General features: G+C 33.1%; 11 protein-coding genes, 1 long non-coding RNA gene and 2 pseudogenes across 39 annotated transcripts in view; 6 read left to right on the top strand and 8 right to left on the bottom strand.

The window, feature by feature from the left end:
• LOC108847686 (uncharacterized) overlaps positions 1–13960 on the top strand; it is a 14051-nt gene extending 91 nt beyond the window's left edge. The window contains exons 1-32 of one of the 28 annotated variants that reach the window (XR_008943580.1): positions 1–238; positions 321–382; positions 458–536; positions 621–687; positions 860–2193; positions 2370–2560; positions 2624–2670; positions 2745–2806; positions 2896–2992; positions 3087–3161; positions 3430–3878; positions 4062–4193; positions 4647–4751; positions 4847–4893; positions 5008–5217; positions 5319–5382; positions 5845–5968; positions 6130–6389; positions 6511–6717; positions 7066–7175; positions 7267–7309; positions 7397–7693; positions 7803–7865; positions 8571–8676; positions 8755–9157; positions 9307–9602; positions 9930–9977; positions 10271–10388; positions 10487–10582; positions 10712–11927; positions 12457–12500; positions 12862–13960. The exon at positions 1–238 is cut by the window's left edge and continues 91 nt beyond it. Coding sequence is in view for 1 of the 28 variants with exons in the window: in XM_057005697.1 (XP_056861677.1) it covers positions 9586–9602; positions 9930–9977; positions 10271–10388; positions 10487–10582; positions 10712–10771 (339 nt within the window). In the remaining 27 variants the exon portion in view is untranslated. The other 27 variants (XR_008943581.1, XR_008943579.1, XR_008943577.1 and 24 more) reach the window with 27 other exon arrangements.
• Positions 13961–19123: 5163 nt separating this feature from the next.
• LOC130508982 (uncharacterized) lies at positions 19124–22311 on the bottom strand. The gene is made up of 7 exons (XM_057004488.1): positions 21941–22311; positions 21045–21107; positions 20144–20971; positions 19966–20049; positions 19786–19845; positions 19611–19697; positions 19124–19529 (listed from the first exon to the last, which is right to left on the bottom strand). Exons 1-7 carry the CDS (start codon positions 22244–22246, stop codon positions 19305–19307), a joined length of 1653 nt encoding a protein of 550 aa, XP_056860468.1. The 5' UTR covers positions 22247–22311; the 3' UTR covers positions 19124–19304.
• Positions 22312–32321: 10010 nt separating this feature from the next.
• LOC108844305 (UDP-glycosyltransferase 72B3-like) lies at positions 32322–34040 on the top strand. Its single transcript, XM_018617535.2, is given in 2 exon segments — positions 32322–33125; positions 33128–34040. Coding segments are annotated over 2 exon segments (1425 nt in total). The 5' UTR covers positions 32322–32488; the 3' UTR covers positions 33916–34040.
• Positions 34041–36270: 2230 nt separating this feature from the next.
• LOC108844967 (putative pumilio homolog 22) lies at positions 36271–37231 on the bottom strand (the record flags this gene model as incomplete). Its single annotated transcript, XM_057006195.1, is given in 2 exon segments — positions 36271–36649; positions 36651–37231. Coding segments are annotated over 2 exon segments (960 nt in total), but the record flags the coding sequence as incomplete, so codon positions are not given.
• A 12156-nt stretch (positions 37232–49387) lies between these two features.
• On the bottom strand, positions 49388–50060 carry LOC108846852 (uncharacterized). The gene is made up of 2 exons (XR_001948830.2): positions 49748–50060; positions 49388–49671 (listed from the first exon to the last, which is right to left on the bottom strand). It is a non-coding gene; the product is annotated as an uncharacterized LOC108846852 (long non-coding RNA).
• A 14412-nt stretch (positions 50061–64472) lies between these two features.
• LOC108844405 (osmotin-like protein OSM34) lies at positions 64473–65615 on the top strand. The gene is made up of 2 exons (XM_018617662.2): positions 64473–64894; positions 65170–65615. Exons 1-2 carry the CDS (start codon positions 64500–64502, stop codon positions 65438–65440), a joined length of 666 nt encoding a protein of 221 aa, XP_018473164.1. The 5' UTR covers positions 64473–64499; the 3' UTR covers positions 65441–65615.
• A 2595-nt stretch (positions 65616–68210) lies between these two features.
• LOC108848092 (heat stress transcription factor B-2b-like) lies at positions 68211–70144 on the top strand. Its single transcript, XM_018621507.2, has 2 exons — positions 68211–68951; positions 69033–70144. Exons 1-2 carry the CDS (start codon positions 68658–68660, stop codon positions 69741–69743), a joined length of 1005 nt encoding a protein of 334 aa, XP_018477009.1. The 5' UTR covers positions 68211–68657; the 3' UTR covers positions 69744–70144.
• An 808-nt stretch (positions 70145–70952) lies between these two features.
• LOC108846818 (F-box protein At4g00893-like) lies at positions 70953–72297 on the bottom strand (annotated as a pseudogene).
• A 577-nt stretch (positions 72298–72874) lies between these two features.
• On the bottom strand, positions 72875–74588 carry LOC108846817 (F-box protein At4g00893-like). Its single transcript, XM_018620019.2, has 3 exons — positions 74422–74588; positions 73130–74176; positions 72875–73006 (listed from the first exon to the last, which is right to left on the bottom strand). The coding sequence occupies exons 1-3, from the start codon at positions 74508–74510 to the stop codon at positions 72931–72933; spliced, it is 1212 nt and encodes a 403-aa protein (XP_018475521.2). The 5' UTR covers positions 74511–74588; the 3' UTR covers positions 72875–72930.
• Positions 74589–89949: 15361 nt separating this feature from the next.
• LOC108846196 (phospholipase D gamma 1-like) lies at positions 89950–99429 on the bottom strand. The gene is made up of 10 exons (XM_018619420.2): positions 98632–99429; positions 98348–98467; positions 98070–98264; positions 97736–97987; positions 91538–91606; positions 91298–91445; positions 91070–91218; positions 90820–90984; positions 90545–90742; positions 89950–90395 (listed from the first exon to the last, which is right to left on the bottom strand). Exons 1-10 carry the CDS (start codon positions 99427–99429, stop codon positions 90102–90104), a joined length of 2388 nt encoding a protein of 795 aa, XP_018474922.1. The 3' UTR covers positions 89950–90101.
• Positions 99430–104221: 4792 nt separating this feature from the next.
• LOC108837002 (phospholipase D gamma 1-like) lies at positions 104222–109342 on the bottom strand (annotated as a pseudogene).
• Positions 109343–110550: 1208 nt separating this feature from the next.
• LOC130509449 (uncharacterized) lies at positions 110551–114347 on the top strand. The gene is made up of 2 exons (XM_057005430.1): positions 110551–113430; positions 113506–114347. The coding sequence occupies exon 1, from the start codon at positions 110706–110708 to the stop codon at positions 112833–112835; it is 2130 nt and encodes a 709-aa protein (XP_056861410.1). The 5' UTR covers positions 110551–110705; the 3' UTR covers positions 112836–113430; positions 113506–114347.
• Positions 114348–115688: 1341 nt separating this feature from the next.
• LOC130509888 (uncharacterized) lies at positions 115689–116174 on the top strand. Its single transcript, XM_057006194.1, has one exon. The coding sequence runs from the start codon at positions 115689–115691 to the stop codon at positions 116172–116174; it is 486 nt and encodes a 161-aa protein (XP_056862174.1).
• A 9306-nt stretch (positions 116175–125480) lies between these two features.
• LOC108844964 (phospholipase D gamma 1-like) lies at positions 125481–129491 on the bottom strand. Its single transcript, XM_057006121.1, is given in 11 exon segments — positions 125481–126057; positions 126325–126522; positions 126605–126796; positions 126889–127037; positions 127119–127266; positions 127359–127427; positions 127511–127759; positions 127868–128062; positions 128156–128275; positions 128695–128900; positions 128903–129491. Coding segments are annotated over 11 exon segments (2409 nt in total). The 3' UTR covers positions 125481–125763.
• Positions 129492–144179: the final 14688 nt, after the last annotated feature.

Here is a 144179-nt window from a genome sequence, read left to right as displayed (position 1 = left end):
TTTCAGAGAGGCTGCGATCGATCGATCATCGTTTCGAGCACGTACGTCGTTTCTGATTTTTGTTCCTAAATTGGAAATCGTGGCTTTCTTACGTGTGTGTTTGTGAAAAAGGAGATTGGAGTTTCGGAGTCTAATTGTAGATCGATCGTTGAGTCATCGCTCATGTGGAATGAAGTGACTATCCTCCATCCGTCGTCGTTTTTAATTCTCTGTTTTTAAAACGTATTTGAGAAATAAGGTTTGGATAGAAAGAGTATGTTGTTCTTAACATGTTCGATGGAATGCTCACTTTCACTGTGTGTTTTTGCGCCTCTTTGCAGGTTCTTGTTGCAAAGGGGATGAAATATATTAATCATGGCTACTCCTCCTCACTGTTGATGCTGTATTGGATCGATTTAATTTTTGATCCATCAAGTTATAGAATAATTGATTCTAAGGAAAGTTTATAATTGTGCAGATTGATTGGGATTCTAAGTCAGCATATGCTGCTTTTACGGAAAGATCAAAGCTATGCTCTCTCCACATTTGATGATTAGGTATTTGCAAATTTTGATTCATCCATGAATGTGTTCTTTACTGTTTATGGGAATCGTTTGAAGACACATCTTGTGATTTTGCAGGAGTGCTAAAGTTATAGAGTTTGTAGCTAAGGGAATCTGCAAAGGTCTTGATTTCTATGTTCTGCAGGTGAATTAGATACATGTTCTTCTGTTTTCTTCTTACTCAAGTTACCACTCGGATTGATTTCCATTAGATTTCAGTCAAAGGTCAATGATATGTTTTTAGGCTCCTATTGGTGATGTATAAGTACAAGGTTCTTTTAAGGTTTCACTCTACTTTTGTAATTGGGTTTGTGTAGGATAGCTGAAGTTTTGGATATCTGATTGGTTGATTCGAGCGAGCATTTTGAATTTATGTATAGACGGTTGTGTAACAGAGAAGGGTACTAATTTAGACAGCCATTCTGTAAAAAGGGAATCCTTTGGGTGAGAGGTAATAATGTCTTCAGAAGATGATTTTAGGATTGCTTTGTTTTATGACAGTAACTGCTAAATGCATGTCATCAGTCTGAGCTTGTGCTAAGTATATATGAGTTTATTATGATTTTTTTTTTTGTTGGGCTTGCTATAGTCTCAACTTGAGACTCTCAAGGTTTCCGTTTTGCCTTTTACTTCTGCTTTTGCTGATAGTCACAGTGCTCTTATGGTTTTAGTTGTTCACTGTAGATACGGAATTTGCTTCATCATTTTGCTTTGGGAATTTTTTTAATGGTTTTAGTTTGCTAAGTTAAATTTACTAAACTAGCAGGAGATGTTGCAAGTCATTTGTTGTTTCTCCGTTTCGGTAACTATTTATAGACATTTCACCTTACAGTATAAAAGCCATTTGTTGTTTATCTGTATTGAATGTGAGAGAACCTTCTTGGAAAGTTCAAGCTACGTGGAGGGCCTCAGCTGTCACCCATATCTGATTCGCGGTTTAAGTTTTTTATTTTTAACTTGATGTTACTCTCCTTGATTTTGATCCTTGCGAGTCTAAGAGGGAGGTTTCATGTGGAAGCTTTTGTGATATCTGATTCTTTTCTCCTATGCAACTTCATTCTGTTCTACAAGGTACGGTTTTTCTCGTCTCTTATTGTGCTTTAAGATTTTCTTCATCAACAGCATTACGCATTATACTCACCGTCAGATTAACAAATTTAATAAATTTCTCAAAATTGGGATCTATCTTCCTTCCCCGATAAACCTGTAGTGTGCTATTTTTCACTATTTTCTTTTACTGAGGCAGGTTTTATTTTATCTACCTTCCCTTATAAATCATCACGCAGAGCCATTGCTTGACCTAATTAAAGATGTACAACACACATTTATATATTTCTTTAACTGATGCAGTTTCTAGGATGAAGCTTTGAGACATTCCACAATAGAGCTCTAGTATAGTTTATGCAGTTTTTGAAGAGGTGTAAGGTCTATATGGTCATCGATTTACTTGTCAGTTTCAGAACTTGGTTTCTTGAAAATCTCACTGGATTTCTTGGTTTAAGACATGTCTTTCTTATAGGTTGTCATTTGTGACTAATCGAGTTACCACTCTCTCTTAGAGGTGAAGTTACATCACAAGTCTGTATGGTTGTCTGTAATTGTTTCATGTTCGTGCATGGAGACAATAAGATGTTTAAGAATATGCAAAAAGGTACAAGTTCTACATCCCGTGCTCTGTTATGTACTTAAAGGTTTGCTTGGCACTGATTTTAGTCATCTATTCTTCCTTTGTTAATGAGCCTCAATTAGATGTCCTTTTTGTCTAACTCAACTTTGCACTCGGATTGATTATAATATCATGTGTTTCTTTTCTTCTTTTATTACAAGGGTACAAAATTTGGTTTTGACGCCTTATGGTTTTACAGCGGTATAAGGTAATATGTATGGTTCTCTTGAGGTTGGCGTTTGCTTTCAGCTGTGGAGAAGCCACTGTTCAGAACAGTTGGAGATCCCAACTTCCAAGACAGGAAAGTTTGGGACTGTATGTCTGTATATATAGCTTGGCTTTCTTCATCGAGGTATGTTAAAGATACAAAGGTTTTGGAAATCTATTTTTTCACTATTTTCTTTTACTGAGACAGGTTTTGGAAATCATCATGCAGAGCCATTGCTTGATCTAATTCAAGAAGTAAATAACACATTTATTTCTTATTTCATCATGCCATTATCTTTACTTGATCTGTGTTCTATAATTTTTTCCAGATCAACGACATGTCTTGACGATCTCATTGGAATGCGACAGGTTCTGGAGAGCAACATTCATTGTCTGATCTCTAAGTTACTTTGACCTTTTTCTTGTTCAAATTGCATCTGTTGGTTTTCTATTTATGTTGATTACTTGTGTTATTCACAGTGAATGATGCAGGAGACGGAAGTTTCTGGTCTCTGATGGTTGCCTCTTCAGTGGATAGTTCTCAGCCTTTCTCCTTTTGGCGATTTCACTCTTACAGGTGTTTCCTATCTCCATCGTTCTTATTTTTATTTTAAATTAGTAGATGTTGGATATCCTGATAAATAAGAGAAACTTTATTGGTTGCATTGCAGGCGAGTCAAGAGGGTTTGTAACTTTCTAGTTTCATTTGCCAACGACTTTGCAGAAATTCTTTCACCAGACATTAGGTTTGTTAGGATCTCTTGATTCATTAATTTTCTTACATGATCATGCAACTACGATCTAGTTCTTACATAAGTATAACTGATTAGAAACATTAGTCGATCCAAGAAAAGATCAAAGCTATGCTCTGCACGTCTGATGATCCTTTTACTCGGATCATTTACACTATGGTGGTTTGCAAATTTTGATTCCTCCATGAATGTGTTCTTTACTGTTTATGTGAAATGCTTTATGTTCTTTTTTTTGCCTTAAGACACATCTTGTGACTTGCAGGAGCACCAAAGTTTCAGATTTGTAGCCACGGGAACGTTGCAAGGTTTTGCTTCCTATGTTCTGCAGGTCAATTAGATGTCCTTCTCTTTTCTTCTAACTCAAGTTACCCCTGACTGATTGTGTTTGTTTACTTTAGATTTCAAGGGTACTAGATGTCTTTAGGCTCCTATGGTTTCCCTCCCAGCCTTGATATATAAGGTTCTTTTTGAGTTTTGTCTTTGCTTGTTTTCAATATACTTTGTTGTCTACAGTTGGCCGTAGTTGTGTTTGTGTAGAATAACTGATGTTTTTGGTTTCGAACTGGTTGCTTTGAGCGAGTTCTGAATGCAAAGACAGCCATGGTGTAAACATGGACAGTACCATTGGAAGCCAGCTTGGTATAGCCGCCGCTTCAGTATGTGCTAATTCTCCCGTACTCGTTGAGTCTCTGACTATCACTTTCTCGTTAGGTAGTTAAATTTTTTTCTTTCCCCAAACTGTTGAGCTATCTTCTCGTTTGTAAACGTCTCTCAGAAATTAGGTTTCCATTTCTATGCCTTGTTGTCAAAGTGACTACAGTTCTGATAAAGCTTGGGGTTTGATTAGGGAAACATTCTTAGAGTCAAATTTTAATTATCAGGGAAAATGTTCAGATTTTGCAGAAAGACTCTGTGGGATGTGTAGCTTGCATCAAACAGTAGTGGTGATGTTTCTGCTAAGATCAGGAGATGCTGCTACGGAAAGATCAAAGCTATGATAGGATCTCCACACTTGGTGATCCCAAGGTATTCGCAACTTTTTATTTCTGCGTTATCAGTGTGTTCTTTGCTGTTTATGGAAGAGATTTCTAGTTGGCAGCTTGTGATTTGTAGGACTGCCAGAGTTTTAGAATTGATTCTGAAGGGAACCTGCAAGGTTTTATTTCCTAGTTAATTCAAATGATTTCAATTATCCAGGTTGTTGTTTTTAGATACTTCTTTTTATTTTAGGCACTGAGAAGTCACTACGGACATGAGTGTTTTCCGTTGGATGTTGTTTTTGTTTACGGAAGTGGTTGTAGTTCAGATACAGTAGAACTTAGTCCTTCTTCTTCTTCAGATGATGGTTTTATGATTTTTGGTATTATCTTATCTGGTTATCAAACTGATTGCTGTGTTTTATGACTGTAACACAGCAATCATTTGAGTTAGTACATATGTGTCTTATTACGAGCTTGATGTTACTTCTCCTTGATTTAGATTGTAGTGTGTCTCTAAGAGGGCACCGAGACAAGGAGGTTTCATGTGGAAGGTTTTGTGATATCTGATTCTTTTCTCCTCTGCAACTACATTTTGTTCCACAAGGTACGGTTGTTCTCGTCTCTTATTGTACTTTCAGATTTTCTTCCCCCCGTTAACTTGTGAATGCTATTTTTCACTATTTTATTTTACCTACACAGGTTTTGGAAATCATCATGCAGAGCCATTGCTTGATCTAATTCAAGAAGTAAATAACACATTTATTTCTTATTTCATCATGCCATTATCTTTACTTGATCTGTGTTCTATAATTTTTTCGGGATCAACGACGTGTCTTGACGATCTCATTGGAATGCGACAGGTTCTGAAGAGCAACATTCATTGTCTGATCTCTAAGTTACTTTTGACCTTTTTCTTGTTCAAATTGCATCTGTTGGTTTTCTGTTTATGTTGATTACTTGTGTTATTCACAGTGAATGATGCAGGAGACGGAAGTTTCTGGTCTCTGATGGTTGCCTCTTCAGTGGATAGCTCTCAGCCTTTCTCCTTTTGGCGATGTCACTGTTCAGGGGTTTCCTATCTCCATTGTTTTTATTTTTATTTCAAATTAGTTGATGTTGGATACCCTGATAAGCAAGAGAAACAAGAGAAAATTTATTGGTTGCATTGCAGGCGAGTCAAGAGGGTTTGTAACTTTCTGGTTACCTCGCATACATACACCTTTTTCTTCCGCTTGGTATGAGTTGACTTATTGTACTATTTATCAATCACATTACTTGTTTCTTTTGCGGTATATTCACTTCTAGCGAAAGATGAGAACTGAAAAGCTCTGTAATAGGTAACTTTTTGGGGGCTAGTTTCATTTGGTTTGATAAACTTATGTACATTTTTTTTATCTCTAAGTTGTTTTGGTTAATTTATGTATAATCTTTGTTATATGTTGTCAATGCATCAAGTACTGATACCTATAAGGCTATAATACTGTTTGAACTAGGAGTTTCTTTTGTTTATATATGCCCATCGTCTCTTTGTAGATTGTCAGCACATCAGGTATGGTACGTAGAAGCCTTTCTGACAGCAAAGAGTTTTTTTATCAGATATGTTTATTCACGCCAGGGATGTCTTTATATGTTGAAGTGTTTTTTATTTCATGCTTTATATGGCTTATCTTTACATGGTTTACATCCCTTCATTCTAGGTATGCTGAATATGCGTCTGGGATACAAGCTGCCTTGCGACTTTCTTGGAGTCGAAAGATAGCTTTCTGTTAAGTGTGTCACAATACAAACAAGGATATGTTTATAATTTCAGCCATCTAGAATGTAAGCTTTGTCCTGCTCTGGTTTTAGTGACATATGTTTTTATGTTGCTTTATTTTCGTCCCAGTCAATTGTTATTATGATTATTGAGGTAGTTTTCATGAAAATTATTCGTATTCAAGTTTTTCTTTAACCAGATATGTTTTTACTTATTGTGTATTCAGGTACTGTTTGTTATTTGGCAATGAGTCCCTTGTGATTTCTTTGAGTCGAAAGATAGCTTTCTGTTAAACGTGTCACAACAATACTTTAATCCAAACCTCTGCTTATTGCAGCCACCGAGTGTGTAAGCCTTTGCTCTTGTCTTAGTGATCTGTTTCCTTGTCGCTTTATTTTTTTTTCCAGACTGGTGTTCTGCAGGTCAATAGATGCTTGTTGAGGATGTTTCTAGAAACCATTCGCAGTCAAGTTTTTCTTCTACAAGGTATGTTTTTACTTGTTGTGCATCCAGGTACTGTTTTTTATTTGTCATATGAATTTGACTCATAGTTCATACTTACCGGATTTAACTTTTCTGTCCATGGATTGTTGCTGATTTGTTTCAGGACTAGGCCTGGTTTCTAATTTCCGGTTGTCCTTTCCGCATCTGGTTCTGACACGTCCCTAATGAGACCTACATAGTTTGAGAGTAAAGCAAAAGGTAATAGTTAACTCTATGGAATCAGTTGCATTTGGTGGTGGTTTATGCAGGAAAAAAACAAAACTCTATGGAATCAGTTTACCTTTGGTGGTGGTGGTTTATGCAGGATCAGGTACATCCACTATTTGATCCATTCATGCATACCTCTTTTGTTTTAGTGTTGATGAAATTACTTCGGATAGATTTTGATCATTGTGTTCTTCAGCGAGATAAAATCTTGATGAAGGCTCTTCGGATCTTGATTTTGTGGTTCAATTCTCTGTATGGGGTTTTCGTCTATATTTGATCTTGTACTTTTGGTCGCTTTGGGTCTAAATTTTGGTTACATATGCTTGTTGAAGAACTCAAGTCTCACTTATTATAGGTATTTGGAAAAGACAAACGGGAGAACTATATCAGTAGCTCCTACATTTCTGCAGAATTTATTGTATCTGATCCTAACATTGTCGCAACTGTCTAGGTTGGGATTCTAGGTTGCAGCAAACGGTGGTGGAGATGTTTCTGCTAAGATCAGGAGATGCTGCTTACAAAAGATCAAAGCTATGATCTCCACTCTTGGTGATCCCAAAGGTATCTGAAATTTTCGATTCATGTGTTCTTTACTGTTTAGGGGAGTTATTTTAAGTTGGTTTATCTGAAGACACATCTTGTAATTTTGCAGGAGAGCCAAAGTTTTGAAATTGGTAGCGAAGGGAACCTGCAAGGTTTTGATTCCTACGTTACTACTAGATATATGCGTTCTACCAGGTTTCTGAAGGTTAATTTAAATGATTTCATTTCATTGCATAAAGACAATAGGATGGGTACGAATATGAGAGAATTGTGTAGAAAATTCTACTAAGTAAGTTTCAGATGATGCAGCAATCTCCTTTGGGACTTGTTGGCTCTGTTAATATCTTGCATGCGTGGTATTATGATCTTAGTCTTGCATGTATTGTCTGTGGATCAGGTTAAGTCATTTGGAAATCTTTCATGCGTGTTTTCCTGCTCTTAATTTGCAGCTTTCCGATGATGATCGCTTTATCGTTTTCCTTGTGGTATTTGTGTCCCAGTGAGAACTCCTTATTTGTTTTGCTCACTTATTACAGGTTTTTTTGGTTACTCTTTTTCTGTCTAACTCTTATTCAGATTTGATTTGTAGTTCCTAAGCAGGTACCTGGTTTAACTTTTCTGTCCATTGATTGTGGCTGATTTCAGGATTGGATCTGGTTTCTGATTTTCATTCTTCCTCCTTTGCGTCCTTTCTGCCTTTTAATCCAGGTTGTTGTTTTTAGATTCTTCTTTTTCTTAATTCCTTGTGTAAAGCAATATCTTCAGATGATAATTTTATGATTTTTGGCATTATCTTATCTGGTTATCAATATTGCAATGTTTACGACAGTAACTGCTAAATGCAGGTTATCATTTGAGTTTTAAGTACATGTGTGTCTTACGAGCTTTGCTTCGGCCACATTGTTTTTTTTCTGTTGGGCTTGCTAATAGTCTTAAGGTTTCCGGTTTTTCTTTTGACTTGTGTTTTTTACAATAGTCACAATGCTTTCTTATGGTTCTACATGTTCACTGTTAGAAGATACGAAACAGGAGATGGCAAGTAATTTGTTGTTTATCAGTAATTGAGTGTGAGAGAACCTTCTTGGAAATATCAAGCTATTTGAGGTTTGTTGCACTAGGTGGCGCAATCGTAGATAACATTTCTGACATTTAACTTGTGGTTCTTGCTACTGTACGATGTTGGAGAGTGTTAGTAGTGTATGTATGCCAAAGTATGCATATTAACATTGATCTCCGTCTGTTCATATTTGTTACTTTACTTTGTCATTTTTATTTGTCGAGCATAGCATTAAAGTTACGAGCTACCATTAGCTCTGAGTAGAGGGCCTCATTAATAGTTGTCACCCATATCTGATTGGCGGTTTTAGTTTTTTCTTTTTACTTGATGTTACTTCTCCTTTATTTGGATTGTAGTGTGTCTAAGAGGGAGAACCATTCTGGGAGACGAGGGAGGTTTCATGTGGAATCTTTTGTAATATCTTATTCTTTTCTCCTCTGCAACTTCATTTTGTTCTGTAAGGTACGGTTGTTCTTGTATCTCTTATTGTGCTTTCAGATTTTCTTCATCAATATCATTATGCATTATACTCACATTCAGATTAAGTTGACAAATTTCTGAAGAATAGGCTCTATCTTCCTTCCACCGTTAACTATTTTCACAATTTTCTTTACTGAGGCATGTTTCTTTTATCTACCTTTCCTTATAAATCATCATGTAGAGCCATTTGCTGACCTAATTAAAGAAGTATATAACACATTTATTTCATTCTTTACTGAGGCAGTGTCTAGGATGAAGCTTTGAGATATTCAAGTATCAGGACTTGGTTTCTTGTTATAAGACATGTATTTGTTACAGGTTGTCAATTATTCAATTTATGTAAATAACCGAAAGAGTATTCAGTTACCACTCTCTTTTAGAGGTGATCTTCTTACACTTTTGTCTGTAGTGATTTTATGTCTGTGCATGGAGGCAATAAGATAGACTAAGAATATGCAGAAAGGTACAAATTCTAGATCCCGTGCTCTGTTTTGTACAAAAAGGTTTGCTTTGCGCTGATTTTAGTCATCTATTCTTTCTTTGTTAATGAGCCTCGGTTAGCACTCGGATTGATTATAATATCATATGTTTCTTTTTCTTTTTTATTACAAGGGTACAAGATTTTGTTTTGAGGCTCCTATAGTTTTACAGCGGTATGAGCTTATGAGGTAATATGTATGGTTCTCTTGAGTTTCGCGTTTGCTTTAAGCCGTTGTTCAGAACATGATGGTTTTCTTATATAATACTTTAGTCTTTCGCAGTGCTTGGATCTGAATAATTGGCCGTAGTTGGTATCCTGTTTGTTGCATTTGTGAATAGAGATTCCAATAGGGGAAAATCACTGGAATCGTTTGGGACCGGTTATATAGTTTGATTTTCTTCAGTGTCGGTATGTTAAAGATACAAAGGTATGTTCCACTGAGACTTATTTGAACCTTCCTGTTTTCTACAGGTCGAGAGATGTCTCGTCAAACTATGTGTATCATTTTTTTTTTTTAAATTCAAAGCTAGTTGGATTGATAGATCATTTAAGTTTCATAATGCTAGACACTTTTTTGTATCATAACTTTTATTTTTGCTTTGTTTTTCTGTCGTTCATAGAAGCTTTGTTGACCTGTGAAAGATGACAATCTTCTTTTGCCTGAATACGGAGAGAAATTTTTTTGTTCCTTTGAGAGTAAGTTATTACCAATTCAAATGGCTCACCGTTTCTTATGTGTTTCGTCTCTTTGCAGGTTATTGTTGTATAGTGTTGAAGATATCATCATGGCTGCTCTTCACGGGTAATGTATTGGAAGGGAGAGAGATAAACATTTCTAACTTTCTATCTGTTTTGTTTTCTGCAATTTTCTATTGGTTTCGAGTTCCAGACTTTTGGATCAATTGTATGATTGTTTCTATATTATTTGTTTGCAACAACAATCTTTTGTGATTTATTAATTTTCTTACATGATCATCATGCAAATACCATCTAGTTCTTACATAAATATAACCGATTAGTGCAACATTAGTCTATCCAAATTCAGTCATCAATTTATAGAATGATTCTTTCTAAGGCAAGTGTATAATTTTGTAGATTGGGATTCCAGGTTGCAGCAACGGGTGGTGGAAATGTTTCCGCTAAGATCAGCATATGCTGCTTACGGAAAGATACATTATTTGATGAGCATTTTACTCGGATCATTAACCCAAAGGTATTTGAAAATTTTGGTTCCTCCTTGAACGTGTTTTTACTGTTTATGGGAACTATTTTATGCTGGTTTTGCCTTAAGACACATCTTGTGACTTGCAGGAGCACCAAAGTTTCAGAATTTGTAGCCACGGGAATGTCGCAAGGTTTTGCTACCTATGTCTGCAGGTCATGTCCTTTTGTTTTCTTCGAACTCAGGTTTCCACTGGCTGATTGTTTTCCTTTAGATTTTAAGGGTCCAAATGTTTCTAGGCTTCTATGATTTTTCGGCCCTGATATATAATAATGCCTTTGCTTGTTTTCACTATACACTTTTTGTATCTACAGTTGTTGGCCGAAGTTGGGTTTGGTTGCTTCGAGAGAGGGTCGTCTGTTTCAGCTTTTTGAGATCCAGGTTCCAAATGCAAAGACGGTTGTGTAACAGAGAACGGTACTAATTCAGACAGTAACGTTGGCAGAAGGTTTCTTGGCTTAGCCGCCGCGGCAGTCTGTGCTATGTACTCGTTGAGTCTCTGACTATCACTTTCTCGTTAGGTGGTCAAAATCTTTCTTTCCCCGAAATTGTTGAGCTATGTTCTCTTTTTTTTTATGTCTTGTCAAAGTGACTACAGTACAGTGAACTCTTGTGAAAGCTTGGGGTTTGATTAGGGAAATGTTGCTGCTAAGATCAAAGCTATGATCTCCACGTTTGGTAATCCCACCAAGGTATTCGTAAATTCTTTTTTCTGTGTTATGAATGTGTTCTTTGCTGTTTCTGGGAATGATTTCAATTTCAAGTTGTTTTTTCCTTAAGACACACCTTATGATTTGCAGAAGTGCCAAAGTTTAAGATGTATCCGGTCTACCAGGTTTGTGAGAGTTAATTCAAATGATTATAGTGATCCAGGCTGTTGTTTATTTATTCTTCTTTACGGACATGAGGGTTTTCTGTTGGGTGCTATGTTTGTTAACATTAGGTCTTAATTGTCTGTGTAATGTCTCCAGATGTTGATTTTTGGCATATCTTATCTAGTTGTGACAGTAACTGCTAAATGCATGTCATCAGTTGAGTTTACATACGTGTCTTATTATGAGTTTGCTTCGGCCACAATGTTTTTTTTTTTGTTGGGCTTGCTAATAGTCTAAAAGATACGAAATTTGCTTCATAATTATACTTTCGAATATTTTCCACAATGATTACCTAAACTAGTGGGAGAGGTTGCAAGCCATATTTGTTCTCTCCCTTTCTGTAACTTTTCAGTTACTGACATTTGACTTGTGGTGCTTTCTACTTTATGATGTTGGAGAGCGTTAGTGGTGAATTTATGCCAAGGTATGTGTATTAACGTTGATATGATTCTGTTTCTATAAGTTACTTTTCATGCAGAGTGGAGGGTCTCATTCATAGTTGTCACCCATATCTGATTGGCGGTTTTTAGCGTTTTTTACTTGAGGTTACTTCTCCTTGACTTCTCTAAGAGGGGGAAGCATTCTGGGAGACAAGGGAGGTTTTGTGATATCTGATTCTTTTCTCCTCTGCAACTTCATTCTGTTTCTCTCCAAGGTACAGTTGTTCTTGTCTCTTGTTGTATTCTTCATCAATATCATTATGCATTATACTCACATTCAGATTAAGTAAGTTAACAAATTTATAAAAAGTGAGTTGTATCTTTCTGAGTTCATTTAGCTGACTCTCTTGGGGCTCCACTGAATGTTAACAATTTCTCTTGATACAGATTTTAATGATTTGTCGTTGTTTTTTTTTTGGATTATTCTGGTTTTTCCAATTAGATAAGGTGGCACTGAGGTTCTCTTGAGTTTTCCTTTACCTTACATTTGCTTCAGGACATGGAGTTTTTTTTTTGTGTGATGATATTTATGTTTTTGGATATTGTTCAGCTCTTGATTCTGTAGATTTCCAGGTATTGGTTTTCAAGAGGTTTGAGGTATAACTGGTCATATATTTCTTGAGAATATCGTTTTGACATATATTTGTAATAGGTTGCCACCCTCTTTCCAGGGTCCAAATTGTATCTGACCTGTCCAGGTTGATTACTCATTTGTGTCATAATTCTGGTTTCGTCCTTTTCCAGGGAACCAAGGAAACGTGGCACTGATTTAGAGATGAAGTTACATTGTAAGTCTGTGTGGTTCCCAAGTTCATGCATGAAGACAGTAGGATGCTTTAGAATATATATATATATATATATATATATATATATATATATGAGAGGTACATTTTACATCCTGTGCTCTGTTCTGCTTTTAGTCATATCTTCTTCCTTGTCGTTTTATTCTCTTTCCAAACTGATGTTCTTTAGGTGAATTATCTGTCCTGCTTTCCATTAACTCAAATTTAAGCTCTTTTATGTTCTGCAACAGGAGAATTTTCTTAAATTCTCTACTAAATTTTGAGGGGTCTTGACATTTTTTTAGCCATATCTATTTATTAAGTAATCGCTATCCCATTTTCTCTTTCATTTTTCTTGTGTTAATAGGCTCTGTCTGTAATGCCCCGACCCGCCCACGGCTAATGGGCCACCCACGCCCGCTCTCTCGGCCCGTGGGCCCCATCCCATCCGACGGTCGGTCGTTAATTTTCCAAGGCTCGAAATCATCGTTTACTGACCCTGCAATCACCACATGACCTTTCTCCGTGCTTTGGCCTCACTCACACGGTATCGCAAATCACTTCCCGATAGGTCACCCATCCTTTCACTACTCCAGCCCAAGCACGCTTAACTCTGGAGTTCTAAACGGATGTGTGACGGAAAAGGTAAGTCAACTTTGGTGACATAGGTAGCCAAATTAATTCTCTTAAGCCTTTTCATATATCACAACTCGGGATGTTACAATTCACCCCCTCTCAAAGAACGCAACGTCCTCGTTGCGCCCTACGACAGGTCTCAAGACGCCTCTCAGGTCAGAACTGAGACGGCTAACCAGCTCTGATACCACTTGTAGCGCCCCGACCGTCCACGGCTAATGGGCCACCCACGCCCGCTCTCTCGGCCCGTGGGCCCCATCCCATCCGACGGTCGGTCGTTAATTTTCCAAGGCTCGAAATCATCGTTTACTGACCCTGCAATCACCACATGACCTTTCTCCGTGCTTTGGCCTCACTCACACGGTATCGCAAATCACTTCCCGATAGGTCACCCATCCTTTCACTACTCCAGCCCAAGCACGCTTAACTCTGGAGTTCTAAACGGAAGTGTGACGGAAAAGGTAAGTCAACTTTGATGACATAGGTAGCCAAATCAATTCTCTTAAGCCTTTTCATATATCACAACTCGGGATGTTACACTGTCTCTCTGGCTTTCTGTTAAGTTTTTTGCCCTCCACAGTTATTTGTTTTTTGCTTAGGTTCATATGGTTCTCCTGAGTTTTGCTTTTGCATTTTGCTGTGGAGAAACTCTGTAGTTCACGACTGAACATTGAGTTTTATGACCGTACTACTAACTGAATGCATCAATCTGAGTTTGCGTGTCTATCTTTCCTGTTGTAACGTGTTTCAAGTCAAGTTATGTTATGTTCTGCAGCAGTAAGAGAAAATATATTGTAAAAAAAATTGATAGTAATTGTCCTTTCCTAAAATCTTAAACATAAAAAAAAAGAAAATTGTGAGAGAGTTTTTAATAGTAATTTTTGTTTTTTCAAATCCTAATCAAAAATATTTGTAGAATAATTATTTTAGATATCTTTATGAATAAGTAATATTCATATTTAAAAATCAGAAACCAAAAGGAACTATAATAACTCACATCTATATATGTGATTAAAATTTCTAATTTTCTTTTTAAAAATCATAAACCAAAATGAATTATAATTATTCACATCTATATATGTGATTAAGCTCTCTCATATATTGTCAATAGACACAAGAAAAATATAAAGTGAGTTTTTTTTTCATGTTTTTCACGTATTCGTGTGTTATCTCTTTCTTTGCGTGTCACATGTTGAGAAAATAAAACCGATGTTCAATTTTTAAAAAAATATTATTGTCATGCTGCCGTACATTAGTTATTGTTACAATTATACTTAGGCGTTTGTACATATATATGCAGGGATAAAAATGAATCAGATATCTGGATTTTTCGAGATATTTTGATCCGAACATTTTTGTGAGAATAATCAATTATTTGATCTTATTCGAGAGCCACCTGAATATTCGGTGTTCTGAATGTCTAGAAAATTTTAGAATGTTTACATGATATCCGATTTCGATCCCAAAAAATAAATTAAAAATTAAAAAATAAATCAAAAATTCCAAAAAGATAAATTAATAATAATATTTTATTGCAAAAATAAAATTTTATTTCTTTTAAAAAAATTCTAATAAATAACTTAATAAATTTAATAAATAAAAATGCTATAAAACTTATACACAATATAATATTTATATAACTTATAGATGATTATAATTATATATATATATATAATTTACAAATATTTTATCCATCCCTATATAGATGTTGTGTTGTTGTGACTAAGTTAATGTGACTATTATGCTTATGTGTGATTATGCTTATGTGTGTTTAATCTTATCGACATATATAATTGGCTTTTTTTTTGTAGATGCTACCATGGAATTTAAATCAAAGAGAACGATTTGCAATTGAATGTTGTAGGTCATGTTATTAAGAAATTTAAATCAAAGAGAAAGTCTTTGCAATAGAACAATATTATTAATAACTCGACTAGGCAACATGATTATTGAAGCTGGAATCCTAACCAGAAGTTATGTGAAAAAACAAATTTTATTCTTAGAATAAGTTTCATACCAAGAGATGCAAGATGACTTTTCAAACTGAAAAGACTTGAATTTCCTATAAAAGTTTGCTATGCAATGACTATACACAAGAGTTAAGTTAAAGTTTAAAATGTTGGTCTATTTGCCAAATTCAGTCTTCCAATTATATATTGCACTATCAAGAATCGCTACAACTGGAGAGCTTCAGATTTCTAAAGCATGGCGACTATAGTGTTTTATAAAATATTATATATAGAAAAGAGATTAAAATCATAACATAAATGCTAAAGTAAACAAATTTGATGTTTTATCTAGAAATATATTTGATATTTAGTTGATTATCAATAAAACATATTGATTGGTATTAAAAACATTAATATTTTGAATTGAGTTGTTTTTAATTTGTCTTACACAATATAAATAATATAGAGAGTTTACTGTTTCAATTAACTATAATTAATATTATTTTGAAAAATATTTAAAAGTGAATTATTTATTAAAATAAAAATATCGATGTGCTATTTAAAACACCATAATTATTGAAATAGAAATACCAATCAAAATTTATGTAAGAAAACATGTTATTGTTATTAAAATGGCACCAATATATATGGAAAATTCAAGAACTACTGTGAAAAAATATTTTCATCCTTTTATGTGTTCGTGAAATTAAAACATTAAATAAAATCCGTGTAACGCACAGATCCATATTTAGTATTTAATATATCTGTTTTCTTTTCTATAATCATTTTGTGTGTGGGATGGTCTTGCCAATTCTGTGCAATGTGAACGTTGTTTTACTAAGTGAAAGAACTAATGTGATATAACAATGACACTTATATACACACATGCGATGGTATATATATATATATATATATATATATATATTAACAGTTTGGTATTGGTTGCAATAAAAAGAGAAATCATCATGTTGAAAAGAGTATAAGTCAAAAGAGTATAAGTCTACCTTTAATTCCATAAAACTATACAGACTGAATTTCTTTTGCTAAAAAAATACACAAACTTTTTTGGTTTCCCAAAAAATACACAAACTAATTTTGATTGTCCATAAAATACACGAACTTTTAAATTTTTGAAGGTTTTACACCTCGATTTTAACGGTGTAAACAGCGACTAACAGAATAGTAAGACGCCGTTAGACGCCGTTAACTCTGATTAAAAAGTTCATGTATTTTATGGACAACCAAAATTAGTTCGTGTATTTTTCAGGAAGCCTAAAAAGTTCGTGTATTTTTCAGCAAAGTTAATTTAGTATGTGTATTTTTAAGGAATTTTCAAATGGAGTTTGGATATTTCATATACTATTCAGAGGCTAAATATCTGGACCCAATACATATCCAAAATTTTATATTTGTAAACTTTCGGTTTGGTTTTGGACCAAATATTTTCGATCTTTAAGAAACATATCCAGAAAAAACGGCCCAAACCCGACCCAAAGACCTGAAAAAAACACATTCTCTATCACATGATACATATCCGAAATTTTATATTTGTAAAATGTCTAGACATTTTAGCCGGATTCAAAAACTTGAATCGGAACTCACCCAAAAATATTCTGTCCAAAACCAAACCAAAAGTTTACAAATATTTGTTGAGTCCAATTTAGTCGAAATCTATCATATATATCTAAAAATTCACAAACAACTCTAAATTTTACATTGAAAGTTTCATATTAATTAAAATGTTTCTGTTACAAAAACAAAACTAAAAATATTGCAAAAAGAATAACAAAATTCTCAGCAGAAAGATCTTGTCGGATTGAATCTATTCGTGTCGATTTTATTAGGCTCAGGCCTATTCGGATCAGTTCTTTTTGGTTTCAGTTCTTTCAAGTAGAAGAGTTTTGGACCCAACAAATACTTGTAAACTTTCGGTTTGGTTTTGGACCGAATATTTTCGGGTCAGTTCCAATCCAAGTTTTTGAATCCGACTAAAATGTCAAGATTAGGTCTAGATATTTTAGCCGGATTCAAAAACTTGGATCGAAACTGATCCGAAAATATTCGGTCCAAAACCAAACCGAAAGTTTACAAATATAAAATTTTGGATATGTATTGGGTCCAGATATTTAGCCTATGAATAGTATATGAAATATCCAAACTCCATTTGAAAATTCTTTAAAAATACACATACTAAATTAACTTTGCTGAAAAAATACACGAACTTTTTAGACTTCCCAAAAAATACACGAACTAATTTTGGTTGTCCATAAAATACATGAACTTTTTAATCAGAGTTAACGGCGTCTTACTATTCTGTTAGTCACTGTTTATACCGTTAAGATCGAGGTGTGAAACCTTCAAAATTCAAAAATTCGTGTATTTTATGAACAATCAAAATTAGTTTGTGTATTTTTTGGCTTCCCAAAAAATACACAAACTAATTTTGATTGTCCATAAAATACACGAACTTTTGAATTTTGAAGGTTTCACACTTCGATTTTAACGGTGTAAACAGTGACTAACAAAATAGTAAGACGCCGTTAGACGCTGTTAACTCTGAATAAAAAGTTCATGTATTTTATGGACAACCAAAATTAGTTCGTGTATTTTTTGGGAAGCCTAAAAAGTTCGTGTATTTTTTCAGCAAAGAAAATTTAGTATGTGTATTTTTAAGGAATTTTCAAATGGAGTTTGGATATTTCATATCCTATTCAGATGCTAAATATCTGGACCCAATACAGATCCAAAATTTTATATTTGTAAACTTTCGGTTTAGTTTTGGACCGAATATTTTCGGATCAGTTTCGATCCAAGTTTTGAATCCGGCTAAAATATCTAGACCTAATCTTGACATTTTAGCCGAATTCAAAAACTTGGATTGGAACTGACCCGAAAATATTCGGTCCAAAACCAAACCGAAAGTTTACAAATATTTGTTGGATCCAAAACTCTTCTACTTGATAGAATTGAAACCAAAAAGAACTGATCCGAATAGACTTGGGCCTAATAAAATCGACACGAATATATTCAATCCGACAAGATCTTTCTGCTAACAATTTTGTTATTATTTTTGCAATATTTTTTAGTTTTGTTTTTTGTAACAGAAATATTTTTAATTAATATGAAACTTTCAATGTAAAATTTAGAGTTGTTTGTGAATTTTTAGATATATATGATAGATTTCGACTAAATTGGACTCAACAAATATTTGTGAACTTTTGGTTTGGTTTTGGACATAATATTTTTGGGTCAGTTCCGATTTAAGTTTTTGAATCCGGCTAGACATTAATTCGGTCCAAAATCAAACCGAAAGTTTACAAATATAAAATTTCGGACCTGTATCATGTGATAGAGAATGTGTTTTTTTCAGGTCTTTGGGTCGGGTTTGGGCCGTTTTTTTCGGATCTTGATTTTTCAGATCGAAAATATCTGGTCCAAAACCAAACCGAAAGTTTACAAATATAAAATTTTGGATATGTATTGGGTTCAGATATTTAGCCTCTAAATAGTATATGAAATATCCAAACTCCATTTGAAAATTCCTTAAAAATACACATACTAAATTTCCTTTGCTGAAAAAATACATGAACTTTTTAGGCTTCCCGAAAAATACACGAACTAATTTTGGTTGTCCATGAAATACATGAACTTTTTAATCAGAGTTAATGGCGTCTAACGGCGTCTTACTATTCTGTTAGTCACTGTTTACACCGTTAAAATCGAGGTGTGAAACCTTCAAAATTCAAAAGTTCGTGTATTTTATGAACAATCAAAATTAGTTTGTGTATTTTTTGGGAAGTCAAAAAAGTTCGTGTATTTTTTCAGCAAAAGAAATTCAGTCTGTATATTTTTAAGGAATTTTCCCTTGCTAAAATCGAGAGCCAAGAGGAGTAAAGGGTTTTGCGACATTGGGACAGTGACTGCATAGTTATAAGGCTGGCGTTGAAAACAAGACGTGAGTGAAGCTTATGAGGAAAAGCAAAGACTATAGTGCATCATGGGCCTTGTGTCTAAAAGTCATCTTGTGACATTAACCTGTGTCTCGACACTTCCCTCCACAGGATTGTGTATGGTTGATAAACATAGAGACGATTGTAAACCCAAAGTTTTAGATTTATTATAATACATAAGCTTTTCCCAACTTAACTACAGTATACGGTTAATCATATTCATAGTTATAACGAAACCAATTTCAATTTATACCCCAAACCATAAACATATTATTTTACTCTGGTTTCTTGGTGGCTTCAGGGTTGTTGTCAACACAGGAGCCATTGGTTGTCTTCAAGGACTCTTCTGTCGCTCTCTTCTCACCTTCACGAGGACTGGTCAAATTCTTCTCTACCTCCTCACTCACTGTGCCTCGTGCAGGTTTTGCAGTTTCAATAGTCAGAGTTGATACCTCATCCCTCGAGGCGTACCATGAGTGCCCACATGCAATACACTCCAGCTAAATGCATCACACAAAAACCAGAATGTGATTATTAGTACCCACACATTAAGAGAAGAAGACTGTGGAAAAGCTACGAACCTCGTAGCGATCTCCATGCCCGGCTTGGATGATATCCCTCAGACCAACTTTGATTTCACTGCATCTCGAGCATCTTGCATCAGTCATCTGCTTCCAAAAACCCAAGACATTACATGGTCAAAGACATTACAACGAACTAGAAAAAAACTTGGGTTGTCAGAAATGGATAAATAACCTGCATTCGTTCAGCATCATCAGGCTCCTTCTTCTCTGTTTCCTCAGCAGTTAGACCCTCCTGAATCCCATAAAAAACCAAAACTTTATTCGTCATCACATGGAAACGTACTCACTAATATTTACGTATAATGAGACAGGACAAGATTCAGATTAATATATAACATGACAAGTTCCTAACCTTTAACTCAGCGGGTGACATGTTCAAAATCTTTGCAGGTTCTAACTCGCCATTGAGCAATCGTCTAGCCAGCAATGCAGTGTTCTGCAGACGAAGCAAAATGTAAAAATTACTGTTAAAAATACTTGGAGGAGGAAACGCTAAAAGTAATGTTTATGTCATGGATGCAGACTCTAACCTTGAGATTGAAAACCAATGTTCTCATCTTTTGATTATATTTAACATAATCCGATGCAAGAGAAGCATGTAACGCCAGCTCAAGAGCACACACCGGAGGAACAGCAACATCTGGCCAGAGAAAACTCTCATCCTTTGACAGATTTGTATTAGATCCATTATCAGCCTGTTCAAGCTGGGAACCATCTGAAGCCACCTTTGGTTCAGCGGTATAGCATATGTTCTGAACAGCTTCGAGAAGTTTGGCTAACCACTTGTCACGATGAGCATCACCAGTTAGTGAATCAAACTTGTGTAAGATAGAATGATACTCTGATGAAATAGCAGTGCTTCCAGGGGTCTCAGGCTTTAAACAGGCATCTTCCTCCTTTCTGACATCAACAGGAGCTAAGTTCGCTTTCCGGAAAGATCTTTTAGCCTTCAAGAGATTCTCTAGATCAGCATGGACTTCCTCAGGTTCAAGGTCAGGAAGATCACCCAGCCGCGCCATCGATTTTTCGACAAGGAGGTCGATCTCATGTTGTTTCGTGTCTTCGTAGTCTTTATCAGTCAGCTTCCAGAGCTTCTTCTCAACGGTATCGTACACCTTCCGTACGATGAAACCAGGGTTCACTTTGCGTTTGGGAAGTTGCTTGTGGGCTGGGACAAAGTAGACCACGCATCTGTGCATTACGGATTCTGCTGGCACCTCGTCACGATGGAAACTGTAGAAGAGTTCTCTTGTGTCGCTTGATTGCCAGTTTCCGCCGCCTTTTTTCTCTGCTTCTTCTGGACGGTAAAACCACTGTCCCAGAATCATCATGCTCCCATCTTTTGTTTGAGTAATATCCTGCCAAAATAAAAACAAGTCTTAAGCGGATGATACAACAAGAACTGGTGAGCATATACACAAGAACTAGTACCTTGATAATGGCAACATATGGCTTTTGACTTTTGTCTTCTGGAACCAACAGCACCGGATCCTCCTGTGCAAGAAAGGAATGTCAGAACAAATTGTCTCTAAGGGTCTCAAGCATTGAGTCAACCAGAGACTAAATATTAAAGACCATAATATGTATTGCTAACGACAAAGTAAACCCAAGACAGCAATTGATTCTAATCATGTCACGTAGGCATCAATGTTCCTAACAAAACTCTAGATTTTAATGTACACAACAATGTAATAACAGCAAGCAATGGAAAAATGTAATGATTGCAGACCCAATTACGAAAAATAAAAAATAAATAGACACTGAGAGCGTTCTAGTATATACGTGATAGATTCCACATCCCTAAAGTTCACAACTTTCAATTCCAAACCTATTGATTGGATTCACAGAAGAAAAATCCATCATAATGCATCAAGATCCATCAATCGAGGTAGAAGTAGAACCCTAGAAGCAGCAGTCCCCAGAGAGAACAGAACACAACTGACCAGTTCGTTATAATAACAATGTAACAACAGCAAGGTGCATTGCAGACCCAATCAAGAGAAAAACCCTAAACCAACACTGAGTACGTTCTAGTATATATCATGAATCCAATTCCCTAAATTTCTCAACTTTCAATTTCAAACCTAAAGACCCGAACAGAAACATGAATAAAACCACAATTTCAGACAAAACACAACTGGCCACTTCGTTGTAATAACAATGTACATTGCAGAACCAATCAGGAAAAAGAAAACTAACCCTAAACCAACACTGAGTGCATATTCTAGAGTCATGAATCCCAAATCCCTAAATTTCAAAACTTTTCAATTCCAAACCTATAAAGTAAGATGAGAAACCGCAAGCTCTCAGACAGAACACAAACTCACCAGTTTGTATCTGTTGCCGTCATACTCGAATTGCTCGAAATGGGTTCTTCGCCCTTTGCCTTTACCCGTAACCTTAAGCGATTCACCAACCGGATTCGCGTCTTCGGGCCTCTCCTCTTCTTCTTCTTCTTCCTCCTGAGCCACGTCGTCTTCGAAATCTTCGTACAGCTTCACCGTCTTACGCTTCCTCCGCTTCCCCTCTGTTGCTTCCTCGGGGCTCCTCGAGTTCCGCACCTTGGCCCTCGTCGCAGGGACATCGTCTTCTTCGTCGCTCGAGACTTGAGCAAATCGCCTAGACACCACCATTATTTTGCCTGTGCCGAGAAAAAATAGTTGATTTGTAGGAATATTTATATTCTCTCATAGCGTTAGTGTGGCATAATGATGGATGGATCCTCTTATTTAGCAAAAATCTCGGTTATAAAAATTGATTTCTTTTAAGACTTTAATTAAAATTCAATGAAATACCTTTATATATATAATGATATTTTCAATTTATTAAAGTCAATCAATTTTGTCTACTAGAATAAATAGATTATGGAATTATTTATGGATCCACTTTTGATAAAAACAAATATTTCAACAATTTATTTTCATATGAACTATTTTAATGTATTTTCTATTATTAATTATTGTTTAAAAAATATAAGTGGATCTTTATAAAAATTAATTTCTTTTAAACTTTAATGAAAAATTCAATGAAATACCTTTATATATAATGATATTTTCAATTTATTAAATTCAATCAATTTTGTCAACTAGAATAAACAAATTATGGATTATATATTTAGTTATGGATCCACTTTTGATAAAAACAAATATTTCAACAAATCATATGAACTATTTTAATGTATTTTCTATTTTAATTGTTATTTTTTAGAATATAAGTAGTTCTTTATTTAACGAAGAACGATGATTTTTTCTAGGGACAATGTGTCTAATATATCCAAAGAATGTCTAAATTGGTAAATTGCCTATGGTTTTGGATAACCCAAAAAAAAAGTAACCTTTTGACACTGTGCGGACGAAAATGCTCTCATACTTTATTGAAAATATGTAATTCTAGATTTAGCGGATATACATTATGTTAACTTAACAAAGATATTTATTAATTTTTTCACACAATCTCTGAATTTCTCAGTCACAGGCAATTCTATTTTTTTCATCTAATCCTCCGACAAACTCTTGATATCAAATATTTAACAATATTAAAAGAATAAATATTATACTTAATAATGAATACTTATTATTTGATATCAAATCATGTATCAGCTAAATATTTACATATCAGGTAACAATCTACGTACCAACTAACATATCAGCTAATAATTCTCGTATCATCTAACAATCTATGTATCAAACAAATGTAGCGACTATCCAATCATATATCGGTTAATGAAACTATTAACAGCTAATCAGTTATCTATCAAATAGCCTCAAATTTATTTGTAACAGCTAACACTCCGTATATCGATTAAGAATTCATTAAAATATAAATAATAGCAGGTAAGTAATGAAATACCTGCTAACGTATATGTTATTTTAAAAAAAGAGTAGATTTCAAGCTTTCTTCTTCTTGAGATCTTTCGATCCTTTCTCCATGAATCCGCAACAGAAATAACAGATTCTTCGATAATTGCGCAGAGAATCGCCAAATTTCCAGAATCTTCAAGACCACAACACATACATTTTGCGATTGGAAGCTTAAAGCGGAGTGTGATTCAAATTGAAAACAGTGGTATATGTGGGAGATGATGAGATGACGAACTCGTCAAGGTCAGCAAGTCACTCAACTATCTCAGGAAAAAGTTACGACACAGAATTATTGTTTGGATTAGAAGCTTATAAAAATTGATCGTGATTCGGAATTGGAAAAAGTGGAATTTGTATGAGATAATAAGATTAGCATTATGGGTGTCAATGGAATCAGAGTAAAAATATAGAGATTTGTGATGAATAATGGAAACATTGAAGATATACAGTGAATTAGAAGAAGATTTGAAGAACTCATATTTAATTTAAACTTGCATAAAGAACAGATGTACTAAAAATAAAGAAATAAGAAGATAAGGGAAGAGAAAAGAGAGAGAGATCTAGAGACAAGGATATTATGGTCATAAAAAATATTTAAAAACTAATTTCTTTATAAAAGAAGATAAGTGGATCTTTATAAAAATTAATTTCTTTTAAACTTTAATGAAAAATTCAATGAAATACCTTTATATATAATGATATTTTCAATTTATTAAATTCAATCAATTTTGTCAACTAGAATAAACAAATTATGGATTATATATTTAGTTATGGATCCACTTTTGATAAAAACAAATATTTCAACAAATCATATGAACTATTTTAATGTATTTTCTATTTTAATTGTTATTTTTTAGAATATAAGCAGATCTTCATTAATAAAGAACGATGATGTTTTTCTAAATATAAAAATGTTATCAAAAAGAATATATATATATATTATTAAAAGTTCGTTTTTGAGACTCTAGAGAGCGTCCACATCAGCATAAACTTCTCCAGAAAAATGGCACATGTTACTATTTTTTTTTCTAAAAGAATAAGAAATATTACATTAAAATGTCCATAATGTATTATTACAATTTTATATTTAAATTTGAATAAATAAATTCGAAAATTAAAATAAAAATATATATACAATATAAGAAATGGTAGTATTACATTTTTTAAATTTAGTTTACATTTTTATTATTTCCAAAAAAAACTAAATGTAATATTTTCCAAAAGATGCCACCTGAAATTATTAAAAAATAAGTAAATATGAAATATAAAGAAAATGAATAATAATAAATGTAAAATATAAGAAATATAAATATTACATAAACATCTATCGTAATATTAAAATTTGATATAAAATAAATAAAATTAGAATAAATACATATACAAGACATAAAATAAAAAATAAGTAAATTTTCAATATAAAAAATAGAAAAAGTACATCAAACATATATTTGAAAATATGTAGTAAAATAAATAATAATTAAATATGAAATATAAGAAATAGACATATTACATTAACCATCTATCATAATATTAAAATTTGATATAAAAGCAAAACATGTAGAATAAGTAAATATACAATATAAGAAAAAGTAAAAATAAGAAAATATACAATATAAAAAATGTAAAAACTACATTACACATCTATCTTAAAAATTTTACGGTTTTACATTTTTATTACTTCCAAATATTTTTATAAGTAAATATACAATGTAATAAAAATAAGCATACAATATAAAGCAAGAAAATTAGAATAAGTAAATATACAATACATTATAAGAAAAATAAAAAATAATTAAATTAATATAAATTAAAAAAACAGGAATATTACATTAAACATCTATCGTAAATAGAATATTACGATTTGATATAAAATGTCAAACAATTAGAATAAGTAAATACACAATAAAAAAAAATTAAGTAAAGAATATAAGAAATGGAAAAACTACATTAACATCTATCTGAAAATGTATAGTTGTACACTTTTATTATTTCCAAATATTTTTATAAGTAAATAAACATTATAAGAAAAACAAGCATACAATATAAGAAATATAAATAATACATTAAACATATATCATAATATTATCATTTGATATAAAAGTAAGAAAATTAGAATAAGTAAATATACAATATAAGAAAAAATAAACAATAAGTAAATATACAAAATTAAAAATTTACATTAAATTTCTATCGTAAAAAGAAATAGAAATATTAGATAAAATATAGAAAAAGCCTCTCCTAACAAAAAAAATATGTTTGGATAAGTTCACATTTGTGTTACAAAAAAAATGTTTTAAAAAAGGATAAGTTCACATGCAAATAGTGAAGAATCAACTTACATGAAATATTTCTCATATGGCTTCATCACTTATAGTTTTTTCATTTCTATGCATAAGTGTCTTGCACATTCTCTAGAAAAATGTAAATATGCAAAAAAAAATATACTCATCGTTCAATTTTGCAGTTATAGCGTTTGCAAAGGAAATATAGAGTAGAAACTGCATTTTGAATATAAAAATATATTGTTTCCAAACCAGTAAGATGGAGAGAATGGCGAGTGAAAATTATAGATTTTTTACCATGCACATTACTGTTTTCAGTCTTCTCCTTTCAGCTCATCACACAAATGAACAAGAATCATTCTTTCATAAGAACAAAAAGAAAAGAAAACATAACGAGTTACAACTTTCTGGAATGATGGTAAGTATTATTGAACAATAAATAAGAAACCAAGTCCAGATATATCATAAGCAAATACACTAGCCATAAACACACACAAGGAGTGAGAGACACAACCATCTATCATAAACAAACATACCATCCATAAACACAGACGCGATTAATATTACAAGTTAAAGAGTATATCATATTGATCTTTAAGATGTACACAGAGGAAGATCTTGAAAGCAACAAATAGTGGTGTTGCCAAAACATAATGGAAATGACACCACTGCCACAAACCAGAATTTTAAAAGTTACAAAATAACATGATGCTAACAAAGAACAAAAGTGATAATCACAAAAGATTTCATAGATGGAGCAGTGAAGTCTACCACGAAAAATCACGGCATGAAACTCCTACAAAGGTATAAATATAAAAATGCAAAAGACAAAGCCAAATGATGATGAAAACTTCTACTTTAGACATCACTAAACACACAAGGATCCAATTTTTATAGTTGTACATCAACTAATTCATATAATTATCCTATCTTTAGCTATACAAAAGAGAAGTCAAGGCAGAAATTACGAAAAAAAAGAAAGAAACTGATCACCATGATTGAAAAAGAACATGAACAAGCTTGAGAGTGAGAAGAATGGTGAAGGAGAAGAGCAAACTACGCGCTGAAACCGATTCTCTACACCAATATTTCCTTATCCTTAAGTCTCTATTTCAATCAGAGAGACCCCTTTTGACACATTTCCCAATTCAAAATTTGACTGTATGAAATTGGTGATTTTTTCGTGGAAAATTTCAAGAAGCAAACACATAAGAGAAGAAAAAAAGATTTGTTATAAAAAACGGTTTTTCAAGTCATCTACAGAGGGTGACTTTCCATGACAAATGCAAATGATGCCAAGCTTAGTTTATGATAATATTATTTTACTTTTTGCATGTGATTGTGTATAAAAGTGAAAAACAAATTCGAAAAATTGAATTAGATTTATATTAAGGATACAACTATTAGTTATATGTTTCTTTGTTAAAAATAATCGAAGTGACATAATGTGAGAAACTAAATTAGAACAAACTTTGAAAACATGATTCTATTTTTGATTTGTAATTTGATTTGTAAAATAATAAAAAAATTTGACGTGATAAAAATATAAAATTAATTTACAGGCACGATTCGTTTCTGTCAATGTGAAGATGAGATTAAGATCTGGTTTATGTTTTTGGTTATTGACATTTGGTTTGGTTAATTTGAAAGCCAATTTTCAAAACAAAAACAAAATGATAGGAAAAAAAATATTTTTAGTCAAAAGAAAAAAACATATATAATATCAAATGTTCTGATTATATAATATAAAGTTCCGTTGGAAAATATTTATTATATCCCATAAAAAATTAGAAATAAGAGTTCAAATATATAAAAAACTTTCAAAGGTTAAACTATCACAAAAAATACAAACAAAAAAATTCAACTATCACAAAAATGTTTACACAATGTAAAATAAAATAATTTCAAACTCAAAAAATATTCATCTTTATTATGCATACTATAAATATAAAATATTCATAAATTCACAAAATATATAGTTCAGAATACAACATCCAACGAAATAATTGTATACAAAATATTTGAAAAATCAAAATTGTTCCGGGCGTAGCCCGGGTTAACCCCTAGTCTATATATTAATAAATGAGAATCCTCTCTTCATATAGGAGTGTCACGTCATCAGCTGTGAAACCACAATTTGACACGTCAGACTTCAATTTTCTTTAGTTTCTTTCTGCTGCTTTACCGAACACTTTTTCTTCATGGACTAGGCATATTCCCGGCCAACTCTGTGTTGGATGAGTAGAGAAAATCTCAGCCCACCCTTCTCTTTTGTTCCTATTGTAGGCATAATCCAAAAACATTGGCTTTTCATCCTGCAAGTTTGGACCCAGACTGATAAACCTCTTTATTCAAAGTCATCATCTCGACAACCCTAATTTTTTCCTCTGCAGAACGGCGACGATCGTAACCGCTGTAAATCACTTGAAGAGGCGACCATTAAAATTGCCATTCATTCATAGTTAAAGCAAGAACGCACTAAAACTCTTTAATTTTCCATCATCATCCTCTTCAGCTTCTTCACAAACTCTCTAATATCTCAAACCTATAATAATAGTTTTCACATTTTCATCTCGCTGTACCATTCAACATACAGACACAGAGCTTGAAGAACAATGGTGACTTCCCAGACATCACTTTCCTATTTGAAGGCTGGACGTTGCAGCAGAACCATTGTCACACGCCTTCTCCGCCTTTGTGAAGCTCCGAAGGTGGTCAACTTATGAGAGTCGATATGCTTCTCTTGGATGATAAGGTATAATTTTCACTGATTTTGTTTCGTGTTTGTCATTTTTGGTATCACAGATTATGTTTTCTATATCGTGTTTCACAACTTTTATTTTCACTGATTTTGTTTCGTGTTTATCATTTTTAGTTTCACTGTTTTCTCCCGTTTTTGTTAATTGTTTGACACGTATATGTGGTTCTTATTTACACATTCATGTCTCCTCTTCCTAAAGGAATCTCTCATCAAAGCCTCTGTATCAATTCATCGCCTGAACACATTCAGAGAAGTTCTTAGGGAGGGTTCTATGTATGAGCTGAGTGGGGTTTGATGTCACCAGAAGTAACAATCATTTCAAGCTTTGTGACTACAACATGGCCATCGAGGTGCCTGCTTCCTTAATCCTATCCCAACTTAAAAGTTCCTGCGTATACACACAAGTTTTTTCAATAAATATCTCTAATACAACGTGTTGTTTATTTTATTTTTGGAGATTTCTTTTAATATTTCATTTATAATATGAAAATTTTGGTTATAAAACTCTACAAAAAGGAAAGCAAACTTTCTATTTCCCATTTTCAGAATCAATACTGAAATCGCCATAGGAAGTGTCTACCAAGGTTTAACCAACGCAATACTCCAAAAAACTGTGTAAGTGTAAGAAATTCTTTTAGAAGCCAACAACATACAAATTGTTAGGATAAATATGTATTTAGTAGAGATAAACATGTAATATATTAGAGATAATCATGACATATAAGTCGGTCATGATATGTTGTATAAATACAGAGCTTTAGACTCGAGATCAATAACACGAAATATTCAGTATTCACATACTTTGGCATGGTATCAGAGCAATAGATCCAGTCGATCTTTTGCTTATTTCTTTTTTTTTTTGATTTTTCCGATTCTTGTTCTTAATTATCGACCAAGTAATGAGAGATGATAAAGGAATAGTAGCCGACGTGACCGGAGAGAAGGGTGCTACTTATCCTTATTCGATTTTCTCATCGAATAATCCAGGAGCTTTGATTACCTCTGTTCAGTTGAAAGGGGAGAATTATAATGAGTGGGCTACGAAGATGATGAACGCTCTCCAAGAAGCCACCGGAGGGGCACGCTGATCTGGAAAGTTGGCTGAGTGTAAACTCGATGATTGTGGGATGGCTACAAACGTCAATCGAGCCTAAAAGATCAACCGTGACTTTCATAACATATGCTCAGAAGCTTTGGAAGAATATTTCCGACAAACGTGTTTCAGTTTTAAACCGTTAAAAAATGAACGACGATAAAGATGAATTCTATATTCATAGTAATAGATTTCTTACTCCAATTCGATACAATTCGTTTCAGGCTTAGTTAATGTTCCAAGTATTTTTCAATTACTGGAAATCATTAATGGTGCTATCATGTCTCCATGTATATCATTGGCTTAACCAATGCGTAAAAGAAAAAAGTATATGTTTTGCTTTGCAGTTATCTATTGTATTAGTATCTTTAAGAAAGTCTAATCATTATATTATCTTTTTCTGGTTCTCTCTCAAGAAAACTGTAAATCTCGCTAAAGCACGACCTACGCAACAAAAAACGAGAGTAATTTAGTTCAGTATTACTAGAAGGAATTACAAAAAAAATACTAATGACTTTGAATTCAAAAAGAAAAAGAAAAAACAGTGTCATTATTTACCAGGAAGCTCCTAGCTTTCATCAACAACCAAAAAACTCCAAGAAAGCTAATACAAACGATTCAATACCTTCCAAAAAAGCACACTGATCTAGTTCACAATTTCACATGGATACATTGAAGTCACTGTCTAAGAAGATGAAGATCGAAGGAAACCCATTATTGATTTTATTGATTTTTTTAGTAATTTTTCGTAGTTTTTGTCACCTTGTCATTTAAATATTTAAAACATTTACTCCCCATGAAGACCTCCTGCACCCACTTTACCTAACAAGGAGAACAGTATTTGCATATCATCCTCTTTCTAAAAACAAAGCTCCAGCCTCTAACCATCCAGCAAGTCCTAGTTCTGGCGCGGCTGCACCAGAGGCATCGTTTCCTCTTCTTTTTTATCTTTTTCTTTTTTGCTTTTTTCTAACCTGCTTGATCTTGGTTAATATACACGATACTTTCGATTGAGAGTTGAAGCTAGCGCATCATTAAATGACGATGGGAAAATCTTGGCAAGATGTCGAGTATGCCTTTTGTTTTTTCATGTTAGTAAACGTTGTTGTATCATATGGCAGTGGCAGACTTGGACATAAATTTTAGGGGTGTCATAAATTGTGTTTTTGTCCAAAATTAAAATAAGTTAAAGAAAAATACAGTAAAAAGCTATAACAGATGGAATTGAACTCAGGTTAGGTGGGTCAATAGAGGAGAAAGTAAATAAAATGAACTACCTAATCTTCTATGATATGTTACAAAATAGCTTTGATATAAATTTAACCTGTGTCAACTGATCTACTATTGTTTAAAGTGAGTCTGTCTCTGTCATGTGTTAGAGTTGGTGGTTGAAGAGGTGGATCATTCCGATTTGTGGAATGATCTCATGCTCATTGTGATTCAATATACATTGAGGTTTTCTTTAGGTAGCGTTGGAACTAATCAAGTGATTCATGGCCATAGTAGATCCCTTAATGTATTTATGGTATAAATCTTTTGTGATCCATTTTGTATCCAAAAACTTTGGTGAAATGAATGTTAATGTTGAGTTAAGAAAAACACGAAAACACCCACTTCACCTTAGCAACATAACATTTATTCGAGTTCAAATTGCTTCACCCCTAACTTATTACTAAATGCCAAGTTTGCATGTTTTGGCCTATATAACATTTATTCGAATCCAATTCGCTGCATCCCTAACTTTTTACTACATGACAAATTTGCATGTGTTGGCCTATATTATACAGTGAAGCCGCCTACATTCTAATCCCCACAGATTGAAATACAGTAGAACTTCTATAATTTAATAATGTTGAAACTTTCAATTTTTATTAATTTCTAAAGATATTAATTTACAAAAAGCTTTCATTATAAGATCGTTTTCTATTTTTTTCTATTTTTATCTATGAAATAAAAATATATTTGGTTTTATCATATATACAATTATAGTATTTTAGAAATTTGACTTTTATATTATTTTATTATATTACTTGGTTTATATTTTATTTTTATAACTTATATATGGTTTTTCGATATAATTTTATTAAACATTATCAAAATATATTGAAATGTAAAAAAAATAGAGGTATTTTTATTGTGAATATAAGACCAATAATATAATGTCTAGTTTGTAATTATATGAAATATATATATATATAGATATATTATTAATTTGTGATTTTAGTGGGACCATATATTTAATAGAATTTTCAAAAAAAAAAAATATTGTATTATTTTATCGATTTATCTCATATTTTGAATAGAACCGAAGAAAATTATTAATATTTTTTTTTTGAAACTAAAATTTATTAATATTTCAGTATATGTTTCACTGAAAAGAAATCTTTCTTTGAATCAATTTTGTTACGAAGTATTTCACTTGTGTATACAAAAGACACTCATTACTTTTTTCTTTAGTCGGCCGTTCACGTATGTAACTGTTTTTTAGTAACCTTTTGTCGTTCAACTTTTTTTTTGTCACCTTGTCATCTAAATATTTTAAACGTTTAGTACAACCCCATGCAGACACCATGACACCCACTTCACCTTAGCAATATAACATTTCTTCCTGCTTCATCACTAACTTTTTACTACATGCCAACTTTGCATCATTGCATGTGTTGGCCTATATTATACAATGCAACCGCCTGCATTCTAATCCACACAGATTGAGATATAGCAAATAATAGAACATAAGAAAATAAAATATACCAAAGATTTATAACCTCAAGGATGCAATATAAAGGCACTGGCTATAGGTTGTTAACCATATAGCACAAATAAGGAAGGCGATATAAAGAACAGATTTTATCACATTAAATTCTCGAAGCTTTGTATTAATGGCAGATGCGAACACTCCGCATATTGCAATCATACCAAGTCCCGGTGTGGGCCACCTCATCCCGCTCGCAGAATTCGCAAAGCGACTCGTTAACCACCACCGTTTCACCGTCACGTTCATCTTCCCCGGAGAATCATCACCCTCTAGTGCCCAAATATCCATCCTCAACTCCCTCCCTTCCTCCATAGCCTCCGTGTTCCTCCACCACGTAGACCTCTCCGACCTTCCCTCGACGGCTGGAATCGAAACTCGGATCTCACTCACCGTGACTCGTTCTAACCCGGCGCTCCGGGAGCTTTTCGGCTCGTTATCGGAGCAGAAACGTCTTCCGGCGGTTCTCGTCGTCGATCTATTTGGCACGGATGCGTTCGACGTGGCCGCTGAGTTCCAAGTGTCGCCATACATATTCTACCCATCAAATGCTAACGTCTTGTCGTTTTTGCTTCACTTGCCGAAACTAGACGAAACGCTGTCGTGTGAGTTCAGGGACTTGAAGGAACCGATTCAGATTCCCGGTTGTGTTCCGATAACCGGTAAGGATCTCTCCGATCCGTGTCAAGACCGAAGCGATGACGCGTACAAATGGCTTCTCCACAACGCCAAGAGGTTCAAAGAAGCTGATGGGATCCTGCTTAATTCCTTGAGCCAAACGCAATAAAGGCTTTACAAGAACCGGCTCCTGATAAACCACCGGTTTACCCGATTGGACCTTTGGTCAACACCGGTTCTTCTTGTGCCAACGGGAAAGAATGTTTAAACTGGCTGGACAACCAACCACTCGGCTCGGTTCTATACGTGTCATTTGGAAGCGGTGGAACTCTCACGTGTGAGCAGTTCAATGAGCTCGCTTTCGGTCTAGCGGAGAGTGGGAAACGGTTTATTTGGGTCATACGAAGTCCGAGCGGGATAGCTAATTCTTCGTTTTTCAACTCACACAGCCAAACTGACCCATTGGCCTTCTTGCCACCAGGGTTCGTGGACCAAACCAAGGGAAAAGGCTTAGTTGTTCCATCATGGGCTCCACAGATTCAAATCTTGGCCCATCCATCCACTGGGGGATTTCTAACACACTGTGGATGGAATTCAACTCTTGAAAGCATTGTGAATGGTGTACCGCTAATAGCTTGGCCTTTATACGCAGAGCAAAAGACCAACGCCCTGTTACTTGTGGAGGATGTTAGGGTGGCTTTAAGAGCGAGAAACAGTGAAGATATGATTGTGGGGAAGGAAGAAGTGGTGAGAGTGGTTAACAGGTTGATGGAAGGAGAAGAAGGGAAGGCGATAAGGAATCAAATGAAAGAGATGAAAGAAGGAGCTGTTAGAGTATTGAGAGAAGATGGGCTCTCTGCGAAGGCACTCAATGAAGTTTCCTTAAAATGGAAATCCCACCAGCCAGAAGTAGAACAAGTCACAACCACATTATAAGTAGTATTTAACTTTGGTTGTTCTCTGATGGACTTGATCCAAGAATAATGTTGATCTAGCCAAATAACTAATAAAGCTGCTTCAGTCACACAACCAAAATTATATATATATATATATATATATATGATGTACACTGTCAAGTAATCCTTTTACACCCATCTCGAACAAAAAATCACAAATCCCCTATATATTAATAGAGAAACATTTGAAAATATGTAATCTCAATTTTGTAATAATTAGAAAAGACCCTTGCTTATGTGACAATCAATTAGATAGTCAATTAGTTTTATGTATCAGTCTTACATTCAATTGAAAAACAAGGTGATCCAATTCGATTTTTATATCTCGTTAGATACATTCAATACAAGTAAATATATATTATGCTTTTTTATTAAACTATCACATTGATTAATAGTCTTAAATTATTTCCTTAAATAAAATCTATGAAATTACCTAATATGATTAACGTATATAGGAAAATTAATGATTATAAATCATACATATTTGATTATAATTTTTGTATCTTCTCTCTTATTTGATTAATTTTATATTATTAAAAGAAATTAAACAATCACATTAAGCATATAATGAAAAAAATTATATTTTTCTTATATGTTATATTTTGAATTTTTTAAAACGCCTATAAATTACTAAAAGGGTAAAAATCCCACATTGATAATTTCTTATATGTTATTATGGAAAATAACATTACTAAACAGCTGTTAGAGTATTGAGAGAAGATGGGCTCTCTGCGAAGGCACTCAGTGAAGTTTCCTTAAAATGGAAATCCCACCAGCCAGAAGTAGAACAAGTCACGACCACATTATAAGTAGTATTTAACTTTGGTTGTTCTCTGATGGACTTGATCCAAGAATAATGTTGATCTAGCCAAATAACTAATAAAGCTGCTTCAGTCACTGTCAAGTAATCCTTTTACGGCCATCTTTTTTTTTTAACACTGTTTATTCAAACTTGAGAGGAACAAAGTTCCCAGATTACAAACTCAAAACATGAGTAATAGACATTCACCAGTAGGTGATATAAGTAAAGCTTAAAGAAGCAGAAAACAACAATCCATATGAGAAAGAGATCCAACCAACATACTGGTTTTTGTGGACCCATTCCACGGCACATCTTCTTAAAATCCAGCTTTCTCAAAGTTGTAACCAAAGGAGTCATTACTTGCTATCTCCATAGCAGAGTACACTACCAATTTACCTACTGAGACAATTTCAAAGGTCTCTATTCCTTGGTTGAGAATATTTCATCGAGTAGAGAGTTGCTTATACGGCCAACACAAACTGACAAGAGAAAAGGTAAATATGTATCTCTTGCTTAACCCTCATCCCAAGATAACCAGAGATCTCGGTGAAGCCACAAGTGCAATTCATTTAACCTACAACAACAGTGGTTGACATATAACATCGAACAAGCTTGAAACCAAGAAGGGATTGGACCTAGCACGAAGTGGCGAGCAGAACGAGAGTACCACCAGACCCGTCGAAGAAGCTTGAACCAAGAAGAACCACCAAACAATATTTCAAACACAAGTAGAGGGAAGATTCGAGATGAAACAAACATTAGCACAACCCGGCATAACACATCGATGAAGACTGGCATCATCTCAGTGAACCCGTCAGAAGGCTCGATTAAACACAAAGATACCACGAACCACCACAGCCATAACCAGGTTCATTATGGTTCGCAACAATGAAGAACACCAGGAGCGAACAGACCCACCATTGCAGAAAGAAAATCAAAGCCAGAAAGACTAGAACACGAACCACAAAATATGAGAAAGCAGGATAGAGATCTGAAGAGACTCAACCCGGTTGCACCCGTCGAGCTTCACCTATCACCGCGATGAAGATACAGACCTCGAGACTCCATTCCGTTCAGATGAGCCTGAAACCGAGAGTGGGGACGACTTCGGAAAGACAAAACGAATCCACCAAACTACAAAAAATCAGATCTAAACTCGCAACCTCTAGTTCTGCACTCAAAAACACATAGATCAAAAGGAAGTGAGAGAGAGACACTCCCGGCAGTGGCTAAGAGCGCCAACCGCCAGAAAACCAGAAAAAATGAACGGCTGTGTTCTTGACCGTTTACACCCATCTCAGAACGGAACCAGATCCAAAATAAAATATTTCTGGTATCCGAATATATTCAAACCAAATATATATTTTTAAATATATTAATTATTTTCAATTTAATCTATAGAAGAATATACAAAATATATAATTTTTTTTTTTTGACAAGGCAAACGGCTATATATAAAATGTTTTTAAGTTAAGCACAAAATCTAAAATAAAATAAAATCACATCTAAAAGCTATGCATGACAAAACACTAGTTAAGCATTTTCCTCTGAAACAATCCGATCCTTAACTGTATCTATTTCTGGATCGATGATAGCTGTAATATTATTTCTGAGAGACCACCCACGCAACCTATCAAGAAAGGGCTCCAACTTCTCAACAAGATGGTCAAACAAATCATTCCTATGAATTTTTGCAATTTCCAAAGTCTTCCTCAAGACTCTATTCCCGTACTCCTCCTTAGCCAATCTCACCAACGTATCTTCTTCGTCACACTTAAGAATCTCCATGACGATAAAAAGCAGAGAAAATAACACCGTCTTGTTGTCACCACCGAGAAGCTTCTCCACAACTTGGCTTCCATGTTTCAGAAACGAAAGCTCAATGTAGTGGTAATGAAGCCCAATCGCGATCAAGCACGTGTAGTATCACGGTGTTTCCCAAATCAATATCGTTCGTTAGGTAGAGAGCATGGAGTCCTATATGTCGTAGGATTTTAGCATACACTTCCAAATTTCCTCTTTTCTTGAAAACGTACATGGTTCGAAATAGGATGCCACCACCTTCAAAATCGGTTCCAATATCGGTGAACCTTTGCTTGATTGCTGCCCAAACAACTGTGTCGGTTTCTTCAGTTTTTCCTAGGATTATGTGAAGCATGAGCGTGCCTCGTCTTGTTTTGATGAACTTGACAAATAAACCAGGGTCTGACGTTAGCTTCTCGACAAGCTTGTGGAGGTGATAAGATGATGTTGAGAGATTCTCATCAAACTCAGCCATTAGCGCGTGCAATCGCATGTCTTTTTCTGTGGTTTTGCGTGTAAAATCGAGTTTAAGCACATGTTCGATTAGGGAGATTCCTAAACCGTCCCTACTCAGCTTGTAAGCGTTATCTGTAATTAGGTCAAGAAATTCATCTTTGTAGAAATCATCGGATATTGTTATGACTTTCTTAAGTATGATGCAACCCTTGTCATCACGCGCTAAGACTAAAAAATATTTTTATTAAGTTTCTTTTGTAATATTCTTATTGTCTAATTTTAGTTCTAAAATAATATAAATTTAATTTAATTTAACTTTATGTGTAAAACTTCAATTTATAAAAATAAATCTGAAATAATTATGGGATATAAAAAATTTAAAAATTAAAAAGATAAACAAAAAAAAAATTTAAGAATCATAAATGTGATGTGTAGTTAATTGTAAGGACCAAAATGTAAATACAAATATGAAACTTCAAATTTGAAGTTTTGAATAATGAAACTTCACTCAAAACTCTAAATTTGAAGTTTTGAAATTTTTTTTTGGAGACCAAAAACTCTATATTTGAAGTTATAGAGTTTCTTTTGGAGTTACTCTCAATTACATTAAAATAGAGCAACTATATTATAATGTAATTTTTATGGTGTTACTCTATAATAGAATTACTCTATTTTAGTGTAAATTATAAAAGAAGAAATAGAGTTCCATTAGAGATGTCATGCAACTTAATTATTTTTTTTTTTTGCTAAATTGTAAATATCATATAAATGAAGAGAAGATTTTACACAAGCAAGATCTTAAGTTTGACACATCTTGGCAAAAAAAGAGTAAAAACAAGATGAATCAACAACATCCAACTTCAAGGATAAACTAAAACCAAGCCACTTATCTAATCCACAAGAACATAAGTGCCTTAAACCTCTTCTGCTCTCTCTTGGCAGAGATGATGTTCTTTACTTCCTTGTCAATAAACCTGAAAATAGTTGAAGCCGGGATGACCTCATTGTTGTGGATCAAATTGTTCCTCTGCTTCCAAAGATGGAATACCACTGCCTGAGATACGAGCTTCCTTAGCAGCAGCATCCGCCTTGATGTAGTGGAGCGGATCCAAGATAAGAGTTCAGACCAATCAAGAAGCCTTTGTGAAGGGGGGAGGCATCTTGCAAACACCGCAGCCCATACTTCACCACTGTACCGACAGGAGAGGAATAAGTGATCACGCGTTTCGTCATGCGTCGCACAGAGAGGGCACATGACTGGTATATTCAAACCCCAGGAGACTAGTCTTGATCTTGTGGGCAATCTGTCGTAGTTGGCTACCCACATCGTAAAGGCATGCTTCGGGAGTGCTCCTTTGAACCAGACGACGTCATGCCAGTCTTGTATAGGCTGCCTTGGCCTCAACACTTCCCAAGTGGCCCTAGAATTAAAGACATTCAAAGGAAAATCAGCAGCTCTCCATTCAAATACATCATGAATATCAACAGGCAAAGGAAGATCAATAGTTGTTAGGTAAGAGTGTAAATCCACTTCCTGCTGAGAGCGCGGGTGAGGTAGTAGCCAAGTAGAGTCATTATCACATCAGAAACCTTCGCTTCCTTCCTAACCCTTAGTGCACGCGGGCCTGCCACTCCTAAGAGGTTAATCAGTTGGCCAAAAGGAGACCAAACATCAAACCAGAAACTCGTGGTGGCACCATTTCCTATCACCGTATTGCAGAACTGCAGGCTATAGGTCTTAGTTTGAGGATTCTCTTCCAAGCCCATGAGTCAGTCTGAGCAGGCTCGAGAGTCCAGAAGGAGTGACCCGTTAGATGAATGCTTTTATGCCATTCTGACCAAAGGGGGGATGAGTCGGAGAGAAGGAGCCAGATGAACCTCAAACCCAAAACCTGATTCCATACATAGAAGCTTCTCAAGCCCAAACCACCTTCTTGTTTCGGGAGACAAACAGTGGTCCAAGCGACCTTAGCATTGCCTCTCTTATCGATATCACCAGACCAAAGGAAATGAGCACAAAGCGACTCTATCATGGATATGCACCCCTTTGGCAGCATGAATGCAGAGACCCAGAAGTTAACCAAACCAAAAATAACCGTCCTCAACAGCTGCAGCCGACCCGCAAAGGAGAGGAGCTTGACTGCCCAAGCTTGAAAACTTCTTGTGATTTTATTCATGAGAGGCGCGTACTCAGATATTTTTAGCTTCCTGCTCATAAGAGGCAGACCCAGATATCTAATGGGGAGAGCACCAGTGGGGAATCCGTAGCTGTTGATCGCTTGGGATTCTCTATGGTCCAGACCCGCAGTGAATAACTCCGTCTTGTTGGCATTCTTCTGAAGCCCTGACCAGGAAGCAAAATCATCTAAACACTCCGCGATACCGTGCAAACTATTACTACTCCCATCGAAGAAAATCATAACGTCATCGGCAAACATCAAATGGGAAATCTTTAAGTGCTGAGTTCTGGGATGATAACCAATATTACCATCCTCATACCGCGAGAGAAGCAGTCTAGATAAGCACTCCATAGACAGCACAAAGAGATAAGGGGACAAGGGATCACCTTTCCTAATGCCTCTAGAGCTTTTGAAGAAACCCCCGGTGACACCATTTACTGACACGGAGAAGGAGGCTGAGGTTAGGCACTGGGAGATGAGGTTTATGTAACTCTCTGGGACCGCTAAAGCTCTAAGAGAAGCCATGATAAAATCCCATCTGACACTGTCGAAAGCTTTCCTTAAGTCCACTTTTAACATTCCACGGGAGGAGATATTCTGAGTATTGTAGCCGTTAACCAAATCTGTCGCTAGAAGCACGTTCTCCGCTAGAAGTCTTCCCGGGATGAAGGCTGACTGAGATTGAGAGATGACTAGCGGAAGTATCCCCTTCAGTCTAGAAGCCAGAAGCTTTGCGATCACCTTGTATACCGTATTAAGACAAGAGATTGGTCTGAACTGAGAAGGGTGAGCAGCATTCGGTATCTTAGGAATGAGAACCAGATTTGCCATATTCCATTGCTTGAGCAGAGATCCAGACCTGAAGAACTCCTGAATTGCCTCAGTTACTTCCGTGCCGACGACCGACCAAGAAGCAGTGAAGAACTCCGAGGAATAACCATCCGGACCACCTGTTTTGTTCTTGGGTAGAGTGAAGAAGGCCTCTCTTATCTCCAAATCTGTGAATTCTTTATCAAACCTTGCAGCCTGTTCGCCCGAGCACTTAAAGTCGAACAGGAGATCCATATCACTTTGCTCAAACATTTGCTGAGAGTTAGTACCACCCATTAGATCAGAGAAATACAGCACACACTCATCTAGAATTTCTGGGAGCTTTTCCACCCTGTCGCCATTAGCATTGATCAGAAAATGAATGTGGTTTGCGGCCTGGCGCGACGAAGCGTATCTGTGAAAGAGCCTGGAGCTTCCATCCCCATAAGCCAGCCAATTGATTCTTGATCTCTGAAAATAGAAAGAAGTCTCAGCATTAGAGAGCTCTTCCCATTCCTGCATCGCTTGAAGTTCCTTTTCAGCATTGGCCGTAGAGGGGGCAGTTAACAAGAGATTCTGGGCACTTTCTAATTGTAAGAGCGCAAGAGCCGTCCTCTTTTCAATCCCTGAGTAATTTTGCTTGCTGAAGTCTTTGATGCATTTCTTTAACATCTTCAATTTGCTAGAGACTCTGAACATTGCCGATCCTAAAACATTAAAGGAGAACCAGCAGTTGCAAATCATAGCAAGATAATCAGGACTTGAAGTAATGAAATTATAGAACCTGAAAGGTTTTCTTGTCCTGGCAATGAACGGGTCTAGAGAGATAGAGATGACCGCGTGATCTGAAAACCCTGGGCTGCCAAAGAATGCTACCGACGACGGGAACTGAAAGTACCAAGCATCGTTGACAAGTGCTCGATCCAGCTTCTTGGCTATCGGTTTATTCTTGTTCTTATTCCACCAAGTAAAAGAGTTGCCTCTGAAGTTTAGATCATCAACGTTTGCTGACCACAAACACTGATTGAACTCCCTAATTCTTCTATCCATATTCAGGGAGGGCGGCTTTGAGTGCTCAATCTGGTCTCTAATCTGGTTGAAGTCACCTAGAATTAGCCAAGGCTTGGAGTCAAGGTGATGGGAAGAAGCCAGTGATGTTATTTCTGACCAAAGACTACGTCTCTCCTCCACATCATTGGAGGTGTAGATGCAAGAGATAGTGATCACAGACTGGACCGCAGGCCAAGTTACCTCAACTGTGATCATCTGAAGTGACTTGGAAATAACCATAACCAAAAGAGATGGATGCCAAACAATCCAAATTTTACCGAGAGGTGAAAAGCCATAGTTGTCCTCCGAAGACCAACCAGGAAAAAGCTCCGAAATAAATTTACTTTTCTTGAGATACTTGACGTGCGTCTCAAGTAGCGCACCAAAAACCGGAGAATGCTTCCTAATCCACTTCCGTAAACCGTTGTGATGACTTAGCTTATTTAGACCGCGCAGGTTCCAACAAAAAATTTCCTTCGACATTAAATTAATTTATTTTGGGGCCCTTGCCCCGCTTTCCTTTCTGCCCTGAGAATCTCTTTCTGTTCCTGACCACTTCGAAGTCCGGCTCATGTTTACTAAACTCCCCCTCTTCCAGCTCTGAATCAGAAGACTCGACATCAGAAGAATCTGGTAACATCTCAGACTGAGACGAGCGCGAGGTACCTGACACACTTCTAGGGAGCTGGCGGCCAACACCAGAGACACTAGATTCACCTCTTACTCTGTCCTTGACAGTTCCCAACTTTGAATCATTCGTTATCTCTACAAAGCTTGTCACAGCAGCAGGTGTTGGGCCAGACTTTTGAATGGCCGTTTGCTGTGAAGCAGGAGCAGAATTTTCTACCTCCACCCATTGTTGCTTACGTCTCGAACTGCTTCTTCTTGTTTTCCTGCCTCTAGGTTCCACTTTAGGTGCTTTTGGACACTTTGCAGCAACATGATCCGTGGAGCTGCAGATGGAGCAGGGTTTAGGTGTTGACGGGCATCGTCGCGTGGAGTGCCCAATCTCCTTACAGACTTCACACACCGGAGGCATCCACGGGCTCGAGACAAGGACTCTGCTGATGACCCCCGAATCAAATTGAACATTCACTGCTTCAGGGAGCGGTTTCCTTGGGTCTATGATAGTGAAGACTTTAGCTACTTCCAAATTCGTTTTATTAACCGTCGCTGGATGCAGGAACCGGGGATCACCCACGAGCCCCGCTATGCGCTCGAGGCCATCTTCATTAAAGAACTGGAAAGGGACATTACGGAGTTCAAGCCAGATAGGAGCTGAGGTGAGTTCCGGCTTTGTTGGGGTCACACCAGGTTCCCATTTGTCAACAAACATTGTTTGCCCTTCAATCTGCCACAGTTTCTGCTTGATCACTCTGTTCCTTGTTGCAGCATTCGGAATTCGAAAGAGAAACGAGAAGCCTTCCATCTTAGATACTGCAATGTCTCTGTACTGTTTGCTCCATATCCCATTCACAATATTATGAAGAGTTCCCTGAGAGGGGGGATCCGAATAAAACTGCCCAAGCACAAAAGGTTCCCAGGATTTACGATTCTTCTCAATCACTGAATTTGGGATTTTGATACATGCTTCACCAGAAGGAAGGGTGAAGGCTTCACCTTTCTTGGATAGCTGTTTCACTCCCTTTGCACGATTACACCAACTGTCTGGAGCAGCTGCTTGCGCTTTAGCCTGGTCGTTCGGATGGTCTCCAGTCGCAGACGAATCCTTAGTGGCTACAATGGTACAATTAGTCTCCTTACCACTAGCAGAGATTTGCGGAGGGACTAAGCTATCAGTTACCAGCGAGCTCAAGGGCACATCCTTGGCTTCAGCATCGGGTAGAATTCCAGTCGTCTTCGCTCCATCAGAGATGGGAGATGGGACTTGGTTAACAGCTATCTGCGAGCTCAAAGATGACTCCTTGGCTACAGCATCAGCTAAAGGAACAGAGGGACCAGTGGTATCGGCTGTCGGTGCTACCTCAGGACTCACGGTTAAGGAAGCAGAGGAGCTAACTGGCATAGCTGCCGTGCTCGACTCTACTACTTTAATCGCCAAATCAGACTCGTCAGAAGATGGAACCGTCGGTGGAATGACGATCGGTGTCTCATCGGAGGAGGATTTAACGATTGCAGGGCTCAGATCTGCGATTTCAAGAGATGGTTGAGCATCCATTTCGGCCGGATAGCCTAGATGGGCATCAGAAACTTCCTCAGAGATCGGAGAGGGTAGAGCGACATCATCGATTTCGGTGGAAACGAAGGGCGGTGGTGGAGAATTTTCTGGCGGCGGAGACGTCCCCGACGCCTTGGGAGACTTTGACGGCGAGGGTTTTTTAGCTTTCCTCTTCCCCATTCCTTTCGGAGGAGAAGGAGCGGAGAGCTCTGCGAGAACCCGACGCCTAATAAGACGCCGGTGGGAGGCGGAGACACTAGGCACGGTGGGTGAACGGAGATGAGAAAATCGCCCTAGCGATGAGAGAGAAAATAGCCGTTACTGTAAATGTTCCAACTTAATTATTTAACTGAATCTTTCATAAATAAAATAACTAAAAATATATTCATATATATTTTACTAAAATTAAAATTTAATAAATCTTATTATAAAATTTTACCAATATAATGTTTTAAATCTATTATAACTTTATAAATATCTAAATAATAAAATATGAGACGGGATGCAATTTAAATTAAATTAGAGCAGTTTTAACAAAAATATTAAATCATTTACTAAAAAAAAAATTAGAGGTGGATATCCAATCTGCTCTGGCTTATATACATATAGATGTATATCTATAACTAAATATGAAGTTTTAGATGTATATCTTATATAATTATTACTATAATATATAATTTTATTTATAAAATTACTTATAAAATATAAAACTAAGAATATAAACTTTTAGCATAAAACTACAATTTTCTAAAAGTATTTATTATATAAGAAAAAATTATTAATTTAAAAAATTCATAAAACATATAGTTTCATAAACTTTTAGTTTATCTTTTATATTATGTAATTTGTTAAAAAAAAACAAGTATGTATAATGTTTTGTAGATTTACTTCGAACAAAATGGATAAGGTATCCCTAAATATTTACAAATATCAATAAATTTTCCGGATATATGTATTTTTCCAAAGCCAAAAAAAAATCGAAAATCAAGCATCCTTGAAATACGAAACAAATCACAAATACTAAAAAATATGATACTATTCGATATATAGTGCCCACCCTATATGCATGAAAGGCTGTTCCTATATTGTCACAGATATTATGAGGGATTCAATTGAATCACTGTTTATAAATTATATAAAATATATTGGAACTGACAACTTCTCTTTTTTTTTTGTCTGGGAGACTTGTATCATGCTGAAAAGGAAAACACAAAAATTGCTAACGAGGAGAACATTCAGGCAATGGAAAATCCTCGTGATGATTTTGTAACCAGGAAGATTTAGGACGATCTTTGATGGGAGCAAGAATTTAAAGTATGCATATTTTTGAGAGAGTTGGAAAAATGAAACGCTTTGGATTTGAATTTTTTTTTTTGATTTTTTTGGTCAATTTAAATATCTTTTATCCTTTTGTAACCGGAAAATAGGTAAATTAAATTTTAAAATATCATAAAGATGAAATTTTTTAGAAACTAAGAATGACTATTTATATGTTTAATTTTATTTACATAATGAAATCATATTTTATTTTTATCCTAACTGAACATAGAATACTTTTTCTAGCCATCTACTTAATTTAAAAATTGGATACTAAGTATTATAGATAGATCTATTGTTGGTATATAATGCAAACAATTTTTTTTTATATATTTTACTTTTGCTATAATTCGTTTGGTTTAATTCTGGTAAGATGTCGTTAATCTACCTAAAACTGGATTACAATTTATAGACAAACTCTACGTTTTACCTTATCTTCTTTATGTATCGTAACCTATTCTAACTTTTACACTTAGAGAAGAATATATTTTTTCACACACTATGCAGTGTCCTACTGCACATAAAATGCATATTATAGTCAAATCATAATTTCCATATTTTTGGTCAATATCTTTCATAAATTTGTATGAAATATATCTAAATTTGGACAATATCTTTTCTCTCATGTTTTTTTCCTCCTACAATCTTTCTCTCTTCTGTTTTCTATTTTTTTTTCTTCTTCATCGATTTGACCATCTCATCTCTCTATCAATAAAACATGGTTATAATGTATGTTAAATTTTGTGTACTGTACTTTTGATAAAAAAAAAAAAAAATTTGTGTACTGTTGATCTGAACTCGTGACTGGGATTTCTTCTTCTTCCTAGAAATGTATGGGTTTATATACTACCAGAGGAATCTATGAAGAATAAGAAATTTGTTTATTTAAAAAATGAAAAGAAATTGTTAAGTTTTTTTTTCTCTATCAGTCATTATAAAGAACATAAAAATATGAATTTAGTGTGAATTACCAGGTAGTTGACAAAAAAAAATATTTGTACCAGATAGGACTGGAACGGATCCGGATATATGGAAAATTTGGGGTAGTCGGATCCGGTTTTGGATTCGTCGGATCCGGATTTAGTATCCAAATCTGGACTGGGGGTTTCTGGATATCCATCTATGTAGATGTTATTTGACAAAACAAAACTCTCTGCTAGTATTTTAATGGATCAGCCTACAATAATAGCATACCCACTGAAATGGGGGTAAGTTAATCATCATTTCCAAATGGATTGAACCTGGGAAACCGAGTTAAATTTCTTTGGAATGATGGAATCTACTACCTAGTCCACTTCCTAACCATGTAGTACAATTTCAAAGACGACCTAAAGAAATATGACTTATCAAATACTCTCGTTCTCCCTAAAATATTTTTTGTGTGTGTTTACACGTATTTACATATATTAAAAACATATTACATTTTAATTTCAAATATAAATTTTTATATTTTTCTTAAATTTTTAACTAATAATAATTCTGTAGAACAATTAACTTATTTTGAAGTTTATATTCTGTCATTATAAGCTGATAAATTATAAATAAATTATCGTTTAAAATAATTTTAAAGCATTTATCTTTTAGAAACGAAGAAATTATTAATTAATAAATATGCATATGATTTACAATTAATATAGTAAATGTCCATATCAATTTAGGCAGAAATCACTATTTAGAGGAAATCAAAATAATCAATAGAAATGTCATTTTCCTACATCTAAAAAAAGGACATTTGCGATTCATTTCATAGTCAAGTCTCCCCTTCTTTCATTTTCTATTTATAAAATGACAAAAGAAACAAAATAGTATTTAATATATAAATTAGAAATATTTCATTAAGTATACCTTTGCGTTACAGTTCATAGTCAAGTCTCCCCTTCTTTCATTCTCTATTTATAAAATGACAAAAGAAACAAAATAATATATTTTTTTAACGTCTCATTAATTATACTATTACAATGCTGAGAAATATTACATAAACGATTCTACAGCCGACAATTCTACCACCATATGAGAATACACGTCTGACTGCGTCATTCTGAAGCACCCTATGAAATTCATGTTTGATGATACGCCTTTCACCATGCTGAAGACCTCTTGTAACCATTTTTCTCCATAATCTGGTGTAGAAACAATAATGAATTCTTAGTCAAACCAATGGACCAAAGAGACTTCCACAACAAAATAATATTTAATATATAAATTAGAAATATTTCATTAAATATAAAAATAATTATATTCAGAGATATTTTAACACAATAGGGTAGTTCTCACAATGACGATGAAACTCAACTTCTAGTCAAAAGTTAACTAAATAACTTTGTAACCAAGTGTTATGTGATAACTAAATGTAAACCAATTTCATTTTTATGCGGGAATTAACTATAGCCATTTATTTATTTGGTAATCTAATGGTCAAAATTCATTAGAGAGAAAGTGAATCCTCATATTTTTATTCATCGTCACCTTTCTTCCAAATTCTCTATTTCTTCTTTTTTCAGATTCTTCTTTTTTCAGATTCTTCATTTTTCTAAATTGAGATCTGATTCTTTATATATTTTTTTCAAGAAAATAATTATTTTTAGTACTTAATCTATCTTTTGATATATGTCAAGTTGCACCTCCAATGATGATTTAATGGTGGAGACGTTGACTTTGACGTAGACGACGGTGGAGACACAGACGATGACAAATACGACGTAGTAAACCCATTACCCACCATATACAAGACTGTAAAAATCAAGAAATTCATCACATCGACGCGTCTTCTAGCTCACAATTTTTATACATAATCCTCCTTTGCTGAGTTGGACAGAACTGAACGCCATAAGATTGTGTTGTCGTTGCTGGCCGAAGGTTCTTACGGTTTTAGAAAAGTAAAGTTTCAGTCTTTTCTAGTTTGCTTTGGCCATCTGTAAACTATCCTATGAAATAATTGTGGCGAAAAGCTAAATCATTTCTAAGTTAATGGAAACTTTAATTGTGAACATGATGAATTTAGTTTGATGGTATGGTGCTTTTTGTGGATGGGTTTTGTTTTGTTATATGCTAATTATTATAATTTTTTAGTTTGTTTATTTGTATATATTGAAAGTCTTGTAAATGAAGATATTTTGTTTTTGTTTTACATGATGTTAATTTTGGCTTAAGAAGATAAACTTTAGGAGCTACAGCTAAATTCTTCAAAATATATAGTTTTTAGAGAGGTAGTGGTTGTAGTCCTTGTGGTAACCGTTGTTTTTTATTCATTTATTTTTGCTTTAGTAGATTTTGAGAATCTGTTGTATTCTTTGGTAAGACTGAGCTTGAAAATCCAATTGAGAACATTGGAGCTAAGATAGTGAGACCAGGTGCTTTCAAACTAATGACATAGCTGGTGATGGAACAATGATTTTGGTTGTTCTTGAGCTAGGTCTCATGCTGAAAGTATAAAAATTAATTTGTAGTGCAGATATATGTCTTTGTGAATTGCACATATCGTTGATTGATTGGAATGTGATGTGTAAATTGGACATTTGTAAGAAGTATTCATGAAAATGTTTGTGCAAAGTATCTAACTAGATGTTTTGTAATCGGTGTACACGTTTTTTAAAACCGATGTACATGTCGAGCCAAGATCGTGTATACGTGGACAGTCAACCATCGTGTATATCATGTACACATAAATGTTAATAAATTTTATTAGCTACTGCAACGCCAAAAAAAATATTCATCTTTTTTTGTACACCGGTTCTCAGTGTCAATATTTAAATTTTATGTACACCAAAACTTATCAGTTTCTATTCGTAAAAATAGAAGTCTTTTGACACAAAACACATCACTGACCATTCGTGAAAATGGAAGTCTCTCCTTTACATGTACATGTGTACACTGACATTATGTATAAATCCGTGTGGTTACTCAATATAATCGTGTACACGAACATGATGTACATGAAAACAAAAATGCAACATGGAGTTTGTTTACTTTGAAACTATAATGTCTTGCAATTTATTTACTTACGAATAAAATCACAGTACAACATATCCAAAACATCTCAAGTGTACAACACGCTACATAACAGGAAAACAAATATCCACAACCAAATTTCTTTCTTTATAACCAACAATCTTGTACTTATTTTTCACAAATTCAAACAACATCTCTAACTCAATTCGAAAGAATCAAAATTTACATAATTAAAACAATTTAGACTTTGTTTTGAATTCTCATGTAGCATAAATTTTGTGTACATATATATTCACTATTTTATCATACAATGTTGAAAGTTGTAAATCCATGTTAAAAATTCGTAAAAGTCTAGTTGAATGTTGCGCCATGGTAAAATGTACATGTCGATATTGGTAAACAAGTGTACATTATTGAGCTACTTGTAATATTTCAAGATGTAATGCATCTATAAATGTTTTCTACATTTGTAAAGCCGCACTTGTAATCTTTTTGAAATACATTCACCTTACATAGTTTCATGTGGACAACAATATCAGAGTGTATACGTGTACAAGATGTTCTGAATGTACAATCTTCTTCTTGATGAGCCATTTTGGTATATTTTAAAAAATATGTACACCTTACACCACAATCTATCCATCAGAGCGTACATGTGTACACTATCATCAAAGTGTATATGTGTACACTATGTATTCAAATGTACACTAATGTTCAATATTCCGCATCTACACTGTTTTACTTTACATGGTACATAAACTGAGTGATATGCCATGATTTTAATGAGTTTTACCATTTGCTTTTAGTTCATTTAAGTTACTTTAAGATTCATTTAGAAGTCTTTAGTGTGTATTTGTTCATTTACATTTGATAGGGACTGGCAAAAAAGTAGTTGGAAGCTAGAGGCGAAATCAATAGAATGTTTCTGGAAAACAAAAAGTTAGAGCCAAAACAAAATTATACAAAAGCTGAAGAACTAAATGTGCAAGAAAGTTTGTTGCTCGAGTTTCAATTTGTGCCCATAGACTGCTGGTCAGAGATGAACCAGTGACGACGAGGTGAGATTTGAGACAAAGATGACATAAACGTCGTCAGTGAAGCTTGATCCTTGACCTCCGGCATAGAAGAAGCAACACGTCGAAGAAGATGTCACTGGTAGTTGTTCGTCAGATTCCTCCACTACTCGTGGCTCTACAAGTAAACAGAGATTTGGTTTTCTTCTTTTCTACAAAAACCCAAATAAAACAAAAGAATCCAAAGCACTTACCGTAGACAGTTTCTTTCTCTGGCCGTTTATGTCTCGTCATCTTTTCCACTAAGTCTGTCACCCCCAAAATCTTGTTTAATTGAAAGTTAGAATTTTCCCGAATTTTTCTTTGTTTCTCTTCTAGGTAATCATTAAAAACAAAAGAAAAACTTGGATATATGGTGGAAAAGTTATTTCTGAGATAAGTGGTTGGAAAATTAAAATTTGTTGACTTCTATTTCAGATATAGTTTCTATAATTAATTCAAAAACATAACCAAACAAAAAGGCAAATCTTAACTATGAAGTGTTTGGTTTCAACTTTTTGTATGCTGTTAGACAATTGACTTAAAGAAACTACCCTAGTAGAACAATGTGTCTTAAAATATAAAAAGAAACTTAAAACTGACATTAAGTGAAAATAACTCTTAAATATATCTAGCATGGTACGAAATTAGGACACTGCAGTTGATTTCAAGGAAATTTAGATTCTCATTTAAATATGATATGGACGATTATGACCCTAGCAAATGGAAGGTAATTGCGTAAGTACATTGAAACAGCATGTAAAATAGATTATGTGTAAGATTATTTAGGAAATATGTGTTCAGTGTAGGTCTGTTTGTAGGTTTTCTTTACACCACACATTTGTTCCGGGTATCGTGTCGATTAAGAATTTGTTTTTCTCAAAAATTTCTTCGGTAAGCGTACATATATGAGCTATATTAGCATAAATAAATGTTACTAGGTTTAACAAAGAAGAATATAAAAGCTTAACAGTTGGTGAGAAAATTGTTGGAGATGAAGGGTGAAAATGAAAAATATGATTAGGAGTAGAGATGATGAGACAACTCTTTTGAAAATGTGTGGTGTATAGGATGTGGGCAGCAGCACCGACGATGTGAATGCGAGGCATACAAACTTTAGTCTGGTAGCCTATCATTTACTTTCCTCTTAAGCATTTCAATGATCATTTCATCCATACAAAACTTAAGTGACCCAAAAAATTAGTTCTAATAAAGCTTCTCGTTTACAAGGTTTTTCCTTTTTAATTTGACTATTTTGGAAATTAGTTGAGAAAGAGAAACAGACAAAAATTCAGTGAAAGAATTACACTTTTTTTTTATCAAAAATTGGATTTCCAATTTGGAAATATCACACCAGTAGAGATGCATCGTTCATCATAAAAATATTGCTAACTTGTTGAGAAAGAGAATTTTGGCTTGGGACAGAGATTAAAGATTTTTGTTCTGACATGAAATCTTAACCTTATGTTAAAGCTACAAGTTATCTGGCGTCGGGTATAATTGATATGAATTTCGTAGATATAAGGCCTCGAGCATTTTTTATCCGTTAAATTTAATTTGATTCATTATTCATTTGATTTGATCCGAAAATTTCCGGATATCCGTAAGCTTTCGAAGTAAAGCAAATAATAAAAATCAATATCCGTTAAAATCGAAGCAAATTACAAATATTAAAATTTTGGAAAGCGGCTAACCGATCCGATCCGGCAATATATAAATATATATATATATATCTTGATTATATTTAAAGTTTTAAAAGTATAAAATTATATAATCATTATTCTAACATATGATTTGACAAGTTCTATTCACATTATTATTATTACATAAAAGGAAAAGAATAAATTTATGACAATTACAATTTTTTCTTAAGTTTTTTGTTATTATAATTGTTAAATATTTTTTTTTAAATTACAAAATATGTAAGTTCACTACTTCTTTTAATTTTTATCTTATACATCATGCAAAAAAATATTTTACAAAACGAATTTGTATCAAAATTTTAAGATTACTTGTATTAATGAAAAAATTATTTGTATTAATCAAAACATGTGAGATATCCGTAAGTATTCATAAATATCCGTAAATATCCGCAAATATCTATTTATTTTCCGAATATCTGTTTTTCCGAATACCTGTATTTTTCCGAAGTAAAGCAAATCGAAAAATTAGATATCCATAACATACGAAGCAAATCACAAATACTTTCAAAAACCCGAATATCCGATCCATGCCTAGGCCTATATAATGAGAAATATATTTCCTAATTAATGTTCTTCTAGTGTATACAACCTAATTCTTCTATAATTTAACTAAAAATTAAAATCTATTTTTCTAAAACAGAAGTACAAAAAACTTCTTACCTTTTTTAACCGGTTTCTTAGATTTCTAATTTTCTTTTCACGCTTTTTCTAATTAATAGCCCGATTTCGGATAAATTTAATAACTTATGTCCAAAACATAATCATAACTAATTATTTACATTGATCTTTTATACCATATATCTTAAAGAAAAAATTGCCAAAACGGAACATAAAAACAACTACATTGTCTCTTTGCCATATATCACTTTTTGGTCCACTTTAGACTCAGATATCCCTGGATAACTTTAAAAATCCATATCAATTATTTTAACAGTTAGAAAATATGGAAAAATATTCAAAATGTACATAAACAAGAAACCATGATATGAAAAATATTTTTATACACTAAATATTAGTATATCAAAATTTCATATTTTGATCTATGGACGGCAGAAAACTTAATCTACTAATTACAGACTGTAGATTGTACATTCGGTTAAAACATAGTTATCTACATGTGGTAGAACTATCATATCTACCATTATATACAACTCTACCATAGTAAAATAGTTTAGCTGCCAATAAATACAATTCTACCATCGTAGAATTATTCAATTGCCATTTCCCTTATTTCTAGATTACAGTTGATTTCATTAACTATATTTCCTAATATATCTACGAATTTATGCTTGTTATTTTCTACCAAAATAATCTATTCTACCGTTGTTGGGTTATCTAATCTACTGTTTTATCTACTTTCTACGGAAGTACAATGTATAATCCTACCAAGTATCAAAATGTATATTTTCCAAAAATCTCTCCAAAATCTATTGAGAATATATCTCTATAATATTATTTGAGAAGTCAGTTTCTTATATGTCGCGCTCACGTTAATTCTCATGACGGTTAATTACTTTGTTGCCCTTGATGAAATAAAAATATTATATATGATTGCCATTAATAAAAACTATTTTTCCTTAATAAAAATTAAATAAACTTTTTAATTAAAGTTTCCTTTTTACAAAAGCACAAAATAAGAAAATGAATATTTTAAAATGTAGTTTATTTATATGAAAACATGTTTAATTTTCTTTCCTTTTATCTTTTCTCAAAGAACATAAAAAATCTAGCTTTGTTTTTAAAATATATTTACTTTTTTGTCATCCAAATAATATTTACTTATCTATATAAATTAAAAATTCACAACAAATTGAAAAAAAAAAAATTTAGACATTTGTTCTATAAGATAATAATATTTAATTATGGACGTTTTATCAAATTATTAATAAGAAAATAATTTAAAAACATAAACTCATCCATCTAATATCATATTTTTTTTTACAAAAATTAATTACATTTATAGGTAATCTTAATGAACTAAAGTTTATATCTAAACACCATTATTGATAATTTTTTTTCCTTTTTAATAAAAATTTAAATTTCTTTTTAACTTAATTTCCTTTTTCAAAAAAGAAAAACTTAAATTTCATATTTATAATGGCACATTAAAATACAAGTATTTCTAGAATATAAAAGATTGATTATACATAAACAAAATGTATTTGTATTTTCTTCATATTTGTCCAAAAATATAAAAAAACAGAAATATCTATCAAATTTTAAAAATATAGACTTATATATTTTATCGAAAACATATATAAATTATGCATAAATATATTTATTGAACCTAAGGAAAACTAGAAAAAAAAAATATATAATTAGCAAAATTATTTTATTTTTGTCTATTTAATAACCAAAAAATTATGATTAAAAATTATATAGCCCAATATACAAAAATACAAATAATCAAACCAATCAAAATATGAACAATTAAATAAACCAATTATTATGACATATCTATTTTATATATATTCATATACGTGAATAAATTTCCAATATATTACAAGTTATCTTTATTAATGCATAACTGATTTAATTTTTATTTTCTCTATTTTTCTAAAACAAGACATATCAAATTATACAAAATTTTATGAAATATATTTACAAATACAATATGATAAATTGAATGACCTACTAATAAGATAGTTTTAACCTGATGAAAAAATCATCATTTATTTAACAGAATATATACAACTCAAAACACCTAAATGAATAGTTGAAATAATACAAAATATCATACTTAAAATCACATATTTAATTAAGATAGAAACATAAAGATACTTATTTCAATTTTTATACATACCAATAAAAAATTACTTAAAACATATAAACAAACAAAGTAAAATACTTATTTGTAAATGTTTATTCCCGTGCATGAGCACGGGAGAATCACCTAGTTCTAAATCAATATTTTCCATAATTTTTGTGTTTTCTAAGTTATTTTTTTTTAAAACGTGTAATCCAGATATGGTTAGGTTTTTCAAATTCCATATTCTAAATATATTCTTATTTGTTTTTCTTTAATTAATTAATGTTTATTTTTAAAAATCAATTACGAAAAAATATTTGAAAAATTGATATGGTTAGATTTATATTAGGGGTTTAATTGGGTTTACACAAAAATATTATGGTATATGGATAATCCTATGTTCAATATATGGTATATGGACAATGTACCAATTTGTTTGTTCTATATTTATAAGTTTTCCTATTTTAAATCACTTTCTAAATTTAAAAATCACATTTATTATCTACTCTTGCATATCGTTTAGATTTCATTTAATTAATATAATCGTCCTGTGTAAATATTTCATTTCTCAAATAAAAACTAATATCCGTACGGATGCGCGAATCAAACTCTAGTACTAATTAAATATTAAAATAAACTTATCAATACATAACTTCACCCTGATGTTGTTAGGCTTTTTCTTCCATTTTTGGATTAAGAATCGTTGGAGACATCAAAATCGTTATTGCTTCTGCAGATCCCATCATCACATAAGCCAATTTCAATATAACCAGTTAAGATGGGTTCCACATCTTCATCTTTAATATCTTTTCCCATCCGATTCCACCTATTCTGATCTAGATTTAACTAATTGATATGGGTTAAGTCATTTATTTCTAACTCAAAACATTTTTGTTTTAATTTCGTGATGAGTGTCGAAAAGAAAACCCAGAATCTTCTAAAACATAATTGAAAGTGTGATTTTCATTATGTTGTCCAACATGGATCATGTTGTCAGCACCACAACCAAATATTCAGATGAGCATGATATCATGGACATGTTCTGCTGAATAAGAAATTGCAGACATGTTCAGTCTTAGATTTTGAAAATATGCGTGTACCTATTATTGGAAAAGAAACAGTCATCAGTTCATATTATCTAAATTAACCCCTCTTGATTTGTAGGTAAATCATTAGAGAATCAAATATCCACCAAAAATTCCATTATTCTGAAGTATGAATTAGTGTCCCAGATCCTGCCTAAAATTTAAAATAGTTAGGTCATTCTTACATGCAAACATGTGGTCACTACATATGGTACATGTAAATATCATTTGTAATTAATATCTACATTCAACTTGCCAGAACTTTGGAACAGAGTACAAGAATTTGATTGCTATGATCAAGGAACCTCATGCTTGGCCAAGTTTTGCTACGGAACTAGCGAGGATAGAGACACTGCTCATATGCTTTCCAGACTTCAAGATTTCGTATATTCCTAGAGCGCGTAATCAGATTTCAGATTTTTTAGTTAAGACAGCTAGATCCTTCCATAGGAAGTTACATTTTATTGGTTGTTTTATTTCGGTCTGGTTACCCAGACCACCTCAAGCTTGAGTAATAGAATAGCTGTTTGCCGTCAAAAAAAAAAAATAGTCAAAAAATATCTAAATAAATCTACCTAGTTTATCTTGTAATATAAGAAAAAATACTTTTACTATAAAAACTGTAGGCACTAAGCTCTTGAGAAATGGATTTTTTCACTTGTCATGGAAATTTCTTATTTTACAGTAAATTTGACGGACGCGACGAAAAGGTGAAAAGAACACCATAAAAATAATTCCATACCACCATAGACAGCTATTCAAACAAGATGAAAAGCAAATGAATACAATATTGCTCTCTTTTTAAACATCTCTCAAAATTCACCAGAAGAAAGAAGTTTACAAGGTTATCTGATTTCTTGTTGTCGTCTATTCTCCAATAAATTTTGGTAACTTTCAGTTTCCTATTGTGGTTACTATTCCGGATACATTGAGGATGATTGGCTGTTGATTTGGATGTTATACACATCACTATTTACAAAATTAAGACCCAATATCCTTTATTTAAAAAAATCTTTCCACAGCAATTTAGTGTAAAAACATAGAGACAAGTGCTTTAGAAAGATAACTACTCACAGCCCATGTTTTTTAGCTTGCCAAAAGAAAATATAATATTTCACTTATTTTTTATTTTAAAAATAAGAAATATAACATCCTTTGCTGTAAACATATAAAAAATATATATATGTAGTACTGTAATATATATATGTAGTACATATATGTAGTACTGAGACTAAAACAAAAAGGTACTGTACTTATCCATTCTTCTTTTATCTTTTAATAAATTAATTAATTCATTAGTTACCAATATATTGGTGCACTATTTTATTATACTATAGTAAATGATTCTAATGAGAATTTGATATTATTAATTAAGAAAGGATTGCGAGAAAATAATGTAATAGATTTATGGAATATTGATTATTAGTTTTTATTATGCAAAAATATGTTTTATTAAAAAATTAAAATGGTTATACTATTTTCTGGAAATTTTTATAATTATTATTTTCTGTTTATTCAGAATATTAAAATTATTATAGTTTTATTTTGTATCTATTAATATATTGTCTAATTTTATACCGCTGAATTATACCAAACATGATTCATAAAAAAATTACAGCTTAAATCTTACAACTTTAAATGTACAGCTAAAAACTTAAAGCTACAACATTTACCAATCAGGTCTGGTAATTGTTCTGGACTTATGAATCAAGATCATAGTGGAAATTTATTATCGATAACTTACTATGGAAGAAAATTTGGACAACAGTAGACACAAGTAGCAATGATGTTTTCTACATATTGACTTCAGAAAATTAGTTTAGAAAAATCAAACAAGACAACAAATTTTGATTGTGATAGAATGTAAACATTAAATACGAGGGATGACTTCGACTGGACTCCCCTCCTATTCGATTCCCACTCATCACTAGAGCCCTCCCCCTCCAATCTTAGAAATGTCCTCACCCTACCACCTATATTATTCAATTCCTTATTAATTCCACAAAATCTACTTTTCCAACCTATAGAAATGTCCTCACCCTACATTGGATTGACTAAGAACGTTTAGCATATCACTTTTCCAACCCAATACAATTTTTTTTTCAAAACAACTTTTTTTGTAAACAAAAAGAAACACTCAAGTTTTGTTGAAAGCAATTTTAATTATAAATTTGATTGATCATACCATTTTATTATATCGTTAGTCAATAGATATAGTTGATTAACTAATATTAGATTTAACATAACTTTAAAATTTGATGACTTTTTGAAAACATTTAAAAGTCAATATTTTAGGCGTGCTATTATTCAACTATAGTTGTTGATTAATGAAATGGTTAAAATGCAATGTTCAACAAAATTTTATGATTAAAATGGTTTGTAAACAAAAGTAATGAATTTTGTTGTATGTGGAAAAATTGGTGATTTATTTCAACCAAATTTAGAATTTGATGATTTAAATGATATATTTCCCATTTATATTGGATGTTTGATCATTACATTGAGTAAAGGCTAAACCATTAGACTAGAATAATTTGAAAAACAAATTACTGATCAATTTATTCAAGAGGTTATTGGAAAAAAAATCTATCACGTATGTCAGATTTTCAAGTTAAACATTCACCTCGAAAATTTTAGATCAGTCAACTTGCAGTATAGCTTTTGGGTATTTTATCGTGTAAGATCTTGTATTTTTTTTATCTAACTCTAAAACATCAGGGTTAAATTTCTTTATCATGTTAAAAAAATAGTGGAACAATTAATTAGTTAGCTCTATTTTGTTTAACATGTCAAGGATTTGAATCAAATTTAAATTTTTATTTTCTAAAAGGATGTTATTTTAAAGTATAAAATACACTCTATTTTATAAAATGAATATGTAAAGGTTATATTGTGGATTGAATCATATGTGAATTATAGAAATCTTACCTAGATGGTATGTCCTTGTTTTTGCAGAAACCCTATCAATAAATGAAATAATAATGTTGGAAGACACATTTCATTTTTTCAGTTATACCAGAAGCACATTTGAATAACATATATCAAATACCAAAACTTAACATATAAATTGGTTTGACTTGAATATTTGGATAGAGAATCAATAAATACTTTTAAATATTTTGATGTTTTGAGTATATTTGAACTATTTAGACATGTACTTTTGACTATTTGTATATATTTTCAAATATTTTGGACAATTTAAAAGTATCATATATATTTTGGATGCTTTTTAATATACATTAAATCTAAAATAGTTAATATATATATGTATATATATATAATATATATATTAATTTATTTCGGATACCCGAAATATTTTGGTTTGGATCGGGTTCGGTTTCGATTATTTATATATCAAAAATTTGAATCCGTTCAGATATTTAATCAATTTCAGTTCGGATTTGGTACATTTTTTCGGATCTGATTTGGTTCGGTTCTTTTGATTCGATTTTTTTACCCAGTCCTGGAAAAATCTATTCACTGCCACTAGCGGACATCCTAGTTGGAAAGGACTAAGAAGCGAACATTTAGACCCACATTTAGATAAACCATGTGATATAATTTTAGACGACCCATAGATATATGAATTTCAACTACAAATGTACAAAGGATAATGACCAATAATAATGTCCTAACTCTTCATAATAAATAGCCTCTAGAAACAAGACTTTTGCGTTCAATAACATAGTCAAGTCGCCCCATCTATCATTTTGTTTTTTTATAAAATAATGAAAATATGATACAGATGATTTTCAAACAATAGTTACATAAATTTCATGACAACTCTGAACATGTTTTAAAAAATTCGTGTTTTATGATTCTATTTGAAACATGGTTAATATATTTTGTAAAAAATAATATTTTAATTTTTATAATTCATCTTCTGTAAGACTCCATATACATAGTTTATGGCGTAAACATAGTTTATGGTGTAAGAACTTTGATAAATTCTTAACCAAACTACTGTACTAAAGAGATTTCCACATACTAATTATTAGATTAGATAACTGATGTCGATACATAAACCTTGCATGTTACGGCTAGGCATTCGCCTCTATCTTAGATTAAGAAAATTTTTAAACCGGGCTCAATATACCAAAACGTTAGTCTTATATAATATATACAAAATGTCAATAAAATGTTAACATATCATTCAATAACTATAAATATATCCTGATCTAAAAACCTTAAAATATCTTTCAGGATGATAAAAGTATGCTAGATATTTATTATATTCTTAACATAATTTACCTATTTTGTATTTTCTAGAAATTTTAGATATAACTTTCATAACTTCAATAAATATAAAAATATATTAGATTTGTAATAATAGAAGACATATACTCCTTCTGTTTCATATTACTTGATGTTTTGCCTTAGTGCACAAAGATTAAGAAAACTAGATTTTTCTGAAAAAATATTTTAAAAATATTATTTTAGAATCAATTAACCAATAATAAAAAAGCCAGTAAAATCTAATTGGTTGAATAGTTTCTAATAAAATTAAAGTTAACCTTAAAATCTCAAAACTTCATCTAATTTGAAACAAAATTATCCTTCTAAAATATCAACTATATTGAAACAGAGGGAGTATAAGATATGTACGCTTGATAGATAATTTTTTTTTGTGTGACCCGCTTTATAGATAAATAAATCTTTATTTTTTATCTTAAAATACTCCTTTTTTTTGTCAGCAATATTACAGACTCATATCGACTCTGTTAACCAAAAATGAGGATCCGCATCCATGTGAACGACGTAAGACGATTGCTTTCTTGCACTGCGTGCTAGACTGTCCGCCTTTTTGTTATTCATCCTTGCTACATGAATGATCTTCGTAGTATTGAAACTACTCCTCAGACTTCTTATGTCTTCTAAATAGTTTGCAAAGGCTGGCCATTCATCTGGTTCCGAAACCATATTTACAAATTGCGAGCAATACGTTGCAAAAGTAACATTATACTGCCTTAAGTTCCTCATACATTCCATTGACCAAATGAGAGCTTCAATCTCTTCGTGCAGTGAAGATAGACTCGCCCTTGTGTTTCTTACTCCCATCAAACCCTCAAATCCTGGCAGAGTACTGTACCACCCCTGAACCGAGAACTTGTCCTTGTCTTTCCATGATCCATCTGAGAAACACCATCTACATGTATTAGTTTGGACTTGTGGTGTTACTAATACATGAGATGGGGCTGCCGGCTGAATAATAGAAGCTTGCGCTTCTGCCCAAAGTCGAGATTCAGTTTCGGCTACCTTAAGTGTATCTTGTGGATCAATATTCAAATTACTAAAAATTTTACTATTCCTTGCCTTCTAAATATACCACAATATCCATGCAAAATGATGATCATCAATTACTGGGGGAATCCGCCAGAATAAATAATCCATATTTGCAAATAATGAGTCGCACGGAAAATTCAGTGGATTTGATGGGATCCTCGAGAGGGCCCATACTTGTACGGCTGCTGGACATTCAAAAAATACATGATTGATTGTCTCTTCATAGTTTCCACATCTTGTACAAATAGTATCTCCTTTTATTCCTCTTGCATTGAGATTTTTCATTACCGATAGACATCCAGATAGCATTTGCCATAAAAAATGCCTCATTTTAGGTGGGCATTTTATTTTCCAACAAAAAACCTTCAAATGTGTGATTGATGGGCCTAACTGTGGTAAAACTTGTTCCTTATCTGGATACACTCTTTCAATCTGATAACCCGTTTTAACTGTGTATCTTCCATTGTTTGTAAAGTGCCAACCATCCCGATCCATTAATAGAGTTCTGCTTAACGGGATACTTAGAATAATGTCTACATCCTCAGGATCAACCAGATTCTGAAGTGGTTGAATATTCCATGTCCTTGAAATAGAAAGACTATGTATCTTAAAATACTCCATGTGCCAGAAATAGAAAGACTATGTAGGTTTGTTCATTTACAATATGCTATACACTAGTTGAGCGGCCAAACACAAAATAGCGTCTATACATATACTGATTATTTCTAAGAACTAATATGTAAAAATGAAAATATTATAAATATAGAAGTTATATTTTATATAAATTTATAATAATAACCTAAATATATAAGAAATTATAATTTAAGGTTTATATATTCTAAGCTTAAGAAAATATCAAATTCTAATAGATAGCAAACATTATATATGTTTTACAAATAACGTTGATTATTGTAACCTATCTGTTTATACATTTTCTAAATGGAAAAAAATGGTTTTGAAAAATGAAGAACATGACGTGTATAGTTTAGATTATAGCTTAGGATAAAATTTGTTTATTTATGTCACAATGTGTGGATTTTTGTCTGAGCTATAATTTACTTTTAAACCCAAATTTATTAGAAAACTAGTGTTTTCCCTGTGCTACGCACAGGAAATATTTTTCTTACTAAAATAAATGTTTAGTAATATATACCCATAGTTTTATACCAGAAGAACTCAAATTGGTTTTAGAGATCCTAAAATCAAGGTAGTTTTTGGTAAGAAAAACTCGAGATTTTAAAGTGAAAGATTTATTATAATTTTGAATTAGGATTTTAAATGGAGTGTAGGACACTCGTGTTCAGTTTTCCACTTGAGAGTTTTTTGGGTTTTTTTCTTGTTCTTTCGAACATCAGATTTTCAGTTTCTTTGTTTTTTGTTTGTCAAATTTAAGAAATAAAGGATAGGAGCAGAGAGCAGAAAAGATAATGGAAAAACAACAAATAGTGGGTAGTTACATTTTTTCTTTTTTCCTATATAATGATTATTTGTTTTTAGCACTATTTTTGTTTTAATTATTCTCTTAAGAAAAGTATCTAAACAATTATTATGTGGCATTCAAATTTTATCATATAGAGTATTATTAGATTTGGTGTCATCAGTGATTTATATGTATAATCACCTTTGACGTTATCTTTTAGTGATAGATTCATCAAATCATGAGATAGTTGAGCAGAGTTCCAGGTTCTTGTAATCTTCTTTCACATTTGTCCTCTCCATCTATAACAAATATGTAAAATAACTTTTAAAACATAATTGACAAAAAGATATAAAAATAAATATCTATAAATGAATAAGCATATAGGTAGTGATTATGGTTGCATATAGGTAGTAAATACAAACATAAACGTTGTGTAATCGTTGCAAGACTATGAAACACTTCTTAACGTGATGTAGCTCCTTACTTTAATAATTCAACCACAAATAAAAGCAAGATGGTATAAGATTTTGACTGTGAGATATACAACGTAGAAGAAATCAGAGATGATTTGATATTTTATACAGGAGATGAAGAAAACAGTTTCAGAAGATATGAATTAACGTGGGTTAAAAATTTTGAGAAAAAATAAGAATAAAACTAACTGAAGATTCGGATTGCAGAAAAATAGGAAAAACAAAATTTTAATTGTTTTTTTGTTTTATAGAACTTTTCCACGTGGCAGTCTCTGATTCATCGTGGGACTTATACTTTAGTATGTAGGGAATAATGTGGGAAATAATAAAGTTGAGAAGAACCGCGCAATCAAACGAAGACTATGAATTCGGTATGTTGTCTCCTTCGCATAGTATATCCGGTAAATACGCCGTAAAAGCGTATTAGAGAATATTGCTTAAAAGTTTCCTTTTTTGAAAAAAGCTGCAACTATTTTTTTGATAAAATCATTCAAATTTTTATTATTTCCAATAAAAATGAGGGAAAAGAAATATGTTTATTTTTACAAAAATCTAGAAAAATATGCCTCTACTAAATTGTAGAGGAACAAGTTGAATTAATGAGTAAATTATAATTGAGTAGTTTTCATTTTTAATTCAGATAGTGTATAATAACTTCAAAAGAAATAAATTTTGAATATTTTTTCTTTTTGGAATTTAAGAAGTTCCGGATCTAAGCTCATAATTGTTTTGGGTAAAGACAAGAGCTGGTTTGTTAATATCATTTTTCTGCACTCTTGAGATTCAAACCTGGCACATCTACCCTATAAAAAAAGGCTTTACCAGTAAGGCTAACGGCTTCGAATAATTTATTAGTTGTTTGGTATCGGATTTCTTTTATTACTGAAAAGTTGAAGGGTTAATTTGCCAAATGGCTAAAATCACAAGTATAATTAAATAGATAGAAATGATTTTGACGTAATTAAGTAAATAACATTCAAAGTGAAACTGATCCGGTTATGTTCTTTATTGCAGCAAATAACCGGTGACAAATGAAATAGAGAAGATGTCCAAATTAATTTATATGGCCCACAATTTAGGTACTATGTTCATTAGAAAATGTTGACATTCAAAATACTATACCATGTTGACTCACAAAGTTTTATACTATATCACCAGAATAGTACAAGATATCATTCTCATTCCAACCCCTAAATACTAAAATATATCCTAATTCTACTCCTAAATCTTAATTACTAAACTCTAAATCCAAATATAAATTTTAAATCCAAATATAAACACTAAATTCAAATATACTCTAAACTCAAATAGAATAGAATAAAATATTGCATGGAATGTCTATGATATATATTGTACTATTCCATTTATACAAAGTGGTACACGAGATAGCAACAAATAGAACATTTTCATAACATACAGTATCATAAACCCAACATCAACCTAAATACTAAACCTTAAACTCGAATCACTAAACATAAATCCAAATGTAAAATATAATTAAAAATTATAATATTTTTAATAAACAAACTAAAAATAATAAATAATGTGTTGAACAGTTGATCTGTACTATTTCAAATGGAATGGATAATATAATTGTGAATTAATAATTTTGTGGTCTTATTACGAATGACGTCGATGACCATCCCTAACTTCTTTTCTTTTATGTAATTATTAATTTATTTTTTTAACTGCAGGTTTGGCAGTTGCATGTAAGGAAAAGTAGGTATTATATATAAATTACAATCAGTGTATAGGTATATTAGGTTTTTTTTTGCTATGGAGTGAAATATAGTTTTTTGTTGTGTGCAATTTCCCAAAAATGAACTATGCTGCTACGCTTGAAACAAAAACTTTGAAGTTTGTTAGTTCAAAAAAAAGGGGATTGTCGTTATAAAATTTATAGTAGAAGTGTAGAACTAAAACTATATTCGAAAATATTATGGATTCTGAAATGCTTTTTACAGAAAAAGGAAAATTTTGAACACTGAAAAGTCTTTTAATCAAAAAAACGATTACGCATATTAAAAAGAAGCTAAAAGGAACGAAAATCTGAGCAGGGACTTGGAGAAAAATCGAGTTAGAAAAGAAATTATGCATATAAGTCATTTGATGATATATATTTAGTAAATACAACAAATTATGAAGCTTGACGGGAGCAGCTGACCCCCACAGGGCCACCACTGGCTACCTCTATATAAACCATGATAAATATTAACAAAATATCACACACACACAAGTAGCACAACCAAGACAAATGGCAAAAACCTCACTTTCTACGTTCATCTTCTCCATCCTTTTCCTCATCTCCACAGCAAAGGCTGCCCGATTTGATATCCTGAACCAATGTGGTTACACTGTATGGGCCGCTGCCAGCCCAGGTGGTGGCAGGCGTCTAGATCCTGGCCAATCGTGGCCATTGGATGTTGCGGCTGGCACGCGTATGGCACGTATATGGGGTCGGACAAACTGTAATTTTGATTCTTCAGGCCGTGGGCGATGCCAAACTGGTGATTGTTCTGGTGGACTTCAATGCACGGGTTGGGGCCAGCCACCGAACACGTTGGCTGAGTATGCCTTGAACCAATACAACAACTTAGACTTCTATGACATCTCACTTGTCGATGGATTTAACATCCCTATGGAATTTAGGTAAAATACCACCATCATTTCTTTGTTTTATCAATTAATTAATACTCTTTTTTAGAAGATTGCATACTCGAATTTTCTGCGTAGCAAATTTGAGCCTAAATATCCCCACTTAAGTCAAAAGATCTAGAATCTTAAAAAATATCAACGTGACTAAGGGGACAAAGGTAAGGGCTCAGGATAGATTAGGTAGAAGAAACAAATACTTTTTAAGAAGATTGAGTAAAGTTATTCATCTTGACTGTTTACTTTGAGGATTAAACCATTTTCCCAACCAGCTCGAATTGCAAGCGGATACTATGCAACGCGGACATAAACGGACAGTGTCCGAACCAGTTGAGAGCGCCAGGAGGTTGCAACAACCCGTGCACGGTGTTCAAGACAAACGAGTACTGCTGTACAAACGGGCAGGGATCCTGTGGCGCCACTGGGTTCTCAAGGTTCTTCAAGCAGAGATGTCCGGACGCCTACAGCTATCCACAAGACGACCCAACCAGCACTTTCACTTGCAGTAACACTAATTACAGAGTCGTGTTTTGTCCTAGGTGATAGACTCTCTCAACACCTGTTTGTACGTTGGTACACGCGTACGTGTTTCTATAAAATAAATAAGAGATGGGATCTGTATTGTGGGTTTGATCCGTGAGTATACGTTTGATACGCGATTATCACCGCTCAATGGATAATAATGTGGAAAATGTAATAATAATGACGTATTTGGACTTGTTTCTCTTTTTCTTCTTTTTTTTTCCGGTCGAACTTTTAGCAACTGGTAACTAAGAAGAAATATCAGTAGAATTTGGTTTGATTAAGATTTTAAATGGACGTAGTTGATTAGGAAAATCGACCGATTCATACATCAACAGTAGTTCGAGGTTCGGATCAATACATATACTCGACACCTGTACTAAATCATATATCAATACAATTTATATTTAAATTTCATATATCAACCAACAATTTTAGATCAATTCATACCTTGACCGTGTCTCTATTAATCAAATGGTAACGGATGTGTACATAGATTTAAAGGTGTTTACGTGATTTTTAAATTTTAAATAAATAATAAACCATACACTCAACCCCACTACTAAGCCAGATTATTGGGTATGTTATATATTGTGTCTCATTTATATCTAATATGTTCTATTTACATATTTCTAGTTATCTAGAATTAGTTCTATAAAATATATAAATTCTAAGTAATTTTGTTTAGTTACTTTAATTATTGTTATTATTTTTTTAAAAAATCAAATTTCAAAATAAAATTTTTAAAAATCAAATTTTCGAAATTTTAAAAAGAAAATATAAAGATCATTTGAATTTTTTTGGAAATTATCATCAAAAGTTTGAATATGAAAACATATAATTCAAAACTATTTATTTTTTTTATTTATTATTTATTTTAATAAATAGTTATTTAAATAAAATAAGATAAAAATAAAAATATTTTTAAATATTTTCAAATAATACTAGAACATAAGTTACCAAATCCTAAACCAAGAATATTCATCCCTTACAATTACAATCTATATTCACTAAGTTATGTTGGAAACAATTCAATTTTATTTAAAATTTACACCAAAAAGCAATTCAATCTTAGTAAATAAAAATTTACATCATTTGTAATTTCTTCTAGTTACAGATTTCAATTTATTTTCTATCAAAATATTTTTATGAATTTAATAAATTATTTTTAGTATTAAATACATGAGAAGACTTCTAGATAGAAGACTTCACTAACATGAAAAGACTTCACACGATTATAATCCTAAAAGTAATTATATGTTTTTTTGTTTAGTCATAGAGAGATAGTTATAATTTCACTACTCTTTTGGATTACCTTTTGTATACTTATTTTGTATTTAAAACCAAGTTGTAAATCGTTTTTGGAAATTCTAAATTCATTTAAGTGCTTATAAATTAATCTATTCTAATTAGTTTTTAAAAGTTAAGTTTGAATTTTCAAAAATATTATTATCACTATTGTATATAAATTTTATTTAAACAAATAAAAATTAGTTGAAAATAAATTATCAAAATTTTCTATTTTTAGTCTAATTACGTGTGTAAAATTTATATTTCATTTTTAAAACCATAAAATAAAGTTATATATATATATATATTATCAACTAATATGTACTATAACACAATATCATTATTTAAAAAAATATTTATTTTTAATAAAGTAATTTATAAGTTTAATATGTAACTACATTGATTTATAATATTTTTTTACGAAGTAACATATGTTCATATAAAATTTTATCATAAAATTACCTTTGAGCTTAACTTGATTCTGGCAAACACAACAAATAATAAAATGATAATAATTTGCATTCTGGCCATTGGCAAGTATATACGGCGGTCTTATATTATTGAGTTCTTGAATGTATCATAACAAAAACAATCGATTCCAAAGAGAGCCAAGAGATATTAATAAATTTGACTCCAAAACTAATTCCATTTGCATCTACTCTACTAAAATAGAATCCTATTTCTATTTACAGTAAAAAAATTGTTATACCAATTCACTAAAAACTTAATATATTTCTTAATATTTAAATAAAAATGGAAAAGATATAATTCTCCTATATTGTAGATTCTGTAAATACTATATATTTAAATAGTAAATAATTTTTTTTAAAAAATATATTTGGTTTACATAATCTTAGGTATATATATTATTTATTTTAAACATATTTACATAAATTTTTGCCTCTAAATATATATACTTTATTAAAATAAAGTCCTATTTTTATCTAGGGTAAAAAAATGTTAGACCAATTCACTGGAAACTTAATATATTACTTAATATTTAAATAAAATGGAAAATATAATTTTCCTATATTGTAGACTTTGTGACGTGATCTTAACATAATTTGGTAAATATTATATATTTAAATAGTTTGAAAAAGGTATATTTGGTTTACCTAATCTTAGGTATATATATTATTTATTGTAAATATATCTACATAAATTTTTGCATATAAATATACATAATATTTTGAGATCATATTTTATTTGAAATAGAAAATATTGTTATAAAATATAAGAATAGTAAAAAAATTTAGCTATATTTTAGTAATATTATAGATAATATTAATTTTAATAATAAAATCGGTCACATTATTTTAATATAAATTTTGTAACAAAAATGATAACAATATCCGTTCGGATTAGAACCTAGTATTTGCATTAATTTGAAGATGTTATCGCTTCTTTATATCAAAAATAGTAATTAAACGTTTTCGTGTAATGAAAAGAGAAGAAGGTCATAAAAGGGAAGCGAAGAGAGACGAAACTTCTGGAAAAGCCCACACACGCTCTTCTCGGCTTCTCGCACATTCCTAGACTCTTTCCTTCTCGTAGACCCCTCACTTTTTCATTCCCATTTTACCCTTATCTCTCTTCATCACATTTTTAGTTTCCTTCTGGAACTTCCGATCTGTTGTGTCTCTCATCTCTCTCCATCTCATTCTTATCATTCCGTATTTGTGAGAACCTTCTAGAACTCCTAGACAAGAGAACACTCTCTCTCTCTCTCTCTCACGTATGAGATCCGTACGGAATCCTTCTGTATTGGGGCAATCTCGTTGTTTGGTTGGTGAAAACTGAACAGATTGCGTTAAGACAGAAAATTATTATCATTTATCAGCGTCTAGTTTTGTCTCCGTAGTTCGGATCTAATGATTCGAAGCTTCTCCAAGCAACCAAATTAAAAAGGTTTCAGGTCTTTGTGGGTGTGTGGATCTAACTAAAACTCATGCCGGGGGAACAAATCGGAGAGGCTGGTGGCGGTTGTAGCGCCGGTAATAGTGGAGGAAGCAGTGGCGGCGGAGGCGGTGGAGGAGGAGAATCGCAGAGGTCAATACCGACGCCGTTTTTAACGAAAACGTACCAGCTCGTGGATGATCCGGTTCACGACGAATTGATTTCGTGGAACGAGGACGGTTCAACATTCATCGTATGGAAAGCAGCCGAGTTCGCGAGAGATCTTCTCCCCAAATACTTCAAACACAACAACTTCTCCAGCTTCGTCCGTCAGCTCAACACTTACGTGAGTGGTATCCCTTTTTTCTGTGTTTGAATCTCAATATCGGTTTAGTAATTGAGTCTGACTCGGTTTAATACGGTTTAGGGGTTTCGAAAAGTGGTTCCGGACCGTTGGGAGTTCTCTAACGATTGTTTCCGGAGAGGTGAGAAGATTCTGCTGAGAGATATTCAACGCCGGAAAATCTCTCAGCAGGCGGCGGCTGCGGCTGCAGCCGCTGTTCCTGTGTTAGCTCACGTTGTTTCACCGTCTAACTCTGGAGAAGAACAGGTGATTTCTTCCAACTCCTCTCCTGCGGGCACAGGAGGAGGAGGAGGAGGATCTGTTGGTGTGGCTTTGCAGAGGACGATGACGAGCTGCACCACTGCGCCGGAGCTGATGGAAGAGAACGAGCGGTTGAGGAAGGAGAATGTTCAGTTGAGTCAAGAGCTGACAAAGCTTAAAGGGTTGTATTCGAATATCTACAAGCTGATGTCGAACTTCACGTCGGGTGAAGAGGAGTGTGCGAAACCGTTGGATCTGATGCCGGGGAGAGACGAGATTGGTGAAGCCGTGGAGACACTGATTGGTTTGAAGGTTGGTGAGGATTTGACTCCGAGGTTGTTTGGGGTTTCTATTGGGGTGAAGCGAGCTAGAAGAGACGAAGAGTTGGGTGGTGCTGCTGTGGAAGAGGATGATGAGAGACGAGAAGCGGGTAACCAAGAGGAAGAAGAACAAGGTTCCGATTCTAAGTCAGAGCCAATGGAGGAGAATAACCATGGTGACCACGATGGGCCATGGCTTGAACTTGGAAAATGAGAAAGTGTCACTATATGTTTGGTCATAAGAGCAAAGGCTGTGAACGTTTGGAGGTGTGTAGTGGGTTCCAATACACATATCCTACTACCAACGTGAGGTGTTCCTGATGTTGCTTCTTGAATCTTCTTGTTGATGGAACTGAAAATATTCAGGCCCACCTGGTGGAGGTGCTTGGCAAGATATCAGATAACACATGGAGATTCGAAGTTGGATCTTCATAGTCTGCAGAAAAACAGCACAAAGCAATGTTCTTTTTAGTTCTAGTTCTTTGACGTTATAGGCTCATGGTGTTTTGTTTGTAGCTCTACTTGTATGATAATGATGATGAATTTTTTTAGTTCTAGATTAGAAGATGGTTCAAATTCTTTTCTGTTATAATCTTATGGTGTTCTATTTTGTTATTTACCTGATGGCATTAGAAGCAAGTACTGGCGCTTCCCGTCTTTCTTGTGGCAAATAACTCTTTAACTAGTGTATGTACATCCTCCGAGTACTGTTGCTCTGAAATCACTCCCCATATTGATCAGCTCTGATATCTGTATTAGCATTTAACTTTGCTACAGAGATCGCATATAACCAGAAAGAAGTCAGAATCTCAGATATTCTGTGAAAGGAAATTATCTTGTAGACATTTACCACCAGAGAGTACAAATAGAAGGTAAGTAGAGATTAGGTTATCATAGAAAGGATTGAAGAACCCTAATATCCAAGTACTAGAACCTAATTGGCAAAAAAAGGAACCTAACTGTCAGCTTGAAGTTAATGAAGATAATTGAACCAAAAAAAAAGGTCATATTTCATAGCTTTTCATTCTTTTCCATTTCGGTGTTTAATTAAAAGTCTATATATTCTGTAGTAGAAACCCCTAGAACACTACACAGCTGTTTACTTAGGGACACATTGCTTCCTTGAATCCATGACTACATAATCAATTCTGAAGTGCGATTGTTTGAACTGCGTTGTATGGAGGAGCATGACCATGTTTGGTGTTCATGATGGGCTTTGTTCTTTCTTTGGGCCCAGTTAATTCCTTATGAAGCTTGTTGTTAGCTTTGACAGCCTTGTCATGAGCCTTAAAATAGTCACCATGTCAAAATAGAGTCTCTGTTTCAGAAGACAGTTCTGTTTGTGGAACCCAAACCTTCATCATAACGTTAACAAGTTTCTTTGAACTTTGTGTGGGTGAACTAGGATGTTAAATGGGCCATCCAACTTAATATGGCTAGCCCAGTTCTTTATCAAGCAAGGAAGAAAAAAAGTATTGGATGAATAGATGACTGCTTTTTTATTTGAATAGATAAAAAAATAATCAACCCAAATAGTCTAAAACATTATCAGGCGGATCGATCCAGACGTACTTTGGAAGAGGAACAAGTTCTAGCCAGCTCAGACTTCCCTTTTGTGGATTGTACCTGATTTTATCAAAAGAGTAGGAAAGACAACGCACGTTACCAAACCTCAAGGAGCAGAGATTGTTCCTCATCCGTGGAAGATTAGTCTTAATCTGAGAGTAATAAGAACTGAAGAAGATTGTGAAGCCATCAAGCTCAGTACCAGACATCTTCTCCCATTGCAAAGAGCCTTGTTTAAACAACAAGGGCTTGTCCTTGCCACAAGTAAGCATAAGAACGAGCTCTCCTTTCTTCTCTGTCAAGAAAGCTTCTCTCATCTTCCACCCACCTTGCAGTCGATGACTGTCATATACATCCTCATGACGAACCCATGTCCTGGTAGATGGGTGAAAGGAATACAAATAGCCTCCACCAATGGTAAAACAATAGAATCGATCACTGAGTAAACGGGTTGAAGAAAAACATGTCCTTTGAGGTAGATGTGTGCATAAGTAACCAGCTGTGTGTTGAGTAGCGCACAGTTGATTTAGCTAGCTCTGGCAGATTCAAAGTGTACAGCTTCGACTGTACCGGATCGAGGAGCTCGAATGAACTGCTACGTTTAGAGAAGCTCAGAAGCCAAGGATGCTTTTCCACCACCCGAACGGATAGTGCAGCTTCACACCATGATTTGCAAGAAGCTGATGCAATGATGTTATCTTTTAACACAAGACGGGACATTATTACTTCCAAAAGACTTGATGGAAGGTCAGAGAAACTAGGTTTCAAAGCCTCTTCTTCGCTCTGAGTTTTGGATCTACAGAACAACAAATGAACTTCAAATTCGTCTCCAAAGTTTGAGACTTTATCATAGAGAAGTTGAAAGTAAACAAAAAGAATAATATATACATTCAAAACAATTGAAAGTCAAACTTGTTAAATACATAAGTAAAATTTTAGTCAAAAAAAAAAACTTGTTAAATACACAACAACTGAATATTAGTCTGTAGAACTGGTTGAGAGTGACGAACCTTTTATGGGGGATGGTGGTTGAAGTCCTAGAAGGTGACGCCATAACCGAAGATCGCGGTGATGTTTGACGTGAAACGGTGGTCGCCATGTGGTGGAGTGATCGCTGAAGATTTTCTAGGGTTTTGTTATGGCTCATATATAGTTAGTCTTTTTAAAACAATTGATTTATAAAGGTAATCTCTTAAAATAGTTTTTTCACCAAAATTTTCTAGAAGTAGGAAACTGACAAAAAAAAGTTTCATTAAAAAGGGACAAGACCATTGTACCATTACTTTATAATAAGATTAAATGTACATAATTATTTAAATAATAAATAAATAATTATTTTTCTTTTATATTTTTGAATAACACGTTTTTGAATTTAATTTTTCTTGTTTCTTTATTTTTATTCAAGTTTCTTGTTCAAAATTTTATTTTAAAATTAGAAAATTCCTATAAAAACTATTTTAAAACATTTTATTTAATTTTTTAGTAATTTTTTTTTAAAATCTTTAACCCCAACCTTCCAAAATTCTATTCCTCATAATTCTAGACTAATTAATAATAGAGATATAAAAATCTATTTATCCTTTAATAAAATCTCTTTTGGTTATTTTTATTATGATAAAAAAGATTTATGATTATCTTAGAAATTTTTCTTGTATGAATATGTAATTACAAGTATACTTATCTTTTTAGGTGTGCTTATGAAATAGTCGTAGCAAAAGAAACTGAAATAAAAAAGTCGGTTATCTTGAAAATCTGCATAAACGCCAACTCAACAAATGGAAGGTTTGTTCGCTAATACCCGCCAGCACCCACATTGCAAGGTTCATATTAGAAACTCAAGCCAATAGTTGAGGAGAATATGTCTGAGTGAGTTGTCTATCTCTATAGACAATTTGTCCACAAACCTCCTCTCTGTTTAAGATGAAATAAGTTATCTGGAAGCATTTTTATAAATTTAATTAGGAATTTCTTAAGCCTATACGTAAATAGAAATTGAAACGAAAAACAAATAAATCTTTCATGCAAAGCTCTCACAAATAGTCTAAAACGTTATTGGGCGGATCGATCCAGAGGCTCTGAGGAGGACAAAGCTCTAACTCGTTGTGCCATTCCATAGACGGATTGTACCTGCTTTTGTCGAACGAGTAGGATACATGCTGGCGATTGTAACCAAACCTTGAGAAACATACACTGTTCCTCATCGATGGGATATTAGTTGTCAACTCAGAGTTATAAAAACTGACAAAGAATGTCAAGCCATCAAGCTCACTAGGACTCATCTTTTTCCAGCTCCAAGAGACAAGTTCATAGACCATTGGCTCCTCATTTACGCTTGTTAACATGAGAAAGAGCTTTCCTTTGGTCTCTGCCAAAAAAAAATCTTTCTTGTACCATTCTTGTGTCAAAGTGGGATCTATATTTGCATGAGGATACGACATCCACGTACGGGAAGATGGGTGAAAGGAAAACAAGCTCTCTGTTCCCACGTTAAAGCCATAAAATCGATCATTGTGATAGACAATCTTGGTCTTCATATAAAGCTGTTGATTGTTAGCAGGGAAGACACTAGCAATCCACTCAGTTGCTCCAGGATGGCAAGTACTGATAGTGACACGGTGCTGCACGTTAAAGTTTAAAGCTACCACAACACAGTTATCCGATGTAGGAGGATAAGAGAATGCAATCTCATTAAAAGGAAAGGCAATGTTAGGCAAACTTATTAGCTCCCGAGAAAAAGGGTTGAAGAAGAAGATGTCCTTTGAGTTGGATCTATGCATAAGTAACCAGCCATCTCTTGAGTAAAACACAGTTGATTTAGCTATCTCCGGCAGTTCTAGAGTGTATGACTTCCACTGGAATGGATCGACGAGTTTAAGGGAGTGGCCACGTCTAGACATGTAAAAAAGCCAAGGATGTTTTTCCACTACACGAACAAAGACTGCAGCATCAAGCCATGACTTGCAAGCAGCAGATGCACGAATGTTATCTTTTAACACAAGACGAGACATTATTATTTCCATAAGACTTGATGGAAGATCAGCAAAACTCGGTTTCAGTGCCTCTTCGCTCTTAATTTTTGGTCTACAAAATAAAATACAATTCAGATTATATAAAAGTTTGTGACTTTATCAAACTCGTCTCAAAGTGGAAGCTGTAATATACTTCAAGGTCATAAACTACAACGGGAACACAATAAGAAATATACATAAAAACTCTTACTCTTTTTGAAGAACCCTGTGATTATACAAATATGTTGGTTTCATAGGAAAGATTTAAAAAATTAATCACACTCTTCTCCAAAGAAAAAGTTCCTGAGAGTAACGAACCTTTTACTCGAGACAGTGGATGAAGACGGTGAGTGTGACGTCATGGCCGGAGATGGCGGTGGTGTTTGATGGGAAAAAGCTGGTTGCATATTAATCTGTAGAGAATCTAAAATATTAGGGTTTGTTGTGACTTCAGATGTCTTAGTTAAGCCCGTGCAGTTATTTTACCAAATATATATACGAACTAGAGTTGCTATTGCAAAATTAAATATTTTTTGTTAATGTTATGAATATATTATTGTGATCGACGCATAACCGGACGAACCGGACGGATCGGACCAGACCAGCCATGACCGTACCAGACCAAGATGACCGTACCAGACCAAGATCAAGCCCGGTCCATGACCAAGCCATGAAGAAGATGGCGACCAGATAAAGATGGAGATTGGCGATCAAGATAAGCAAGGAAGATCTATGTTTATCTATATGTTATATTTACATATTAGTGTTTATTCTTTCTTTGATAGACTAGGATTTGTATTCCTTTATCTTATGAGATTTACATTTATCTCTTTATGTAAAATTGTATATAAAGGGACATTTGGTCCTTGAGAGTAATAACACATAAACATTACTTTCACAACACGTTATCAGCACGAGTCTCTAAACCCTAAGAAAAACTCGTCTGCCACCAAAACCCTAATTTTCGATGAAACTTTAAACTGTTCGTTCTTTCAAACCGTGATGATCAAGACGACGAGCCACATATCAAATCGAAGCTCTCGACGAAAAGAATTCAGCGCCGCAAATCTCACATCGATCTGATCTTCGACGCACCCTCACGCTCTATTTCAATACGCGCCGCCAATAACCCTAAAAATCCTAATTTCGGCGCAACTTAAAATCAATCGATCTCTTCAACCCTGAGGAACTAGACGACGATCCACATATCAAATTGAAGACGAATCCATCAGAGCAAACCTCTCGTCTATCAGGTCTTAGACGCGCCCTCACTCTCATCTACAATACGTGGCGCCGTCTTGGTGTTTGGAACCCTAATCCGAACCAACAAGTTTTTCTAGCCAAATTCAAATCCTGTTGAAAGATAAGTTTATCATACCTCAGTTGTTTGATGATACCTTGTTTAGATTAAGCTGTTCATATAATCTAATACTCCTTGTTTTTGTTTCATGAGCTTAGAGGAGTTAGTGCAAAGAACCCTAAATTGTTCTTGCTTGCATACATCCGATCAACTAAAGCCCTTAAGCTTCCCTGATCCTAGACATCCGCAGCTCCCTGTTCACAACAGAGCCAGCGTCCGTCCGCATGCAAGATAGAGGTTCATCCGACTTTGGTGGTCCGGTTCAACCTTTCAAACTCTGGTATACCGATTAAACTAAGAACATAGTGATTAAACCCTAAAACCTAATTATGGCCTTAAAACCATAAACCCATAGAATTGAATCTAATTCTTTGAGTTGTTTAATCTTTGATGTTCTGAGGTTTTAGATTACTAATTGATTAAGAGATTGATTGAAACTTTTCTGATTGCTAAATTAAAAAGTTTTCTTTTATAGAAAGTTTCCTTTTATAGAAAGTTTCCTTTTATGCTTGCTTTCCTGATTCATTGATCATCTAGAAATTGTTTACTAAGATTGAATCATGAAATTGAATTCCTAAAGGCCTTGAAACCTTGTTTGAATTCTTTAAGGCCTTGAAACCTTAAATCTCCCATCACTTAAAACTTGAAAGATTGATTTAAGGGAAAATTACCAAAACGGAACAAAAATTCAGCATGGTTGTCCCTATAGTATAAAACCATCATTTAATTGTCTCTTTAGTATAATTTTTTTCATAATCCCAAAACTAACCCTTGATTAATCTAATTAAACACATTAAACTAATAGAATTTAAAAAATAATAATTAAAAACGTTTAAAAAGGGAAAATAAAAATAAAAACTTTTAATTTTTTAAATAAAAATAACTTTGTAAAACTTAATAAAAATAAAATTAAAATAAAAATAATTTACAAATTTTTTTAATAAAAAACGTTAAATCAACCTAATAAAAAACAGTTTACAAAGTTTTATTTTTTATAAAAAGTTTAAAATGTATATAAACTTTTTAATTTTATCAAAATTTTTAATAAAAAAAATTGTATTTCCATAAAGTTTGTTTAAACTTTTTATTAAAAACTTTTTGTAACGTTTTATTTTTATTTTATAAAGTGTACAAATTTTATAAAGTTTGTTTAAAGTTTTTATTAAACACATTATACTAAAAGAATTAAAAAAAATTATTTAAAAACTTTTTAAAAAGGGAAAATAAAATAAAATTTTAAAAAACAATTTTAATAAAAATAAACTTTGTAAAAATAAAAATAATTTACAATTTTTTTTAATAAAAATGTTAAATAAACTTATTAAAAACATTTTACAAAGTTTTATTTTTATAGAAAGTTTAAAACGTTTTTAATAAAACTTTAATTAAATAAAAATTTTAAACTTTATAAAAATAAAAATAAAACTTTATAAATTTTTTAATAAAAACTTTAAACTAACTTTATTAAAAAACATTTTACAAAGTTTTTTTTATAAAAAGTTTAAAATGTTTATAACCTTTTTAATTTTATTGAACTTTATGATAAAAATAAAAAAAATTTAAAATGTTTTAATAAAAATAAAATTTGTAAACTTTATAAAAATAAAAATAAAACTATACAAAAAATTGCACCTAACTTCAAAACACCACATGTTGTATAGATATGTATCATATAGAACAAGAGTTTATGAAAGAAAAATCAAAAGAAAAACTATGGAAAAACCATAGATTAATGAAGAAGACAAGGGAAAATCATTTTTTAAAAAAAATTTGACAAGTAAAATCGAAAATAACACATTTTTAGGAGATTTTTAGAATATTTCTTTAACTGAAACTTTCATTAATTTTCGCAAAAATCAGGTAATCTTATCCGTAGAAGGCTTCTTCTAAAAGTTTAGAAGATTGACAAAAATCCAGAACACGCTTTCTACTTTTAGTAGACGTAAGAGTACATTTTAGAAAACACATTCCGCGAAATTTAGAATACTTAATAAAAGTAGAAGATGCATCCGGACGAAAAGTAGATAGCTTTAGGATTAGTAGAATGCGCATTCCAATTATTTAGAAATTTAGTAAATAGTAGAATGTACGTTCTAAAAATAGTAGATGAACGTGTTTATTTTAGAAATCGTTTTCTACTATACCATTTTCCGTAGAATGCACATTCTACCTTTAGTAGAACGTATTTTCAAATTTTTATTTATCAACTTTTTGAAGAAAAAAAAATATCAGCTTGTGTATATAGGTGTTTTATTAATTATTTGTATTTTTATATTTTTTTTTGATTCACAAAAACTATTTATTTCATTAGTTTTCAGAAATACATAGGATAAAAAGGAGAAAAATTGGACAAAAAAGGATTTATACCAAAGGGACAACACCTTGTTTTTTTATTCTCTATTGGCAATTTTCCCTTGATTTAAAGTATTAGAAATATTTACATATTGAATGAGAGTTAGGTTGCTAGATTATTTAATTCTAAAACCTAATAGATATGCAACTAAGCAATAGGATTGAATGCATTTAGATCCTGTTTTGTATATGGCCTTGTAGCCTAATGCATTGCTCACACTTGCGGCCTTGTGCCCTTGATTGATTGAAAGCCGTGTGGCCTAATATCCGAATAGTCATATGACCCGGATTGAATTATGAACCAATCTCTGGGATTGCTGTATCACACCAAAATGGCCGTGTGGCCTTGTTTCCTTATATAGCCGAATGGCATGAGAAACCGTATGCACGGATACTAAATCATTGTTTGATAGGATTCAGATGTCGAGATTCCAACCCTCAGATTATGATGCCCTAGATCTCTTCGGAGATAATTATCTTGATTGGGCTATGAACACTTCAGCCGAATTGAAGTCTAAAGGACTCGGGAAGTGTATCATCTATGGCAATGACACCCTTGAGTGTGAAAGGCGTAGAGCCATTATGATTATGCGAAAATCATCTTGTTGAGGATCTAAGAGACGAGTACAATTACATTAAAGATCCTCAAGATCTCTGGTCAAGTTTGAATTTCAGATTCTACGAGCCATTGTTGCATGAGTCCATGAAAGAATGGACAGCTCTGAGGTTCCAGGATTATGAATCCGTGGATGACTATCATTCTGCTCTTATGAGAATCACCTATAGTCTTAGACTATGTGGTGAAGTGATAACAAACGAGGATATGTTAAACCAAACTCGTGACACATTCCATTCAAAGGAAGTGTTGTTATCACATAAGGCTAAAGGTTTCACCACCTATTACGACCCTTTCTCATATCTATTAGCTACTGAGCAAAAGAAGCAGAAAAGGATAGATAACCTCAACAAACTTGATGAAGTAAGTTATGGAAATATACCATGAGCAACGAGTATGCGAGATGATATCTCCTGAAGCTGATGCAGCTAAAAAGGAAAAAATCCGGGTGGACTCACATGGATAGTGAGATTGGATTATATATTGAATGAAGAATCCATGGGAGCCACGTCCAAAGTGACAGATGGAGTGGCCGGCTTGACCATTGTCTAAAGCCTTAGACATTCTGATTTTATATTTTATGATTTGGTTTTGTTTTCAGTTTGATTTGTCATTTACAAATTCATAGCATTAATAAAAGTAGCTTTTATCTTGATTGATTTTCTTGAAATCTTTTGATTGACAAATGACAAATGAAAACTTGAGGTCAGTGAGTCTTAGACCATGCCTATGGCATTGCCTAAAGGGGCAGGATTTTGATCACCCAAATGAAAGACCCATTGAGTTATAAGACTTGAGAGTGAATGGTTTCCATATTGAACCAATGGGCAAAAGGACAGAAATGTTCCTTCAGAATAAAAAAAAATCGCCAAAGGCATATATATATAAGAGGTCGAGACTATACTCTCCATACTAATCTAGACTATGCCAAGGATCAGTATGATAAAGAACAAGGGCCTAAGTAACCAGATTGGTTGACCAACGAAATTTAAAACACTTTATGGCATGACCGGATTAGCCATCCTGGTCCAAACTTGATGCAAATATAGGTATTGCTAAGGCACAAAGAGTTGTTCCCATAGAATCTCACGTTGTGACACATGTACACAAGGGAAACTCATGAGACTTGATTGTCCCAAGCATTACGAAATGGCAAAATGGTTTAGTGTCTTTATACATCACGAAATTATAGTATGGTCATGACCAGGGGGGGGGGTAGAGGATAAACCCATGATCAATACTACAAGTTCGTTTACTATGGTCTAAAACCATGCTATAAAGGTTCGGCCAAATAAGCTATTTCCCATAAAGGATTGGCCCTGAAAAGTCTATAAGCTTGGAGACATTATGGTTTTACATGTATGAAAGATAAGATGCATCAGGCCATATAAAGTGAGCATAGATATTCCCATCTAAGAATGATAAAGGGTCATGATCCAGACATAGACCATCCTAAGAGATTATGTATAGACCACCACGAACATATGTGCCATCTAGGATGGAACCTCATATAAAGATGAGATAAGATTGGGAATATATGTTGGATAAAGAATATGTCTTTCTCCCACGAATTCAAAGAGACCATGAGCCAAACATGGGTGATAAGATTGTGGCCAAGGTACACGGATTACATACAAGATGAATCCGACTATCCAACATCAAGGAGAAAGAAATAAGCTGGTAAAAGTAAATATAAAAGTGAAAAGAGAAATGGATTGGTATTAACCATCCTTGTCTTGGCAAAGATCCTCGGACAAGATATATATATACTGGATGTCCAAACCCAAGCCAAAGAAAGATAGCCAGACAGACCCGAAAGAAAGAATGACTAAGTCATACCAGCTTAGCACCACGAATAAATGCCCTAGTAGAGACATAATCAAGTTGCTGAAGAGTCTATACAAGATAATCAAGTTGCTGAAGAGTCTATACAAGATAGACCTATATGTTCCATAGATAAGGAACCTCGGATAGAAAGAGATAGGTGCTCATAATGACAGATCTGAGGTCATAAAGGAAACCAGACCAGACATTGAGATAAGGCCGGCCGGCTCTAAGGTACATGTACCATACAATGCGGCTTGGGACGCCAAGTTGCAAAGTATTCAGTGGTCCTGATAAGAATGAAATCTCAATCGATTGTATCATGTATGGACGCGATAGAACGCGATGGAACATCATATAAAGTGTCGACACATACACACACATAAGTGATAAAGATGCATAAGAGAAAGCACTTGAGCATAAGAGATATAAGCGAGGATCACGAACCCACGTGAGAGTACTCATAAAGAAAAGAAATAAAAGGGACGTGGAGTTATAGTAAAGAAAATAAAGATGGGCGTATGGCCATATATATAAGAGAGACGTCATCTAACCAGTGAAGAGATGAGTCTTGTGAGGAAAAAAATCGTGAGCTGTAGAACATAAAAGTATAGACAAGAGGTCGTACATGTTGCTACATAAAGCATTTAATGGAATGGCTTGATCACACAAGGATACTCACAGGGACTAAGGAACAAGTTATAAGGAGATATTCTCCTATGTGGTGGATGTTACTACCCAATATTGAAATTGAAAGATCTGTACATATAAGAAAGATGTAGTAGACATTATATAGATCACTGGATATAAAGGTAATATAGATACCTGAAAGATGAGAAAGAAGTTCTCATAGAACAGTGTCGTTCCCGAGCTGTTCATGGACTATAGTAAATGCAGCTGCATATAAGGCATATAATGCACATATAAGATAAGACTAAGTGATACTTAGTGAATGAGTTCTATAAAGAATGATCAGTCCATATAGTATGAAATAAATTCCTTGTGTTTATACTTAAAGAAAGGGATGATTAGTTCGACTAATTCTTGGATAGGCTATGATAAATATACAATGATCTATAATGGAGATCATAGCCATGAAAGTGTGTTGGGATCTATGATCCAATATACCAAGAATAGAATTTGATATGGTCAAGAGAATAAGAGGATGAATCCATCAGATTCACGACCAAGGATCCATATCAACCAAAGTCATATCCGTCCTAGTTCGACTTTAATCATCTTGGTCCTAGTCCTGCCCGTTCCGATTCGTTCCCTAGATCATGTTCCGACCTAAACCGTCCAAGTGAGAGGAACATCATATTTACCCAAAAGTGGCTTAGTTTTGATGAACATAAAACTATAGCATGATAGACATTCATGAACATATTGCGGACATATACTAAAGAAAGTTCATGAAGAAGTTTGGTCGAATGCTATGAACGGAACACGCAATGGACGATAGTATGATCCGAATAGATCACGGATATACTAAGGCATTCATGGTCGAAATTTATCTAAGAGAGATAACCCATATGATCCGAATGGACCATGAACATCCTGAAAGCATTTATGGTCAAGATCCATCCAAGGTAGATGGATGAATGAAAATGCAAGAGACATTCCCATGTATAGAAAGTCCATATGTTCTGGTCAAGAACTGTAGAACATGTCCGACCATATTTATGAAATGGACGAAATACAAAGAAGTACATATACCTCAAGTTCATTCAGAATAACTATCCAGCAATTGAAAGACATTGCACGGAGGTACAAATCAGGGGGAGTGATACATGTTGTACTCTTTTCCTTTCACCTGATTTTATCCCAATTGGGTTTTACTGGTAAGGTTTTAATGAGGCAACATCAATTTTTGGTAAAGTGTATCCACAAGGTCTGTATGTCTATAATATTTAAGAATGAGTTCATGCGTTGTACTCTTTTTCCTTATCCATGGTTTTGTCCCACTGAGTTTTCCTGGAAAGGTTTTAACGAGGCAACTTAAGAGCATGTTACTGACCCTGAACCGGATGTGTCGATCAAGGGAAAGTGTTATGAATATATTATTGTGATCGACCGATAACTGGACGAACCGGACAGACCGGACCAGACCAGCCATGACCGGACCAGACCAAGATCAAGCCCGGTCCATGACCAGCCCATGAAGAAGATGGCGACCAGATAAAGATGGAGATTGGCGATCAAGACAAGCAAAGAAGATATATGTTTATCTATATGTTATATTTACATATTAGTGTTTATCTTTTCCTTGATAGACTATGATTTGTATTCCCTTATCTTATGGAATTTACATTTATCTCTTTATGTAAACTTGTATATAAAGAGACCTTTGGTCCTTTAAATTAATAACACAGAAATATTACTTTCACAACAGTTAATTACTAGGTGTTTTGCCCGCATTTGCTGGCTTAAAATTTTTCAGAATTTATAAAAATAAAATGCCATTAGAATAAATTTTAAAAATTTATGAATTTTCAAAAACCATTAGCATTAATTATTTTCATGCTTTTGAATTATTAAATACATATTATCCTTTATATGAAATAAAGTTTTTTTATTTTAATAAAATATCTTCATTACATAAAATAAACATGAAAACATTCATATATATGTACATACAAACTATATACAGATATATATATATATATTAAAATATTATGCTGCAAATTACTAATGAAATTCTTTTTTTTTTAATTTATGGGTAATTATATACTATTAACTAATCAAATTATTTATTAAGGGTAATAAGGGGTTTAAACGCTCTAATGTTTATCGTGATAGCAAAAAAAATACTTCACAAATAATATTATAAATATTTTTGAATCTTTTGCCAAATTTTCAAAATTATCACAAGGAGTAATTTTTATTGTCTTAAAATGTTTCTCTTACAAGATAGATGATTTATATTATGTTATGTGAGATGTATATATATATTATAGAGTCGGGTTAATATTAATAAACAAAACATAATATAAACATATATATGATATTGTAATATTACTAAAGTAAATATAATATAAATTTAAATATGATACTCGTTATAATGATTTTAATTATTCTCAAGATAATGATACAGATAAATCACTAAAATTATTTACTAATACTATAATTAAATATAAATTATGACTAAATCTAATTTATGGAAAATATATTAAATCAGCAAAACTAAAATAATATATATTCTTACATAGAGTTGGGTTTTTTTTACAACGAAAGGTTACTATATTACTCAAATACTTACATAGAGTTGGTAATATAGTCGGTTTAAATAATAAAATAGATTCTGCATTGTAGATATTTTTCCTTATGTTAGCACTTATATATTATTATTATGATAAGATAGAGTAAACTATTGTATTTTATAGTTAATCAGTTACGGATAATGAAATAATAAACCAAAGATATCATATCTGGATGCACCAAATATACATCTCTTATATAAATTAATATTTAGTATCAATCTGAACCATATACCAAAAATGAGCCTTTAATAAAAAAAAACACCAAAATAAGAATCAACCAACATATATCCAAAAGTTAAATAATCATAAATAAGATGATATATCCTGAATAAGATGCTATAACATTGTGATCGTCTTAAATCACATGTTTAATTAAAATATAAAAATAAGTAAAATTATTAATTATATTTATTAAATATATGACAAGTAAGCAAAATTACTTAAAACTATGGAAAATATAACAAATAAGCAAAATTACTTAAAATTTTACTTAAAAAAATCAAAATAAGAATCAACCTGCAGATATTAAAAATAATTATAAATAAGATGATATATCCTAAATAAGATGTTATAATATTGTGATTATCTTAAATCACATGTTTAATTAAAATTATTAAAGATAATCAAAACTATTAATTATAATTATTAATCATATAATAAATAAATAAAATTACTTAAAACTATGGAGAACATGCCAAATAAGCAAAATTAACTAAAATCATGGAATACATGACAACTAAGCAAATTTACTTCTCAAATAATAGTATAGATTTATTTGTAAGACTCTAATATATACTGCTTCTTTTTTAAAAAGTCCTCGAAATTAATACTATATAGTTAAGGATAACTATTGCATAAATTATGCAAGATTTGGTTTTTGGGTTTTGGGTTTTGGGTTCACCTTTCTAGATCATGTTCGGGTTGTATTAGTTTAATAACACTTCAAATCAAGCTAAATTTTATAATTGTTTAAGATTCATTTTAGATTCAAACTCATTTCAAATTTGTTTAATAATATTTCAGATTCAAGTATTTATCATATTAAAATAAAGTTAAAATTAAATATTTGAGGTAATTATTTAGGTTTTCTCATAACACAGGTTTTGTTAAGGTAGAAACTAGAAATGTACTACAACTCTTAAGTAAAGAGAAACATAAAAGAACTCAAGCGTCTGCTACTAGGAAAACAGAAACCTCTAAATGAAAAACGCCACTAGGCATTGATAAAAGTCATTTATATTTAAAGTACTTAATTTTAGATTTCACATCAAAATAAAAATGTAGTTGAGTATTTGAGATAATTATTTAGGTTTTGAAAATTTATTTGTACACAAATTTAGATCTTTGGATCGGGTCTTTTTGAATCTTTTGAGTTTTTTGGTATTATATGTTGGTGATAAAGAATCAATTTATATTGAAGATTAAACCAGTGGAGATTGACAATTGAGTTGATGAATGAAGAAGGCACTGGTTTAATGTATGTTAGATCATTACTCATGGTTTACGGTTACTAAAACCGGCTAACAGCTCTAACTAACTATTAGGGACAAAGGTCTCACATCGGGTATTGGAATGGATCCATAGCAATATATAAGATAGATGGGTCACTCCTCTTATCACCAATTGGTTTTAAGTGTGAAGCACATCTAGCTTAACATGGTATCAGAGACCGATCCAAATAATCCAATCCGATCCACATCGATCTGGCCCAAAGTCGGCCCATCGATCCTTGCCCAAACATTCCGAGATTGACGCTCAAAAAGTCATCATCTCGAAGGGGCGTATTAGGGACAAAGGTCCCACATCGGGTATTGGAAGGGATCCTTAGCAATATATAAGATAGATGAATCAATCCTCTTATCACCAATTGGTTTTAAGTGTGAAGCCCATCTAGCATAACACTAACTTGCTTAGTCGTATAAAAGTAGAGCTTGTGTGTTGTACCCGTGTATTGTCATCACTATCATGTGATATTGAGTGTTTCTTACGATCAGAGTGACCAAGTGGACTGCATTACCCGCCCCATAAATGTAACCATATGGATGAACTCTGGGTAAACAAATTATCTATTTGTGCTGTTTTTCTTCCCTTTTCTTCGTTATCGATCTATGATTTTTCGTAGTATGAGTTTAATCTCTTGTTGCTACTCAGAAATCCAGTTCCATGAGAGATAGCGAGTATAAAAGAAGGTTTTGTGTTTGGGTGTATCAATTAATTTGCGATTGAACAATAACAAATGGTATTAGAGCTGTTAAATTAACGGTGAACTAACGGATTGTGGTCAAACGATTTAACGGAAAAGAATAGTTCTCTTTGTGGAAGAAACAAATACTTGCTCATCTCTTAGTGTTGAAACTGAAAGATGTGTCGGAGGAGAAAACATCTATAAAGAAGTAGGTGATTAATAAAGATGAAGATGAGAGAGAGAGAGAGAGAGAGAGAGAGAGAGAGAGAGAGAGAGAGAGAGAGAGAGAGAGAGAGAGAGAGAGAGAGAGAGAGAGAGAGAGAGAGAGAGAGAGAGAGAGAGAGAGAGAGAGAGAGAGAGAGAGAGAGAGAGAGAGAGAGAGAGAGAGAGAGAGAGAGAGAGAGAGAGAGATGTGCACAAACACTGCTTCAACTTGGTCAGCATTTGAAAGGTTGTATCTCCTAAGTATTTACTAAATCAGATTCACTTGCATCATAATTAAAATCTATACATTCAAGATCTTGAAGAAAGAATCTTAAATGATTGATAAAAACATAGATGATTTCTTAGAGATAGTATTGAACTTGTCAAGTGTGAATGTGCATGTCTCTAAGGAAGTTCATGCTCACTTCCAAATCAGTACAACTACTTGAAAGTATTACTCACGTATGGAAGGGAAACTTTATCCCTTGAGGAAGTCACGAGGGATGTAAGATTTAAAAAGCTACAGATTAAGAAGTCAAATTATTCTAATTATGATTCTTTGCAGAGAAATATTTTGCTCATGGAAGACATGATAAAAGAGAGATGATTGTAGGGAAAATTGTCAATAGAGAACAAAAAAACAAGGGTGTTGTCCCCTTGGTATAAATCCATCTCATAGTTGTCTTAATGGTATAAATCTTTTCATAATCCCAAAATTAACATTTCTTTAAGTAATTTAAAATCAAATTAAAACGAAATTAAAAGGTTTATATACATTTATAATGAAAAAACTATATAAAAAGATTTCTAAAAAGCAAAAGAAATGAGTAGAAACATTCTTTTTAACATAGCCAACATTTTATAAAAATTGCTTACAAAGTTTTATTTTTATAAAAGTTTTAAAACGTTAATAAAACTTTAATTAAATAATTTTTTAAAATTTTATAAAAATAAAACTTTACAAAATACTTTTGATAAAAACTTTAAACTAACTTTATAAAAACATTTTACAAAGTTTTATTTTATATAAATTTTAAAATGTTTGTAACCTTTTTAATTTTATCAAACTTTTTAATAAAAATAAAACATTTAAAAATGTTTTTAATAAAAATTTTAATAAAAATAAAATTTGTAAACTTTATTTAAAAAGAAAAAACTTTACAAAAAAATTGTACCTAATTTCAAAACACCAGATGTTGTATAGATATTTATCATAGAGAACAAGAGTTTGTGAAAAAAAAATAAAAAAAAACTATGGAAAAACCATAGATTATTAAAGAAGACAAGGGATAATCATTTTTTAAAAAACTTTGACAAGTAAAATCGAAAATAACACGTTTTAGGAAGTTAGAATATTTTTAGGAGATTTTTAGAATATTTCCTTAGCCGAATTAATTTTCGCAAAAATTAGGTAATCTTATCCGTAGAAGGCGCCTTCTAAAAGTTTAGAACATTGAAAAAAATTCAGAACACACTTTCTACTTTTAGTAGACGGAAGAGTAAACCTTAGAAAACACATTCCGCGAAATTTAGAATATTTAATAAAAGTAGAAGATGCTTCCGGACGAAAAGTAGATAGCTTTAAGATTAGTAGAATGCGCATTCCACATTTTTAGAAAATTAGTAAATAGTAGAATCTACGTTCTAAAAATAGTAGATGATCGTATTTATTTTAGAAATCGCTTTCTACTATACCATTTTCCGTAGAAGGCACTTTCTACCTTTAGTAGAACGTATTTTAAAATTCTTATTTATGAACGCATGTGTATATAGGTGTTTTATTAGTTGTTTATATTTTTAATATTTTTTTTGTTTCACAAAAGTATTTATTTCATTAATTTTCAGAAATACAAAGGGTAAAAAGGAGAAAATTTGGACAAAAAATGATTTATACCAAGGGGACAACACCCTTGTTTTTTTGTTCTCTTTTGGCAATTTTCCCGGGTATAAAACGGAACAAAAATTCAGCATGGTTGTCCCTATAGTATAAAACCATCATTTAATTGTCCCTTTAATATAATTTTTTTCATAATCCCAAAACTAACCCTTGATTAATCTAATTAAACACATTAAACTAATAGAATTTTAAAAAATAATAATTAAAAACGTTTAAAAAGGGAAAATAAAAATAAAAACTTTTAATTTTTAAATAAAAATAACTTTGTAAAACTTAATAAAAATAAAATAAAAATAAAAATAATTTACAAATTTTTTAATAAAAAACATTAAATCAACCTAATAAAAAACAGTTTACAAAGTTTTATTTTTTATAAAAAGTTTAAAATGTATATAAACTTTTTAATTTTATCAAAATTTTTAATAAAAAAAATTGTATTTCCATAAAGTTTGTTTAAACTTTTTATTAAAAACTTTTTGTAACGTTTTATTTTTATTTTTATAAAGTTTACAAATTTTATAAAGTTTGTTTAAAGTTTTTATTAAACACATTATACTAAAAGAGTTAAAAAAATTATTTAAAAACTTTTTAAAAAGGGAAAATAAAATAAAATTTAAAAAAACAATTTTAATAAAAATAAACTTTGTAAAAATAAAAATAATTTACAATTTTTTTAATAAAAACGTTAAATAAACTTATTAAAAACATTTTACAAAGTTTTATTTTTATAGAAAGTTTAAAACGTTTTTAATAAAACTTTAATTAAATAAAAATTTTAAACTTTATAAAAATAAAAATAAAACCTTATAAATTTTTTTAATAAAAACTTTAAACTAACTTTATTAAAAAACATTTTACAAAGTTATTTTTTATAAAAAGTTTAAAATGTTTATAACCTTTTTAATTTTATTGAACTTTATGATAAAAATAAAAAAAAATTTAAAATGTTTTTAATAAAAATAAAATTTGTAAACTTTATAAAAATAAAAATAAAACTATACAAAAAATTGCACCTAATTTCAAAACACCACATGTTGTATAGATATGTATCATATAGAACAAGAGTTTATGAAAGAAAAATCAAAAGAAAAACTATGGAAAAACCATAGATTAATGAAGAAGACAAGGGAAAATCATTTTTTTAAAAAAATTTGACAAGTAAAATCGAAAATAACACATTTTTAGGAAGTTAGAATATTTTTAGGAGATTTTTAGAATATTTCTTTAACTGAAACTTTCATTAATTTTCGCAAAAATCAGGTAATCTTATCCGTAGAAGGCTTCTTCTAAAAGTTTAGAAGATTGACAAAAATCCAGAATACGCTTTCTACTTTTAGTAGACGTAAGAGTACATTTTAGAAAACACATTCCGCGAAATTTAGAATACTTAATAAAAGTAGAAGATGCATCCGGACGAAAAGTAGATAGCTTTAGGATTAGTAGAATGCGCATTCCAATTATTTTGAAGTTTAGTAAATAGTAGATTGTACGTTCTAAAAATAGTAAATGAACGTGTTTATTTTAGAAATCGTTTTCTACTATACCATTTTCCGTAGAATGCACATTCTACCTTTAGTAGAACGTATTTTCAAATTTTTATTTATCAACTTTTTGAAGAAAAAAAATATCAGCTTGTGTATATAGGTGTTTTATTAATTATTTGTATTTTTTTTGATTCACAAAAACTATTTATTTCATTAGTTTCAGAAATACAAAGGATAAAAAGGAAAAAAATTGGACAAAAAAGGATTTATACCAAAGGGACAACACCCTTGTTTTTTTATTCTCTATTGGCAATTTTTCCATTTATTTATTTAGTTACTTGTTTACCATAAGCTTGCGGTTCAAATAGTCATTTATCACCTATGGAGGCAAAGGAATAATCTTGTGCACAACCAGCAATCTGTCCCGGCATCTGTGCTGTTCCGAAGTATTGACAGGGAGTTGAGAAACATAATCTCAGCTAGAAGACTAAGGAAGACTTTTAATTCTCTCATGCAAGTGTGGTTGAGTTAAAGTCTTGTTGGAAAGCTTTGTTTCATCTTGTTTTTTAATTCTTTTTTTGCCAAGATGAATCAGGATTAGATCCTCTTTGTAGAATCTTTTATTCATTTTCAATGATTTACAGTTTAGCAAAAAAAAAAAAAGTTTTTAACTTATTATCACCACGAAATGAAAATAATATTTTTTACATTGAAGATGTCTAACGTGTTCAAATGATACGAAAGATGCAGCCGATATGCATTGGCATTGATAAGTTCATGTGCAGATTTTGCTTATAAATCAAACCAAGGTAAGTTTCAGATGGTGAGGTTTTCTTTGATCACAAAGCCTGTGTCTATAATCCTGCCACCAAGATCTGGGAATGTCTCGCATCCAGGAAGAGAAGTCACTTCGCCTTTCCAATCGACATGAACTGGATACTTAAGAAGATGACTGGTCATCTCTGTGACTTCCTCTGCTGCATACTGTCTCCAGTTAAGCTCACTCAATCTCCTAACTTGTCTCACGCATTCCATGTTCTCTGGCTCTTCGAAACTTTTCTCTAGAAACCCTAGATGTTCCGCCCACAACGACATTCTGTATCCAAATATCTGCAAGAAATGGGAGGTTATAACTTGGAGAGCCCGATTTGTATTTTGCGGACTCTGGTGGCTACTAAAGCTCCAAGCCCGTGAATCAGATTGGTGGGTTTCTGGTTTTTAGTTATTAGAATGCAAACTCAGACTGAAAATTTTATTACCTGACCACGAGGACGAGAACCTTTCCTAGCCCATGAATGGTGTGGTTGATATCCTCCCATGGCGATTTCAGTGTCTCTAGATCCTTCCAAGGATCTCTGGTTAATGTTCGCAGAACCAATTAACACAAACTCATCGTCCACTATCATACCTTTGGAATGAACATATATCATGAATCTTCGACTCTTCTGTGCTTGCATCTAAGATTATTTTGTTGTTTTAAAAAAGAATGTCATTAGAGCGAAAATTTCAACAAGTCATCTTTATACATATATACCTGTGGAGCATTTACCTTTGCGTTCTTGTTAACGTTTCCATCAGCAACCTCTCTGGTTCCAAGACAGAAGAAGTTCAAATAGTCTTGTGGCACATACTGACCAGCAAGTTCAGCTTTCACAAGTGCCTCGTAGATAGTTCGATACATCATTTGCATGGTTTTATACTGTAGAGAAGATGGAAAGATTTCAATGTAAAGGTTGCGAGATTGTTATTCAAGTCAGGTAATATTTAGCAAACTAAGTATTTACCTGATAGTGTAATATGCTCTGCACAAGTATATTCGTTGGATCGCCTTCTGGCCACATTGGAATGATAATATAAGCAGCAAAATTTTCTCTTGCTTTAATTTTATTAGCAATCTTAAGCGCAATTTCCATAGGGATTAGATTATTAGCACCTGCATTTCAAGAAATTCCTTGTCATAGTATTATTGCACGAGTTGACTGAATTGCCTTCAAAGCTAACAATTTTCTTACCAACGATTTTATGTGAATCCCAGTTAAATGATGATCCAAAAAAATATTGGTTCTCAATGTAAATGAAATGCTGAGCAGATCTTATGGCCTTAACATAAGCCGTGTGAATGCTCATGTCTATAAGTATATTCTTCCCACATTGAAGATTCTGTTCACATCTTAATAATCATCAGTAAATATCCACATTGGTAATTAATGACTGAAGAAGACAAGTCTTAAAATGTTCAAAATTGTGCTTACTCTTGTACTAGCTTCTTTCGAGTCCTCTGGAAACCCTTTGACTGAGGTTGAATCAATGGAACGAAAAACCTAAATATATAGTAAAAATAATAGAAATTAATAATACGGGGATTACTATCTAACCTATTAAAACAGAAGTATAACATATATTTAAAATTTCTCAAAATATATAAACAAAATAATATATTACATATAAATTTGAATAACATATATCAAAATACCTGAACTTAACATATAAATTGCTTTAATTTAAATATTTGGATAGAGATCAATAATTATGTTAAGTAGTTTTGGTGATTTGAGTACCACTTTAACTATTTTAGATATTTACATTTGACTATTTATATATATTTTTAATTATTTAAACCAATTTATAAGTACCATATATATTATGGATGTTTTTATATATATTAAATCTAAAAAAATATATATAAGTATATAAATATATTTCGAATATATTCAGGTATCTCAAATACTTCGGTTCGGTTTCAGTTCTCTAAATACCAAAATTTTGATATTTAATCAATTTCGGTTTGGGTTTTGTACTTCTTTTTGGATCGGTTCGATTTTTTAGATTCGAATATTTTGCCCAACTCTAATATTGACATGAAAACAACATATTTTATAAAAATATACATCTGCACGTGCGGATCAAAAATCTAGTATTTTATTAATACGGAGAGTTACTATTTTACAATTTTTTAGAGTTATATATTTTTGAAGTATATTATTAAATATAGGAATAAGAAGAAGGATTTATTTTGCCGTTGATATACTGAATAAGTATTATGTTATTATTATTCGATTATTTATACTATTATTATGAAGTGATTTTGTTTATGTGTCAATAGTTTTCATGATTTTAGATAATTTGATTATTTGTTATATTTTAGGATCTATCATTAATTTTAATAATATCATTATTTAATTCTATCTTATTTTACATATATATATATATATATTATTTATGAAGTGATTTTGCTTATATGTCATATTCTCCATGATTTTAGGTAATTCTAATGATTTTTCATATTTAGGATGAATCATTAATTTTAATAATATCATTATTTAAAACTCTATTATATATATATATATATATATATATATATATATGTACATACTTTAAGATATTTTGATTAATTATTAAATGCATATTAACAAATTCTAACAGTGATTTTGCTTATGTGCCATGTTCTCTGTGATTTTAGGTAATTTTTTCTTATTTGTCATATTTTAGGATGAATCATTAATTCTAGTAATATCATTATTAAAAAATCTATCTTAATATACATATTTTAAGATATTTGAGATGATTAGTTATTAAATATAAATTAATAAATTCTAACAATAATATAATATTGATATTTATTTTATGATTTTAATAGTTAATTTTTTATAATTAATTAATGATTTTAATTTTAATAGCTATAAATTTTAATAAATAATGGAACAAAAATATGAATAAGGAAATTTGACACTTGGTTTGTATATTCACTGAATATTAAAATTTAAATAAGCATCAAATTACTCTTCCAAGAAACATCGAGGGTAAAAAATTATATTTATGCTTTTAAGTTTTTAATAATTTTAAAAATTTAAAAATAACATCAAATGAAAAACAAATTTGACACTTGCTTAACATATTAACGCTATAATATATATGTTAAACGCAGATCATTGAATATTAAAATTAAAATAAGAATCAGATCACTCTTCTAAAAAAGCCATCACGGAAAAAGCTTATTTTTGTTGAGGATGTGTGTATGTATTACTCATATATATATATATATATATATATATATTTATATATTGAATCTGTTTGGTATTAATAAACTAAATATAAGATAAACATAATTATAATATTATTGTTAGAATTTGACATATAAATATCAACAAGCTAAAAAAATACACAACACAAATTTTTGATTATCTTTTTCATATACTTATAATTTTGACTCAGGAGTCATCAATTTAGATTTGTACTATTATCTGAAAGTTATTAAATAATTAGAGATAAGAATTAAGACAGAATTTAAAATGTTTTGTTTGACCCGATCTTTAAAATCATATCTGTTATATGATATGTAGTGTAATATACATCAATCAATTTGTAAGAAGTTTTAGATAGTGAAAATATATTATATGTAAATACTTTATTATATTCGTAATTTAATCATTGTGTTTCTTTCTTTCTCAAATAAAATGTATATATCTTATTATATAAAGATTGGTTCTTCAAAGTTACTAATAAACATGATCGCGACACATGATAATTATATATTTAAGATTATGATATGTGTAAATCCATTATATATTTAAGATAATAACAAAAACGAATTTTGTTAAAAAAATCTTATTATATAAAGCTTGGTTCTTCAAAGTTGCTATAAACATGATCGCGGTATATGGCAATTATATATTTAAGATTGTGACATGTGTAAATCTTATTATATAAAGTTTGATTCCTTAAAGTTACTAATAAACATGATCGTGACACATGACAATTATATATTTAAGATTGTTACATGTGTAAATCCGTTATATATTTAAGATAATAACAAAAGCGAATTTTGTTAAAAGTTTATTATAATTATTATCTAATAGTAAATTTCTACTTTTTGTGAATCCATCTCATAATTAAAAAACTAGATGGTTGGCCCGCTCATGCGGGATTAATAATCTTATAAATATTTTTTAAATTGACGATATATGTATCTATATACAGTTTCTCATTACAATATTAATATATATGACTATTATTCAAATTAATTTTTTTAATCTTTATGATTAAAAATGTTATTTTCAGATAACAACATAATATATATTAGAACTGTTTTATTTATTTTTGGCCAAAAGTTGTATTATATTAATTTACGTTCAGTTATCTAATCTAATAGATAAACATAAAATTATTAAAATAAATTTTTATTATAGTACATATTATATATAACTATTTTATTATATACATGATCATATTATCTCTATTCATATTAATTAATACACATGCATGTGTCATTAAAATTAACTTTTTATAAAACCAAACATATTAATGAGGTTAGACCATTATCTGATGTTGGCTCCTAATTGCTCTATCTGACGGGTTTCTAGGTGTTTCGTCCGTCCATGGAGACAAAAACATTTTATAATTATTTATTAATATATGCATTACTAATGAAAATATTATAGTTATAAATCATAATTTATTCTTTTCATTTGAAAATTCTTACGTATTATAATTTTTAAAAATGTTTCATTCATTATATTTATTGTTGATAAATAAATCTTAAAAATCACATAATATTTTTTGATTATATAAATTACGAATTTTACTTGACTAATATGTGTTTGTTTTAATTTTGAACCTTTTATTAAAAGTTTTTCAGATTACAACACAATATATATATATATATATCTATACTATTATTTGCGAAGTGATTTTTCGCAACGGAGCTCTCACGTTAAAAGTTAGAGCGGTTAATATCGATACTACCCTTAATGAATAAAATATATAAATAAGCTAAAAATAAAACGAAATTTAATTTATATGATTATATAAATAATTAAAATTAATAAATGTCAAAAAAACAATTAAAATTAATAATAGTAAAGATGATCCAAAATTTAAAATATATTTTAAAATAAAAAATAATTTCTCTATATATTATGTTGTTATCTGAAAAATCTTTTAATAAAAAATTAAGAAATAAAGAATATATAACTAAATATTAATCAAGTGAAATTCTTAGTTTTATATAATTGAAAATAGAATATTGAGTGAGTTTTAAAATTTATATATACTGAATATAGTGTACAAAGAAACTTTTAACAAATTATAACTAATATGTAAGAATTTTAATATGAAAATAAAAATAAAAATTAATCATTGTAGTCTTTAATTTAGTAATACATATATTAATAAGTAATTATAAATATTTAGGCCCGCTTCCACAGACGAAACACCTAATTATTAGTTATTGTTAAAAAATTATAATCGTTAATATGTAAACTAATATAATAATAATAATAAAAAGGAAATTTAGTTTATTTGATTAGATAATTGATAAACATAATAATTGTAAAAATTATTCAAAATCTAAAATATATTCTAAAATAAAAAATAATTTATATATATATATATATATTATATTTTTATCTGAAAAATATTTTAATAAAAATTAATAAAACATAAAATACATAACTAAATATTAATCAAGTAAAATTCTTAGTTTATATAATTGAAAAGAGAATATTGAGTGAATTTTAAGATTTATTTCTATATAATGAATATAGTGTGCAAAGAAATTATTAACAAGTTATAACTAATATGTAAGAATTTTCAAATGAAAATAAAATAATAATTTATCATGATAGTCTTTTACTTAGTAATACGTAATCATAAAATATTTAGGTCCGTTTGTGCGGACAAAACACCTAGTTATCTTTTTATTTAACATCTATATTTTAAGATTTTGGATAATTCTTACTATTGTTAGTTTTAAATTCGTTTTTATTTTTTAGCTAATATTTTTTTTATTCATTAAGAGTAAAATCGATATTAATGACACCAATTTTTAACGTGAGAGCTCCGTTGCGAAAAATCACTTCGCAAATAATAGTATAGAATCATAAAATATTTAGGTCCGTTTGTGCGGACAAAACACCTAGTTATCTTTTTATTTAACATCTATATTTTAAGATTTTGGATAATTCTTACTATTGTTAGTTTTAAATTCGTTTTTATTTTTTAGCTAATATTTTTTTATTCATTAAGGGTAAAATCAATATTAATCACACCAATTTTTAACGTGAGAGCTCCGTTGCGAAAAATCACTTTCCAAATAATAGTATAGATAAATATACTAAGATAATTAAAAAAGTTTGTTAAAAAAGCAGTTATAATTATTATCTGATAGCATTTTTCCTTTTTAAATATCCTCAAGGTGTGTAAAGATTCTCCCTAAGAAAAAAGTTTCCTTTTTGATCTTGCGTAATGGAAGAGCTAACAGTGTACTTGAAAAAATAATTTTCGAAGTTATTTAATAATAAAAATTTCATTTAAAAAAAAATTTAATAGTAATTTTTTTAGAACATTTCCTTTTCAAAAATCCTAAAGAAAAAAATATTAGCAAAATAATTTACTTAATATTAATTTTTCTTTTCTAAAATCCTAAAGATAAGACAATTGTAAAAGATTATCTGATAGTAATATTTTTTTTAATTTTGATATTTGTTAAAAATATCTCATGATTAAAAAAATATATAACAAGATGATAAAAATAGTTTTAGAAAAATAAATTAATTTTAAAATTATTTAATAGTATTTTTCTCATTTTAAAATTATATTTTAATATTTTTTGTCAAATAATTTATTTAATACTAATTTGTTTTTCTAATTTAAATTCTAAAATTAAAAACCCTTGCAACGTACATGTTCATATATGTACATAATAAATTGGACGTCACAGTACTAATTAAAATTTTAAGATTTTAAGATTTTATAACTCTTAAACAAATAATACTAACAAACTAAGTTCCATCCGTATGGTGCCGTTAAATTAATTTCATCTATTATAAATATAACATGTTTTGTATTTTTAACAGATTTATAAATAATTAAGTAATAGTTAAAACATGATTTTAAGAACATATCTTATTTTGTCATGTATTATATTATATTAAATATTATGCTTAAAGCACTTTATAAAATAATATTTTTATAGAATATGTGGCTTATCTTTCTGTCGATTTTATCAAAATATTTAATTTATCAAAATTATTTTAAATTTTAAATATATAAAAAATTATTTACCGTAAGTAACATTTAAATACTAGTATCCGTGATATCATGGTAAGTCATCTAGTTTGGTGTGTATAAGATCATATCGTAATTGTGGATGTATTTTAGATATATGAAAAAATAACATCAAATTTTTTAAGTGTTTATAAAAAATAAATATGAATTTAACTGTAAAAATGAAACAAATAAAATTGGACCATATATTTGCATAATTTTTTTTAAATTACTATTTCATTGCTATATCGAATTTTATTATATTTTTTTATTGTCAAATTCAGAACTTGTGAAGTCTATGAATTTAAAGAATATTAGTTTATAGAATTAAATTAGTTCATGGAAAAGAAATTAGATTGATCCTTTTGTCACCACCATATATGGGTCCCGTCATATTTCTCAATTACCTGAACATGCCAAGACTCTGGATCGTTATCACTAACCAAAGAAGCTTCTGATAGTCCCATGATATTTGGATTTTTTTCAATCTCGAGCAAAGCATCCTTAGAAGAAGATCTGTGTATCGAAATCCTGTGCCGTTTCTCTGAAGCCTTTAGCCAGCGCTGTACAAAATTAACAAGCACGTCATACGCTGCTGGACCATCGATCTTGCTGTGCAGATCATGCCACGGTTGTCTTGGTCCATCATCCTCAGTAGTCTAATACGAAAAGAAGTTTATTTGCACTGATCGAAAATAGTAGCAAAACTGAAACCAAACAAGAATTGTCTTGAAAGGTTACCCCAAAACAATTGTTATAGAAATCATCTTTATGGAGAGTCTTTAATGTCTTAAAGAGAGGATGCTTAGGCGTATCAAAACGTCCTTTGCACACGTCTAGCCCTCCAACAAACGCTACGATCTTTCTTCGGCCATGAGCTGCCTCAGCATCTACAATCACAGTTTTCTGATGATGTGTGTAGATAGTGTGAACTTCCTGATCATCACAATGAGGTTCAGATGATTAAACTATACATAAACAAGTTTAATCAGTGATGCAGTAATTATTGAGCATCTTACAGTTTTTTTTACAAAGCTATGAAGACCTCTCCCACCAGATCTAGGACAAATATTAACTTGCACCGACGAGTTCTTAAAAAAATGGCGAGTGTCCTCATCGCTTGTCTTCATACATCCGCGCTGCATACCACAAGCATCAGTTTCGTTAAAACAACAAAAGGTTTGTGTCTAACCCTTTTCATCTATCCAGATGTCAATCTACTATTATTGTAGTTTACAAGAGATATGATTAAGAAAAGATAGACTGTTAAGAGAAACATAATACATAGTTAGGCACCACTTACTGTTCTGTACCCCAGAAAGCTCCTTGAAAATGGATCATCCCACACCAATAGCAACACTCTAACACCTTCTTGAGATCTTTCTTTAAGCAAATCCCCTAATGTACCATCGGTGGGATCACTATTGCGACGAACCAGCCTAACCTGATGGTAAACTGACCAACCTGTGATATAAATCAAGTTTTTTGCCTGTCGAATAGCATCAGCCATATCTTCCCAGCACTTTCCATGTATATACTGCATCCCACCATCGAGATCTACACTCGGAAGTGTCCCGTCTTCAACATGAGCATCTTGATACAGAGTAACTCTACCGCCTTTCCTCAAAGGGAAGTACGTACCGGGAACTCCTTCGCACTCATTACCAACACCCATTTGGTAAATTTTCATCATTTCCACTGGAGTGTATTGAATAGACAAACTCAACACAGAACCCTTTTTACATGGCTTCCCATTACTGTTAAGTATCGGGAACAGCCCTTCGATCGTGTTCCCTGAACATAACTCCTCGGTTGGGATTCCAACAGCTCCTATGAACTTGGCTCCAAAACGGTCACTGTCTTTCACCACAAATTTAACCACCGTCGCATGGTGAGCCACCGGTACATAGAAATGCTGCATCCACTCAGGATTCTCATTGTTGTCGATCACAAAAGTTTTGCTTATCTTTGCACCTGCGATAGAGACAGTCACGTAAGGATCACTTGTACGGTTCTTTTTGTACCTTTGGAACCGTTCCTTGTTAGGAAGATTTTTAGCTTCCTTCACCCAAATGTCTAAGTTACCATGTAACAACACCATTGACATTAATCTCGGTATAAACCGAATGATGCGTCAAGAAAAAAGCGAGAAAGAACTAAATAAGAAAAGGAAAAAATCTCGAGTCAAACCCACAAAACAAAGATAAAGTTCACTGAGACCTTTGAGATAAAGATTCAGAACAAATGTATGAGGTATAAATAGACGAATCAAGCACTGAGCTTGTATTTAAGGTTTGTGTTGTCAGCCGTACGTTTTTGACCATTCACATTAGCCAATGACAGACGTCAACAGTGGTCCAGACTCGGTAAAACATTCCATAAATCGTATCAACGCTACAGTGAATGCTAATTATCAGAAGAAACAAACGATCGAGACATGGATATACTTTAACGTGCATGGAGGTCAATAAAATAGTAATAACAAACTTAACTTGAAAAGTTCTAAGCAATTAATAAAATAACAAAACAAATAGAAAAGTAAGAAGGAATAGGGAAAATCTCGAATTCAGGAAGAGGTCTCCCCCACGAGAGATTCAATCTCTTCTATAAGAAACTATTTTATAACATGTCATGTGATAGTTGACTTTATTTATGGGGAGACACAAGTAACCCATTATCCGAAAATTAAAAACCTGAAAACTGGAGATGCGTCCTACTCTAACCCAGCAAAAGTCTCTTCTAGGTTAATTAATGCCCAACATTTGCTACTTAAATCGTATGACCGATACAGTGAATGCAAATTATAAGAAGAAACACACGATGGAGACCTGGATATACATTAGCATGGAGGTCAAGAAAATAATAATAACAAACTTAACTTGGAAAGTTATAAGCAAGTTTCTCTTAATAAAAATATCAAAACAAATGGAAACGTAAGAAGGAATAGGGAAAATGTAGAATTGAGGAAGAGGTCCCGACGAGAGATTCAATCTCTTCTATAAGAAACTGTTTTATAAGCAGTAGCAGAGCTAGGAGAAAAAGCCAGGATCAAAAGTTTATGTATATAAAATTGGCTATCTATTAGGTAAATTAATGAAATTCAACCAGTTAATCAAGATATGTTACAATTTTATGTCTAAATTAGATAAAATTTTAAATTTCATATGGGTCAACCGACCTACCCGCTTGTTCATTGGCTCTTCCACTATTTATTAGATGTCATGTGATAGTTGACTTTATTTTATGTAGGGGGTAAACTAATGTAAACTATCATCTGAATTTTGTATACTAAACAAACAAGATAACTAACGGTATCGATGGGTAAGGGACATGCTCTCATGGGTAAGGAAAAGAGCAGGACGAACAACTGTTTAATGTTGCCTAGATAGAGCAGTAGAAAATGCAGATTAGCATGAGAAGTTTCCCCACTCGACTCGACTGTGAAGTATATGAGGTTATGGAAATCGGACCATCGTCCGATTCTTGGAGACATATACTCATAAAACCAATGAAGAAATCAAAAAGATTCAAGTTTGATAAAAGATGGTTTGATAATGAGGAGCTAAAACAAGCCATTCTCGAGGGATGGAAATCTTCCTCCCAATACAACTATTATGGAACATATTTCAAGCTGCCGAAAAGTCTTGAGCGAATGGAGGAGATAACATAATGTAAACTCAGCAAAATTAGTGGAGGAACTTAAAGAAAAAGTAGAGTGTTTGTATGCAGATGATAATGCTACAACTAAAGAAATTGCAGCAGTGTTGAAAGAATTATCTGATGCTTTTAAAGTAGAAGAAATGTTGTGAAAACAGAAGAGTCGCGTGTTTTGGCCGAGAGAAGGTGATATAAATTAAAAAAAAAAATCATCCCCTAACAAAGCAAAGAAGAACAAGAAATAAAATCACGCCGCTCCTAGATACAAATGGAAATACAGTTGAGGACGAAGAAGGGTTAGTAGTCATTGCTACTAGCTACTTTAGACAGATCTTTGAATCGTCTAATCCTGAGGACATTGAAGAGGCACTAGCTTAAGCTCCTACGACGATCACTGGGGCAATGAATGACAACCTTACAGCTCCGGTTTCTGAATGGGAGGTCAAATTAGCGCTCTTTGCTATGCATCCAGAAAAGGCCCCAGGACCAGATAGAATGACCGCGTTTTTCTATCAGAATTTTTTGCATATAATAAAGGAGGACTTAACTCTTATGATTAATAAATTCCTTTTTGAGAGGACGGTGGCGAATGGACTGAATGATACAAATATATGCCTCATCCCAAAAACAACAAAGCCTAATGAAATGACTCAGTTCAGACCCATTAGCTTGTGTAGCGTCAGATACAAGATAATCTCTAAGGTCTTGTGTCAAAGATTAAAATAAGTGCTACCAGGCTTGATATCGGAAACCCAGTCATTCATACGCAAAATAGATGTGTTAGTTTATTTTGGATCCCTACTGGTGTATCCCTTTTCTATGTTGTTTTGTTGGTTCTTATTGTTTAAAACTTTTTGACTTGAAGGCTTAATAATACAATTCAGCGAAAAAAAAACTCTATAAATTTTTCCTTTTTATTATATATGTTATTTGGGAAATTTTTAAAAAGAAACTAAATAAAAACTCAATAATAATATTTAAATGTAATATATTAAATTTATTAAGTGTATCAATGTAATCAACCACTATGAGAATTAACGTGAGAACGACATATAAGAAACTAACTTCTCAAATAATATTATAGAGATACAATATTCTTAAACCTTTTTCATCCACATTTGAAGATAATTTAGCAAGATAGGATCGCCAAAAATGATTTTAAATTAAGGAGTTTTATTAGTTAAAATAACTGAGAGTTTTTCTTACAATCTATCTTTACTAAATGAATCTAATTACTAAACAGTAAATAATCCAAAACACACAAATGAAATATTAAGTGATATATGTAATGAATACAATTTGCTTCTCTAAATTTTAAACCCACAACTGGACTCTTAAGTACACTACTAGATTCTGATACGTCCTTAAAAGGACGGGTATATTCTTTGCTTTACATTTTTCTTAAAAATTTAATTATCATATTTGTGTTTTAGTCATATTTTTATTTTTAATTTGTATAATATATTTTTAAAAATAATTAATAATTTTTGAATAATTGTATTAAATAATTAGACCACACCTATATAATAGATCATGTTGTTGTTTTAATATAATGGATCAAAACTTCTTGCTAATGATTTAAAAATATTTTACAAAAGTACGATTACAAAGAAAAATATAAATACACCCACCCTTTCAAATTAAGACATGATCATGACCTATTAATATATGTGTAATCCAACTATTTTAATAGAATATATTAAATTGTTTATTAATCATTTTTTAAAAAAATATATATAAATAAAAACACAAATAAGACTAAAAAGACACAAATATAAAAAGTAAATTTATGAAAAATATAAAACAAAAATATACCCATCTTTTTAAAGGCGGGCATAATCTAGTATATGATTATTAGTGGGTCATTAACTGAAATGTTCTCTAATAATTTTGTTATTTTTTCTCGAGCCATCAACAATACTGTTAATTTTTTTCAAATATTGATTAACAATATAATGGTCCATGAATATTTATAAAGTAAGTCGATTAGTTTAGGTTGTTACACAATTTTGTAGATTTGTCAATTAATTCTGGGCCAAAAAATATTTTCAAATATTCCCGAAATACTAATAAAGATATATTAATCGAATATGCATAATTAATGCCCTGATTTTTTTAATGTACTAAATAACATATGCTGAAGTTAATGCATTTTTCATATAAATTAAAAAAAACGTGAACAACCTATTTGAAACATGGAAAATCCCCAAACAATTTATAGTTAAGATTTTACAAACTAAGAATTTTGTTAAAACAAAAAGTTTATAATTAACTTTTTAATAATGGATTAGATAGTTAGGTAAGCTTCTGAAATTGGTGGGTTTAATTGATTGTTGTGAAATATGATTATTGTAAACATGGTTTCTGTATATATTATCTATTGTTGTATTAGAAAGATACTAATTATCTGTTACAAATATCCCCAAAAATCAATTACATTACATATAATTAAATAACCATATGTACCGTAATTGTTGGACTAACGATATACACCATAACTGTGAATTTTTAATGCAATATTTTAAATAAACCATTTTCAAGGTGTAATCAGCCATGTATCATGACTAAAACACCCGAATCCCAGTAACACTTTTTTTTTGGAGCAATTCCCAATAACATATGAAGTGAATACTATAAAAAATTAGAGAAGAAGCCAACCTTACTGAAACAATTAAAAAAACCTGTGTAGACCTTAAATTTATTTTGCCGTATCCATAATAACAGTATGAGTTTGTAATTTACGCTAATTACAACGACCGAGAAGAAAAGGAGCCGTTTAGATCATTAGTCCTCATTGTAAACTTTTCAATACATTTAGACTAAGACCTCTGTATATGATTGTATCTGGCTTTACAAAAAAGAAAAATATGACTGTATCTGTAGTTTTTAGAAACATGAACCCTAATAAATAAATAAAAACTTTACACCAGACTAAGACCTCTGTATCTATTGAATACATTTTCTCATCAGACATCTCAATTGAAATCTCAAAAATCTAGAATTTCTTCATTTTTCTGGAAAAAACTGTATCATCGTTAGTGTTGCTCTTTTTGCTCCAATATTATCTAAAAGTAAAAACACTATAATACGTACAGTTCTGATAGCATACATAAAGTGTTTGGTTAGATTTAATAAAAGGAAAAGGAACTTAAAAGTAATTAGGTGTTGCAATAAAAAAGAAAATCGTTGAATATATCAATAATAAAAAGCGTAGGTTTAAATGATTCAATGGCAGATCTGTAAATATATTCAAAACAGAAGGACATCTCAAAAAATGACCTTCTGGTTTAATAGTATTGATTATTCAAATCACATTATAGAAGTTTTCTTGTAAAAGAAGAAACAAAGAAAAGATATTGGCACTACAAGGTAACTTCCAGATGGTGAGGTTTTATTCCAGCCCATAGAATGTGCCCTGTGATCTTGCCACCGACATCTGGGAATGTCTTGCATCCAGGAAGAGAACTCACTCTGCCTGTTCTATCGACTTGAACTGGATACTTTAGAAGATGACTAGTCATCTCTGTGACTTCGTCTGCTGCATACTGTCTCCAGTTGACCTCACTCAAATGCCTAACTCGTTTCACGCATTCCATATTCTCTGGCTCTTCGAAACCTTTCTCTAGAAACCCTATATGTTCAGCCCATAACGACATTCTGTATCCAAAGATCTGCCAGAAGAAATTGGGGAATTTGCAACAAAAACATGTCTTAGAAGACATAAACATAAGAGATAACTTAGAGAGCACGTTATGTTTATTGCAGACCAATTACACCAAGCCCATTAAGCGAAGAAAGAATGCAAACACAGATTGAAAAGTCTGAAAATTTTAGTACCTGACCACGAGGACGAGAGCCTTTCTTAGCCCATGAATGGTGTGGTTGATACCCTCCCATGGCGATTTCAGTGTCTCTAGTTCCTTCCAAGGATCTCTGGTTGATATTCGCTGAACCAATTAAGACAAACTCATCGTCCACTATCATACCTTTGGAATGAACATATATCATGAATCTTCGACTCTTCAAAGCTTCCACCTGGATTATTTTGTTGTTTTAGTGAGAAAACAGTGGCATTAAAGGTCGATTTCAAAGAGAGTCATCTATCTATATATATATAAATACCTGTGCGGCATTATTCTGAGGACTAGATACGTTAACTTTTCCATCAGCAACCTCTCTGGTTCCAAGACAAAAGAAGTTCAAATAGTCTTGTGGCTCATACTGACCATCAAGTTCAGCTTCCACAAGTGCCTTGTAGATAGTTTGATACATCATTTTCATTGTTTTATACTGCAGAGAATATGAAAAAATCCTAGCGTAAAAAGACAAGATTCCCTCTCAAGATAGATAGTTCAGAAAACTATGCAAAAAGTATTTACTGTGAGATCTCAAACAGAATCTCACATCGGAAGTTTACACAAAGAAGTGTAATATATAAAAAGATGTTTAATTTTAATTAGCACGACACCTTTTAGTAAAGATTCAAAAGTAAATCTATGCAGACCAGGTTGTTAGGCACAAAAGTGAACGATAATAAGTTGGACATAGACAGGTTCTTAGGCACAAAAGTGAACCATAAAAAGTTGGACATAGACTGAATAAATCCAAACTATTTACCTGCCAGTATAGAATGCTCTGCATAAACATATTTGTTGGATCACCTTCTGGCCACATAGGAATGACGATATAAGCAGCAAACTTCTCCCTAGCTCTAATCTTACTAGCAATCTTAAGCGCGATTTCCATAGGGATTAGATTATTAGCACCTGCATTTCAAGAAACTCGTTATATTATATATATATATTTCATGCGTAGATTGAATTTCGTTCACAAGCTTACGGTTTTCTTACCAACGTCGTTACGTGAATCCCAGTTGAATGATGATCCCAAAAAATATTGGTTTTCGATGTAGATAAAATGCTGAGCAGATCTTATGGCCTTAACATAAGCCGTGTGTATGCTCATGTCTACGAATATTTCTTCCCACATAGAAGATTCTGTTAACATATGTATAACCAATATATTTAGAGTAGCAAAATTGTTGTGATTAGCCCTTTATAAAAAAAAAACACTGTTGTGACTAAAGATAGGGGAATTTTCTTAGATAGACATTTTTATGGTTTTTATCATAAAAATAACACACAAGGAAGAAAATGACCAAAATATTTGATTTAAAAGGAACAAAAGATTTATATACCCTAAATATATAAATACAAATAAATAACTAAAAATTATTTAAAAAATAATTATTTTTTTGTAGTTTCGAATTAAAATGTTTTCAAATTCAATTTTTTATAAATTTTAATTTTTTCAATTTTTATTTTTCAATTTTTTCAAAATTTCTTTTTGAAACTAGGTGTTTTCCTGCACCATGTGCAGTAAGGAATTTTTTAATCTAACTTATATTTAATATTTTATTAAATATTATAAAATTTACTATTTTCTTACTAATATCTAATATAGATTTGATATATATATATATATATATATATATATATATATATATATATATATATATATATATTAAATCAATTTGTATAAAACTAATAAAAATGATATAAAATTGTATAATTATCAAAAATTTAGCTTAAAAATATTTATAAAATTTGTAAATATATAAGAAACTAATGATCTTACAATTAGATATCTAAATGCTTTTGAAAATTGTAGAAATTTTTGAAAGCTTTAGTAATACAAATTGTATAATTATATAAAAATAATAATATTTTGAAATTTGAAATTTTATATATGAATATATTTATTTTATAGATAATGTATGAACTATTGCCATATTTAAAAAAATACGAAAAATAAATATCAATATTAAATATAATATATGAATTGTTACTATATTCTAATAAGTTTGCCAAAAATATAAATCAACACTAAATAAAATTATCCATGTAAAAGAAATATCAATATTAAATATAATATATGAATTATTACCATATTCTAATAAGTTTACCAAAAATATAAATCAACATTAAATGAAATTATCTATGTCATATTTTTCAGGAAGGCATGTCATCTATTTCAGTAGCCATGTCATATTTGTTTTGTGAAATTGATTATAGATAGGACATGTGGCAAAATCATTTTGCAAATATAGTTTAGGGGATTCGAAAATGATTTTTGAAACTATTTTTAGAATTTTTATTTTCAAAATTTTAGTATTTATTTTTAATTTTATACAATTTTAAACCCTAAATCTAAAATCCCACTCCCTAATTTTAAATCTTAAGGTTTAGATTAGTTAACTCAAAAGATATAAATGTAAATTTTTTTTTAATAAAAAATTTTGGTCATTTTGGTTTTTGGGGACTGTATTTGTTAAAAAAACTTTTTTTCGGGTTATCCTAAGCAATTTATCTTAAAGATAAGACAAGGTTAAAAATGTTCCGGGTTGTGCTTACTTTTTCACTTGCTTCCTTTGACTCCTCTGGAAACCCTTTGACTGAGGTTGAATCAATGGAACGAAAAACCTAAAGATAATTAGTTCATGGAAAAGAAATGAGATAAATTTTACCAAAAAAAAGAAATGAGATAAATCCTTTTGTCGCAACCACATATAGTCCCATCATATTTTTGAATTACCTGAACATGCCAAGACTCTGGATCGTTATCACTAACACTAACAAAAGAAGCTTCTGATAGTCCCATGACATTTGGAATTCTATCAATCTTAAGCAAAGCATCCTCAGAAGACGATCTGTGTACCGAAATTCTGTGCCGTTTCTCTGAAGCCTTTAGCCAGCGCTGTTCAAAATTAGCAAGCACGTCATACGCTGCTGGACCATCAATCTTGCAGTGCAGATCATGCCACGGTTGTCTTGGCGCATCTTCGGCAGTAGTCTAATCCGTCAATGGATATAAACAAAATATTATGTACACGAATCAAGAACAATAGTATCTAAATTCCAAAAATAGAAACCAAACATGATATTTTCTTTGAAATGGTTACCCCAAAGTTTGGGTTATGGAAGTCATCTTTATGAAGCGTCTTCAATGTCGTAAAGAGAGGATGGTTAGGAGTATCAAAACGTCCTTTGCACACGTCTAGCCCTCCAACAAACGCTATGATCTTTCTTCGGCCCTGAGCTGCCTCTGCATCTACAATAACAGTTTTTTGATGATGTGTGTAGATAGTTCCAACTTCCTGATCATCACAATGAGGTTCAGATGATTAAACTATACATACACAAGTTTAATCAATGATGCAGTAATTATTGAGCATCTTACAGTTTTTTTTACAAAGCTATGAAGACCTCTCCCACCAGATCTAGGACAAATATTAACTTGCACCGACGAGTTCTTAAAAAACTGGCGAGTGTCCTCATCGCTTGTCTTCATACATCCGCGCTGCATACCACAAGCATCAGTTTCGTTAAAACAACAAAAGGTTTGTGGCTAACCCTTCTCATCTATCCAGATGTCAATCTACTATTATTGTAGTTTACAAGAGATATAATTAAGAAAAGATAGACTGTGAAGAGAAACATAATACATAGTTAGGCACCACTTACTGTTCTGTACCCCAGAAAGCTCCTTGAAAATGGATCATCCCACACCAATAGCAACACTCTAACACCTTCTTGAGATCTTTCTTTAAGCAAATCCCCTAAGGTACCATCGGTGGGATCATTATTGCGACGAACCAGCCTAACCGGATGGTAAACTGACCAACCAGTAATATAAATCAAGTTCTTTGCCTGTCTAATCGCATCAGCCATATCCTCCCAGCACTTTCCATGTATATACTGCATCCCATCATCGAGATCTACACTCGGAAGTGTCCCGTCTTCAACATGAGCATCTTGATACAGAGTAACTCTACCGCCTTTCCTCAAAGGGAAGTACGTACCGGGAACTCCTTCGCACTCATTACCAACACCCATTTGGTAAATTTTCATCATTTCCACTGGAGTGTATTGAATAGACAAACTCAACACAGAACCCTTTTTACATGGCTTCCCATTACTGTTAAGTATCGGAAACAGCCCTTCGATCGTGTTCCCTGAACATAACTCCTCGGTTGGGATTCCAACAGCTCCTATGAACTTGGCTCCAAAACGGTCACTGTCTTTCACCACAAATTTAACCACCGTCGCATAGTGAGCCACCGGTACATAGAAATGCTGCATCCACTCAGGATTCTCATTGTTGTCGATCACAAAAGTTTTGCCAATCTTTGCACCTGCGATAGAGACAGTCACGTAAGGATCACTTGTACTGTTCTTTTTGTACCTCTGGAACCGGTCCGTGTTAGGAAGATTTTTAGCTTCCTTCACCCAAATGTCTAAGTTACCATGTAACAACACCACCCTCAAAGAACCCTTACTTGACCCTTCCATTGACATTAATCTCGGTATAAACCGAATGATGCGTCAAGAAAAAGCGAAAAAGAACTAAATAAGAAAAGGAAAAAATCTCGAGTCAAACCCACAAAACAAAGATAAAGTTCACTGAGACCTTTGAGATAAAGATTCAGAACAAATGTATGAGGTATAAATAGACGAATCAAGCACTGAGCTTGTATTTAAGGTTTGTGTTGTCAGCCGTACGTTTTTGACCATTCACATTAGCAATTGACAGACGTCAACAGTGGTCCAGACTCGGTAAAACATTCCATAAATCGTATCAACGCTACAGTGAATGCTAATTATCAGAAGAAACAAACGATCGAGACATGGATATACTTTAACGTGCATGGAGGTCAATAAAATAGTAATAACAAACTTAACTTGAAAAGTTCTAAGCAATTTATAAAATAACAAAACAAATAGAAAAGTAAGAAGGAATAGGGAAAATCTCGAATTCAGGAAGAGGTCTCCCCCACGAGAGATTCAATCTCTTCTATAAGAAACTATTTTATAACATGTCATGTGATAGTTGACTTTATTTATGGGGAGAAACAAGTAACCCATAAACCGAAAATTAAAAACCTGAAAACTGGAGATGCGTCCTACTCTAACCAGCAAAAGTCTCTTCTAGGTTAATTAATGCCCAACATTTGCTCCTTAAATCGTATGACCGATACAGTGAATGCAAATTATAAGAAGAAACACACGATGGAGACCTGGATATACATTAGCATGGAGGTCAAGAAAATAATAATAACAAACTTAACTTGGAAAGTTATAAGCAAGTTTCTCTTAATAAAAATATCAAAACAAATGGAAAAGTAAGAAGGAATAGGGAAAATCACTACAAGAAAACGCATGCTTAACGACCAAAGGTTACGACTACCATAGGGTGGTCGTAAATTACGGACTGCTTTACGACTACGTTACGACGAAGTCTTCATTAGTCGTAATGTCGACGTAAAATTACAACTAAAATCTCGAGTCGTACTTTAGTCGTAAAGTTACATCTAATTTACGACTAAACTTTTGCGTAGTCGTACATTAGGTACATTAGATGGAACTTTACGACTAACTTACATCTAAATATTTTACATCTAGTTAACGACTAAAGGAGTCATAAATTAGTTGTAATATTACGACTTAGTTACATCAAAATTTGTTTACATCTAATTTACAACTGTTTACGAGAACAAAGTTGCACTTTGGTAGTTAAGTTATAATTTAAACGTAAATTAGTTGTAACATTGTACGTACCAAAATCGAAATTTCTCTATAAATATGATCTTCTCTCTCATTCTTAAGATGCACAAAAAAAAAACAAAAAGAGCAAAAAAAAAAACGGGAAGTAGTTAAAAAAATGTCCGAAAATATTTATGCGCTTCGGAGTTGGATGTATGCGCATAAAGATTCAACAGGAAAAGTAACAGACGAATTTCTGAACGGAGCAGAGATATTCATGTACCAGGCCGGACAGACGCCTCTCACAAAGGAAACGGGTAAAATGTTCTGTCCATGTCGTAAATGCAAAAATACGAAGTTTGCTGCTAGTGATACCGTTTGGAAACATATAGTAAATAGAGGATTTACTCCACATTACTATATTTGGTTTAACCATGGAGAGGGTGATAATAGGAATGAAGCTAGTGGTAGTAATCATGTTGAAAATGTTCGTAACAGAGATGAACCACATTTGCCTTCTGAAAGTGTTATTCAAGAAAATCATATGTTAGATCATGATAGAATGCATGATATGGTTACTGATGCATTTCGTGAAACAACATCAGTAATAGAGGAGGTTGAAAATGTAGAGGGGCCTAATTTGGATGCAAAAAGATTTTATGAAATGCTAGCAGCAGCAAATGAGCCAATCTATGAAGGTTGTAGAGAAGGTCTTTCTAAATTATCTTTGGCAGCTAGGATGATGAATATCAAAACTGATCATAACTTACCTGAAGTTTGTATGGATGCATGGGCTGAGTTGTTTAAAGAGTATTTGCCTGAAGATAACTTGTGTGCTGAATCTTATTATGAGATTCAGAAACTTGTTCATAGTCTTGGCTTACCTTCGGAGATGATTGATGTGTGTATAGACAACTGTATGATATACTGGGGAAAAGATGCAGAATTATTAGAGTGTAAATTTTGCAAGAAGCCAAGATATAAACCGCAAGGACGTGGACGAAATAGGGTGCCGTACCAGCGGATGTGGTACTTACCAATCAAGGATAGACTCAAGAGATTATATCAATCTGAAAAGACGGCAGCGTCGATGAGATGGCATGCAGAACATGATCAGAAGGAAGGAGAGATCAATCATCCCTCTGATGCCAAAGCGTGGAAACATTTGAATAATGTCTATCCTGATTTTGCAAGCAACCCCCGCAACGTTTATCTTGGGCTCTGCACAGATGGCTTTAGTCCATTTGGAATGTCTGGAAGACAATACTCTCTCTGGCCAGTCTTCTTGACGCCATACAACCTTCCACCAGAGATGTGTATGGAAAAAGAATTGCTTTTCATGAGTATATTGATACCTGGACCAAAACATCCCAAAAGATCCCTTGATGTTTTTCTACAACCTTTGATTGAAGAATTGAAGGAATTGTGGTCAACAGGCGTGCAGACATATGATTGTTCAACGAGAACAAACTTTACAATGCGAGCAGTTCTACTGTGGACTATTAGTGATTTTCCTGCATATGGGATGTTGTCGGGCTGGACGACGCATGGGAGGCTATCTTGTCCATATTGTATGGGAAGCACAGACGCATTTCAGTTGAAGCATGGTAGGAAGACGTCCTGGTTTGATTGTCATCGGAGATTTCTTCCCATTAACCATCCATACCGAAGGAACAAGAAACACTTTCGGTCAAAAAGGATAGTAAGGGACACCGCTCCACCATATTTATCTGGAGAGGAAATCGAGAAGGATATTGATTACTATGGTGGACAAAGCACAGTTGTCAAAGGCGGTAATTGGCATAATCCTCCGAATATGCCTAATGGTTACGGGACTCAGCATAATTGGCACAAGAAGAGTATATTTTGGGAACTTCCATATTGGAAAGATCTGCTGCTGCGCCACAATCTGGACGTGATGCATATAGAGAAGAACTTCTTTGACAACATCATGAATACGTTGTTGAACGTCCCTGGGAAGACAAAAGATAACAAGAACTCAAGGTTGGATTTACCTGCATTATGTTCTCGGATTGAACTGCATATTATGAACGATGGGAGAATTCCAGTTCCCATTTTCAGATTGTCAGCACAAGCAAAAGCTGCGTTGTTCAAGTGGGTGGCGTCAGATGTGAAGTTTTCTGATGGATATGTTTCAAATCTATCAAGATGTGTTGATCATCAGGGACAAAAGTTTTCAGGAATGAAGAGTCATGACTGTCATGTTTTTATGCAACGACTTCTGCCATTTGCACTTGCGGAGTTGGTTCCAAAAGAGGTTCACGAAGCACTTGCAGGTAACAAATAATTAAAGTTATTATTTCTTCTTGTTGGAAAAAAACTTATGATTGTAAATTATGTGTAGGCATCGGAGCTTTTTTCAGAGATCTTAGTGCACGCACCTTAACTGTAGACGTCATCACACAACTTGATGCGAATATCCGGATCTTGATGTGTAATTTGGAGAAAATTTTTCCTCCGTCCTTTTTTGACGTCATGGAACATCTGGTTATCCACCTTCCGTATGAGGCAATGCTACGTGGACCTGTTCATAATGGATGGATGTATCCTTACGAACGAGCTATGAAATATTTGAAAGGCAAAGCAAAAAATCTGGCAAGGGTAGAAGGTTCAATAGTTGCTGGGAGTTTGAATGAGGAAACATCTCACTTTACGTCCTACTACTTTGCGTCACAAGTCCGGACCAAAAAAAAGAATACGAGCAGATATGATGATGGTGGTGTTATGCCGACATATATTGTTGAAGATGTTCCAGACATATTTACTCAGATTGGACGGCTTGGTGGAAAACTAAAAGAAGTTTGGTGGTCAAGTTCTGAAGACGCACATAGTGCCCACACATATATACTTCTTAACTGCGAGGAGATTGAATCATTTGAAAGGTAATTTAAATTATTATTTCTGTTAAATTTTACCATACATATATAACACTTAATGATAATTTTCTTTTAAAACAGCGATTTTGTTGCCCAAGTCGAAGAAGCTATACCAGGAATATCAACTGCTGATCTCAACAAAAGGAAAGACCAACACTTTGTGAAATGGTTAAAAACGCAGGTACGTCGTGTATCTAATTAATTAACATGAAAATTAATTATATGATTGGTTAAGTCTTTATACAAATAAATGTTGATGTTCCAGGTTGATTATGATGATCAATTTTATCCTCAATGGTTTCACGAATTGATACAAGGTCCGGTCGGTAAGGTCACCATTGCATCTATGTATTTCACAAGAGGATACACTTTTCACACTTACGAATATGGAAGTCGACGAGCAACAATGAACTATGGAGTATGTGTGAAAGGTGAAACAGATTTCTATGGAATCTTAAAAGAGATCATCGAAGTGGAGTTCCCCGGTGTAGTGAAGCTGAAATGCGTGCTCTTCAAATGTGATTGGTTTGACCCCACAGTCAATAGAGGTGTTCGATATAGCAAGTTTGGTGTTGTTGATATAAATGCTTCACGGAGGTACAACAAATTTGAACCCTACATATTGGCTTCTCAAGCAGATCAGGTTTGTTTTGTTCCATACCCGAAGATCAGACAATCTGGAATATCTTGGTTAGCAGCTATAAAAGTTACACCTCGGGGCAGAGTTGTGAATGATGACCCACCGCCATTACAAGAAGATGCAGTAAATGAAGTTGAAGTACCCGAACAAGTAGAAGATGATATCTTACTTATTGATCCGCATAATCCGGGATACGAAGAACTTCCAGACGATGCAACGAATGAAGCAAATGAAGATGAATTTGAAGAAAATGATGAAGCGGATGATGTTTCTGATGACGAGTGTCAAGTTCCATTATGTTAGAACGTTTTTTTTTCCATTATGTTAGAACGTTTGTGTTTAACTTTATATTGTAATGTTATGATAATTATATATATATGATTTTTGGAGTATGAAAGAGTATTAAACTTATGATGTTTATCTATGATGTTTGGGGTTTGGGATTTTGAGTTTAGGGTTTAGGGTTTAGGGTTTAGGGTTTAGGTTTTAGGGCTTAAGTACGACCACTTTACGACGCTATGATGTTTGAGGGTTTGGGGTTTCGGGTTTAGGGTATAACGAAGCTAATTAGTCGTACGTACGACTCATGTACGACTACATTACCTTGTAGTCCTAAAGTAGTCGTACATGTACGACTCATGTACGACTAAGCCCACCATTAGTCCCTCATTGGTCGTACAATTACGACCAAAGTACGACTCGCATGTCAAATGTGCCCCTATATATACTCCCTTCTCACCATCTCGAATTATAAACAAAATTTACAAATCTTAAAAAAAAAGGAAGTGAAAAGAGATTTGGGATCATAAGTGGAAATAGAATTCGGTTATTTATTCGTTATGTTGATTCTATTTTCTCTTGTGATTCCATCTCTTTTCCCTTCCTTGTTTTTTGTAGACTTTAAAAATTTGTTCACATGAAAATTAATCCATATATACAAATTTTAGAAAAAAAAAGAGGATAAAGATATGGAAACATAAGTAGAAACAGACAATTCTTTATGTTTCGTCATTTCTACTTGTGATTCCAGTATCTTTCTTCTCTTTTTTTTTCATAATTTATGTAAAATTGGTAATAGAGGTTTATCATAAATTATGATAAACCTCTTCGAATTTTTTTCTAATAAACGTTGGTCCCAATGTAGTCGTAAGCAGCATTCGTCGTAACAGGGTTGTAGATTTACATCCAATGTACGACCTTTTCGTATTAAGTTGGTCGTAAAAGTACGACCAGTGTACGACTAAAGGATATTTAGTCCTTAATTAGTCGTACAATTACGACTAATGTACTACTATTCGTCCCTCTTTAGTCGTAATTGTACGACCAATGTACGACCACCACCAAATCTCTATATAAACTTCTCACCGCGAAGCCATTTCGTTGCTCATTCCATTCTCACTCCCCTCTCTCTTACAACCTCAGAGCTTCTCCCTCTCTAGGTAATTTTTTTTTTGTTTTAGTTATAGGTGGTTAATTAGATTAGGTTTGGAATTTAGTTAGGTTATTAGATTAAGTTTGGAATTAGTTAGGATGATATTAAAATGTGTTTATAATTTTTTTAATTAATTATTTGAATTGTTTTTAATTTTTAGTTTTTAATTTTTTTTCAGATTGACGATCTTATATGGCTACTACCGGTAGAAAGAGACTTAGGAACCGTGGCGGGAGGACTTCTTATGGGAGTACCTTTCTCGGCCAGACGGATCCATCAGCTTCTACCTCCCGCACCCCCGAAACTGTCCCCGAAAGCCAAATTCCTAGCGTCCCGTATGTGCCGCAGGCGCCATACGATCCACATGCATACTATCCGCAGCCTTACGTCGACCCAACTACATACTTTACTTATGAGGAGGGTCGTGATCATCAGCAGCCTCATGATCAGCAGCCACAACATCCACAACAACCTCCACAGCCGGCACAGCCGGCTCCAGAGCAAGTTCCATACGAGCCTCCAGAGGAGGCTCCTGCAGTTCCTGGTCTTCATCCAGATTTGATGGTGCCACCGGATGCACCTTATGCAAGATATTCTGTGGAAGACATTCTCAGGATGCCAGGACGAGAAGGTTTACCCGTCCTCGATCCATATCTACGATCCGGCACGACTTGGTAATTAATTTTAAATTATTTTAAAATTTACATTTAATATTTATAATTATATATATAAATTCTTTAAAATTTTGTAGGTTTAAAGCGGACAATGATGTGGGCCAGAGCGTTGGGGACATCATCAGAGGAAACTTTCGGATTGCCCATCCTAATTGGACTCTTACACCGAACCACGTTCGCATTACTTGGTTCAAGTGCTTCGCGGTTAGTTTTAAATTAATTTTATTTATTTATGTTTAAAATTTTAAATAATTTGGCTAATTAATATTTGTTATTATTTTTTGTAGCAAAAATGGCATTGGTCCACTGGGATCAATGAGACGGTGAAGAAAGAGTTCAACAACAAGGCAATGCACCGTCTCAAAAACATTGTTGGCGACTGGAAGGAGAAGTGGAAGTATATCGGGGATGATGCAAAACAAACGTACCTCAGCAATGACGTTTGGACTGGCTTGAAGGCTTATTGGCTTTTGCCTAAGTCAGTCCAAAGGTCTCTTAAGTGCTCGGCCGCCCGGCTAACCCGTGATGCTCAAGGTAACCTGCCAATACCTCATACTTCCGGACAGACTCCATATGCCAAAAGGGCATTGCAAATTGTAAGTTTTAGATTTTTTCTTAATTTTCATTACATATATATATATATATATATATATATATATATATATATATATAATATATTGTTTTTGTTTTAAAATATAGGCTGCCAAAGAAGGAGCGCCGCCGACTCTCAGCCGACTCTACAAGGAGACCCACTCCCATGCCGATGGCCAATTCGTACATCCACGAGCAGAGCAGATCTACAACGATGTAGAAGCTCGGATTGAGGAGGTCCAGACTCAGCGGACGCAACAAAACCCGGATGGTCCACCGGTCCAGCTTTCGGCCATCGAACAAGACCGGATTTTCGAGCAGGTAAAATATTCGACCTTTTTAAGTTATATATACATGCATATATATTTATTTTACATATGTACTAATAATATCTATTTATAAATTATATATAGGTTGCTCCGAAGAGAAGGGGACGTATAATTGGGATCGGGAGTGTGAATGATGTTCCCATGGCGAGAGCTGAACACGCTGCTCAAAGGGAACAAGACTCCTCGGTCCGGAGGGAGTTGGAAACTGCGAACCAGAGGTTAGCCGACCACAACGGGATGTTTAAGTCGATGGCAAACATGTTCGATATGCTTCTAGAGACAACTCCAAACGTCGACCCGTCGGTTACAGCATCGTGGAAGAACCTGCGTCCGACCTTCGTCCCCAACCCGACTCCGGAAGAGCAGGACGATTTGACTCGGCGTGCCGAGGAGAGGAGTTCTGAGCTCTTTTATGATCTTAATGCTTAGTTTTCGGTTTTAGTTATTTTGTATTTTGAAAACTTTGAATTTATGAATGTTATATTATTATGTTTTTATGAATTTAAATGAAATTCGTAAAATATTTTATTTTTAAAAAAATCTTTTTTTTGTAAAATTGAATTATTAAAATTAATTTTAGTATTTAAAATCGAATTATTAAAATTACATATTCGATGTAAGTTAGTCGTTATGTTACGACTAATTTACCTCTATCCGAAAAAGAATTTACGACTACTTGACAACTAATATATAACTTCTACTTTACGACTAAACTTTTATGACCCACTTACGACTACACTTATTACATCTACTTTACGACTAAAGCTTTACGACCCGTGTACGACTACATATATTACATCTGATTTACGACCAATAACTTTAATCGTAATAGTACGACTCCGTTACGACTAATAATTATAGTCGTACCTTTACGACCAATTCCCAACCAATTAGTGATTACGACCAGCAGATTACGACCAATCGTTTTTAGTTGTTCATTGGTCGTAATACCCTTTTTACGACCAAGGTACAACTAAACCCGTAGTCGTTAAAGACCTGTTTTCTTGTAGTGAATGTAGAATTGAGGAAGAGGTCCCGACGAGAGATTCAATCTCTTCTATAAGAAACTGTTTTATAAGCAATAGCAGAGCTAGGAGAAAAAGCCAGGATCAACAGTTTATGTATATAAAATTGGCTATCTATTATGTAGATCAAATTAATGAAATTCAACCAATTAATCAAAGATATGTTACAATTTTATGTCTAAATTAGATAAAATTTTAAATTTGATACCGCTTGTTCATTGGCTCCTCCACTATTTATAAGATGTCATATGATAGTTGACTTTATTTTATGTAGGGGGTAAACTAATGTAAACTATCATCTGATTTTTGTATACTAAACAAACAAGATAACTAACGGTATCGATGGGTAGGGGACATGCTCTCATGGGTAAGGAAAAGAGCAAGACGAACAACTGTTTAATGTTGCTTAGATAGAGCAGTAGGTAATGCGAATTGGCATGAGAAATTTCCCCACTCAACTGTGAAGTATATGAGGTTATGGAGATCGGACCATCGTCCGATTCTTGCAGACATACTCATAAAACCAATGAAAAAATATAAAAAAATTCAAGTTGGATAAAAGATGGCTTAATAATGAGGAGCTAAAATAAGTCATTCTCGAGGGATGGAAATCTCCCTCCCAATACAACTATTATGAAATATATTTCAAGCTGCCGAAAAGTATTGAGCGAATGGAGGAGATAACATAATGTAAACTCGGCAAAATTAGTGGAGGAACTTAGAGAAAAAGTGGAGCGTTTGTACGCAGATAATAATGCTACAACTGAGAAAATTGCAGCGGTGCTGAAAAAATTCTCTGATGCTCTTAAAGTAGAAGAAATGTTGTGAAAACAGAAGAGTCGCGTGTTTTGGCCGAGAGAAGGTAACAAAAATAAAATAAAATTTCATCCCTTAACAAAGCAAAGAAGAGCAAGAAATAAAATCACGCAGCTCCTAGATACAAATAGAAATATAGTTGAGGACGAATAAGGGTCAGTAGCCATTGCTACTAGCTACTTTAGACAGATCTTTGAATCGTCTAATCCAGAGGACATTGAAGAGGCACTAGCTCAAGTTCCTACGACGATCACTGGGGAAATGAATGACAACCTTACAACTCCGGGTTCTGAATGGGAGGTCAAACTAGCGCTCTTTGCTATGCATCTAGAAAATGCCCCAGGACCAGATGGGATGACCGCGTTTTTCTATCAAAAATTTTGGCATATAGTAAAGGAGGACTTAACTCTAATGATTAATAAATTCTTTTTTGAGAGGACGGTGGCGAATGGACTGAATGATACAAATATATGCTTCATCCCAAAAACAACAAAGCCTAATGAAATGACTCAGTTCAGACCTATTAGCTTGTGTAACGTCAGATACAAGATATACTATAAGGTCTTGTGACAGAGATTAAAAAAAGTGCTACCAGGCTTGATATCGGAAACCCAGTCAGCTTTTGTTACTGGAAGACAGATTTCAGACAACATTATGATTGCTCAAGAAATGTTCCACGCGCTGAGAACTAACCAAGTGGACGCAGTAAAAGGATGGCCATTAATACGGACATGAGCAAATCATATGACAAGATGGAATGGTCGTTTATTGAAGCTGTCATGCGCAAGATGGGCTTTTCAGAAATATGGATAACCTGGATAATGCGATGCATTACATTGGTGAAATACAAGGTACTCATGAATGGACAGCCAAGAAGAAATATTGTTCCTGGGAGAGGCCTACGCCAAGGAGATCTTTTTGTCTCCTTTCATTTTTTTCTATGCACGGAAGCAATTGTTAGCCTTCTCAATCATGCAGAGAACTAAGGGAAGATATCGTGATGCGCGTCACACACGCGTGTACTCGGTATCCCACCTTCTCTTTGCTGATGATATCATTTTTTTCTGTAAGGCGAAGCCCTGTGAATGTGATGAAATAATGAAAGTAGTCAGAAAATATGATAAAGCATCATGTCAATGTATCAACTTTGATAAATCGTCCTTACTCTTTGGTAAGCGGATACATGCAACTATTAGATAAGAGATTAAACATACACTTGAAATACAATACGAAGGAGGAATTGGTACTTACTTGGGTATACCGGAAGACATAAGTGGTTCCAAGTGCAAACTTTTTACATTTCTAAAAGATAAGTTGATGCATAGAGTAAATGGATGGACATGTAGATGGCTCTCAAAAGGAGGAAAAGAAGTGTTGATTAAATCCATTTTGCTCGCTCTTCCGAAATTCGTTATGTCTACTTTCATGCTCCCATTGGAGATATGTAAAAACCTAGTAAGTGCCATTGCTCAATTTTGGTGGAGTTAAAATTCACCCAAAAAAAGAATAGACTGGGCGAAATGGGAAAAAATATGTTTACCAAGAGAGGAGGGTGGAATTAGTTTCCATATGATCCATGAGTTCAATCTGACACTATTGGCGAAACAATTATGGAGGCTAGTACAATTTCGTGATTCTTTGGTTGCTCGGGTCTTGAGGAGAAGATACTACAAATTGAGTTCAACACTAAGAATAAATTCTGCCAGCAGCCCATCCTATGTGTGGACTAGCATTTCTGTTACAAGGAAGTTGTTATTACTGGGAATCAGAAAGAATATACACTCAGGTTATGAAGTAAAGGTGTGGGAGGATCCGTGGATCCCAAAGACCCCTGCGAAACCAGCTACCCCAGTAACGCCAGTTATGCGTCCTAATATGAGAGTTAGCGATCTCATTAATCAGGTATCGAAGGAGTGGGATATTGGTCTATTGGAGAATTATGTCAATCCTGATGATTTACAACTCATAAGGAGTTTGGCCATAAGCTCAACTCACCGTCGCGATACATTCTGCTGGAACTTCACAAGGAATGGCCAATACACAGTTAAATTTGGACATTGGGTCGCTCATAATTTATTAAAGACAGAGGAAGAAAAGGAAACTTTGGAACCAAGTATCACAAAGCTTCAAGCCTTTGCTTGGAAGTTAAAGGCGTCTACGAAGATATGTCATCTTATATGGCAATTGTTAACCGGACATGTGGCAGTAACGAGAAACTTAGTAAGACGCAACATGAGGTGTGATAACTATTACCCAAGATGTGGAGAACTAAAAAAACCTGTAACCCATGCCATATTCAAATGTCCGCCAGCTCTACAAGCTTGGTCCTTATCATCAACTCCAACAAGCCCATATATATTTCCAGTATCAAGCGTCTACACAAACATGGATTACCTATTCTGGAGGAAAAATAGCATTATCGAGCCATAACAAGATAGGGATCCATATCCCTAGGCATGGGCAGAAAAAACGGAACCTAAGAACCGAACCGGAACCAAACTGGAACCGAACCGAAATATCCAAACCCGAACCGAACCGAGGACCTTCAAATACCAGCATGGTTCCTATATTTCTATATCTGAAATAACCGAACCGAACCGAGAACCGAACGGGTACCCGAATATATAAAATATAATTATATATACATATAACATAACTAAATATATATTTATAACTAAAAATTTTCTTAAAAGAATCCAAAAATATTTGAAGATAACTACACTATTATAAAATATCCGAATGACCCGAATTATCGAAAAGTATCCGGATAATTTTATCCGAAATATCCAAAATAATCGAAAATATTCAAACTTTTTATCTAAATCATCATAATTATTTGATAGTTTATCTTAAATAACTAATATTTTATCTGAACTATCCGAATCCAAACCGGAACCAAATGAGAACCAAAATTATTTTGGGTATTTTCCGGTTCCTAGTTTTACTATCCGAACCGAACCGAACCCAAAACTTTCCGAACCGAACCGAACCGAAAAGAAGTTAAGTACTTAGTGGATCCTCTAACCCCATATCCGAACTACCCGAAACCCAAAATATCTGAACCGAACCAAATCGATACCCGAAATGCCCATGCCTACATATCCCTTGATAATCTAGTATATTTGGAATGTTAGAAATGACAAACTTTTCAGGGGGATAGACAGAGATCCTTTGGTACAACCAATGTTACAAGATAACAATACCGAAGAACCCTAAGTCATAAGTTTGAGTAATATTTGCCTATTAGATGGATCTTGGACACATCTGGTTACTTTGATGGATGTGGATGGGTCTGGATAGACAGTGGTGAGAACATTCAACTTATGGGAACAAGAAATATCACTCGATGCAAATCATCCTTGGATTCGAAAGTAGAATCACTGCGATGGGCAATGAAGAATATGCTTCAACATTCAACGTGTCAGAGCTTTGGGACAGACTGTAAGGAGCTGATTGCAATGACAAAAAAACTTCATGCTTGGCCAAGCTTTGTAACGGAATTGAAGAGGATTGAGACGCTACAGATATGCTTTCCAGACTTCAACATCATCCATGTTTTATGAGTGCGCAGTCATATCTCAGACTTTTTGGCTAAGACTGGTAGATCATTCCATAAGGAATTACATTTTGTTGGTTGTTCTATTCCGATCTAGTTATCCAGACCACCTAAAGTTTGAGTAATAGAATGGTCTTTCGAAGTAAAAAAAAAACTAACAAACTAATGGTATCAAAATATTTATTAATTTTAATAGAAAGATTATAACATTTGGAATATAAACTCTAATTTAAGCATTGAATATGGGTAAGAAGAACAAAATAACATACATAGAGCTTTGTATTTAATGCTCATTCAAGATAGAAAACACCGAACAAAAAAATATGATAATAATAATAATAATAATAATAATAATAATAATAATAATAATAATAATAATAATAATAATAATAATAATAATAATAATAATAATAATAATAATATTATTAAAATATCTTCATGCACAATAAACTGTTTTATAATAAAATTGTCCTATCGAAAATTCAACCAATATATCTTGATTAATTGGTTGAATTTCATTAGTTTAAAGAGGGGTTGGTCGAAACAGGGGACCAATTCATGTATATATTAGTTTTTTTCAACTTAGCCTATAATTACTATATATTCCTCATTTTCTTCTTTTACAAATCAAAAATTCTATCTACTTATAAGTTTTTTGTTTTCATTTTATATAAAATTCTAAGATGAATGTAAATATTAGGTTTAACTGATTTTTCATATTTTTCAGGTTGTCTCATACACTTATATCCACTAAACAGTAAAATCAGTTACATTTTTATTTTGTTCCTTCAAAAATTATGAAACTTTTGATTTTTTAAAAAATGTAAGTTAAAAATTGTATTGTATAATACTTAGTAAAAATTAACTTATTATTTACAAATGTATTATAAAATATGCATGAATTTTGGAAAATATATTTAATTTTATATATATTAGTTTAATGAATTTATGAATGTTATTGATATTCCATGTATTATTTGCATATATTTATAAATTAATTTTTTATAACTAATTAATATATTTAAACAATGGATATTCGTTCTTATATGTACTATAACACATGCATGAATTTTGATCTTATGTTTAGCTAGTTTTTTTTATTTTCTCAGTTTGTCTCTAATATCTATATTTATTATAAGTATTTCAAAAAATTATGGTACATAATTAATTTCTGTAGAGAATTAGAAAAAGTTTTTTTTTGATGAAATTTCAAATTTATTTATCCTTTTCGGGAAGTGGCATTTACAAAAGAATTAGAAAAACTTTAAAATGTAGTAAGTTGAAATTTATGCTGAAAATATTATGTTAAGACTTACTTTTTCTATATATATATATTTACCACAAACATTACCTTTTCTTTTATTTAAATCAAATGTGTTTTTACTTGCTGAATGTTTTTGTATTTTATTTATTAGAACTTATTAAAATTAAGCTTCTACTTATTCATATATATTACATAATATTTTATAATAAATAATATTTATATAAAAATCCTAATATTATTTTCAAATTTTTAGATAAGGCGTATAACCATAGACAAAACGTAATTTTTAGTGCAAGTCATACAGAATCATCAGCATGGTAAAATATTTACGGTAAACTATCAGTTTCTGAAATGTCTAGATTAACGAAGACTATTTGAATGGGATCATAGATGAGAATGAATATTTCTTGAGTTGTATGACCAAGAACTTGTCATGATTAAGTATCTTCAAAAAGATCCGTTACCATTTGATAAAAAATTTATAGTTGACAAGTTTCAGTTAAGAGTTTAATATTGATATAAACTACAAGGTTTTCCGAAGAAAAATTGATCAAATGAAAAGATAGTACAAAAAGTATACGAGTCCAAGCTGCATGTAGCCACTGGTTGATTAACATGGGCTGATTACCAGCTCCCCTGGATGTCTTCGGGAGGTTCTCCGGCGGACTAAATCCATATTTCTGGTAGACGGTCATTAGACACTAGTTAGATCTTTCTCAGAGGCACCCGAATAGCAGGATCATAAAAAAAAGGTATATGAGTCTTATAGCTTAAAGGATATCTCAGTTGATATATCATGTTACATCAATGGTTTCTGCATCTTATTCCTGGTTGAAATAGCGTGAAATAAATACTTTTAATCTTTACCACATCCAAAGAATCTTAAGTAATTTCAAATATAATTTTTATGACACAAAATATAATTTTTTGATGTGTGTAAGATTATAAAATCATTTACACGAAAGCTATTAGAGTTTTAGGATATTATGCAACGGTGTTCCAAATTTTATGACATCCGTTTCACAATATCAATACTCTGTCAACCAAAGAAGAGAAGAGATTAGGAAGAATGACTTAGCTAATGATGAAAGTTATCTGAATTCAGAAACGTTTGGTGATGATATGCCACAAACTTAAATTCCAGAGACACAAGAAAGTGAAGATGGGTTTCGTGTTAACACTGATGATCAAATACAACCTTCCAATGAGTTTACTCGTGAACCCATGAATCAAAATATGCCACCAGATCTTCCATCTCAGAGTCATAAAGAGGTTAACAACAAAGAAAAATAAGATGTGAACATGCTATAAAAAGAGTTGTTGGAAGTTCACGAGCCTCTGCAAAAACCAGCTCACGAGGAAGTCATAAAAAATAATCATTTCAAACAACTATAACATATACGATGGATGGTTTTAGAAAATTTCAACGTCAAAGTTTACAACAACTGTGTCTGGATTTTTACGTTCAAGATAATTAAGATGAATGTAATAGCTATAGGTGTTTCAAAAAAAAAAAGAGAGAAGAGGCAAAAAGAAAAAGAGAAACAAGAAGAGCAGGAGCCCTCCCCGGCGGCGGAGATGGAGGACGGACTCGCCATAGGCAGATCTGAAAACGAAAAGTTGAGAGAATTTTAGAGAGAGGAAGGAATATATGTGGCGACATGATTTATGTTAGTTATGGAATTGACACACAGTTAAAAGTGTTCATGCTTTAATAGCATTGAAGAAAACCTTATTTAATTTAAAACGAGCCACAATCCTACAAGAGAAATCAACAAAACCAGACGGGAAAAGAAACACAACATACAAGTAAAATGCGATGTACAGTACAGATATCCAGATTCCTCTGGGTTAGAGAGGATTTACCCTAGAGTCTGTCCTTATTATCTCCACGAAATTGCAAGAAATGTTTCACACTGAAGAATCGACGTGTTTAAACTGTACCGAAGATGATAAATTGGCATTGATACGTTCATGTGCAGATTTTGTATATGAATCAAACCAAGTAAGTTTTAGATGGTAAGGTATTCTTTGAACACATAGAACGTGCCTATAATCTTGCCACCGAGATCTGGGAATGTCTCGCATCCAGGAAGAGAACTCACTCTGCCTGTCCTATCGACTTGAACTGGATACTTAAGAAGATGACTTGTCATCTCTGTAACTTCCTCTGCTGCATACTGTCTCCAGTTGATCTCACTCAATTCCCTAACTCGTCTCACACATTCCATGTTCTCTGGCTCTTCGAAACTTTGCTCTAGAAACCCTAGATGTTCCGCCCACAACGACATTCTGTATCCAAAGATCTGCAATAAATAGGGATATATGCAACAAAATCATGTTTTGGAGGGTAAGAATAACCAAGATTTGTATTTTGGTGGCTGTGTTGTGTTAAGTGAATGTAACTTTTCCAAATAACTACAAGGAAATACAATATTCTAGATCTCATAATCACCGAGATCTCACAATATTTCTAAGCCAGTGAAGCGGAAGGAAGGAAGAACTCTCTATAAATATATTGATGGGTTTCTAGATTTAGTTATTAGAATGCATCCAATTGAAAATTTTATTACCTGACCACGAGGACGTGAACCTTTCTTAGCCCATGAATGGTGTGGTTGATACCCTCCCATGGCGATTTCAGTGTCTCTTGTTCCTTTCAAGGATCTCTGGTTGATATTCGCAGAACCAATTAAAACAAACTCATCGTCCACTATCATACCCTTGGAATGAACATATATCATGAATCTTCGACTCTTCAAAGCTTCCACCTGGATAATTTTGTTGTCTTAGTGAGAAAACAATAACATAAGCGAAATCAAATATTTCAACAAGTCATCTACTTATATATACCTGTGAGGCATTTGCCTTTGCATTTTTCTTAGGGGGACTTCCCGGACTATAAACATTAGCTATTTCATCACCAACCTCTCTGGTTCCAAGACAGAAGAAGTTCAAATAGTCTTGTGGCTCATACTGACCATCAAGTTCAGCCTCCACAAGTGCCTTGTAGATAGTTTGATACATCATTTGCATGGTATTATACTACAAAGATGATGAAAATGTACCAATATAAAGCATGCAAGATTATTGTTCAAGTGAGATGATATTTAGCAAACTATAGAAGAAGTATTTACCTGCCAGTATAAAATGCTCTGCATACCCGGATTCGCTGGATCACCTTCTGGCCACATAGGAATGACAATATAAGCAGCAAACTTCTCCCTAGCTCTAATCTTACACGCAATCTTAAGTGCGATTTCCATAGGGATAAGATTATTAGCACCTGCATTTCAAGAAACTCCTTGTTATATTATATATTGCATGCGTAGATTGAATTTCCTTCACAAGGTTACAGTTTTCTTACCAACGTCGTTATGTGAATCCCAGTTGAATGATGATCCCAAAAAATATTGGTTCTCGATGTAGATGAAATGCTGAGCAGATCTTATAGCCTTAACATAAGCCATGTGTATGCTCATGTCTATGAATATATTCTTCCCACATAGAAGATTCTGTTAACATATTATAACCAATATATTAAGAGTAGCAACATTGTTGTGACTAAAGATAAGACAAGGTTAAAAATGTTCCGTGTTGTGCTTACTTTTTCACTTGTTTCCTTTGAGTCGTTTGGAAACCCTTTGACTGAGGTTGAATCAATGGAACGAAAAACCTAAAGATAATTAGTTCATAGAAAAGAAATGATATTAGTCCTTCTGTCACAACCACATATAGTCCATCATATTTCTGAATTACCTGAACATGCCAAGACTCTAGATCATTCTCATCAAAAGAAGCTTCTGATACTCCCATGATATTTGAAATTCTGTCAATCTTAAGCAAAGCATCCTCAGAAGACGATCTATGTATCAAAAATCTGTGACGTTTCTCCGAAGCCTTTAGCCAACGTTGTTCAAAATTAGCAAGCACGTCATACGCTGCCGGACCATCAATCTTGCAGTGCAAATCATGCCACGGTTGTCTTGGTGCATCTTCAGCAGTAGTCTAATCCGTCAATGAATATGACAAAATATTATGTACACGAATCAAGAACAATAGTATCTAAACTCCATAAATGGAAACCAAACATGATATTTTCTTTGAAATGGTTACCCCAAAGTTTGGGTTATGGAAGTCATCTTTATGAAGCGTCTTCAATGTCCTAAAGAGAGGATGGTTAGGAGTATCAAAACGTCCTTTGCACATGTCTAGCCCTCCAACAAACGCTATGATCTTTCGTCGGCCCTGAGCTGCCTCAGCATCTACAATAACAGTTTTTTGATGATGTGTGTAGATAGTTCCAACTTCCTGATAATCACAGTGACAGTCAGATATCTAGATGATCATGCTTTACATAAGGTTTGAAGCATGCATCGATGCAATATTTATTGAGCATCTTACAGTTTTTTTTACGAAGCTGTGAAGACTTTTCCTACAAGATCTAGGACAAATAATAACTTGCACCGACGAGTTCTTGAAAAAATGGCGAGTCTCCTCATCGCTTGTCTTCATAAATCCGGGCTGCATACCACAAACATCAGTTTGGTTAAAACAACAAAAGGATTTTTGCTTCATCTAATACAGACATCAAGCGAGCTTGGACTAGCTCGGTAAATTGTAGAACACGTTATTGTTATATAACTCTTTTGCTCTATCTAAATGTCAATGTATTAGTAGGTTATAAAAAAGACGAAATTGATTTTTAACTACATTGCAGAGAAACCACCACATAACTACACATATGGACAAAAGTAACGTATTATTAAAAACTATACGGACTATATGAGTCACATGAAAACATTCATGAATTAATAAGTGTTAAATTGCTAACACTTGGAATTCAGTAATTCCCGATGATGTTTCGACATGTTCTCATATGTTTTCAGATGAAGAAAAGATAAGAGTATTAAGAGAAACAGAAAACAGAGTTAGAGACTTACTGTTCTGCACCCCATAAAGCTCCTTGAAAACGGATCATCCCACACCAGAACCAACACTCTAACACCTTCTTGAGATCTTTCTTTAAGCAAATAACCTAATGTACCATCGGTCGGATCATTGTTGCGACGAACCAGCCTAACCGGATGGTAAACTGACCAACCTGTGATATAAATCAAGTTCTTTGCCTGTCTAATCGCATCCGCCCATCTTCCTAGCACTTTCCATGTAGATACTTCATCCCACCATCGAGATCTACACTCGGAAGTGTCCCGTCTTCAACATGAGCATCTTGATACAGAGTAACTCTACCGCCTTTCCTCAAAGGGAAGTACGTACCGGGAACTCCTTCGCACTCATTACCAACACCCATTTGGTAAATTTTCATCATTTCCACTGGAGTGTATTGAATAGACAAACTCAACACAGAACCCTTTTTACATGGCTTCCCATTACTGTTAAGTATCGGGAACAGCCCTTCGATCGTGTTCCCTGAACATAACTCCTCGGTTGGGATTCCAACAGCTCCTATGAACTTGGCTCCAAAACGGTCACTGTCTTTCACCACAAATTTAACCACCGTCGCATGGTGAGCCACCGGTACATAGAAATGCTGCATCCACACAGGATTCTCATTGTTGTCGATCACAAAAGTTTTGCCAATCTTTGTACGGTTCTTTTTGTACCTCTGGAACCGTTCCTTGTTAGGAATATTTTTAGCTTCCTTCACCCAAATGTCTAAGTTACCATGTAACAACACCACTCTCAAAGAACCCGTACTTGACCCTTCCATTGACATTAAAAACCGAATGATGCGTCAAGAAAAAGTGAAAAATAACTTAATAAGAAAAGGAAAAAATCTCGAGTCAAACCCACAAAACAAAGATAAAGTTTTTTTTTTTTTTTTGAAAAAGAGCAAAGATAAAGTTCACTGAGACCTTTAAGATAAAGATTCAGAACAAATGTATGAGGTATAAATAGACGAATCAAGCACTGAGCTTGTAATTAAGGTTTGTGTTGTCAGCCGTACGTTTTTGACCATTCACATTAGCCAATGACAGACGTCAACAGTGATCCAGACTCGGTAAAACATTCCATAAATCGTATCAACGCTACAGTGAATGCTAATTATCAGAAGAAACAAACGATCGAGACATGGATATACTTTAACGTGCATGGAGGTCAATAAAATAGTAATAACAAACTTAACTTGGAAAGTTCTAAGCAATTAATAAAATAATAAAACAAATGGAAAAGTAAGAAGGAATAGGGAAAATGTCGAATTCAGGAAGAGGTCTCCCCCACGAGAGATTCAATCTCTTCTATAAGAAACTATTTTATAACATGTCATGTGATAGTTGACTTTATTTATGGGGAGCCCCAAACAAGTAACCCATAAACCGAAAATTAAAAACCTGAAAACTGGAGATGCGTCCTACTCTAACCCAGCAAAAATCTCTTCTAGGTTAATTAATGCCCAACATTTGCTCCTTAAATCGTATGACCGATAAAGTGAATGCAAATTATAAGAAGAAACACACGATGGAGACCTGGATATACGTTAGCATGGAGGTCAAGAAAATAATAATAACAAACTTAACGTGGAAATCTCTAAGCAAGTTTCTTTTAATAAAAATATCCAAACAAATGGAAAAGTAAGAAGAAATAGGGAAAATGTAGAATTGAGGAAAAGGTCCCGACGAGAGATTCAATCTCCTTCTATAAGAAACTGTTTTATAAGCAGTAGCAGAGCTAGGAGAAAAAACCAGGATCACAAGTTTGTAAGTGCAAAGACGACACAAACAATAGTAATGCAGAAGGTAAATCAAGAGAGACAATTACACAAGCACACCCAATAGCTTTATTAGAAATCGCCTTGTACAACTCAATTACAAGTTCTGCTTAATCAGCCTCGCTAGCCTGTTAACACCCTAACAGCTGCTACTGAACAATTCCTAAGCTACCCGCTTATGTCTCTCCACCGTCAAGTACTTCAGCCCCTGCTTCAGCACGACCCAGAACACTTGCTTCTCTCTCTCTATAAGATCAGCCTCTGTGTCTCTTTCTTCAAGATACTCCCTTGCTCTCCAAGTCTACACGACTCCAGCTCAGCATCTCGACTCCACATGGTCTTCACCACTCACTACGACGTCTGCTTCAGCAACTACGTCAGCGACTACTTCAGGGCGGACATCTTTACATCAACAATCTCCCCCTTTTAGCTTTGTGTGCCGATCAAGCACAATCTTCTTCTGGTTCAACAACCACGTTCCCCACCTGGAAACTTCCATGCTTAATGTGCTCTTCTCCCCCACGAGATGTGCACCACACCATGCTTTTCTCCCCCATGAGACAAGCATCATCTACTTCAGGACGTCCATCACTATGCTCTTCTCCCCCATGAGATATGCACTCCTTGGACCAGAACGTCACCATTTCTCCCCCTGCTTGATTGCATACTAAGCTAAAACATAGATGCTTAGATGTCAATACAAACATCACAGACACACCCGTCTGCTTCTTCATGAGTACTGCATCAGGCTCTGACGCATCCGCCGTACTACTTCTCGAACTACCTCTCGAACCACTCCTTGTCTTGGCTCCTTAGGCTTCGGCTTCTTCCCCTCTGCTGTATATATGGTAGGCTCCTCCCACCCAGTCTTCACAGCTATCCACGCACGCTCCTTGATTCCTCAAACAACAGCTTCATGTGCGCCCTCCAATGACCATACCACCAGCCATCATCCAACATGATTGTCTTCTGCATCAAACAATCGTGTACATCTTCACCTTCAGGATCACACCAGTAACTTAGGTGACCCGCTCTGATACCACTTGTAAGTGCAAAGACGACACAAACAATAGTAATGCAGAAGGTAAATCAAGAGAGACAATTACACAAGCACACCCAATAGCTTTATTAGAAATCGCCTTGTACAACTCAATTACAAGTTCTGCTTAATCAGCCTCGCTAGCCTGTTAACACCCTAACAGCTGCTACTGAACAATTCCTAAGCTACCCGCTTATGTCTCTCCACCGTCAAGTACTTCAGCCCCTGCTTCAGCACGACCCAGAACACTTCCAAGCGCTTCTCTCTCTCTATAAGATCAGCCTCTGTGTCTCTTTCTTCAAGATACTCCCTTGCTCTCCAAGTCTACACGACTCCAGCTCAGCATCTCGACTCCACATGGTCTTCACCACTCACTACGACGTCTGCTTCAGCAACTACGTCAGCGACTACTTCAGGGCGGACATCTTTACATCAACAAAGTTTATGTATAAAAAATTGGCTATGTATCAGGTATATCAAATTAATGAAATTCAACCAATTAATCAAGATATGTTACAATTTTATGTCTAAATTAGATAAAATTTTAAATTTCATATGGGTCAACCGACCTACCCGCTTGTTCATTGGCTCCTCCACTATTTATAAGATGTCATGTGATAGTTGACTTTATTTTATGTAGGGGGTAAACTAATGTAAACTATCATCTGATTTTTGTATACTAAATAAACAAGATAACTAACGGTATCGATGGGTAGGAAACATGCTCTCATGGGTAAGGAAGAGAACAGGACGAACAACTGTTTAATGTTGCTTAGATAGAGCAGTAGGAATGCGGATTGGCAGGAAAAATTTCCCCACTCGACTGTGAAGTATATGAGATTATGGAAATCGGACCATCGTCCGATTTTTGCAGACATACTCCCAATGAACAAATAAAAAAAAATTAAGTTTGATAAAAGATGGCTTGATAATGAGAAGCTAAAACAAGTCATTCTCGAGGGATGAAAATCTCCTAATTTCCCTCCCAATACGACTATTATGGAACATATTTCAAGCTGCCGAAAAGCCTTGAGCGAATGGAGGAGATAACATAATGTAAACTCGGCAAAATTAGTGGAAGAACTTAAAAAAAAGTGGAGTGTTTGTACGCAGATGATAATGCTACAACTGAGGAAATTGCAGCAGTACTGAAAGAATTCTTTGATGTTCTTAAAGCAGAAGAAATGTTGTGAAAACAGAAGAGTCGCGTGTTTTAACTGAGAGAAGGTGACATAAATAAAAAAAAAAATTTCATCCCCTAACAAAGCAAAGAAGAGCAAGAAATAAATCACGCAGCTCCTAGATACAAATGAAAATATAGTTGAGGACGAAGAAGAGTTTAGTAGCCATTGCTACTAGCTACTTTAAACAGATCTTTGAATCGTCTAATCCAGAGGACATTGAAGAGACACTAGCTCGAGTTCCTGCAACGATCACTGGGGCTATGAATGACAATCTTACAGCTCCGGTTTCTGAATGGGAGGTCAAATTAGCGCTCTTTGCTATGCATCCAGAAAAGGCTCCAGGACCAGATGGGATGACCGCGTTTTTCTATCAGAAATTTTGGCATATAGTAAAGGAGGACTTAATTCTTCTGGTTAATAAATTCCTTTTTGAGAGGACGGTGGCGAATGGACTGAATGATACAAATATATGCCTCATACCAAAAACAACAAAGCCTAATGAAATGACTCAGTTCAGACCCATTAGCTTGTGTAACGTCAGATACAAGATAATCTCTAAGGTCTTATGCCAGAGATTAAAAAAGTGCTACCAGGCTTGATATCGAAAACCCAGTCAGCTTTTGTTACTGGAAGACAGATTTCAGACAACATTATGATTGCTCAAGAAATGTTCCACCCGCTGAGAACTAAACCAAGTGGATGCAGTAAAAGGATGGCCATTAAGACGGACTTGAGCAAATCATATGACAGGATGGAATGGTCGTTTATTGAAGCTGTCATGCGCAAGATGAGCTTTTCAGAAATATGGATAGCCTGGATAATGCGATGCATTACATCGGTGAAATATAACGTACTCGTGAATGGACAGCCAAGAGGAAATAATGTTCCTGGGAGATGCCTACGCCAAGGAGATCCTTTGTCTCCTTTCATTTTTATTCTATGCACGGAAGCACTTGTTAGCATTCTCAATCATGTAGAGAACCAATGTAAGATATCGGGATGCGCGTCACACGCGTATGTCCCTCGGTATCCCACCTTCTCTTTGCTGATGATATCATTTTCTTCTGTAAGGCGAAGCCCTGCGAATGTGATGAAATAATGAAAGTAGTCAGAAAATATGGTAAAACATCAGGTCAATGTATCAACTTTAATAAATCTCCTTACTCTTTGGTAAGCGGATAAATGCAACTATTCGATAAGAGATTAAAGATACACTTGAAATACAATACGAAGGAGGAATGGTACTTACTTAGGTATACCAGAAGACATAAGTGGTTCGAAGTGCAAAATTTTTGCATTTCTAAAAGATAAGTTGATGCATAATGTAAATTGATGGACATGTAGATGGCTCTCAAAAGGAGGAAAGGAAGTGTTGATTAAATCCATTCTGCTCGCTCTTCCGACATATGTTATGTCTACTTTCATGCTCCTATTGGAGATATGTAAAAACATAATAAGTGTCATTGCTCAATTCTGGTGGAGTTCAAATTCACCAAAAAAGGAATAGACTGGGCGAAATGGAAAAAAATTTGTTAACCAAGAGAAGAGAGTGGAATTGGTTTCCGTATGATCCATGAGTTCAGTCTGACACTATTGGCGAAACAAATATGGAGGCTAGTACAATTTCCTGATTCTTTGGTTGCTCGGATCTTGAGGGGAAGATACTACAGATTGAGTTCACCACTAAGAATAAATTCTGCCAGCAGCCCATCCTATGTTTGGACTACTGTAAGACCAGATCCCGGCTGACTAGGCCGCGGTCGACGCTCACGTCGCTCGGTCCACTTCTTGGTCGAACCTCTTAATTTTCGCCCTTTATTTATAATAACGCTTAAAGGCGAGGGCTAATTTAGACCTTAGCTAAAGACTTCATTTGTCATTCATAGCTTAGATCATTCAACAGATACGATGCGGATTATTTTTTAATTAACCATTGGTCTAAAACCATTTAACACTTGTCTGGTCGTATCACCTTAGCCTTGGTTAGTTTACTCAACTACCAATCAAATTCAAGGTCAATTCTAAACCTAAACCAAGTCATACCGAATTCGAGGTTCCATTCCTCTAAACCATTCTATATAGATCTATACAAGTAATTGCTAGATCTTACCTTGGCCACATCTACAGAGCTGGTTAGCTCATCGGACCACCATTGACTTGAACTACACTTGCTTGTGTACTGGACCACGATCACTCAATGATCTTACTTAAGGTCCTTATCTTGATTCCTGCATTAAACAGCTCCCCGAGGTACTTAGTCATTCAACCAACCATCTCCACAGACTAAAGCAACCTTTGAGAAGTCTTCGAAAGGATAAGGATATGCATCTGGCCATTCTTGGCTCATGCAGAATCCAACACCCTCTTGCCTTATACGCAATAGTACCAAGTCCTTCTTATGGACTAACAAAGCCCATCATAATCCTAAGTCAATCAACCAACCATCCTCACATGACTTTGGATTCGATGAGTCTTCATCTGACCTGACCGGCCTTGGGACTTAAGCCAGACAAAGATATGACTTGTTCATACCAACCGATGTATTCACTAATCAGGTTAGTTTCGACACCTTGATCCATACTCAATGGTCAGGTCGTCCATATTCCACCAAGATCAGATCTTACACGGCCTTTCTTGAACAATCACACTTAGGCTTAGTACTTATGGTCAACGACACATAATACTGTCCATACACTTCGTCATGACTCTTAGCCAATCTCGAAGTTATCAACCCTGAGGTTGATGTCTTGGATCATCACATCAATACTCATCCTCCAGCAACGTGGCTATCCATACTAGTGCTCGGCCATCGAACCACCGTCATGGAACATGAACCGACCCTTAGCCATGATAAGCCATCGTCTACTTAGCGTGTACTGACATAACCAGCCTTCCATTGCCATCATGTGGGTCCACGCCCTACATAAGGCATATGGCGCCTATCCTACTCACCAACCCGAAGTTGATCGTAAGATATCCCTTGCGGCTATAACCATCCATCCATTAACCATGGATCATGGTTCAGACATCAATCATGACGTATGGATTGCACTAGCCATTAAGACCTTCGCTATTTCCTTACACTCATGTATTGACCTAACTGACAACCCATTGCCATCGTGTGAGTCCATGCCCAACACAATGCAAATGGTGTCCTTATATCAATCAAATCACTCGTATCCTTTTTGGTCCCGTTCCGTTCGTACCCTTTTGGTCCCGACCCGTTCGTATCATTTTGGTCACGACCCGTTCACATCCCATGGATCATGATACGTTCGTACCTTTTGGATCATGACACGTTAGTACCTCTTGGATCACCACACATTCGTACCTCTTGGATCACGACATGATCGCAGATATTGGATCACAGCACATTCTCTTTTGGATCACGATGCACCCTTTGGTCATTGGTACCCTTTGGTCCTCGTACCTTTTGATACTTGCAACCCTTGGTATCTCGTACATTTTGGTTTCTTGCATCCTTTGGTATCTCACAACCTTTGGTATCTCATGACTCTTGGCAACACGCAACCTTCGGCGACTAGTATCCATTTGATCCAACCTATCGGCTATGGTTAGCGATCAACATAACCAACCATGGCACCAGGGTCTATGAATTGGTAACATGGATAACTACCACGTTCTCCATATGTATATATATCATATAGACATAATAATATAAAGATACAGAGATATAACCACTTACAGCCGCTATAGCCCTTGCCGATTGGTCTGCTCGTCTCTCGGCTAACCGCCCTTGGACCCTTGGTCCATTACGCCTAATTCCCTTCAGGAATAGGTCTTCCTATTGGCCTTAATGACTTCTATAAGCCACGGCCTCATATGGCTCCAGCCATACGCCCATCCGGTTTGTACCAACCGTTAGACTGAACCGAACAGTGCCGCATAACCGACCCATGGTCTAGTAAGTGGTTAAGGTGTGACCGGCCTAAGTCTAAGGACGAATCTTTGGACTCGGCCTTCACAACCTGCGTGTATAACCAGAAAGAAGAGAAAGAAGATAGATTAGAAACATATAAGGAGAAACGGATGGAACTAATGAATCGACCAGATCCGCGGTTCGACCACAAGGGCTAACCGGACAAACTGATGGGACCACGGCCCATACCATACCTTCTGAACCATGTCTGGGTTCTCCAGGTTCTTCCCCTTATTCTGATCTTCCATTTTGTTAAGAGGTTACATCACAAATGATCAGAGTCGCCGGAAAAACTAACCACCACACAAACAGCCTTGTTATTGACCGGAAACCCTCTCTTTATATCTCTCTCTCTTTCTCTACGACTTTCTCTGAGTATTTTACTCTGGAAATGGATGAGAAAAATGAATGAGACGAGCCCCTATTTATAGGAAACGAGGCGCCTAAGAAGATATGTCATCACACAGTTAAATTTGGACATTGTGGGTGATTGGTTTAGGTTTATCTTCTTACTTTAGCTTTATTTATTTTTAAACCACTAAACTTTACCAATCATGTTGTACCTTTATTTTTGTTAGTCAAAGCCTACAACAAATTACTATTAACTTTTACCAATCATGCTTTAGATTTATTTTTAAAGCTACATCAAAAATTCTAAAGCAAAAAAATTTCTTATGATTTTTAGGCAAAAAACCTACATCTTTGTTTTATAGCCTATAGAAACTTTAAAATGATAAAAACTATTTATGATATCAAATAAATTAGATAATCATAATAAAAACATTTATAAATATTCTACTTTAATTCTAGGTGTTTTCAAAACTTTTGAAATATTTTAAATAACATAAATTATTATTTCTATATCATATTTTAAATAACAGTAAACTTTGATTATTTATAAAAATCATTAATATAAATTATTTTAGTTGATAAAAATAATTATTTTATATATACATCACATATTTTATTTTAAAATATCTACAACATATAACTTACAACCACAACAAATTTAACTACAACAAAAATCTCTTTAAAAAAATCTACAGGAACAACTTTACAGCTACAACAAATTTATCTACATCTAAACTATTACAGCTAAATTTTCATAGCCACAGTCGAACCAATCACCCCTGTGTGGCTCATAATTTATTAAAGACAGAGGAAGAAAAGGAAACTTTGGAGCCAAGTATCACAAAGCTTCAAGCCTTTGCTTGGAAGTTAAACGCGCCTAAGAAAATATGTCATCTTATATGGCAATTGTTAACTGTTGGGATCGAAATCGGACAAGGCAAAGTCAGCATCCAAAATTTCCGTTAAAAATTATTTACTTAAGAATTTTTTACAGTTTTTCGGAAAGGAAAAACTTATACGAAAAATTTGCGGCAAAATCTTGTTTTAAGACAACGATTCTTTAAAACGACGATTTCTTAATCAACGATTTAAGAAATCAATGATTTCTTAAAACAACGATTTCTTAATCAATGGCTTAAGAAATCAACGATTTCTCAAACAACGGCTTAAGAAATTAGTGACTTCTTAATCAACGACTTGAGAAATCAACGATTTAAGAAAGAAACGATTTCTTAAATCAAACGGAACATTGTTATAAAAGGTTCGAACATCCGCAAACACGCATCCTAAGAGAATCGTAGCTTCGCGATAGTTTCGAACGCTCGGACAACGGACCTCAGTCCACGGCACAAACCCGATCGCGATGGCGATCGGGTCACGGACAAGAGCTCGGTTGCTATAGCGAACGGATCACGAGACTACGCTCGGTCGCTATAGCGACCGAGAATCGATTTGCGACCGAGCTTCCAAATAGAGCTCGGTCGCTTTAGAGACCGAGCTGCGGATAGATCTCGGTCGCTATAGCGACCGAGCTGCGGACAAAGTTCGATCGTTATAGCGATCGAGCGTTTGTATATCGATCATTCTCCGAAACGTCCTAAGTCTTCCGAAACGACGATACGACGTAAAACTATGCGTTCTCGACTATCTGTATAGCCGTTCTCCGCAGCTCGCGACTAACCATTTCTTGATCTCTCGATCAAATGGGTTCGTCCGCTTGGTTTACGATAAAACCGCGGAAACTTAACTTTATCAGAGAAATCGTAAAAACGTCTCAAATCAAAAATACGGCCCAAAGGAATCCTAAACTTGATTTGAGGCCCACTTACGATTTCTTAAAAAACCCATAAACCTTGTGACGGTTTATACTTGGAGGATAAGCATCAGTTTCCGCGGATAAATGGAAATTTTCCGCAGATAATCATGAAGATCAGAAAAAATAGAATATTCCCATCTTTCGACTATGACGGCTTAAGGGCAAAAGGGAGAAGCGTAAACCGACCTTGGAGGGAGTATATAAGGAGTTCAAGGCGAGAGGCATAGAAGCATCGTTTTTCCAGAGCAACTTAGCACTTAGAGCATTTTAGGCAACTTTCTGTTTTTGTTTTTCGAGCTGCAACTCAATTAGGTTTAGCCACTTTCGGGTATTAGAACTAGGATCTCGCCGACAGCTCTCGTAGCCGAAGCACGTTATCCTGTTGTTGTTACGCTCATACGCAGATTCGGAATAAAATCCTTCTTGCTCTTTTTACGATCTTTATTTTATTTTCCGTTATTGTCGTGTTCTGATTGCTTGACGTGTGGTTTCTCAGAAATCCGGGACCTCAGAAAAAATAGGGTTTTCCTAGTTTCCTTATTTATACGAAATATTGACGGTCCGAATTTCGGTTCCCACATTAACCAGACATGTGGCAGTAACGAGAAACTTAGTAAGACGCAACATGAGGTGTGATAACTACTGCCCAAGATGTGGAGAACTAGAAGAATCTGTAACCCATGCCATATTCGAATGTCCGCCAACTCTACAAGCTTGGTCCTTATCATCAACTCCAACAAGCCCATATATATTTCCAGTATCAAGCATCTACACAAACATGGATTACCTATTCTGGAGGAAAAATAGCATTATCGAGCCATAACAAGATAGGGATCCTTATCCCTTGATAATCTGGTATATTTGGAAGGTTAGAAATGACAAATTTTTCAGAGGGATAGACAGAGATCCTTTGGTACAACCAATGGTACAAGATAACAATACCGAAGAACCCTAAGTCATAAGCTTGAGTAGTATTTGTCTATTATATGGATCTTTGACACCCTCTGCTTACTTTAGTGGATGTGGATGGGTCTGGATGGACAGTAGTGGGAACATTCAACTTATGAGAACAATAAATATCACTCGACGCAAATCATCCTTGGATTCGAAAGTAGAATCACTGCGATGGACGATGAAGAATATGCTTCAACATTCAATGTGTCAGAGCTTTGGGACAGACTGTAAGGAGCTGATTGCAATGACAAAAAAGATTTATGCTTGACCAAGCTTTGTAACAGAATTGAAGAGAATAGAGACGCTATAGATATGCTTCCTAGACTTCAACATCATCCATGTTCCACGAGTGCGCAATCATATCTCAGACTTTTTGGCTAAGACTGGTAGATCATTTCATAAGTAATTACATTTTGTTGGTTACTCTATTACCGTCTGGTTATCTAGACCACCTTAAATTGGAGTAATATAATAGTCTTTTGTCGTAAAAAAAAAACTAACAAACTAACGGTATCAAAATATTTGTTAACTTTAATAGAAAGATTATAACATTTGGAATATAAACTCTAATTTAAGCATTGAATATGGGGAAGAAGAACAAAATAACATGCATAGAGCTTTGTATTTAATGCTCATTCAAGCTAGAAAACACATAACAAAAAAATATAATAATAATAATAATAATAATAATAATAATAATAATAATAATAATATATTAAAATATCAGCGTGCACAATAAACTGTTTTATAATAAAACTAGTGGTATTCCGGCGCTACGCGCCGGGTTCGTAAGCATTAGTAGTTTCCGTTGATCGATTCAATGGTAATTGGACTGAAGTAAATATAGTTGAATTTAAAATATAAAGTAAAACTAATGTTCTAAAAGGAAAACATGTAAATCTATGTGTTTGTTTTGTGATCATCTTGTTTAAATGAAAATAATAAATTCTTTCATCTTCTTAAATTAGTAACAATCCTTGCATGTTTTGTCTATGTCGTGGGTGGGGCAATCGGCTAGAGACTTCATTCATGTGGACATATTGGTTAAATACTTTGTCTTGAACTTTTGTTTCTTGAATTCCTTACCACTATTTTTTTTAACATTTTTTTCTTATTTGTTTTTCAATAATATTATATTTGATGATCAACCATGTCATCAAAATAACAGATTAGAGATCTTGAAATATATACTATCGAATAATTTTTCAGTGTTTGTTTTTTTAGCACATTTTGGAATTAGGACATCTCGTATTGGCAGGTTGGTTATCACTTATAAATTAGATCACATATATAATTAATTATCAATTAGAGGAATGAATGATAATTTAGATGCAGAATACTTATAAAGCTTCCATAAATATAGTTGTGGCAGGTTGTGCATGTAACAAAAAGATGCCTCGTCATATTTTTTTGGACCCTTTGAACGGTGATCATTTCTTAGACTATCTTTATAAGTGCTCAAAAATATAATCTTTGTAGGTCAGAAGATAACATTGAAACATCTTACATTTGAATGAGCATTTGAGAATGTTAATGTGATTTTAGTTATTAATGTAAGTTTCACTATTTATTTGTTAGTTTTATTAGAGATCACAAATTTCTTTTGATTAGGATAGTAAATAAAATAATAATATTTAGGATGACAGCTGGTTAGATTTTATATGCCAAATATAGATTATTTCTTGGGAGAATTTGTGGGATATTTATAAGAGGCAACAAAATAGAGAATATAGCTATACTACAGTATGAGCCCATTGAAGTGACAGGTTTCGTCCAAAATAGACGAAAATCACCCTTTAAGCGCGTGCGCGTGTGGAAGCAGATGGAATGTGATATCCATGTGATAAATTGCGTTGGACTATACAAATACACAGAATAGTCTCTCACTTTTATATAAATATTGCGAGGTGTATTAGTAAGTAATCAATACTATTAAAACAGAAGGCCCTTTTTTGAGGTGTCTTTCTGTTTCAACAGTATTTATCATTCTCTGCCATTGTATTATTTTTAATCTATGATTTTAATTAATGCCTTTTTTCTTTTGTAAAATGCAGATAACATCTCCTAAATCCGTGTAATGTTGTTCCACATCTTTAGATAATTTACCATCTCTAATTATAATTTAAATATATCTTTCCCATCCTGGCTACATGAATTAATATATATCAAATATTCTGAAACGTTTGGTTAAAACCGGTTTTGGTAATTTGTAAGTGTATACCACTGCAACTAAAAACAATCGGTGACCTTTGTGTGTTTTATACACGAACTTTGTATTTTAGTTTGTTTCCTTGGTTTTGATTAGGTTATTTAATTTGGCTATAATCTAACAGATACCAGAATTCGGTTCTGTGCAAGCTTCGACACTAACAATTGATTGTTCAATCTGTTCAGTTGACATCCGTCAATTATCTGATGGCTTATTTCAAAACTATAAACTACATATCATCTGTTTTTAATATATAACGTGACTTTATTTAATAAAATTAATTAAAAAATTTAAGACTTGGATATAAAAATAGCATCTTTTGTATAATCTTTATTATTTTGATTACATTGTGTTAAACATTAAAAATTTAAAATTTAAATATATATATATTTGCTCAATTTGCTTGATATGGATAATAACAGAATCCCTAAACATGGTCACCAATTAAATATCATTCAATAGTACAAACTAGACGATTTTCTATATAATTTATATATATATATACATTTGCTCAATTTGCTTGATATGGATAATAACAGAATCCCTAAACATGGTCACCAATTAAATATCATTCAATAGTACAAACTAGACGATTTTCTATGCATAATTTATGGAAACACACAAAAAGACATGTTCGTTATCCTTTACACTATAATTAATTGAATAAATAACTTTGGCAACAATCATATGATCATTTAAAAAAATATCGGATTATATAAATATAGATAATACGATTTTGAAAATATGGTAAGCGAATTTGACTCATCATGATTAAACTAGATCCATAATAATAGGAATAATAACTGTATTTTAGTAACTTCAAATTTTGTTCAGATATGATTCCGAATATGCTAGGCTTTTATTCTGGGAACCCTAAACACCTCAAACGTTTTTCCTGTTGTATATATAAAGTTGTATATATAAAGATGTATGCGAAGTGCTTTCTTAAACAAACCACTACCATAAAAAAAAACTCTATGGCTTCTAATATGAAGACTACTGCGATTAACAATTCGAAGCGTTGACTGAATGTGAAGGTGCTACACACTTGAAGACTATACACTTCTTTATCAGGACAAGCCATGGAAACCATCTTAGCTAATGAGAATGTAAGGCTTCGGAATTGTCCACCTATATATCTTAATTATATTTTACTTATTATCGTTTAGTTACCGGTATAGAATTGCTATTTTGTTCTAACTATTTTCGTTTCTATTTGTAACATGTAAAAGGGTCATAAAGTTCATGCAAAATATTTACATTGAGAGTAAATGGTTTCTTCCGGTTGGAGTATGGAGAAACATCTAAAAAAATTAATCTGACTCCTGCAACAAGATCTTATTGATCAATATACCATACATACAACAGATTTTTATTCAAAATACAGCCATTACTCGATCTAATCACATGCGTTATGATTTGTATCTTAGTTTGGTCGACTTTCAAACTGGTTTGACTGGATCATGCAATGACAGTTTCTTAGTTGGTAATTATAAAAGTCTTGATGTATTATTTAATATATATATAACTGTTATCAATAGTAACCTATTTAAACCTTTTTTTAGATGTGCTGGGACAGGTTTTAGATTGTGGTGAGGCTGAATCTATTTAATGTACCCAGGTAGGGGCAACGAAAGGAAGAAACTTGAGTTTATAAAATAGGATTTCAAAAAAGAAATATGTTTTCGGTCTCAACCTATTAGAAACTCTCTTTTCTATCTTAGAAACAGGGAATAAAAGTTAATTTCACAGCTACAAATATATTCTATTTTAATATCGGCTTCATCATATTAGTAATATCTTCATAAATCTCAAGTTATGTTCGCTTGATCATATCTCATACATTTTATTCGTAAAATAATAATCTCTGAAATAAAAGAGAGTTACTTATCTTGAGATGTTGTTTTTGTTGCTGAACTGAACAACAATAACTTGGACTGAACAATCCTTTAATACTTCTGTCATGATATAACCTCCTACAACCAAATTCCATACTTTATATGTAAACAACTAAAATTATTAAAACTATTAACGAATTGGGTAAACTAATATGGTTTTCTGAAAAAGTTGTTTACCTTTGGTACTAAGTGGCTTTCTATTCAATTGAGTCTTTAATATTTCTGAATAATATTGCAAAGACAGTGAAACAATATTAGTTACAACATAAGTACTACAACCATAAAAATAATAACTAATAAAATA

This window comes from Raphanus sativus, chromosome 3, assembly GCF_000801105.2.
Source record: "Raphanus sativus cultivar WK10039 chromosome 3, ASM80110v3, whole genome shotgun sequence".
NCBI lineage: Eukaryota > Viridiplantae > Streptophyta > Magnoliopsida > Brassicales > Brassicaceae > Raphanus > Raphanus sativus.
The sequence above is the reverse complement of the archived record's forward strand: the minus strand, read 5'-3'. Positions and strand labels throughout refer to the sequence as shown.

Excerpts from the sequence above, each read along its gene's own strand:
- LOC108844405 (XM_018617662.2), top strand. The coding sequence starts at position 64,500 with ATGGCAAAAACCTCACTTTCTACGTTCATCTTCTCCATCCTTTTCCTC. Across the intron at positions 64,895-65,169 it reads AACATCCCTATGGAATTTAG|CTCGAATTGCAAGCGGATAC; the intron begins GTAAAATACCAC and ends TTTCCCAACCAG.
- LOC108846196 (XM_018619420.2), bottom strand. The coding sequence starts at position 99,429 with ATGGTGTTGTTACATGGTAACTTAGACATTTGGGTGAAGGAAGCTAAA. Across the intron at positions 91,219-91,297 it reads GGATTCACATAAAATCGTTG|GTGCTAATAATCTAATCCCT; the intron begins GTAAGAAAATTG and ends CTTGAAATGCAG. Across the intron at positions 90,985-91,069 it reads AGAGCATATTACACTATCAG|TATAAAACCATGCAAATGAT; the intron begins GTAAATACTTAG and ends TCTTCTCTACAG.
- LOC130509449 (XM_057005430.1), top strand. The coding sequence starts at position 110,706 with ATGTCCGAAAATATTTATGCGCTTCGGAGTTGGATGTATGCGCATAAA.
- LOC130509888 (XM_057006194.1), top strand. The coding sequence starts at position 115,689 with ATGGCTACTACCGGTAGAAAGAGACTTAGGAACCGTGGCGGGAGGACT.
- LOC108846817 (XM_018620019.2), bottom strand. The coding sequence starts at position 74,510 with ATGCAACCAGCTTTTTCCCATCAAACACCACCGCCATCTCCGGCCATG. Across the intron at positions 74,177-74,421 it reads TCCACTGTCTCGAGTAAAAG|ACCAAAAATTAAGAGCGAAG; the intron begins GTTCGTTACTCT and ends TTTATTTTGTAG. Across the intron at positions 73,007-73,129 it reads AATAACGTTTTAGACTATTT|AGAGGAGGTTTGTGGACAAA; the intron begins GTGAGAGCTTTG and ends CATCTTAAACAG.
- LOC130508982 (XM_057004488.1), bottom strand. The coding sequence starts at position 22,246 with ATGGTGGTGTCTAGGCGATTTGCTCAAGTCTCGAGCGACGAAGAAGAC. Across the intron at positions 21,108-21,940 it reads ACGGCAACAGATACAAACTG|GAGGATCCGGTGCTGTTGGT; the intron begins GTGAGTTTGTGT and ends TTTCTTGCACAG. Across the intron at positions 19,846-19,965 it reads TGTCACCCGCTGAGTTAAAG|GAGGGTCTAACTGCTGAGGA; the intron begins GTTAGGAACTTG and ends TATGGGATTCAG.
- LOC108848092 (XM_018621507.2), top strand. The coding sequence starts at position 68,658 with ATGCCGGGGGAACAAATCGGAGAGGCTGGTGGCGGTTGTAGCGCCGGT. Across the intron at positions 68,952-69,032 it reads TCCGTCAGCTCAACACTTAC|GGGTTTCGAAAAGTGGTTCC; the intron begins GTGAGTGGTATC and ends AATACGGTTTAG.